At 44.3% G+C, this 121,896-nt stretch overlaps 3 protein-coding genes across 4 annotated transcripts in view; 2 read left to right on the forward strand and 1 right to left on the reverse strand.

Annotated features, from left to right (window-relative positions):
• The window catches only part of CCDC80 (coiled-coil domain containing 80), a 163,925-nt gene extending 160,970 nt beyond the window's left edge, over positions 1–2,955 (forward strand). Inside the window, exon 8 of the mRNA XM_088444918.1 lies at positions 1–2,955. This exon is cut by the window's left edge and continues 505 nt beyond it. The gene's annotated coding sequence lies outside the window, so the exon portion shown is untranslated.
• Positions 2,956–24,111: 21,156 nt separating this feature from the next.
• On the reverse strand, positions 24,112–58,482 carry SLC35A5 (solute carrier family 35 member A5). Its single transcript, XM_088444945.1, is given in 7 exon segments — positions 24,112–25,440; positions 27,096–27,376; positions 27,379–27,842; positions 30,445–30,512; positions 31,128–31,261; positions 49,636–49,734; positions 58,144–58,482. Coding segments are annotated over 7 exon segments (1,152 nt in total). The 5' UTR covers positions 58,181–58,482; the 3' UTR covers positions 24,112–25,371.
• On the forward strand, positions 58,331–119,662 carry ATG3 (autophagy related 3). Of its 2 annotated transcripts, none has more exons than XM_088444948.1 (13): positions 58,331–58,420; positions 58,696–58,793; positions 63,353–63,394; positions 72,646–72,695; positions 82,633–82,703; positions 86,808–86,915; positions 90,175–90,224; positions 91,454–91,532; positions 92,050–92,084; positions 96,977–97,132; positions 108,064–108,191; positions 117,559–117,627; positions 119,427–119,662. In XM_088444948.1, exons 2-13 carry the CDS (start codon positions 58,722–58,724, stop codon positions 119,506–119,508), a joined length of 942 nt encoding a protein of 313 aa, XP_088301074.1. In that variant the 5' UTR covers positions 58,331–58,420; positions 58,696–58,721; the 3' UTR covers positions 119,509–119,662. The 2 variants fall into 2 exon arrangements, with proteins under 2 accessions (XP_088301074.1, XP_088301073.1); XM_088444947.1 differs by lacking the exon at positions 58,331–58,420 and adding an exon at positions 58,428–58,598.
• The last annotated feature ends 2,234 nt before the right edge of the window (positions 119,663–121,896 follow it).

Raw genomic sequence — 121,896 nt, forward strand, 5'->3', positions numbered from 1 at the left:
TTTTAACTGACTTTATTCTTTCTGAATAAAGATATTGTTCAATGTTTTAACTGGCATAAATTATACAAGCTCAGCATTTATACACATGTCTGTAGAATAAGCTACATACATGTGTTATATTATATGATGATCTTGTTACAAACACATGTACAGGCCTCTCCACTTGCCAATTATAAAAGAAAAAAAATCTTTGCATGTGCTTGTTGTTATTGATGACTTAACCATTAGCAGTTTTTGTTTTCCTGTAAGATGTTTACAATTTCTAACTGCTATACTACAGTGCATAATTATAATTTAACTGACACAATACTGAAGAGCAGCAATTGTCTACACAAAAGAAGGGCAGCAGTTTGTGGGCTGAAGCAATGTTCATTAGAAATCAGCCTGTTAATACCCCTTTTACACCACAGATAAACCCAGGTAATTGCAGGGTTAACCTGTGTTGCTGCTAGGTGTAAAAGGTGCAAGGTTTGGATTCCTGGATCGAGTGACTGAGGACCTCATTCAGAGCCGCTCGCAAAATGCGAGCGCTCGCTCTGAATGAGGACGGACGCTTCACATTTAAAATCCGGCCTCCTGTCCGCTCGCTAAGCTGTGGGTGACCACCCACAGCTTTAGCGTGTGACCAGGTTGATGGTCGCGATGGTCGAGACCATCGCGACCATCGGGGCTTGCGACGAGACCCTTGTGGTAGGGTCTCGTCTGCCGCAAGCCCCAGTGAGCTTTCGGCTCTAATAGAGCCGGAAGCTCACCACTGACATCACAAGTGATGTCAGTGGGGCCGCCCCCAAACAGCAGGCGTTCCTTCAGGAACGCCTATGTTTGGCCAGCTGCCACCCCACCCTGCCTACAACACGGGGCGAGCTGTCGATCACCATCGACAGCCGCCACTTTTGTAGTGAACCCCGGAGCAAGAGAACTTCTCTCTCGCTCCGGGGCTTGTGCACGCGCAGTGCGGCCGCTGCGCTTGCGCAGGGCCTCAACATCGACCAGCTTGCGAGCGGGTCTGAATGAGGCCCTGAGCTTGCTGGGTTTAACACGGGAACGTCCTGTGTAACCCTGCCGTGTAAACAGGTAACCCAGGTCCTATTTACAGCATGGGGACTTCTGAGTTTCTTGGTGTTTGGAGATGATGTCATCTCCAAGCGCCGGAACTACAGTTCCGAACAGGTCCGACCAGGGAATTGCCTGTGACGGCGCCGCAGTGGGAATGGGGTCTGATCCGAATTGGAACCATGTTCCAAATACCGGGTCAGACCCGGGACTTTAGTGTAAAAGTGGTCTAAATTTCACATGAGTCTTCCTACAAAATGAGCAATAATATCTTGGTAAACTACCAAATTACCCTGAAAATCAAAGATAATTTAGTCATTCTCCAAGGTTCTTTTCTTTATAAGGCTCATGTGGTAATGAAGTACTACAAGTGAACTGAAAGGCTGCATTCTAAAGAATATTTGTCCAGCCGGCAAAATGGCTTCCACCACTTTGTGTGACAGATGATCTTCAAGGCATACATTGAAGCACTTTCACATCCTACAGTATGCATCAACTACAGACCCTTTCTTTTTTATTTAATAATTGCAAGTGTTGTGACGCTCATGTTTTGTTCATGTGGTGCTTTTGATGTATATTTTGTTTTCATAGTAGATTTAAAGCCTAGAGACTATCATTTTTAGAGAAGCTATATCATGCACAGATAACAGGTCATCTAGTCTGCTTCATTGCTATATAATGACTTATCTCAGTTCATAACAGCATTCCATCCCAATGATCCATATGATCATCGCGATTGGCATGTCCTGATACACACATGCGCATTCTGAGAGGGGGCCTTACCACTGAGGAAGAGAGAAGAGAGTTGTGGTCAGGATAAGTGTAGGGAGGAAGGTAGAGAAGAGACTAGTTATATATTAAAATAAGAGTGGCTCGGCTCCCTATGCAGTCTATGCTTTAGGAACCATCTTTTCCCATGTCTCCCTTATATATATGCCTGTAAACTACTTTCATGTGTCTATACTCAAACACTGTGCCAGGCTGGCAGGTATAAACAAATACTTATATGTAGTGTGAGGAGTTATCCAAAGGTTTCCAAATTAATATTTTCAAAAGTTTTATAATTCCAGGAATAAAACCCGTAGAGTGGTTCTGATAATTAACTTATCACCAGAGAAATGTGTAAAATCAGGAAATATTACCTTTTTTGGCTATCAATCAGCCTATGTTTGCAGTAATTTTTCTGTAGCACCAACAAGTACTGTTTGGTCTGACTCTCACCCACACTGTTGAATAGCTGGATTTGCCCAATTTGACCACCTCCGTGTGGCCATAATTTAAAGTTATTCTGTTATTTGTGGTTTGGTTCAAACTGTAGTGTAGCAGGCTAAGGGGCCCATACATCTGAGATGGATTGCCCCAATTTTGTTCTGCCGATGCCAGGGTCAGGTAATTGTGGAAATTCAACATCTTGAACAATCTTGACTCCCCGATCCCGACTCGAAAATGGTGAGAATTGGCAAGTCGGGGATATTTTACATGCTGATTTTCCTCGATCTGCTGACGGATCATTGATCATTGATGGCCGTCGATCCATGACCGCTGATTAGGTGGGATCAACAGAACGGGGAATCGGATCCGTAGATGTATGGTCCGCATTATCTGAGACCTACTTATTCACAAGCAGAAATTGAATATTTCTAATCATCAGTGGCAGGGAACTTTGCGAATACCAAGCAAAATAAAAGTTATTGTTAGAGCAAAACATAGCCATGCACAATACAGCCATAATAAAAACAATAGGGCAAATAATTTTTATTCAACAGTATGAGTGTATGCATTATATGCTACTTACTATGAGAATATTTTCTTTGGAGTTGTTATACCACCTGTTTTGAAGGCAGAATTGTAACTCCCATTTCTGTAAAAAGAAAATGTTGTGAAATAAATAATTCAATGTGCAATGACATTCTAAATCAATAAAGTTTTTTTTTTATTTACAACTGAACCTTAGTCATGTGATGTTTCTTGTATCTGAAAGTCTAGACAAAACTGACATTATCTGTTATCCTACATCAGGTTCAAGTGCTCAAAAGTTCTGTTTGTATATGAGTAATAGCACATTATATTTTAGACGTAGGCCTGGGAGCTTCAGGACTCATTGGTTTCAAGACTCACCTTAGCATGCGTGACGTGTGGGTGTGAAAGGTGTAATCAAAACCAAACTACTTGGGGTGTCTGATAATAAATAAAATTCTTCTTATACTAACTATTAACTATCTACTTCTGCCACCACTAAAATTAGGTTCCAAACTTGACAATCTGAGAAAGTCCAGTTACTCCCTGACTTATATCCACATACCAGGGGTGTTTCTAGCGAGGAGGGGGCCCATGTGCAGTCTCCGACACAGGCCCCCTCCTCTCTGTCCGGCGGCCTGCTGCGCACTGAGTGGTGCACGACCAGCGCCGCACTTATAGACTCTGGGCACTATAGTGTACCCAGAGTCTATAGCGCATACACAGGACACCGGGAAAATGGCCACGGCTGCCATTTCCCCTGTTCTGCGCATGCGCAAACGACGGGTAAATGGCAGCGGCGGCCATTTTCCAGCCGTTTTTACAGGCGAAGACACCAGAGCTGACGTGGGACTCCGGAGAGGTAAGTATAATTATGGGTGCAAGGTGTGCGGTGCGGGCCCCCCCTGGACCCAGGGGACCATGTGCCCCGCACACCCTGAACCCATTATAAATACGCCCCTTTCACATACAATAACAACCTAACACAATCAGTGTTACTGCTAACCAAACTATTGACTAAAGAATTTAAAAGTATATTTCGCTAACATGATTAGGCTCCAAATTGTGTTCAGTTTTTGTATATTGGGCACTAGATGTGGTTCTGCATATAACTTTGATCAGCATTATAAATATGCAGTAGTCTGCTTATAGTGTCAGTACCTCCAGAACCTGCCCTACTGAACCTGGAAGCTGCTGTACAGGAATAAGCAGTTATCTCTAGTTCATTGCACATATAGCAAAGCAGGCTGTGACATTGAGGAAAATGTACAAATATGGTCTATTTAAAGCTGTAATGTTCCTCCTATCCAAATGCAGTGGAGGAGGAAAAATGGTTAAAAATATAGGATAAAATAATTGTTAGTAAACTCACTAGAGGCGTTTCCAGTGCAACCAGTTCGGTTTGACACTACTTAGTCCTAGGGCGCCGAGTCTAGTGAGGGTTGAGTGTTGACCAGGGTCCCTGGCATGGAAGTTTGGACTTCGCTGCTGACACCCCGCAGGTCACTGCCCAGCAGGCAAGAATGAGACGTGATTGAGTGGAGCTTGGACAGGACACCAACTGTGGTGAGATGGCATGTGAGCTGCTACAGACTAGGGCTGAGGCTAAGATGTGGTCTGGGTACAGAGAACAAGTCAAGCCGGCTGATCCTGGAAAGGAGTCCTTAAAAGTCGGTAAGTATGCGCACAGGCTGTGTTTGAAAAATTACGTATAGGAGCTGATTGGTTGGTACTTTATCTCCATCCACTTTATCTCTCTCCAAGGTTTAGTACATAGACCCCTTAGGCTGTAAAGTGACAGTTAGGAGCTGATTGGTTGGTACTTTATCTCCATCCACTTTTTCTCTTGCCAAGGTTTAGTACATAGAACCCTCTGTATTTAATTTTGTATTTATGCAAGCGGAAATAACAACAATGGATTAAATGGTGGCCTGCACACATGCTACTGCTTACAACAGATAGGACAGACTAATCCTGCCCAGCACTACAGCCAATATGGCTGCAAAACTTACTTAGATTCACAAGCATTGTTATAACTAATATTATATATCATTTTTCAAAGTGCTGCTTTCTGATTAGATGAACTGCAGCTGTTCACTGACCTTTGTTTTGAAATGAGCTCCCTAGCAACATCACTTATACACATTTTGGCACTGCTGTGATCTACATTACTTTGTTCATATTCAAAATTCCTTTCTAACTGTTAACCCTCTAATCAGTCCATAGCCTGGACTGCTATGTGATACAAAGTTCATCATCATTAATACAGTGAAATGTTATTCAAAGAAAAAGAACTTTGCTCAAATAAAAAGGAGTAACACATTCAGGGGTCTATTCATCAAGTTGAATTAGTTCGTTATACATGCAGAAATAGTTTCTGCAGACTGCAAATAACGGACTTATTCACCATTGCTGCACCGCTGGAAATATCACTGATATCTGCTCACAGATATCTCCTGCACACAGCACCGATGTGGCATGCCATCAGGGACGGACTGGGGCTCTTGATGAGCCCTGGCATCAACGTCCGTGGCCTCGACTCACGGGCATTGCCTCATCTTATGGGGGGTTGTTAAAGCTAACTGGGCCTGTATTCGCGGCACGCCCCTGTCTTTCAGTATCCCGGCTGAGCAGTGCGCCGGGAGGCGAAACTGCTCGGACGGGTTTCAGACCAGCCTGGCCCATCAGACCATCGGCCCTTCATGCCATCTTCATACACTAGAATAGGCAGTGGCGTAACTAGGGGGGGTCGGGTAGGGTGCGTGCCCTGGGTGCCGTGGGACCGGCGGCGCGGGGGGGTCCGGCCTGCCCTAGTTAGCCACAAGTGTAGCGCCGACCAGCGCCGGTCCTGTGCTGCACACCTGAGCCCGTTCCCTCCCCCTGAGCGCTTGCCCAATAGCGCCAGGAGGCGGGCTAAGGCTGTGTATAACACACGCATCGCCGCCAGCGCTGGCGGCGATGCGTGTGTTAAACAGCAGCCAATGAGAGTCAGATAGACTCTCATTGACTGCAGCAGCACCCACTGCAAGAGCCGGACTTCCGTCCGGCTCCTGCAGTGGGTAATGGGACTGACGTCATGACGTCTGTCACATAATGCTGAGCACGCCAGCCCGGGAGGACTGGCGGGCGGCGGCGGGAGCGGCGTCGTGGACCGGAGCAGCAGCAGCAGCGTGGATTCAGGTAAGTATGTTTTTATACATATATATCTTTTTTTAACCTATCTGCGGAACGGGGGTGGCTACTACTGGGAGGACCTCTACTGGGGTTGGGGGCACCATTATTGGGAGGACCTCTACTCGGGGGGCTACTACTGGGGGCACTTAATCGGGAGGGGGAACCTCTACTGGGGACTACTACTTGGGGGGGAACTACCACTGGGGGCATTATATAAGGGACCTACTAGTAGAGGCACTGCACTCAAGGGACCACTACTGGGGGCAATAATAGGAAGGGCCACTACAGGGGGCACTGGATAAGGGGGATCACTACTGGGTGCCTGCATAAGGGAACCACTACTGGGAAAACTGCATGGGGGGGGACTACTACTGGGGGCACCATATAAAGGGCACTGCATAAGGGGATACCGCTACTGGGCACACTGCATTGTGGGGACTGCTACTGGGGGCACTGCATAAGGGGGAACACTACATGTGGCACTGCATTTGGGGGGACCACTACTGGGGATACTGTATAAGGGGCACTACTATGGGCCTGCATAAGAGAGACCACAACTCCATACTGGGGGTACTGTATAAGGGGTACTACTGGGGTTAAGGTGCATATGGATAGGAATGTTCAGTGTGAAAATAAAGGGGTGTGTCATGTTGACACGCCCCATTTTACGTGACCACGCCCATTTTTTCCCTGCGCGCGCCTTCGTCGCGTGCACATGGGGGGGGCTCCCTTTTCAAATTTGCCCTGGGCTCCAAATACCCTAGTTACGCCACTGAGTATAGGTATGTAAAATCATCAAGCTTTACTGCAGGTACTAACGCCATCTTCGGATGGCGTTAGCCCTTTCAGCATGGTACTTCCTATTGGAAGGAGATCCATAATGCGAAGAAGGATCCAGGCGAATCCCTCCACCTACTGTACTATTTGCTCTTGTAGCGTGCATACGTGCACTACAGTCACGTATGTACAGTAACACTGCTGGGTCAAAGCCAAAAGTGTAAACTTTCGCTGCTACTAATTAGCGGAGAAAGTGTAGCTGATAGTGATTGTGGGACAGCTGCTTTTCAGAGCAGCTCTCTCGGTACCAGAGCAATGCTGTATTGCTTCAGTAAATTTGGATCTGCCACTGCAAATCACGGCAAGTGGGACCATAATATTTTATTAATGATTAGGTCCCTCAGTGACTGAAAAAAAAAAAACAGTACATGGATCCTCGCCCCATAGCTAGCAGGGGGCACTGTACTCAGGGCCTGATTCAGAGATTAACCCTAATGCCACTGCTGCTAATTTGTATGCAGCAGCTGTGCAGGATTTGTATCGAGAAGCTCACCGGCGGCTTCACAATTCAAACGACTATGTGCAAAGATGCAGATCAGTTGATTATCAGAGTTTGAGTGACCCTAAGTGTGTCTCAAGTGAAAGCTCCCAACAGAAACCTATTTCAAGTCACCTTCTTCCTACTGATCCTCAGTGTTTTGGTCAAAAAGCTGTAACAGCCTCTAGCTCTGCCCCTGTGAAGACTTCTTTTGCAGAAATTAACAGTCAGTGGGCCTGATTCACTATGGATAGCTATTGCGATCGTAGCTGCGATTACGCACAGAAGTCTGCTGTGAAAATATGCTAATGAATGCAAACGCAAAGCCATCCCACAGCCAGCATAGAGACACCCACTACCACCTACATAGGGGGAGGGGCCCTAGATTGCACACTCTAAGCACAATGTGAGGTGCTACCTGCTGAGACTTGTAGTGATACAGGCAGAAACAGACAAATGCAAGTGCACACTCTACCATGCTGAACCTAATAATAATACTGCTAAATTGCATAAGAGGTTCTTGGCATAATAATGGCCATAATTATGGGCCTGGCCATAGGCAAATGAAGGGGGGGTTTCCATCTGCCTGGAAACCTCTCTCCCCAGCTCACACCATGACCACTGTAGAAATAGTAATATAATAGATTGTTACTAGTGCTGCATGTTCTTCTATAATTAGCACCATCTGTGGATCTTTGAACATGTGTCAGCCAGTAATAAATAACCTGTGCACCAACTAGAAGATCTGGAAATCATGCACTGTTAGAGATGCACTGCTATAGAGCCCAATATGTACATATATGTCCAGGGCAGTACTAGTTCTCCTGCTGCTCCTCCAGGCTCCCGGACTTGCTCCAATAGTCTGGAATGGTGCCCACATCTAAAATAAATACATTCAGCTCAGGCAGGATGGCCTACTGCCGCATATAATGGCTTCTGTGATTGCTGGTCCTCTATATGCTGGAATTATTACACACAATACACTTTGTATGATGCTTATTAAAGCTGGTTAAGTACTAATTCTTCTCTCTTCATGGACTGGCCGCACTCGCTCTAAAATTAAACATTTGGAAACCCCCCTCTGGAAATCCTGCGTTTGCCACTGCTGCCCACCGCGTCCAGGTGACCTCTATCAGGCAGGTTCCTAACACTCCTATGGAACAAATACAGGGCACGGGACCCCCCAGGCCAACCCAGCTGAACCACCCCATGGCATCACAATAGTGTGAGATTTAAAGTGAGGGTTAAAGAATAATAAAGAAAACCTATGTGCTAAGTCCTACATAAGGTTTTCTTTATTATTCTTTAACCCTCACTTTAAATCTCACACTATTGCCATATGCAATTTAGCAGTATTATTATTAGGTTCAGCATGGTAGAGTGTGCACTTGCATTTGTCTGTTTCTGCCTGTAACACCCACTACTGCCCACTATTACTAATTCACATCCATAATACCTTGCAGTCCTGAGTATACATCGGTAACATCGAGTAACATCAGCCCCTCATACAGAATTACAGCAGATCTTACTCAGAAATTGCTAATCTCGCTGTACGAGGTGAGTACCATCGCAGTGGCTAAGTTATGCAGGCCCATGCAACGCCTGTGTTTCTCCGACCACTCCCCCGTCACCACCCCCAACTGCTAACTACTTGTCAATCACTCTGCGATGGCTTACCGTGCTTTGTGTGATTGCAGTGCGATGCCAGAGTAGCCGTCGCGATGCTCACACTGCAAAGTATATGCATGTGCAGTACGCTAGGCCGACTGCGTACGCTGTTGCAATTCGTAATGAATCAGGCCCAGTGTCCACTTATCTATTATACTATATTTATTTCTATTTAGCGAAGCACCTTCACCATAATGAACAGATTTAATTAGCACTTCAGGTATTTCATGTATGGTGTGAGTGTGGCATAATATGAACTATAGTGCCTCCTGTTCATATTATGCCACACTCACACTACAGTGCCTCCAGTTCATATTGTGCTACATTACAGTGCCCTCCATTTCAAATTATGAGACATTACATTTCCCCCAGATCATTTTCTGCCACAGTATAGTGCCTCCACTTCATAATGTGCCATATTACAGTGCCCCAGTTCATTTTATGCCCTCCAGTTTATATTAAAACACATTACACATTACATTATGCCACATTACAGTGCCCTCCAGTACAGATTATGCCATATTACAGTACCCCCTTACCATTATAACATCCACTACACACAACTCTGACTGAAAATGGAATGTCACCTCATTAAGGCTGGGCAATGGGTTGGACTCAAATACAAAGGAGGCAAATCCAGGAAATTGGTATGCAACTATATAACCTGGGTCCAGGGTCCCCTAAGCCTAGCAATTGCATCCCCTGCACCCACTATAGCTATGCCCATGGTTGTGGGTATGTTAGGGATCTGAGGTAGCAAAAGAGGTGTGAGTGGCATGTAGAAGGTATATGAGATTTGAGTGGCATATGGGATCTGAGGACTTGTGGGGTCTCAAAGTATGTGAAGGCATTATGTAGCAAGTGAGACTATGGGGAAAAATGAGTGAAGTTTTGTAGCAAGTGATGGGCATTTTGGTATGAGGAATGTGGGCATACCGAAGTGTATCAAGTTGCCCATCACTGCTATAGAACCTGTAGAACCACGTCTAACTGGAAATAAAAATGGAATTTAAAGTGACACTGGACCTAAAGGTAAGCTCTAATGGTCTATGGCAAATTATATTTTATTCTATAAAATATTTCATGAGTAACATATACAAGATATACTCATATATCACACAATAATAAATGGCATAAAACACAATTAAATAAAAACACAATAGAACAACAAAGTACATAGAAAAGTAGCAGCAAAGTGATACGCTAATTTAATATAGTAATACCTTTGTAAAACACTAAGGGGTCTATGTACTAAGCAGTGATAAGTGACAGAGTGAAAAGTGTGATAAGTGTCAGCCAGTCAGCTTCCCACTGTCATCTCACAGGCTGTGTTTGAAAAATGACAGTTGGGAGCTGATTGGCTGGCACTTATCACAGACTTATCACTTTTCACTCTGTCACTTATCACTGCTTAGTACATAGACCTCTAAGAAAGGAAAAATAAAAACACACATGGTATAAATGCAACAACAGCATATTATTGAAAACTTTTATTAAGATTTAAAACTGCTTGAATACAATTGTTGAGGCTATATATCAGGGAGTGCCACTCATTTTATGTGTACATTAGAAAAAGATAAATTAATCTGGTCACAGTTCAACTATTTAGTAACTGCTAGTTGTTGCATTTATGCATCCAGCAACAAATCTAAATAAATGATTTAACATGTGTTTAATTGAAAGGAAAGTAAACCCAACAAATTAATACAACATGTCAGGAAAAGTGAATTACAATGATATAAACTTCATGTTTAACTAACACAGCTGGGTACACTCCTATACAATCCTCGGCCCAATTACCCAATATCGATTCGGGTGATCAGGCCGACAACAATTCTCTTGGTGTGTATTAGACGATAAATGGCTTATAACAATTGTTGGCCTAAACTTCTGATCCCATAGAAGCCGGTACACAATGTGTGCAGTGTGTACAGTGCTCAGAAGGGGAGGACACACTGCCTGGCTGATCGGGTAAGTTGTGTACCAAAGTGACAAAAAACAGTGGTGTGTCATGTTGACATGCCCCATTTTTCAGTGGCCACGACCCTTGTGGCATGTAGTCACGCCCCCTGTTTCGGCGTGTCACATACTTGGGGGGGCTCCATTTTTTTACTTGCCCTGGGCTCCAAATACCCTAGTTACGCCACTGGACACGTCACTATCTCTTTTCTTGACATTTTTGCAGTGTTCATTGCAGGTAAAAACACTTGTAATTGCCTATTACGGGGCCTTATTTAGAGGTGGATGCAGTTACAGAGGAAGTTGTGATTTTTTTGTGGCGTTGCAGCCGTAAAATATGCAAATGATAGTTTCAGCTGTGTACTAGCATGAGCCCAACTTTGCAGGCCCTGAGACACTCACTTTCAATGTCTATGGACAGTGTAACTCTGCAGTGCTTTTGAACACTTCACCATCGACACTTGCACCAGCCCATGTGTCTTTCTGAACTCTGGCTGAACATGGCCTCTGTGGCTGTGGCTCTGCATTTGGAAAGAAGCATGTGCTGTGAATTGTACTGGCAGGAAGTGCTTAATGCTTCTTCAGGATCAAGGCTGGCATATCTACTCACTGTTTGCTGTGCTGGATGCTGAATTGGCTGTTTGGGCAAGTCCTGTTCAAGTTCTTTGAATAGACCACCAGCGTACCAGACACTTTTGATGAGGATTGAAGTCAGGTACTTTGAGTTATGTAGTAATTTTTAACATTTCTTGAAATTCATCTGACAGAAATGTGTAATGCTGCCCATCCACTAGCGATGGAGCGATAACGACAGTCGTTATCGCTCCATCGCTTGGTAATCGCCCGCAAATCAGGCAGTAAAAGGTTAAAAACGACCAGAGATGCGCGCGCCCACTGGTTGTTTTGTAACATCAATCATTGCCCGAACTTGACGGTCAACCTGATGACCGCCGTGTTCGGGGATGATTGATCTGCATACACTGAACGTCTGAACGTTCAGTGTATGCAGTTCACCCCGCGGGAGACGACGGCGTCGTAATCGTGCTGTCCTCCCCGCATCGTTAAATGGATGGGCAGCTTAAGTCTGTCAGTGAGGCAGCGATGTGTTACTTTTCTGTAAGCAGTGTCTCTGTGAGAGATGTTGTTTACACTTGTGGATTGATACAGCTGTGGCTTGTGATGTTTTGATGACAGTGGGAAGATCAGGCGTGCAGTTACACTAGTTTCCAATCATGTTGATGGTATTTCTCTCACTATACCACATATATATATATATATATATAGGGTGAGCAGAAAAACAGCGGCACTCCGGGACTTTGTAATCCAAAGAAAAATGGTTTTTATTCGGTGCCACAATCACCAACGTTTCAGGATCGCATAGGACCCTTTTCTCAAGGCTGGCACATCTTCCATTACTAAGGCAACAAAGAGATGAGATTTTACTACTGAGCCGTAATGATCTATTACATTCTTGCCTTAAAACACGCTTGGATGTTATTCCGTGGAAAATGAAATATCAAACAAGCAGTCAGGTGGTACAGCGAGCTTCCCGGACGTTGTGGCCAATAGTCTCCACTGACAAGGACTTGAAATGCTTTAAACATAAGCGCCCTATGGCGTGTTATACTCGAGGTCGCAACATTAAGGACTCTATTGTTCATACAGATATCACTGGTTTTACCACTACTCAACAGGATTCAACATTGGTCCGGATGAAAGCCCCAGGATGTTATCGTTGTGCCAACTGTACCACCTGTTGACATATGATAACTGGTTCAACCTTTAAGCATCCACAGTCTTCGAAGGAGTTTAACATCAAGTTTGTCCTCACGTGCACATCTTCATTTGTGATCTATTTGATATTGTGCCCGTGTGGATTGGGGTACGTGGGCAAGACCACCAGGACAGTACGCGAGCGCATGGCCCTACACCAGTCAGCTATTAAAGCGGCATTAGTAAAACAGACCTCTGAACAACCAGTTGCGAGACACTTTTTTCAAAATAAGCATCCTTTAAGGCATATTATTATTGATCATGTGCCGATCACTTTGAGAGGTGGTGACAGGGGAGGCCGCTTATTGCGGCTTGAAACCATGTGGATACATAGATTAAACACGATACATCCAGGGGGTCTGAATGAAAGACTTCCCTTAAATGTATTTCTTTAGTGTGGGGTCTTGATGCATTGTGTATAGACTTAGCATTTAAGTAGCCAACTTTATACAGACAACTAGTTTCTAGTATTGTTATGTAGCACTGCGATCTCTCTATGGTTGTGGTTGTATGAAGGGATCTTTACGTTATATTTATGCATCATCTCTTTATTGCACATGTTGAGCTAGTTTGCATTAGTGTGTAGATTACTTTTGTGTACTTCTTATATTCCCCCTCGTTGACAGCTGGCAGTGGGCCGGTGAGACGAGCCTCTCGATGTTTACACCGGTAGTTTAGCAACCGGCTTAGTCGGGAGTGACGTCATCAGGCGGGACTCCGACGCCTCGCGGCAGCGCGGGATTCCCGACGTGACCCGGCCTGCTCCAGCTTCAAGGATGGATGCTATTTAAGGTAGGATAACAATTTTATGTGTTTGATTGTGTGTTTTGATACATTTGATGTGCCAGCCTTGAGAAAAGGGTCCTATGCGATCCTGAAACGTTGGTGATTGTGGCACCGAATAAAAAACATTTTTCTTTAGATTGCAAAGTCCCGGAGTGCCGCTATTTTTCTACTCACCCTATTACTATATTTGCAGAGGGCACCCGGGCGATGTTTATCATCTATGGATTTGGCTATTGTAATTAAATTTTCACCAATTGTTAGCAACTACCCATGCAATCCACACATGCAATGAAATCAAACCATAGATGTCCATAAATTAAGTTATGTGTAGTAATGTGAAATGACACAGGGAAGAAGTATTGAACACATGAAGAAAGGCCGGTGCAAAAAGGCATGGAAAGCCAAGACATCAGCTAAAATCTATCAGTAAGAAAGTGCATGAATGTAATATATGCAGGACACAAATAGGGTAATGTACCTGGAAGACTCACTTTCAAAAATAGATACAATGGGGCACAACTCTGCATATCCCTGTCGACGAACTCTTACTAAACTTTGCCTACATATGAATGCCTTTCTGCCACCCAGTTATGCCCATTCAACCACAAGCAGAAATGTAACGGAGATATATCCAATTCTGCATTGCTCAGTTACGAAGTCAGCGCAAGAACATATGCAGTGCAAAAACACACAAGATACTCTACGCAAACTGATCTGCATTCAACTCTGCACCAGTCCCAATGAGTAAGTTTAGACATTCATTGCAGATAGAAAGCAGGTGTATTATTAATTATATCATTTCTAGAACTCTGGATTGGATGCTATGAAATCAAATAAAATCCCTTATCGAATTGTTCACTATTTTCCACAGCATTAATATAACATGCAGGGCACTCACAAAGAAGGAACCTCAAAGGTTAAACACTTTTGTTGAAGCCTATAAACTAAGTCACAATGATTTCAATGTCGGGCTCAGAAACATCTATCTGAAACTAATTTTAAAAGAGGAAACGAACTGTCCGTAAGTTAATGTTGTAACAAGTCCAGATGGAGACCACAGCAAACTGGAGGAGATTAAATGGAAACCTCAATGACGCCCAAGGAGATAGGAATTTAAAATATATCGTACACCAATACATGACTGGGCTGGAACAGCCTATTAATTTGCTAGGGCACAGTGACATCACTGAGTTAATGCTTCACTAATAGTTATTAGGCCTGACCTATTTTTCAGAAAGATTCCTAATGAATTTCTGGGCTACACAAAAAGGCTGCCTACAATATCAGTTGGGATATTAGGGACCCACCTTACGAGGTTCTCTGTGACGTGGTAGGTGGGCAAACATGTGCTAAGAGCCTTACTTAAAAAACATGTTAATTGTTGAGTTTATTATAAATATTTTGATCATCAGAAGTCTTAGTGCTTAGAGTGTGCACCTGCATTTTCCTTTTTTTCTACATTAGAACTACAGGTCTTAGTGTAGTAGGACCTCTTATATTTAAGATTAGGATGTGCAGCCGAGTCCCCTTTTCTGTATTTTACAGATTGGTACACATAGGGGCATATTCAATTGGGCTCGAGGTTTAGCGAGGAAAAAACCTTGCGCCCCTCGCACCCAATTTTGGATTACCGCGGGTGTGCGCGCTCCTGATACCCGCGGTATCCAAATTTTAAAAAGTGGTTGCAATTTTTTTTTTTTTTTAAATCTGCACTTACCTGCCCTGGGGTATCCGTGGCTCCCAGTGGCCTCCCCTCTACTCACTGGAGAGGGGGCTGCTAGGAGGCTCCAGGGGCTGGTCGGAGGGGCAAGGGCTGCTGGGAGATGTAGTTCTCACAACGCCCATAACGGGGGGCCACACACACACACAACACTCATAAAACACTTCTAAACACTAACAATCTGTGAGCCATGCTGTTAGGTTGATGGCATGCTGTTGGAAGTCTTGAACGGCCCTGTTTTGGACTGAAGTCGACAGACAAATATAAGTATCATGATGAATACATGAACTGTCTATGTTTACCTTGATGGCTGGATAAAGTGTACAGCAGTGGTGTTTTGTACTGGGTGGTGAATATTAAATGAACACTTAAAAAGAATATCATATTTAAGGAGTCGTGCCTTAATTTCATTGGGACATATAACATCCACGATCCGGCACTCACTGGTTATGAAAATAATCAGCCCGGGTGCCCTCCACAATGCACCTTGAAAACAGGTTCACTGCCATATGCAAATCCAAACGGCAGCACTCCATAAAAAATACAGTATGTGACCAATGTGTATTTTTTCCGGAGTGCCGCCGTTTGGATTTGTAATTATATATATATGGAAGGGGAAAGAAAATGCGGCACTCACGGGACCTCCAGTGCGTGCCGCTGTTTCTATTCCGTGCACGTTAGGTTCCAATACCTCAGAGGGCACCAGGGCAAGTATCCATGTTTATTTTGTGGAGTGCCGGCTTAAATGGACTATATATATATATATATATATATATATATCTTGTGATATAGTCGGGGTAGGTGGTCTCTCTCCTGGGGTAGATGGACACCTCCTTACACACAGCAGCCAGGAAACAGCACACCAGTCCAGGGTTTTCGTACAAACTGGTCGGAACAGTTTTATTGTGCAATATAAACAAAATAAACAAAACATAAAACTAAATCCTAGCCCGTCTGGGCACTAACTAGACCGGTTATTCCCTCTCTACAAGTGGCAGGGCCTACTGCCTTACCACAAACACAACACTTTCAAATATCACAGTGTCTTTGAACAAACCTCACAGTGTCTGTTCTTCCCAGGGGATGTGAGACACTGAACCAAAACCTAACACAGCTTATCTGAGCCACTTCCAGGTGCAACTACTAATCAGACTGCTCTCAGACTGAAAGGCCCAACACCTGGAATGGCCTGTGGATGGAGCCCTCCCCCCCTTCTCACATCCACACCCCTAGGACCCATTATCCGGATTTTGCCAAAGCCGACACTTCTGGTCTGTTGGTATAACAGACTTTTCCTGTTTTTTTTTAAAACACATATGAAAGGAATCTGGGACACACATATATGCCATCCCAGACTTCTCCAGTGCTTCTATCACATATCTCCCCCCTTTGTTACGACCTGTGGGGCGGAACAACTGCAACCCCCAAACAATAAACACGCGACAAAGCGTCTGCATTGGCCAGCTGGCTTCCTGGCCTGTGTTCGACTGAAAACTTAAAGTTTTGCAATGCCAAGAATCACCTTGTTATTCTCCCATTGCTCTTTTTGTTCTCTGACAACCATTTCAAAGGGGCATGGTCAGTGATCACCCTGAATTTCCTTCCCATCAAGTAGTACCTGAGAGTTTCTAATGCCCACTTTATGGCCAACGCTTCTTTCTCAACCGTAGCATAGTTTCTCTCATGCAATTAAATTTCCTGCTTAAGTAACAAATAGGGTGTTCTTCACCTTCTTTGCTCTGGGACAGGATCACTCCTATGCCTACATCTGATGCATCAGTTTGTACAACAAACTCCCTGTCAAAATCAGGGGTCATCAGAACTGGTTGGGTACACAAAGCAATTTTTAACTCCTGAAAAGCCTTCTCTGCTTCAGGACTCCATTTAACCATGACTTTATGTTTGCCTTTGGTAAGGTCAGTCAGTGGGACTGCAATGATGCCAAAATTGGGTATAAATCTCCTATAATACCCAGTAATCCCTAAGAAGGCTCTCACCTGCTTCTTATTCAGGGGTCGTGGCCAGTTTTGTATTGCCTCAATTTTATTAAGCTGTGGCTTTATCAAACCTCTGCCAATGGTGTATCCAAGATACTTTACTTCTTCCATCCCTAGGCAACTTTTTTGGGGTTGGCTGTCAATCCTGCCTTATAGATGGAGTCCAGCACTGCTTGTACTCTGGGCAAGTGATACTGCCAATCAGGACTACTGTATGAATGACCACATCATCTAAATAAGCAGCAGCATACAGTCTATGGGGCCTTAGAATTCTGTTCATCATCCTTTGAAAGGTAGCCGGTGCCCCATGTAACCCAAAGGGCAACATCTTGTATTGGAACAACCCTTCTGGTGCAGAAAAAGCTGTCTTTTCTTTGGCATTGTCAGTTAACGGCACTTGCCAATACCCTTTGGTGAAGTCTAGAGTAGTTAAATACCTGGCTGTTCCTAGTCTTTCAATTAGTTCATCCACCCTAGGCATAAGGTAGGCATCAAATTTTGACACACTGTTCAATTTTCGGAAATCGTTGCCGAAACGCAACTTCCGTCAGGTTTTGGAATAAGCACAATGGGACTTGACCACCACTATGCGATTTTTCAATTACACCCAATTCCAATTTTTTTTTAATTTCTTTAGATACTGATTCTCTTTGGGCTTCTGGTAACCTATAGGGCTTTAGGTTAATCTTAACCCCTGGGTCAGTGATTATGTCATGTTTAATGACTGTGGTTTTGCCTGGTATATCTGAAAAAAAAAACCTATTTCTGATAAGAAATTCCTTAACTTCCTGCTATTAAACTGCTGACAGGGTTTTAGCTACTGTCACTTCGGGAACCAAGGGCCCTGGGTTTACTGGAGGGGCTGGGACGGCTGACAGAGTTGCTCTATCCTTCCAAGGTTTTATAAGATTTACATGGTATATCTGCTCTGGCTTTATTTCCCCAGGCTGACAAACTTTATAATTAACCTCCCCCACTTTTTCTAGAATTTCAAATGGTCCTTGCCACTTAGCCAAAAGTTTATATTCTCCTGTGGAACCAACACCAACACTCTGTCCCCAGGAGCAAAGACGCGTAACCGAGCATTGCGGTTGTACACCCTCTGCTGTGCCTGTTGGGCCCGTTCCAAGCGCTCTCTCACTATCTGCACCACAACAGCAATTCTTTCCTGCATTTGGGAAACATGCTCAATAACAGTTTTATACGGACTGGACTGCCCCTCCCATGTCTCTTTGGCAATGTCTAGTAATCCCCTTGGGTGTCTCCCGTACAACAAATTGAAAGGTGAAAACCCAGTGGAGGATTGGGGAACCTCTCTTATGGCCAACAACAACTAAGGCAATAAGTAATCCCAATCTCTACCATATTTGTCCACTACTTTCCTTAGCATGTGTTAAACCTCTCCACTAACCCATCAGTTTGGGGGTGATACACAGAAGTTCTTAACTAATCAATTTTAAACAGGCGGCATAACTCTTTCATGATTTTGGACATAAATGGGGTACCTTGGTCAGTCAGGATTTCCTTAGGTATTCCCAACCTGCTAAAGACATGGACTAATTCTCTAGCAATGGTCTTTGTTGATGTATTACGCAATGGTATCGCTTACGGGTACCTGGTAGCGTAATCCATTGTCGCCAGAATATATTGATGGCAAACTTCATTAACGGTCCAACCAAATCCATAGCTATTCTTTCAAAAGGAACCTCAGTAATGGGTAATGGGACAAGTGGACTTTTAAAATGCGGTCTTGGAGCATGATATTGACATTTAGGGCAGGATGCACAACAGTCAGAAACCTCTTTATGGACCCCAGGACAGAAAAACCACTAAAATTCGCTCAGTGGTTTTTTTCTACCCCTAGGTGACCTGCAGTTATGTGACCATGAGCCAGGTCTAACATGGTTCTTCTATATGCCTTTGGAGCTATTAATTGTTCCACAACATGTTCCCCTTTCTTAGTCACCTGATACAAAAAATCCTGGCATACTGCCATGTGAGGATATGACAACGGACTATCAGGGTATACGGATTTACCATCAATTACTTTTACATTTTCCCTGGCTTTTACCAGAGTGTGGTAATTTAACTGCTCCATGGCAAAGATCTCTTTTCTGACTTCAAGATCAGGCAGACGATCAACTGACTCCATAACGCTTCCCATCTCAGTAGAAGGCACATCACTTGGTGAGCCACCATCATTCTCAGGTTCGCCAGTCATGCTAGAAAAGGGGTACACCTCAGGCTCTGAAGAAACTGCCTCTGCTACTGCATCAGTAACCTCCTCAAACGTGTCGGGGTAGTTTACTTCTATAACAAATCGGCTTTCCCACAACTTTCAGAAGTGAGCAAAGTCTCTCCACAATATTGCATCATACATCAAGCCATGCACTAAACCCACAGAGACTTTCGCGGAACCACATTGTGTTTCTATGTTCACCTCTGCAGTAACATAATAGCGAGTATCCCCATGTATGCAGGTCACTCCAACAGTTTTCCCCTTACGCTTCAAGGGGTTCACCAGTTCAGTTTTCACAAGTGTAACCAGGCTATCAGAATCTAACAGAGCCTCTACTCGGTTGCCTTCTACAGTAACTACACACATTTGCTTATCTGTCTCAGCAGTACAGGCTGGCTGTGCAAAGAAAGACACTGCGATTGACGTAAGCAGTAACACATTGCATAAGTTCAGATGTAAGTGAACAATTAGCAGCAATATGGCCTAAACCGCCACATCGGAAACATTGAATCTTACTATTATCAATTCTATTACGGGTAGGAACCTTCCTGGCCTGGCTGGCCTATCTCCAGGTTTCAAACCACAGTCTTAAGTACATTCCATCGCCCAGCACCCTTCTCCCCTGGAACAATCTTACCAGTGATCACGGGAGATCGCCGTTGTCGAATCGGCGCTTGGTGGGGCACACTCAACAGTTCCTCAGCCGCCACATACCTCTCCACCAGTTCAACCAATTGGTCTGCTGTTTTAGGGTCTGCATGGCTCACCCACTTGCGCAGAGCTGCAGGTAGAGACCGCAGATATCGATCCATAACGACACCTTTCCACAATCTGTGGTCCTGTTAGAGTCTCTGGCTGCAGCCATTTTGTGGCAAGATGGACGAGGTCATGCATTTGTGAGCATGGAGGCTTTTCTGTTTGGAACTCCTAGCGGTGGACTCATTGGGCACAAACAAATACTGTGACTCCCAATCGAGTTAAGATTTCCTGTTTCAATTTAACATAGTCTTTTGCATCAGTCAGGCACAAGTCATAGTAGGCTTTCTGTGGTTCTACCGACAGGAAGGGTGCCACCAGACTTGCCCACTGCTCTTTAGGCCAATTCTCTTTCTGCGGTTCTTTCAAAGGCCGTAAGATATGCTTCCACATCATGATTCTGGGTCATCTTTTGCAGAAACTGACTGGCCCATATGGTGTGAGTTGGAAGAGCAGGGGAAGCATCTCCAGACTGGACTACTAGCTGTTGTACCACCTCTTTTAAGGCCTGGCGGGTTTCCTCTATGGCGACTTGTTGTTGCCTCTGGGCGGTCTCCAAGGCCAATAATTGCACATTGGTGGATTCCTGCTGAGCTCTGGTAGCATCTTGCTGAGCTTTGTTAGTTTCCTGCTGAGTTTTGTTAGCTTGGAGCAAGGCCTTAACAATGTCCTCCATGTTGTCTTTAGGTGTAGGTTGGAAGCAAAATCTGGCTTCTCTAAGCATCTACTGATGCCACCTTCATGGATTCCATAAAACACAGGTTGACATCCAAACAACAAATTGGTGTCTGTCTCTTTAAATTTTCAATGCAAAACTTTTCCTCTAGCTGTAGTTTTCCGTGTTTGCCCGCATTCTCCATCACTTGTGATTTAGTCGGGGTAGGGGGTCCCCCTCCTGGGTTAGATGGACACCTCCTTGCACACAGCAGCCAGGAAACAGCACACCAGTCCAGGGTTTTCATGCAAGCTGGTCAGAACCAGTTTTATTGTGCAATATAAACAAAATAAACAAAACAAAAATAAATCCTAGCCCAGTGTTGGCTAACCTTGACACTCCAGCTGTTATGGAACTACATAACCCAGCATGCACTGCTACAGTTTTGCTATTAGGGCATGCTGGGATATATAGTTCCACAACAGCTGGAGTGTCAAGGTTAGCCAACACTGTCCTAGCTCGTCTGGGCACTAACTAGACAGGTTATTCCCTCTCTACAAGTGGCAGGGCCTACTGCCTTACCACAAACACTTTCAAATATCACAGTGTCCCTGAACAAACCTCAGTGTCTGTCATTCCCAGGGGATGTGAGACACTGAACCAAAACCTAACACAGCTTATCTGAGCCACTTCCAGGTGCAACTACTAATCAGCCTGCTCTCAGACTGAAAGGCCCAACACCTGGAATGGCCTGTGGATGGAGCCCTCCCTCTCTTCTCACATCCACACCTCCAGGACCCATTATCCGGCTTTTATCAAAAGCCGACACTTCTGGTCTGTTGGCATAACAGACTTTTCCTGTTTTTTTAAAAACACATATGAGAGGAATCTTGGACACACATATATGCCATCCCAGACTTCTCCAGTGCTTCTATCACAATATATATATATTTATTTAGTAGAGATGAGTGATCTCAAAAAACTGCATCATATTGGCTATCCAGCCCTCAGTTGTTTTGGATAGCTAATAAGATAAATCCACACTAATCTTGCTCTCCATCCCTTCGGGTCAGAAGTGGAAGAAACCAGTGGGACCCAGGTACACCTATACACTGTTCAGAAGTGGTCTTCATGGAAGAATTGCGGCCAAAAGCCGCTGATGTGAAAACAAGGCCAAGCGACTCAACTATGCATGGAACTAGGGTGCATAAAAATGGTAGCAGGTGCTCTGGACTGAGGAGTCAAAATGTGAAATATTTGGCTCTAATAGAACGCAGTTTGTTCACCGACGTGCTGGAGATTGTACAGTAATGAGTGTCTGCAGACATCTGTGAAGCATGGTGGAGGTTCCTTGCAAGTTTGGGGCTGCATTTCAGCAAATGGAGTTGGGAATTTGGTCAGGATTAATGGTGTCCTCAAGGCTGAGAAATATAAGCAGGTACTTATCCATCATGCAATACCATCTGATTGGCTCCAAAGTTATTCTGCAGCAGGACAATGACCCCAAACATACAGCCAATGTCGTTAAGAACCATCTTCAGTGTAAAGAAGGAGTCCTGGAATAGATGATATGGCCCCCACAGAGCTCTGATATCAATATCTTCGAGTCTTTCTGGGATTACATGAAGAGACGGAAGGATTTGAGCAAGCCTACATCCACAGAAGATCTGTGGTTAGTTCTCCAAGATGTTTAGAACAACCTCCATGCTGAATTCCTTCAAAAACTGTGTGCAAGTGTACCTAGAAGAATTGATGCTGTGTTAAAGGCAAAGGGTGGTCACAACAAATATTGATTTTATTTAGATTTCTCTTCTGTGCATTCAAAGCAGCCTCATCATGCACACACTCAGTCTAGGTCCAAAGACTAGGACCTAGACTGAGTATGTGCATGATGAGGCTGCTTTGAATTGACCACCCTGGCATCTGCTAAGTACCTTATTTTGCCTCTCAATGTTGATATAGTGCACACATCACTCTACATTATTCTTTATGAACCAGGCACTCCCCTATATATTTGTTTATAATACCACTTTTCCACCAAAATTCCAGGTCTGACCCGGAGTTGGAACAGAGTTCCTATCCGGATCAGACCCGGAATTTAGACGGCGCCGACTCAGGATATTCCCGAGTCGGGTCTGCATAGACCCTGCTTACCCGGCGTGAAAGTGGACGCTTGGAGATGACGTCATCTCCAAGCGCCACTGAAGCTGGACCAATCGGCCCATATTTCAGTAACAGCTTGTTGCGGTCACCACCTCTCTTAGGTTGAGGAATGAAATTGATCATGCGGTATCGGAGACTGGCCAGACTATGTCCAGCTTCCACAAAATGCCGGGCCACTGGCTGGTCTCTGCTACCACTTAGTAGGGCTGCTCTAATAGAGGATCGATGCACCCCCATTGTCTCCTTAAACTTCCTAGAAGTTTTCCCGATATAAGTGTAGCCACATGGGCAAATGATCTGATAAATTACAAAAGAGGATTCACATGTCAAATGGAACCTGATACGCAATTCTTTCCCGGAGTGTGGGTGGTAAAATACATCACCGGTAAGCAAGTATGTACTATTAGAGCAGCCCTGCTAAGTGGTAGCAGTGGTGACCGCAACAAGCTGTTACTGAAACGTGAAGCCTTTTGGATACATTCTATGGATGTTATATCTCCTAAGGGGTTAAATTAAATATTACCCTTGGCATGCTTCCTTAAGTAAAACTAGATTTGCGGTATGTCTATTCTCAGTTATGCTCTCTTTACACCTGTTAGTACATTACGTAGTCTTGTTGACTATCATTTGATTATATATCTTGTGATGCATATAAGTGTTTATGTATTTATCTGTATTTTCGAGTATACTGTGATATCACGATATTAAGGTTCATTTATTTGTGCTTTTGTGCTATGTTGTTTGTGCAGACTTAGTTTTCCGCTGGTCTGTTTCTTAGATGCTGATATTATGATCCTGTATATGTTTTATTGATGGTCTATGTATAACCTTTGTATGCTAATTCATGATATATTCTCTGTATATGTCACTATGGTGATTGTCACTATGGTATGTGTGTTTGTGCCATTTCTTCTTTTTAATGTGCCTTGAGTGCCACTCTCCTGTTGAGATATATATATATATATATATATATATATATATATATATATATATATAAAATTTATGAAGAGTAAAAGTTACTTTATTATTGTTGCTTCTTCAAAATCTGTTCTCTTAAAAGGAGAAATCCTTAATTTACACCATGAGTTTTGTACAGGATATCACAAAAGGTGAGACTTCATTCTAGCCATTGGCTGTGTTTATTGGCAGGCTTCAATAACAGTACAGATAGAGGGAAAACAACATTTATGAAATACATTGAACACTTTTAAAGCTTAACTCTTATGTTGATCAACGCTCCAGGTACATTCTAAATGCCAAAAATTGCAAATGTAAACTTCAATTTAACCCATTCTAATATCATCCAGACCTATTCAAGTAAGCAAGCCTCCTAGTACATTTACTGAAGCCTTATCCTGCCTAGGTTTAGTGCTATTGCACCTTTACTGAAGAAAATAAAAAAGGTTTGTCCTGTACCTGTACCGTCCATTAGGCAACAGCAATCTATTCAGAATTAATATGAAAGTTCTTACTGTCTACAATGAGAGTCTAAGGGGCCGATTGCCGTCGCTGGACTAGGTTCATGGAATGTGTCTCACTCATTTCTGCTTGCAGCCCATGGGAGGTGTGAGTACAAATGAGCTACTGTAATTAGTTATGTGCACAGAGCACATCACAATGATGCTGCCCAAGTACAAATGAATCTGTCCCTAAGACTACTACACTATTTAGTGTCCAGTGGTCAGCAGATATAGAGGCAAATTAGTTTTATATTTTGATTGATTACGGTCTTGCACTCTCTTATTGTTAGCATTTCCCTAGCTATCACACTAGAAAGTTACAGAATGGAAAATGCCCTGCTTTATAAATATCCCACCTAAAAATAAGGCACTCATGTAAAAGTTTGGGACCAGATTTGATTTGCAGTATTCTTCCATATAAAATGCCAGGGGAAAAGGGGATCATTGATCTTACTTTAGTATATTCTATGTCAGCAATAACATTTACAGGTATTTACTAAACAATACTTCCAGATTAGATGCTCTTGCCAATTTAATGAGATCTGCCTGTGTCTTCATTGTCTCAGCTCAGGTTTATTTTACTACCCATCTCTACAGAGCAGTTGTTACAATACATTACGGTATAAGGTGAACACTGATAAATGTAATGTCCCAGGGCCACAGACATGCACTGAACATTTTTTAATAGCAATATGTTATTTCTGGGGTGATTAATGTTTATGAATATTTTAATTATGTGGACATTCCACTTATATATGACCCTGTTTAACCCTGTAGAATAACACTGCAAAATAAATATGGTCCATTTTGTGCAAACCACTTAGTATACATCAATTTAGTATACAATCGATTTGGAGGTCTGTAACATTTGTTTTCACTTTTATCAGCCTCTGATACATTTCAAACTTTTCATTCTTTAAAATATTTCTTCATCTGTCTCAGAGTCATCACTTCTTCTAGTGAGTTTTTCAAGCTCTTGACCATCCTACAGGAATAAAAAAAGAATTATTATTTTAGAAAAATAAATATAGGGAACTAGATTAACATCGCACAAAATTTGGAAGAAATTGAACACTCATGCAGTAATACAAGAGAATTGATAATGTGAACCAAAAATAAAAAAAATTTAAATAAAAAGAAATAAGAACACTTTTCCAAAAAAAAAAAAAAAAAAAAGACTGTATGGAACTTTAGTTCTTTTTATACAATAACACATCACCCCAGTAATACTTATTTTAAGCTGTACTTCCAACAATTTAGTTTCAATCTTGAGTGTGGTATAATGATATTTTAAAGATGCAAAATAGGCCATTATTGGTGTTGCCAAGAATAAACCAATAGGAGGAGGAAACAAAAACGAAATTACAGATCTTTGGCCTTTCATGTTAGCTTAGCATTATTATCTGAAGACGTCTATTTCATGTCAGAACCTTGCCAAGTTCTGCTTTTGTTAAAATCATAAAACAGTAGTTGCAGACTCATGTTACCAGGATATGTACAAAACTTTTCCACATATTAACAATAATGGTGTGGTACAGTGCTTTCACAATCAGGATATAAAACAAGTTTTTTTTTTTTTTTTTAAATCAATGGTCTTTCAATTTTGCCATTATATATATAAAATAAATCAAACATATTGTCATTAAAGAATGAAAAATGTACGTATCAGCATAATAGGGAAAAAGGAGAGATTAACCTTTTAGCTGATGAAAAATTCTTACAATGCCAAGAGTTCAATGATACTGTTCAAATTCCAATCAATACTTGCTTGACCACAGAGATTTGGCCTCACATGCCCCAGTTGTTTAGACCAACTAAGTCTGCACTATCTAGCCCACCACCTGCGTCCAGGCCTAATCACTCTGCACAGAGAGGCGAGCTGGCCACTTAGCCAACTTCTAAGTCTACAACTATGGACTCATTAGATACACATTAAGTTCTGAGTGAATAACAAAGAGAAGGGGCCCACTGGATAACTACATTCGGCTTTGTTTTGTATCTGATCCACAATTTATTACATATGTTTGAATATCTAATCCCTTGGATTGCTCTTTTAAGACAACTAAAATTGCAAATAGAGGCTGTAGTCAGTGTGAACTGGAAAGTTTACTAATCAAAGCGTTCAATGCAAACAAATTAATTGTTCCCTCTGCATTGTTTATTAGACCTAACTATAAAAAAAAAAAAAAAAACCCTCGTTTCTGAATTATTTTGTCCTCTGTTATTCAACATACTTTTGATAATTTTTTAACAATTTATTTATATATTAAATTAAATATACATACATTTGACACTCTTCATCCGGTTGTTTTTTTCCCCCAAAAGGTGCCTTATAAAAGGGGCTATCTGGCACTGCCCTTGCCCTAGTTGCTTGGAGGTGTAGTACTTAATTAAATGAACAATTTTTTTAAGCTCTTATTTAATTATTATTTCTGGAGAGCCTTGGTACTTTAGCTTGCCTTGGTCAGTTGAAATATTTTTTGATTATGTATATTTGACCTCAAAGAATACAAGTCCTTCCAAAAATGTATCAGTACTGATTACTACATAGCTAAAACCTGTTTTTGCTTTTTTTTCACATGAAGATGAATAATGGAGAGGTGAATACAGACAAAAGATTAGAAAAAAAAAACAACTTACTCCACGAGACCGCTCCCAAACATCTCCATTTACTATTTTTAGCTTATCACGTGGTGCAGGGCCTTTGGATTCTGTTATTCTGCTTGCACTATAAATATATATAGAGAGAACCACCACAGGAGCTTCTAGAAAGAATTCCAGAGAGGGATTGAAATTGAATACAAAAAATGACACAATAGTAATTATAACAGTTGTCACTTGTGCTGTAAAGACGTGAAACATGTTGTCTCTGAATTTTAATATAAAAGCCACTGACAGTCCTACAAATGCAGTTGCAAAATGAGAGCAATTGAAAATCCATTATGGCCATAAAAAAATCCACAGGATTTTATTTTGCTAAAGTGCTCACTGTGAAAAGACAATGTGAGTCCATTGAACAAAACACCAAACACGTAAAGTTTGCTGTTTTGAATAAAAATGCTCTCAGAGATCTGATCCCCTTCTTTCAGTATTTTCTCGTTGTAAATATTTGCCAGGGCAGATATAACACATTGAAGTATGATGAGGAAGTGACCAAATCCGAGAGGCATATACTTCAGTGTAGACTGTATTGCTGGGATGTGCGTTTCCTGGCTTCCGGTGTCAGATTTTGCCACAAAAATGCAACTATTGGATGGCGCAGAGTGGAAAATATGGTGAACTTCATGGACGGAAACCTCTTTATGGGTGCCATTTTGCGACGTGAGGCCCATTATAGATAGGAACAGAATTACGAGTGATGCCCATTGTACATATGAAAGATGTCTCCTGTAATAACAGAAATGTGAAATATCAGGTTTTCAAAACAAAAAATGAATAGACTTACAAAAACTCCCAATATTGCTATTATTTCACAGTGAGTGTTTCCTTATAAAAGGGCACTCACATAGCAGATATGTGGAAAAGTTATTGCCTATTAAAATGAAAACAGACACTACACCATTTACCCAATTGTATAATAGTTGTGATAATTACTTTGACCTCTCCCAATTTACACATTAGCTTTTACTATATGGGTGAGTAAGGGTAAGTCTAATCACAGTAGTGGCATAGACAACCCTCTTCTTGTTTTGCTGCTGGAGAGAGTCTGCTGTACATGAACAGGTTACCAGCCTGCATTACACAATAACGTGCCTTTTGTAGAGGTGGCATTGGCCCAGCATAACATTTAACTGAGGCACTCTATCACAGAAAGCATGCCACAGAGACTGGTGTGGGCAGCAATTCCGTTTTAGCAAGTGGGAAATTTAGGGATCAGAACTTTGCTTTTCATTGCAATAAGAGTTTTGCTGAAAACAAACTTTGTAATGAAAATAAGAATGAGCATGAAGGGAAAACATAATGTTCATCCTAAATTGACCCAAAGTTACTAGCCCTCCTTAGCGTCGTGGTATTTTTCCATGTAAACTAGTAAATATTCCAAATGGGTATAATCTGCACTTATTACTCTAGATAAAGAAGTCTTTAACATGGAGCACAAACATATTCCATCGGGTCACGTTGATAAAAAATATGTCTGTATATAGAATCATGCCTCTCCCAGCCTGATAAAATGGGATATCCACCAACATTTTTTGGTCATGAACCACAAAAGAAAGTCCTATGCCTCCATCAGGCAAAATGGTGGGTGCATCACCCCCACACTATAATCTGCAGACATATCTTTTTGCTACTTTTCAAACTGTTATGGTTTGTCCACAAATCTAAACTGAAATCCTACATTGTAGCTCATTGGCTCTCAAATGTTACCACACTTATATCACTTACAGCTACGATGAGCACATGTTCCTCTTACTGAAGGTGCCCATACACGGTGCGATTGGCACCCTGCGCTGCAACGGCCGCAGGGGCCGCTGCCCCACCTCCCGAGATGCCGGCACCCCCTCCCCCACCGGCATAGCGCTGCATGGGATCGTACATCTGGGAGGTGCAATGTACAACCCCACAGGAGCACGCACTGGGCGATATCATACCCACACACGGCACGATATAGCAGCGATATCGTACCAATCTGTCGGATCGGCTGCTATATCGCACAGTGTATGGGGGCCTTTACTCTGCAAATATGTATAGATTAAATGAAGCTAAAAATATATAAGCCTGGGTGCAGTGTAGGGTAAATTACCAGTGTCTTTGCAGTTGTAAGACATTGCCAGTCTCTTAAAAGTAAATGAATAGAGCATATGTATTCATCGCTGAGTAAGAGGTTGGAATAATCTTGTTATATCTATATAGAAAAATCCCTACTACCGTGGATATAATAAACAATTGTTTTAATAACCTATAAATAAAATTGTCTACAGATAATTTTCACACACACAGGTGCTCCCACTCCCACACCGGTTCCTGAGGTAAGCAATTTAGGGCCATAAATAAAATGCACAGAATCAAATATGGCAGTCTCACTCAAATATATTTAATACAGTGACTAGAGAAAGAGACCTTAAGGGAGGTGGATCTGTTTAACCACTGAACTGAGACGGCAGCCATCTGGGCTTCAGGTGACACGCTCTGCAAGTGTAGAGATCAGCTAATGCAAGGAGGATTGATCATCAGTCCACACTGACTCACGCTCCGCTTACTTACTTTGCATGTAAGGGAGTGGTAATGCCCCATGGTGGTGGGGGGCAATATAAATGTCGGGGGGCTCTACTGGCAATGGTGATCTATTACCACTAGGGGGGTAATGCTAATGGAGAGCAATGGCAACTGGGAAGGGGGTCTACTGCAAATGGGGGTGGGAGGTAATTTTACAATAGGGGCCTATGGACACGGGGTGGTGCGAGACACCCCTAATCATATATATTTTTTCAGCAAAGATTTTAATTCATTTTTATAAAATGTTTCATAATTAAATGAAAAAATTTAAAATTTACCATTTTTCTAGGCCCATCTTGTAAAAAAACAAATTAAGGGGTTAATAAGAGCTACAATAATTAAGATTCCTCAGTTTGCTGATGGTAATAAGAAACAGTGTCTAAATCTGCTGCTGAGTGAATAACATCCACTATGGGCAACAACAGACAGCAGATGAGAAAGATTCTACGGCGTTATCAGTGACTATTAACGTAAAAACTTCTCTTTTCAAAGAATGGGATCGCCTCCTTCCAAGAACGTTCCAGATACTTGTAGAATCTATACCAAGCAGTACAAAAGCAGCCGAGACATGCACGGCTGTACATTACCATTATGTTGTTACCGCCAAGTATAGTATTTTTAAACAAATTAGTGCTGCAAGCCATTGTGTTATGTTCCTAGTGTTTAACGATATCAAATTGCGGAGAACGGAGATTACTTGTTACCAACACAGCTCTATAAGAATGCATACATTTCCATGAGTCACTATACCATCGGAAAAGTCACCACTTACTTTAATATGATCCTGAAGAAAAATGCCGTCGTGATGATAACAAAATTGGACAACAATACAGCCATAGCCTAGGAACAAAATAACAGAACAGTGCTTGGCATATTATATTTACAGTAGTATTTATATATGAAAGATCTATTTAAAGGAAAATTATGGCCGTTTTAAAGCACACTCCTAGCCAGTCTTACATCCAGGTTTTATGGTCACAGTAAAAGTGCAGTCACACAGTGAACAATATTGCTGCCCACACTGACAACTGGAAGAGAATAACGTCCAATTTGCCCTTACACTTAGATGGCAAAATTGGAAGAGATTGGGCCAAACGTCCGGAACATTATTATGATAACCTACTAGTATGGCCAGAATAATTACTGGAGATTTATATCAAAAGTTGACCACAGATGGCTCCTATTGGTATGTGCCTGCGATTTTCTTATGATCACACTTACAAACATTCCCAATAATGATCTTATGACATTCAAGAGAATGGTTACTGGGCAACAGGATCCTTTTTGGGACATACACAAGCCAATTATCCAGTACAGACTGAGATAACTTTCAGCCATTAGAGAAATTTTTTTTTATCTGGACAGAGTACATACAGTACATAACAAATAGGATTATATAACCATATATTTCATTACAATACCACAAATTACAGCAATAAAATTAAAAGCACTTACTGGTTGTAAGTAGGTCAAAACGTAGAAAATGATAAGATTATCCAAAAAGTAGAGAAATGCTGGTACAGCCCACTTCATGTAGTGACATAATTCCTTTAACGTAAAGCAGGTGCAGCACCTAAATGAACGCTTCTCTGAAAAACAACCATTTAAAAGAAGAGGCATTATACACAAAGATACAGGACACTGCAGTACGAAGAAGAGTATGGAGAGAACACAAATCCCAAAGTCATTGGAACCCGACTGCATAGTATGAGATACGCGCTTCTGCAGGAATCGGAATGAAATACCGATTCCCGGCAGCTGAACAGATCCCGGTAGCGGCAGCCCGACAGCGTTGGAAATCCCGAACGTCCTGAGGCAAGTAAAAACTAACCTAACCTAACCCCCCTAACCCTTACCACCCATTCCCCCCCAAGTGCCTAACCCTAACCCCCCCTTCCCCGGTGCCTAAACCCAAGTCCCCCGGGGGGTGCCTAACCCTAAGTCTAACCCTAACCCCCCCCCCGGGGGTGCCTAACCCTCCCTCCCTCTAGGCTAACCCTCCCAGGGGGGTGCCTATCCCTAAGTCCTCCCCGGGCGCCCTAAACCTAACCTTCCCCCCCCGCGGCTGTCCCTACGATCGGGATGCCGGGCGCCTGTCTCCCGGCGTTGGGAAAATGACAGGCGTCTAGATATAGACGCCTTTCATTTAGCCCACGCCGGGATAAAGCAGTCGGGAAGCCGGCTGTCGGGATCACGTCAGCCGGTTTCCCGATTGCATTCCCTTCTGCAAATGTCAATTGTAATTCCAAAGTGGGCAGGACATTCTTTCAAGCATTAGTATTTAATAAATTAAATAATGGAGGTACAGAAAGGAAAGAGGGAAAACAAGACAAGGGGTTACAGAGATAAGGGGGGAGGGCATAACCCAGGATTGCAATACACAGACAAAAAATGCACATGGAAAAGAATGGAAAAACTCAGATCAGCATAACTCAATATTAGGTGAATGTAGAATGCGAAGAGCAACAGTTCTACTGCATACAGACGAGCGGCCTTGTTCCTCCATATATTCACTCCATCTAAACCACAGCATATGAGGTGACGTGGCGGTAGAAAAAGTATTTACAGTCTGCAGTTTCAAAAACAAAGTGATTTTGAATCTTATTTTCTATTATCAATAAGCTAAGTATAGAGGCGCTCCTCCAAAATTGGGCAATGGCTGGCCTTAGTGGCCACCAAAATGTGACACATTAGATCGCTATCTCACAGCGATAACTTACCAGGGTAAAAATGGAATAGGGCTGTCTGTGGATCCACTATAATGCTCACACCAATCACTTTACTCATCATGACAAACACCTCGATCCAGAGCTGCTGAATACGAGGGCACGACCAAAACACAAGGAAGATATCTCCCACCAACCCACAATTTTGCCAGATCTGATGCTGTCTGTCTGGGGTAAAGTACACCCTATGAAGCAATTTAAAAAACATTTCTGAGTGGTTAATGCAGAGGGACATTTTAAAGCATGTGTGGAATATAATCTCCCGTTCTTCATCCAAATGTGACCTAGAAAGAGCCCCTTAACATTTAACCTGACACGCCAGTTTCCCACTTTTACGTTCTAACAACTGATAGCGATACCACCACGATATGCCACCTCTATGGTTTGAGGACCGAAGGCGAAATAAGATAAATTGTAGGAAAGTAGGCTTGCTAAGCAGACAGCATAAATACTTCTGAAGACAATGCCTTAAATTGCAGATATTTATAAAAGTCCTGGGCCGGCATGGCGTGATTTGATTGTAGCCTCGGGAAGGAGACAAACCCCTCATTAGAAAATACATCACCCAAAAAGGAGAGACCACCTATGGACAATGAATCTAGATTCAAGTTGGGAATTAACTTAGCTACACTCTTCAAGGATAAGACAGGGGAAGGCAGAAATCATCAGAAAGGAGCACAAACCTGTGCCAGGCTGACAGGGTAGCATGAACAGCCTTAGACACACCAGACCCAGCAGGTTAACCAAGAATTAACAAACCACAGGACTTTGGGATGGGTAAAAGGGTAAGACAAACCTCACTCTCTATGAGAACCCAAGGTTTTGGTGCGCCTAGAGCGAACCAGCCTCTGGCTTGGTTAATTAAACAGGCATCTTGGTATGTCTCTAGGTCGGGAAAAGCAACACCCTCCTCAAGCTTAGAGAAGAAGAGGGTCCCCTTAGCTATCTTTGGCAGTGATTGCGGTGAGTGACAAAATTTGTGGGTCCCAGGGACACACCACTTTAAAAAATTGGGATCCTACCTGACCATTTCTGGGTCCCATCATAATTTATGCTTTAGAGCTCCCCATATGCCTCTCAGACCTCCCCACATGCCCCTAAAATGCCCATCTGATACCCCCCAACAGCATCAGATATCCCCACAAGCCCCTTAAATGCATGTTTTAATGCCTTCATGACCTTTCAGGTAATATGACTTGTCTATTCATAAAACCCATAGTGAATAAGTAGGTTTACCATATCATCCCTTTAAACTGGGACACTCATGGATTACACAGGTTCTGTGGCTCATTAAAACCAGGTGAAATCCAGGCATGAAGTCAGCCAGTCACAGAACCTTTGTAATTAATTCATGTGTCCCGTTTTAAAGCGATAGTATGGTTAGCCTATGAATAACGCTTTAGGTAATAGGCATATTTATCAAAGGATAAATGCCCGGTCTTTACACATTATGCCGCACATCAATGCCCTTTACACATTATGCCACACAGCAATGCCCAGCCTTTGCACATTATGCCGCACATTAATGCCCAGTCTTTACACATTATGCCACACAGCAATGCCCAGCCTTTACACATTATGCCATGCAGTAATACCCCTTACAAATTATGCCGCACATTAATGCCCTTTACACATTATGCCACACAACAATGCCCTTTACACATTATGCCATGCAGTAATACCCCTTACAAATTATGCCACACATTAATGCCCCTTACACATTATGCCACACAGCACTGCCCAGCCTTTGCACATTATGCCGCACATTAATGCCCAGTCTTTACACATTATGCCACACAGCAATGCCCAGCCTTTACACATTATGCCATGCAGTAATACCCCTTACAAATTATGCCGCACATTAATGCCCTTTACACATTATGCCACACAACAATGCCCTTTACACATTATGCCACACAGCCCATGCCCAGCCTTTACAATTATGCCGCACTGTACCATCGCTGGTGCATGGATGCTGTGCCGATGCTGGGATCAGACACTTGATTCCAGCACGGCTTTCCACAGCAGCAGCTAATGAGAGTCTATCTGATTTTGCTATGTCTTGAGTCAAAGTAGTAACATTTATTTCAAACAATACTTAGTACATAATGTTTGTTATATTTTATATGTGTACTGCTGGATACTATATATTGTGTTTAATCCGTGTCACATTGCGCTTGCACACCATAAATTGGAAGAACTTTTTTAATTATGAAATAAATCTGTCTCAGTATCATTCGATACAGTGTCTCACATATTAATGGATACTGTGTTGCATTCGTGTCCTACTATAGTGATTAAATATATATTGACTTATTGTTGTCAATTCATTTACATACACAGTGCTACTTGCTACCACTTTTATGCGCTTATTCCTGGGTTAAGATACACTTCTCTCCCAGTATTTCTATTTGTGCTATGTTAACAGTGTACAGCAGCTCTGCTCATAAAGTATTTTACAACTGACACGCGGCGATATTGCAACGTTGTATCTATGAGGATCTGGTTTTCTCTCCAGATACCTCTGAACATAGCGTATTGTAGTTTAAACATACACGTCTGTCTGATTTAGCGGTCTTCAGCACGTGTTTACAGTGTCCAGCAGCTCTACTGACATAATGTTTTTCAACACTTCTGTTTTATTCACATAGTATTTTACAATAATTCAATTAGGACATATGCGCTCATGTAATTCAGCGGTCTGAAGCGCCTGGTTATACAGTATCCAGCGGCTCTACTGACATAGTGTTTTTATGACAATCAGTTTTGGACTTTTCCTCAGGAAGCCGGACATCCGGCGAAATGTACATCGGCGCCTGAGACCGCTGGATCACATGGACACACAAGTCCAAATCAGACAGACGTGTATGTTTAAACTACAATACGCTATGTTCAGAGGTATCTGGAGAGAAAACCAGATCCTCATAGATACAACGTTGCAATATCGCCGCGTGTCAGTTGTAAAATACTTTATGAGCAGAGCTGCTGTACACTGTTAACATAGCACAAATAGAAATACTGGGAGAGAAGTGTATCTTAACCCAGGAATAAGCGCATAAAAGTGGTAGCAAGTAGCACTGTGTATTTAAATGCCGGGAATTGACAACAATAAGTCAATATATATTTAATCACTATAGTAGGACACGAACGCAACACAGTATCCATTAATATGGGAGACACTGTATCGAATGATACTGAGACAGATTTATTTCATAATTAAAAAAGTTCTTCCAATTTATGGTGTGCAAGCGCAATGTGACACGGATTAAACACAATATATAGTATCCAGCAGTACACATATTATATAAAATATAACAAACATTATGTACTAAGTATTGTTTGAAATAAATGTTGCTACTTTGACTCAAGACATAGCAAAATCTTCTTGCTCTGGTAAATAATATTCATTGTATCTCATAACAAGAGAGCAAGCAGATTAAAAGACTTTGTATTATACATATATAATTAGATCATTATAAGTGATCCAGCGATCTAATCAGGCTTTTTAACCACATTTTTTCTTACTTTACACACTATTTCTTTATTTTAACCCAACAATATAATTTTTAAATGTGATAATAAAAGTTATTTTTTACAAACATGATGCAATTGTAATACCAATATTGTAATACCAACATTTAAAGAGCCAAGCCCCTTCTTTGTCCCCTGTTTTCTTATTCATTCCGGAGTGCACCCACAGATCTCACAACTTTTTTCTTTTCTATAATTAACGTAAGGTATGGAGACAGGTCCATTCAATATTATTATCATCCTTTATTTATATGTTTGCCACAAGGGGTCTGCAGCGCCTTACAAAGTACAGAAACGGTATGAACAAAATAAGAAAAAGTGACTTACCAGTAGAGAATATTGCAGGACATAGTTTATAAACATTGCTGCTTCCGCAGTCATAATACCCAAATACGCAGCAGAGTGGCAGAACCCAAGGGATAGGTGTGGTGTAGGCAGTGGATAGGAGATGATGGTATGGGATCGGTATGAATGACCGCTGGAGCTATGGGCCTGATTCAGAGCCGGACGCTATTTGCGCTCGCTCGTTCAGAAAAAAAGGGGTGGCTATTCAAATGAACCGTTCGCTCTTTGAGGTCAGTTCACGGCTCTAGGTCTGAACGAGCGAACAAAACTTGCGGTCGTTTTTTGGAAAACTACGCCCCCTGGCCGCTCGCATCCTACGTCATCATGTCCGCTATTTATTAGATTAATCGAGTACATCGACCAGCGTATGAACTGCTCGCTATTCTTGTGGTTGGTTTTTCCTACCACAATCTTGCGAGCAGTTCTGACTATAAAATAACCCAGTGACGTGGTCAATGACGCTGCTGTATTAATTATGCACACCCATAAAACGCCCGTTTTGACCTTTAAGCACGCCTGCGTTCGGATCTCCACTCCCCATTTTCAAGCACCTTCCCCTGTTACCACCCACATACGCCTCCTCATGTCACTCAAAATAGCAGGCATTCGCTATTTAGTGAAGAAACGATTTTCGGCCGCACTGACTGGTTCGCGCATGCGTATCACGATCCGCACTCATGCGCAGTTGTGCAAACATCGCTCGGAACGAACGAGCGGCCGCTTACGAGCGGCTCTGAATCAGGCCCTATGTCCAGCAGTTTAAATCCCGATGCCGGAAAGCCATCAGCAGTGAAGAAACCGACATGTAAGTAAACTAGCTAAGCTAACCCTCTCCCCCCCTAACCCTGACTTAGGGGTGCCTAACTCTAACCTCTCGCCCTAGTGCCTAACCCTAACCTCCCCGTAAGTGCCTAAACCTAGCCCCCCAGTCCCTGCAGCCTAAACCTAGCCTCCCCCCGGGGGTGCCTAATCCTAACCCCCCCTTCCCCTAGCCTAACTCTAACCCTCCTGGTGGGGGGGTGCCTAACCCTAACCCTCCCGGGGGGTGCCTAACCCGAAGTCCCCCCTGGGTGCTCCTAACCTAAGCCTCCCCCACACGGCTTTCTGCGCCCACCGCCTGGCTTACCTTCATTTGGTATGCCGGGCCTTGGGCTCCCGGCACAGAGATAATGATAGGCGTCGAGATTTCAACGCCTATCATTAGTCCCCTGTCAGGTTTGCACATTTGGGAAGCCGGCGGTCGGCATTTCGATCGTCGGCTTCCTGACTGCATACCGATGGTATAAGTGAGGGAAGGAAAAGCAGACTTGAGGGAAGAGGACCCTGCTCGTGAGAGCTTACAGTCTGATGGGGAGGGGCAAACAGACAGGGGTGACACAGAGGAGAAACAAGGAGCATGGAACAGTGGGTTAGGATGAGAGCTGAAAGGTTTGATAAACAAGTGCGTCTTGAGAGCTCGTTTGAAGTTTTGTAGAATAGTGGAGAGTGATAGGGAGAGGGAAAAATCTCTCCCTACACCATTCCCTATTTCTGCCTTTGGTCAATTACCCAGACTTTCATGGAGGTCAATCATCTCAGATACTACAAAACTGAAATGCTCATCACTTTCTAGATACTAACAACAATGCAGCCACATACTAACAATAATGCAGCCACATGATTTACGTCAATGTCACAGTTTACGCATCTCCAAGTTATATTAAAGAATTTCATAAACTGAAAGCTTTACATTATGCACTGCAACATCACAACTAGAAAGCATTTCCACCTCTCGCATATACTCCCCAAACAATATATGTGTATAGATGCCATCAGGACAGGCATGGCCAAATGGATTGAAGAATTCCAGCAGAGGACTCCAGTCATTTAGAGGGCAAATGCAACGATGAATAAGCAGTCTCTTTAGCTCCTATAGCAGCAGATCTAATTTTACTCCAAAATAAGGGGTGAGCGGGTTCGGATTTCTGAAATCCAAACCCCCCAGAGCCCCCCCAATCCGAGGCCGATCCGAGTCAGGCTCGACTTTTCCCGCCTGACTCGGATCTGAAATCGAGGCAAAACGTCATCATCCCGCCTTCCGGGTCTCACGTGTTTTGGATTCTATATAAGGTACCTGCGTCGGCGCCATTTTCTAACTCAGCTGTGGAAGAGGGAGGGTGGGAGTTAGGGCTGGCTGTGTAGTGTAGTGCAGTGTAGTGTTGTGCTGCTGTTGTCCATAGGGGCTGTGTCCACTCCTCCAAAGTCCATAGGGGCTGGCTGTGTTGTGCTGTGCTGCTGTTGTCCATAGAGGCTGTGGGGGTCATTCAGACCCGCTCGCGAGCGCAGGACCCTCGCAAGCGGGTCGATGGTGCCGAATTGCGCATGCGCACGACGGAGGGAGCTCCGTAGTGCGCATGCGCGAGACCCGAATAACGATGGCCAAGCCGTCGTTATGGGTCTCGCACCAAAGGGGGCGTGCTGTCGATGTTGATTGACAGCACGCCCCCTTTGGTGGGCCTGCCGGGGGCGTGGCTGCCAGACGGAGGCGTTCCCATGGGAACGCCTACCGTCTGAGTCCGGCCCCACTGACATCACTAGTGATGTCAGTGGGAGTGATTTTGGCTCTGATAGAGCCAAAATCACTCCAGGGCTTGCGGTCACCGAGACCCTACCGCAGGGTCTCGTCGCAAGCCCGATGGTCAAGACCATTGCGACCATCATCATGGACGCTCGCTATAGCTGTGGGTGGTAACCCACAGCTATGCGAGCGTCCATGAGGCCGCTCCAAGTTGAGGGAGGAGGGCCCTGATTCAGAGCGAGTGCTCTGGTCAGAGCGTCCGGCTCTGAATCAGGCCCAGTGTCCACTCCTCCAAAGTCCATAGGGGCTGGCTATGTTGTGCTGTGCTGCTGTTGTCCATAGGGGCTGTGTCCACTCCTCCAAAGTCCATAGGGGCTGGCTGTACTGTGTTGTGCAGTCAGTTGTCCATAGGGGCTGTGTCCACTCCAAAGTCCTGTGCAGTGTCCCAGTCCTAAAGGGGTGCTGTAGTGTTGTCCAGGGGGTGCTCTGTCCATCAGGGGTGCTCCCCCAGAGTGCAAAAAAAATAAATATTTTTTCTGTGTTTGTGAATTGTGTGCGCAGTAGCCGCATGTGCATCAACAAAGTAGCGCCAAGCGTGCGCCTGTGTCATAAGTAAAGGGCTGGCTGGCTTGTCCTTTAAAGGGTGCTGTAACCCCCAAAGTGCACTCCAAATCAAATAAAAAAATATTTTCTGTGTTTGTGAATTGTGTGCACTGTGGCTGCACGTGCATCAACAAAGGAGCAGCGTCAAGCGTGCGCCTGTGTCCCATAAGTAAAGGGCCGGCTGGCTTGTCCGTTAAAGGGTGGTGTAACCCCCAAAGTGCACTCCAACAAAAATAAAACATTTTCTTCTGTGTTTGTGAATTGTCTGCACTGAACGTGCATCCTCAAAGCAGCAGCGCCAAGCATGCGTCTGTCTGTTAAAGGGTGGTGTAACCCTCAAAGTGCGCTCCACAAAGAATAAAAAATTCTTTTTTTTCTGTCTTTGTGAATTGTGTGCACTGTTGCTGCACGTGCATCTACAAAGGAGCAGCGCCAAGCGTGCGCCTGTGTCCCATAAGTAAAGAGCCGGCTGGCTCATTTCTTAAAGGTTGGTGTAACCCACAAAGTGAACTAGTCTCCAACAAAAATAAAAATTATTTTCTGTGTTTGTGTGCGCCTTAGCCGCACGTATATATCAATATAACATAAATGGAGGACCAAACTTTCTCCGATAAAAATAAAATAGGGAAAGATCAAGAACCACTTCCTCCTAGTGCTGAAGTTTCTGCCACTAGTCATGACATAGACGATAACATGCCATCAACGTCGTCTGCCAAGGCCGATGCCCAATGTCATAGTAGAAGCCACATACAATCCCAAATGACAAAGTTCAGGAAAATGACCTTAAAAAAAACATTTAAACCATCTGAGGAGAAACGTAAACTTGCCAATATGCCATTTACGACACGGAGTGGCAAGGAACGGCTAAGGTCGTTCCCTATGTTCATGACTAGTGGTTCAGCTTCACATGACGATGGAAGCCCTCCTCCCGCTAAAAAAATCAAACGAGTTAAGCTGGCAAAAGCACAGCGAAGAACTGTGCGTTCTAAGAAGATATCACATATCCCCAAGGAGAGTCCAAGTGTGGTGGCGGTTGCGATGCCTGACCTTCCCAGCACTGGACGGGAAGAGGTGGCTCTTTCCACCATTTGCACGCCCCCTGCAAGTGCTGAAAGGAGCACCCACAGTCCACTTGCTGCTATGCAAATTGAAGATGTCACTGTTGAAGTACAACAGGATAAGGATACTGGTGTAGCTGGAGCTGAGGAGGAAGTTGGCGAGGAGGATTCTGATGGTGATGTGGTTTGTTTAAATCAGGCTCCGGGGGAGACAGTTGTTGTCCGTGGGATGAAAAGGCCCATCACGGTCATGCCTGGGCAGAAGACCAAACATTCCACCTCTTTGGTCTGGCAATATTTCTATCCAAATCCGGACAACTGTCTTGCCATATGTACCATATGTAAAGGTGAAATAAGTAGGGGTAGGGAGGTTAACCACCTAGGAACATCCTCCCTTATACGGCACCTGCAGCGCGTTCATAAAAAGTTACTGTCAAGTTCAGAAACTTTGGCTAAGACCGTAAGCAGTCCAGGGACACCTAAATCCCGTTGTCCTGTTGTATCCAAGCGCCTGCAAACCAAACCGTCAACTCCCTCCATGTCAATTTCCTCCTTAGACAGGATCGGAAGTAGTCCTGCAGGCCATGTCACTGGCATGACTGACTCTCCTATCCGGGATTCCTCCGGAGGATCCTGCATTGCTACGCCTACTGCTGCCGCTGCTGCTGTTGCTGCTGCTGGGAGTCGTTCATCATCCCAGAGAGGAAGTAGGAACACCACTACTTTTACTAAACAATTGACCCTCCAACAGTCCTTAGCGAGGAGGATGAAGTACGACAGCAGTCATCCTGAAGCAAAACGTATAACTGAGGCCTTGACTGCTATGTTGGTGTTAGACGTGCGTCCGGTATCCGCCATTAGTGCAGTGGGATTTAGACAATTGATGGAGGTAGTGTGTCCCCGGTTCCAAATCCCGTCTAGATTCCACTTCACTAGGCAGGTGATACCGAGACTGTACAGAAACGTCAGAAAAAGTGTCCTCAGTGTCCTGAAAAATGCGGTTGTACCCAATGTCCACTTAACCACGGACATGTGGACAAGTAGAACAGGGCAGACTAAGGACTATATGACTGTGACAGCCCACTGGGTAGATGTATCACCTTATGCAGCAACAACAGCAGCGTCACCAGTAGCGGCATCTCAGAAACGGCAGCTCGTTCCAAGGCAGGCTACGCTGTGTATCACCGGTTTCAGTAAGAGGCACACCGCCTACAATCTCTTAGAGAAACTGAGGGAAATCATCGCCCAGTGGCTTACCCCACTTAGACTCTCCTGGGGATTTGTGATATCTGACAACGCCACCAATATTGTGCGGGCATTAAATCTGGGCAAATTTCAGCATGTCCCATGTTTTGCTTACACAATAACCTTAGTGGTGCAGAATTTTCTGAAAAGCGACAGGGGCGTGCAGGAGATGGTTTGGGTGTCCCGAAAAATTTCTGGCCACTTTCGCCATTTAGCGACTGCGTGCCGAAGACTGGAGCGCCAGCAAACACTCTTGAACCTGCCCCACCATCACCTGAAGCAAGAGGTTGTGACGCGGTGGAACTCAACCCTCTATATGCTTCAGAGGAAGGAGGAGCAGCAAAAGGCCATTCAAGCCTATACATCCACCTATGACATAGGCAAAGTGGAGAATGATTTCCGTGTTGTGCAAGGTTCTCCAGCCCTTCGAACTTGCCACACGTGAAGTCAGTTCAGACACTGCCAGCTTGAGTCAGGTCATTCCCCTCATCAGGCTTTTGCAGAAGCAGCTGGAGAAAGTGAAGGAGGAGCTAAGACGGAGCGATTCCGCTCGGCATGTGGGACTTGTGGATGAAGCCCTTCATTCGCTTTGCCAGGATTCCAAGGTGGTCAATCTGTTGAAATCAGACCACTACATTTTGGCCACCGTCCTCGATCCTAGGTTTAAAGCCTATGTGGTGTCTCTCTTTCCGGCCGACACAAGCCTGCAAAGGTGCAAAGACCTGCTGGAGAAACACTGTCAGCTGAAGCGGAACGTGACACGTCAACAGCTCCTTCTTCATTTTCTCCCGCAACTGGGGCTGCCAGGAAAAAACTTAGGTATCCTAAGCAACCCGCTGGCGGTGATGCAGGGCAGGCAGGACCAAGTTTGGACATCTGGTCCGGAATGAAGGACCAGCTTGTTTTGTGGGGGCCCAAACGAACCAATCATTTCAGCCACAGTCGTGTGGCAGACCCTGGCGCTGAAATGATTGGTTTGCTAAAGTGTGCATGTCCTGTTTATACAACATAAGGGTGGGTGGGAGGGCCCAAGGACAATTCCATCTTGCACCTCTTTTTTTTCTTTGCATTATGTACTGTTTGGGGCCTAGTTTTTCAAACTGCCATCCTGTCTGCCACTGCAGTGTCACTCCTAGATGGGCCACGTGTTTGTGCTGCCCCTCGTGTCGCTTAGCATAGTCATCCAGCTACCTCGGTGCAACCTTTTGGACATAAAAACACTAATTGTGATGTGTGAGGTGTTCAGAATAGACTGGAAATGAGTGGAAATTAACGTTATTGAGGTTAATAATAGCATAGGAGCAGAAAAACCCACAAATTCTGTGATTTTAGCTGTTTTTATGCTTTTTAAAAAAAAAATACAGATCCAAAACCCAGAAACCAAAACACGGAAGGGTGGTTTTGGCAAAACCAATCCAGATCCAAAACACGAAGAAAGATCCAGATCCAAAACACGAAAAGTGGCCGGTGCACACCCCTATCCAAAATGAAAAAACAATTCTTATTAAAGCTGCATTGACTGCTACCTGTTATACCTGTCAACAATCAGCAGATCGTGTACATAGTTTGTGGTCCCGTCTTAAGACAAAGTTGTAACAAAAGTCTAGTGAGAAGTATCTTATATTCACAAATAGCCTAAAGACACAAAAGTTATTCTTAAATCCTGTTTTCGACTTACTTCTAGGATTACTCCCTATAAGATAGCCTTATATCTTTGTTAAAGAGTTATTTAGTTAAGACAATTAACTTTGGAGTAACAAAAATAAGACAAAACATGTTCTATTATTTCTGATATTAGGTATTACAATTGTTTAAGTTATAGCTTGTTGTGGATGTGATACTACATTTTGAATATATCAAACTGCATGTATTGTTGGATCAAAATTCCAAGTGTGCCGAAATGTGCATGTATGGCAGTGCTAGGTGTTGTCCCCTATTATGTCTGAGCAGTTTGACAGCAGCTTCACATCCAAATATCTGTCCCATTATCTCTCCAGGGTCAATGCTAGTTAGGTTCTGTGAGCTATTCTTACATTAAACTCATACAGCAAAATTAATATGCAATCCAATTCCAAAATCGCATAAAATTTTCAGAGGACATTTGCATTTGTCTTGTGCATACCCCTGTAAGTCAGGGTAAATCTTTATTTGAAGGTAAAAATGTTGGGATGCAGTGTAGAACCTCTGGTTTACCCCTTACAATGAATAATCATGCACTTGGAGGGGTTTAAATAGTATAATTTGCCCAATAGATACTTTTAAGGTGAATTTCACTAAAAAGCTCAATAAGCGGTTACATGATGTGAAACAGGTATGTGGAGGTGTAAATGATGTGGGACAGGTATGTGGAAGTGTAAATGACGTGGGACAGGTATGTGGAGGTGTAAATGACGTGGGACAGGAATGTAGAGGTGTAAAGGATGTGGGACAGGTATGGGGAGGTGTAAAGGATGTGGAGACAGGTATGTGGAGGTGTAAATGATGTAGGACAGGTATGTGGAAATGTAAATGATGTGGGACAGGTATGTGGAGGTGTAAATGACGTGGGGCAGGTATGTGGAGGTGTAAATGATGTAGGACAGGTATGTGGAGGTGTAAATGATGTAGGACAGGTATGTGGAGGTGTAAATGATGTAGGACAGGTATGTGGAGGTGTAAAGGATGTGGGACAGATATGGGGAGGTGTAAAGGATGTGGGGACAGGTATGGGGAGGTGTAAAGGATGTGGGGACAGGTATGGGGAGGTGTAAAGGATGTGGGAAAGGTATGTGGAGGTGTAAATGATGTGGGGCAGGTATGTGAAGGTGTAAATGAAGTGGGGCAGGTATGTGGATGTGTAAATGATGTGGGACAGGCATGTGGATGTGTAAATAATGTGGGACAGGTATGTGGAGATGTGAATGATGTGGGGCAGGTATGTGGAGGTGTAAATGATGTGGGAAAGGTATGTGGAGGTGTAAATGATGTGGGACAGGTATGTGGAGGTGTAAATGATGTGGGGCAGGTATGTGGAGGTGTAAATGATGTGGGAAAGGTATGTGGAGGTGTATATGATGTGGGACAGGTATGTAGAGGTGTAAATAATGTGGGACAGGTATGTGGAGGTGTAAATAATGTGGGACAGGTATGTGGAGGTGTAAATGATGTGGGACAGGTATGTGGAGGTGTAAATGATGTGGCACAGGTATGTGGAGGTGTAAATGATGTGGCACAGGTATGTGGAGGTGTAAATGATGTGGCACAGGTATGTGGAGGTGTAAATAATGTGGCACAGGTATGTGGAGGTGTAAATGATGTGGGACAGGTATGTGGAGATGTAAATAATGTGGCACAGGTATGTGGAGATGTAAATAATGTGGGACATGTATGTGGAGGTGTAAGTGATGTAGGAGAGGTATGTGGAGGTGTAAATGATGGGGGACAGGTATATAGAGGTGTAAATAAAGTGGGACAGGAATGTGGAGGTGTAAATAATGTGGCACAGGTATGTGGAGGTGTAAATAATGTGGGACAGGTATGGGGAGGTGTAAGTTACGTAGGAGAGGTATGTGGAGGTGTAAATGATGGGGGACAGGTATGTGGAGGTGTAAATAATGTGGGACAGGTATGTGGAGGTGTAAATAATGTGGGACAGGTATGTGGAGGTGTAAGTGACGTAGGAGAGGTATGTGGAGGTATAAATGATGTAGGACAGGTATGTGGATGTGTAAATGATGTGGGACAGGTATATAGAGGTGTAAATAAAGTGGGACAGGAATGTGGAGGTGTAAATGATGTGGGACAGGTATATAGAGGTGTAAATAATAGTTTTCATTCTAGCACCCTGCACCTGTCATACACAGTGCAGTTCCTCTTTCCTGCCTGGGGTGTCACTCTCTGCTCTGGTGCTTCTAGCACACTCTGGTCTGTATATCAGAGGTGTGTTGCATCAGCTGAGTGTGCTAGAAGCACAAAAGCAGAGCGGGACACCCCAGGCAGGAAAAAGGAACTGCATGGGTTGTGACAGGTGCAGGGTGGGGTATGGGATCCCACCGGTCAGAATACCATCCCGACAGTCAGAATTCCGACACTGGTAAGGTCCCTAACGCTAACCCTTACCGCTAACCCTCCCTCTTTGGTACCTAACCCTAACCTCCCCCCCAGTGCCTAAACCTAACCTCCCCTTCCTCGCACCCTAAACCTAGCTCTCCCCCCTTAGTCCCTAACCCTATCCCTCCCCCTTGTGCCTAACCCTAACCCCCCGATACTTACCTTCGGGATGTCGTGGTCAGGATACCAGAGCCGGGATCCCGACGCTGTTGAGATTCCGACGCCGGTATTTTGACAGTCGGCATCCCGCACACGCCGAGTTGCTGACTACATCCTGCAAGGTGCTAGAATGAACACTAACAGGGGTATTCAATATGGGTGCGATAACATCGTTTTTGCGTTAATATCGCAATTATGATGTCATTATCGCAGGTTTTACTTTTACACTGTATTCAATATCAAAGACTTATCGCATTTTTGAAAAGTCGAAGTTAAAAAACGGGGATAAGTTTTCACCATTGAATAGGTGTCGAAAAAAAGTGCAGAATTGGGGTTTAGGGGTGCAGGCTTAAAAAAATTAGCCTGCACCCTTCAGAATGACCCCTTGAAACGATCTGTGTCAAAAAAAAAAATCGGGACACCACAAAAAAAGCACTTTGAATTTGGAAAAAAATGTTGGGGAACAAAGTTAAAAAATAGAGAACTTGACTCTGGGGGGGTCCCCAAGTATGCCCCAGGTGTTTTTTCCATTGCAGCCCCACCAGCCAATCAGCTGGCAGCGCTCACTGTAGCGCGGCCGCTGATAGGCTCCGGCAACTGACCGTTCCCACGTGGGTGAATCGGCCCACGTGGGAACTGTCAGTTGCCGGAGCCAATCAGCGGGCTCTCTACAGTGAGCGCTGCTGCTGATTGGCTGATGGGACTGCAATGCCCCGTGAAGTCCCGGCAGCAGCCATTCGGGAGCTATGTGTATGTGTGACAACACACATACAGATAGCTTGTAGCGTGGATCGGGCAACACGTTTTTTTGTTTTAAAACACCCATGGATTACTGCGGAGACCAGCGCTGGATGTAGGTGAGTATGAAATCTTTCTTACAGGGCCAGCTACCATGGATATCTACTTGACAAGGGGACCGAACATCTGGTATAGGTAAGTATGTGTGAATGGGTAGGTGTGTGTAATAAACTTATACTGGGCACGGTGTGTGTGTTTTGTCTTTTTTTAACTATTTATTTTACAGTGAAATTACAGGTGCCGCATGTCTGCTGGCACTTGTAGTTCCACAAGTGCAAAATGGCAGGCATGCCGGCACTTGTAGTTCCACTGTAAAGTACAATAGTTTTACATTATTTGGCCCCCCTATTACCCCCATACCCACCGCTCCAGGGGTATGGGGATGAGCCACAGGCTTCAGCGTAAGCCTGTGGTGCTCGGGAGAGGGGGGACCCTTTTTTGGGGGGTCCCCGACTCCCCCGAGATCACAGGCTTGCGCTGACCGACTTGGGGTGTAATGCTTTGGACCTGGAACCCCGGTGATTGGGTCTCCGGGCTGTGGCATTGCACCCCGTTCGGTTGGGTCTGGTGCTGGTCTTAAATATAGGGGGTATTCCACGTCGTTTTTGCCCCCTATATTTAAAACCAGCACTAGTCCCTGCAGCCTGGTGTTGGTTTCTAAAATACGGTGGAACCCTACACATTTTGTTCCCCGTATTTTTAGAAACCACCACTGGCTGGCTAGCCTGGGGCTGGTTTGGCTTTTGGGGGGGGACCTTATGTCATTTTTTTTCTAAATTTTTACACATTTTTTTAAAGGTTAACAAAAACCGGAATTTTCGGGAAATATTCTAGGGACCCCCCTAATGATGTCTAGACATGGGGGATCACTATGGGTACCCCCATTTTTAACTCCTGAAGGAAAATGGGGTTTCTAATAGCCGTGGCAGGGAAAAACACATTGCAAAGCTTTTTAAAAACCCGACTTTCTTAAGCAGGCAAAAACGGGGTTACCCATAGTGATACCCCATGTCAGGACATCTTTAGGGGGGGTCCCAGGCATATTTCCCAAAAATTCCCGTTTTTTTCCTTAAATGGGTTCAAGGGTAATTTTTTGAAAAACAGGGATAATTTTTCTAAGCACTATAGCACGTGAAAAAAAAAGCAGAATAGGGGTTTGGGGGTGTAGGCTTATAAAAAATAGCCTGTAGTTTTGGGAATGTCCCCTTAAAAGGAAATGTTCTAAAAAAAATGTCCTACAAAAAATCGGGACACCCTTAAAAAAATAAAACTTGGGTTTAAAAAAAAAATAGGGACACCCCAAAAAATTAATTTAAAAATTGGGGTGAAAGAAAAAAAATGGGAAAAAATTGTTTAACAATAGGGAAATAGGTTCAGGGCTATTCTGCAAGTATGCGGCAGGTGTTTTGAAGAATAGAATTATAGCGGCAGGTGCACAAATGCAGAATTTTTAAAAACTTACTTTAGGGACTTAAAAATATGCTAGTACCCATTTTCATGTACCCCAAATTTGATGGCACCACTTAAAAAAATGAAAAATATAACCTAAGTGAACTTCTGCAACACTTCTTCAAAAAAACACCTGCTGCGGCTATTTAAATCCCCGACTTTCATTTAAAGGCTAAAACAGGGGTACCCATAGTGATCCCCCATGATTTTACAACTTTAGGGGGGGTCTTGCAAATCTTTTATGGAAAAAATCGTAACTTTACGCAAATCCAACTTCGGAGGTTCCCGTTTTCGACGATTTCAAATTGAATACGGGGATACGCGGGAGCGCGCCCGATACTTTAACCCAGAAAAAAACTCCGATATGAAACGTAAACTTCGGCAGTGAAGTTAACGTTTCATATTGAATACCCCTGTAAATATTGTGGGACAGGAATGTGGAGGTGTAAATGATGTAGGACAGGTATGTGGAGGTGTAAATGATATGGTATGCTACCGAGGCAGATTGTATGTCACGTGCACCCGAATGATGAATCAAGATTACTACAGAAATGTTCTAGCAACTTTGCAAGAAAGAATCAGAGTTGTGGAAAAATGGTTTCATTCTCCATCAGGACAATGCAGCAGCCCACACACCTCTCTCTGTTAATCAGTTTTTGGCTGAGAAATAGATAGCAGTGCTAGAACACCCTCCATACTCGCCAGACCTAGCACCGAGTGACTTCTTTCTTTTCCCTGAAGTCAAATCTGTGCTCAAGGGAGCCCGTTTTGCATCAGCTACTGAGGTAAAGAAGAAAATGACGCTGTTGAGACAGCTGACAGATAATGAGTTACAACAAGCAACAAGGCTTTGACCAATGTAAAATAAGAATACAGCAGTGTGTGGATACAGAAGGGAAGTACATAGAAGGGGAACGGAGTTAATATGTACTTAACATAATTAAATAAATCATAGCATCAGTCTGGTTATTTAAAAGCCACACCTCATAGGTAAATGTATGCATTGTGGTTTTTTTCCTCTCCCATCCATCCTATTTACTTTCATGTTCGTATGGGCAAAAAGACAGATAAGCAGGTATGCAGAGAGAAAAACAAAGGCCCAGGTATTAGTAGGGAGGAATAAACGATGGCTATGAATTCCTGATAATGTGTCATCAAAGAGCCAACAGACAAAAAAAAAAAAAATGGGAGTGAAAGTTGATATCAAACCAGCAAAAAGAAAATGACCTTCAAATGTTCATATTGACAATAGCAGACACCATGAACACAAATACATCAAGCAGAGTTTTTCTTTTTTTAAATATGACACAAGCGGATATAAAAGAAAATACACGGTCACAGAACTGATTACATTATCTTATACTTGATTTGTATTCTGTCATCTAGCATACAGCTTACTGTACCTTTCAGAATCACTCTAAAAGCCATTATCATGCAGAAGAAGAGCTTGACAGCCTCTGCGCACACATTTACTGTGGCTGGCACGTAGTCATATGTATTGTCTGCAAAGCAAAAACAACACAATACTTTAATGTCTGTATATACTTTTGGTGTCAAGTGCTCACGTCCTGTAGCCTAGCTTTAGTTTCCAGTGAAAAGCTATCTGAATGACAAATAGCTCCATTATACAAAAGGGCCTTTCATACACACACCCAGGATACCAACACATTGTGGCACATGTAATACAAAAACACTGTACTTAGCAATGCATACATCAAAGTGGATTGGCTGCTATAGAAACATTCAATGGCAGTTCCATGGCCTGTCTCTTGATGTATTATAAGGTCAGAAAGAAGGCAAAGCCAAGTGTAGGAAAACCGAAAATAATACTAAAATGATAAAGCAGGTGGGGTGTAATAAATAAAAATGCAGGTTTCAGTATGAAAACACAGTTCAGCAGTGGAATGCATTAACCAACATGTAACACTGTTGTTTGAGATGTCCTTTTATATCATATTACTAACTCTTGCATGGTGCTTTTCTATGCAATAAAGCTGGGAAAATTCTACAATAACTTAAATCTAAGTAAAATATGCACACATTTTCTGATATAAAATATACATGTTGTGTATATGAGATCTGAGCTATATTTTAGTGACATCTTCTGTTCAAACCTAGCAATAGAAAGGATTCACTGTTCTTCACAAATGTAGACTGATGAAATAATACAGTGTCTTGCAAAAGTAATCAGATCTAATGGGCGGCATCCACTACAAGATCTGAAAACGACTGCACGATTACGATATTGTAATCGTGCAGTAGTTTGTCAGTCGTGTGATGTGCCTGCACTGAACGAGCAGCCGTTCAATGCAGGGTCATCCATCATCTGGAAACATGCTGAGCCTGACGATATCGTCTGGTTGACCAGCATGTTTGCACGATGATAGATGTCTAAAAGACCAAATTTTCAAACGATGTGTGAACGATTATCGACCAATTTTATCGTAATCGTTCAACTTTATCGTCTAGTGGATACCCCCCTTTAGACTAGTTTGCTCATTTACTGAAAATTATTTAATGTTACAAAGGAAAATCTGAAGGGGGGGATCTTAAAATATGCTGTATGTACTCCCCACACTTTGTGACTGATGCAGAATTGGATTTATGCCACTTTGTGTAGCGTCAAATATATAAATTGGCAGGAGTCGGACACTTGTGGCTAGAGATGATAGACTGTGGAGGGAAATACCATTTCTTACGTAGGCCTAGTACATCAAGGGTGTGTTTGTGTAAACTGCAAAGAGATGCAGAGTCATACAGAGACATCTATGTGCCTATTAAAGCTGTATAAATTACGGATGCATGTGTGCTGTAAATACACTGATGATGACGATGGTCTCCATCACTACCGAAGTGTTCATGAACTTCATGACTGGCTGATTGCGAATAGATGTCCGAAACTGATAGATAATGTCTTTGTTTTGCATGCATAAATTGTTTATTTTGTGCGGTTTTTTTTTAGCTATTCTATTTTTTCGTACATGAAATAGAGAAGTTTTTAAAAGTTTTATTCAACCTTAATAGCGAATGCTTATTTTACAAGCAAAATAATTGGTAATAAATATAGGAGTAAGTGTTTGCAATGTATGTCTAATGGAAAATGGGCCCAAATGCTACTGATGCACTTGTGATGTGTACGCCCAGCATATGGGCATACATACAATATATTTCTATGCAACTTTTTTGGAGCATGAATTTCATCCAATCTGTGTCATACCCAGATTCGGGCACCTTTTTATTCTATAGAGCCACCTTTTGCAGAAACAACAGCGTTAAGTCTTTTGGAGTAGTACCAGTTTTGCACACTGGGCTCGATTCAGACCCGCTCGCTAGATGCGTTCGCACGCAGCCAGGCGATGTTTACAATCTGCGCATGCAGCGAACTAGTCCATGCGATCGGGAAGTGACAGGGGATGGTCGATGAAAACGGGGGAGTGGTGGTGCGAACGTGGAGCGTCTCAACGCCGTTTCAGAGCTGTGCATAATTAAGACGCAGCATCATAGTACACGTCACTTGGCTGAATTTTACACTGAAGCGCTCGCAGTGCTTGCGGTAGGGTATGGTCAACCACAAGTGCTGCGTATGTTTCCGATGGTACTCGATGTTACAGATGGTTGCATACACTTCCTGACGTGCATTAGTGGGCATCTTAAGAAAGGCTAGTGGGCTTTTAGTTACATACCACGATCGCACGCTAAGACATAGTGGGCGTACTAATGCCTTGCTGTGCGATCGCGGGATTTGCGTAGGCTGGCTGCGTGTGAACGCAGCCTAGCGAGTGGGTCTGAATCAGGCCCCCTGTTCAGGAGCACATTTCATCCATTCTTCCAGGTAGAAATGCACAAAGTTGTTTAATCAGATGATGGTTTGGTCACAGCTTCTCAAATCTGGGATTGAGATCAAGACTTTGACTGACCATTGTAGGATATTCTCCTTTTTATCCATGACCACTCCAATGTACGTTTGGCAGTGTGTGTGATCACAGTCCTTCTAAAAAGCAAACTGTTGGTAAAAGCATTTTCATTTTTCCGCTTTGAGAAAGCAAATATTATTCTAAATGTGCCAGCCATTGGCGAAAACGGCTGTTTTTCGCCAAAAAACAGGCGAAAACAGCAACAGGCAAAAAGTTTTCTCCATCCCAGACCAGGAAAAAAAAATGCTAATTCCCTACTTTTTGCTAAAAATGTGGGGATTTCTTTCAGAACCCTTTGAACACCCCCCCCCTAATGATAGATTACCGTAAAAACAATTTTTTGTAAGTTGTGTACTTTGAAAAAAGACAACCGCGCAAATTTTGGGCAGAAAAAAAAAAATCTTTGAAAATGGTTTGAACATATTGGGTCTGATTTTTCAGGGCGACGGTATGGATGCATTAAGTGTTTTGAACATCGTACACGGTCGCAGGAGGCGGTTTTTTTTAGTTTTTAAAATTGCATTTTTACGACACGAAAATATACTTGCACCCATTTTAACGTACCCCCAATTTACGCGGAACTGTAATTTCCTGGAGAAAAAAAATATTTTTTTCGCCTAAAATTTGCGCTGTCGTTTTTCGCCAAAGTATGCAATTTACTAATTTTGGTAAAAGCATTTTCATTTTTTAACAGAGAGATTATCTTGCAGGGGGTCTCTTGTGTACCATCCGTCCTTCCTACTATATAACAAAATGTAAAATCTCAGGTGATAAAAAGCTTACTACACAGTAGGTATGGTGTTTGAGGTGCCCACTGGTCTATTAATTTGCACCCATAACCTAATTTATACTACTTTATCTCTAACTTCTCTGGAGATGCGATTAGTCTTCTTTTCAGCTGTCCTCCAGATTCACAACCTGAACAATGATCTCTCAACTGTAATTTTTATTGATTCAAGGGGTACGATTCTATTCAACGCGATGTAAATTGCGCCGGGAGATAGCTCCCGGAGCTATTCAATGCATCGCGATATTAGGTCGGGGTAGGCTCGTTCTCGCGCCTTAAACAGGGTGTTTAGGCGCGATAACGGGCATTCCTCGACCTAACTTCCCGGCGCGAGGCTGTTTTCCAGGCGCGAAGGGCAGAAAACAGCCTCGCGTCGGGACTTTTGTTGGATTTCTTCTCTCATCCCCGGAGGGATGAGAGAAGAAATCATTTGTCGGACTTGGCAGCGCGGTGTATTGAATAGCTCCAGGAACTATTTACATCGCGTTGAATAGAATCGTGCCCAAGGAGGCAGTTTGTAAGGCAATTGTTTTTCGCCAGTGGAACATGCAAAATACAAGTAAAAAAATAAGAAATTACTATTTGCGCATTCATCCTTCAGGTTTTGCCAGTATGAAGAACAGAATACAGGAACACAAGGTATGAGGTCTCAAAACTGTGTAGAGAAATAAGGTGAACCCACCCTCATTGGCTGAGAATTTCACCAGAAGCACACGGCTTGATCCGAGGCAAACAAACGTGAACCCAAGTAAAAACGTGTGCAGGGTGGATCTGGAGAACCATGACGATTTTATGCAGGGCTTGCACCTCATTGTAGTTAGCTTCTGTGCATCATTTCCTATTTACTGATATACAAAGAATATATTAGAAGGTAATAGGTGTTTTAAAGATATACTAATAATCCAAATTAAGAGCGAATGGAATTCAATATAGGTAAGTTAACAAGAGAAACATTAAATCATTTGTTAAATGAAAGGCCATCTAGAACGCAGTTTTTCTAACCATGACATACTTATCGTTACACAGTTCACTCCAACAGCAGATGACTTGTCGTTACCATGACACAAGAGAACTGAATTGTGTATTAAACATCATACAGGAGATATATTTATTGTAAACTATCAGTCCAAGCAAATTATGTGGCAAACCACAAGTCTTGTGGTTTCGGTGTTGCATAGGTTGCCTTAAGTATCCAGCTCAGTTCACAATTCAAATAAACAGGGCTAAGGCCTAGAAGCAACTTACATTTTCTTATGTTCATGTGTGGGGTGGATTTCTAACTTTACTCTGAGAAACACAGGTATGTAACACACTACAGTGATAAACCTATTTACATGTAAACCGAGATGCCGGTATACAGCACAGCTGACCAGTGTGACAGTGCAGGAGCCCGGCTACCAGCTGAACGGAGGAGAGAGCTCACCGATCAGAGGAACCCCGGCTGCGGTGTTTTATTGATTTTTATTTTTTTCTACAGTATTCAGCTTGTGGTCTATTTAGACCACAAAGTTGATCACAGGGGGCCGGCTCTGCTCTGCCTGTCAGAACAGAGCACGAGTCGCGGGACCAGGTGGAGCCCTACTCAACACCATCTCCAGATGGCATAGGGCCTGGTTCAGATGCGCTCGCAAGCGGGTCGGTCGGGCAGTGCGCGCGCGAGCCCCGAAGCGAGTGAGAACTTCACTCGCTCGGGGCTCGCAGCAAAATGGGGTGGCTGTCGATGTTGATGGACAGCTCATCCCGTTTTGTAGGCAGGTCAGGGGGGGGGGGGGGTATCTGCACAAATGGAGGCGTTCCCTTAAGAACGTGTGCCGTTTGTGGGCAGCCCTACTGACATCACACGTGATGTCAGTAGTGAACTTCCTGCCCGCTAAAGCTGTGGATGGTCACCCACAGCTTAGCGAGCGGCCTGGGGCAAAAAAAAAACGTCCCGCCCCGGAATCAAGGCCATAGTTATAGCAGGGCCCTCACACTGTATTTTTGTGGGGGAGGGTGTAGCGATAGTCGGCGCAGACACCTTCTCACAGTATTTTTTGCGAAAAATACCATGAGAAGCGTGCAAAGAGAATTCACAGGGACAGAGCTTTATTACAAGCTCTGTCCCTGCATGCGGATGTTAGTACATATATCACACTACAACCGCTTACGTAATGCGGATTGTAGTAAATAGGGGCCTTAGACTGTACCCCTGCACGGCACCGCCTTTTCAGTGAATACAAACCTGGCGACGAACCTTCTCCCATCACGGCTTCTCCGCTGGCTGCTTATGTAAACACTGCAGCCAGCGGCTTCCATATCCCCTCCATCCTATTCAAGCACCGCCTCTGTCCCGATCACTGGACACATTGATCGGGCAGTGTATTGTGTAATTATATCTATTTATCTATATATGTATATATACAATATCCAATAACAGAGGTGGCACTCAGGAGAGAGAGAGATGTATATATATTAATAGAATCTATAACTATTTACAGTGCCTTGCAAAAGTATTCACACCCACTTTGGCTTTTTACCTTTTTTGACATTACAACCTGTAATTTATTTATTTTTTTAATCTTCATTTCATGTGATGGATCTGCACAAAATAGTCTAATTTGGTGAAATGAAATGAGAAAAATATATATAAAAAAATCTTTATAAATAAAATTCTGAAAATTGGTATGTGCATATGTAATCACACCCTTTGCTATGAAGCCCCTCAAAAGTTCTGGTGCAACCAATTACCTTCAGAAGTCACATAATTAGTGAAATGAAGTCCACCTGTGTGAAATCTAAGAGTCACATGATCTGTCAGTATAAACACACCTATTCTGAAAGGCCCCAGAGGCTGCAACACTACTAAGCAAGAGGCATCACACCATGAAGACCAAGGAGCTCTCCAAACAAGTCAGGGACAAAGTTGTTTGAGAAGTACAATTCTGGGTTGGGTTATAAAAAATATCCAAATCTTTGATGATACCCCGGAGCACCATCAAATCCATCATCATCAAATGGAAAGAACATAGTACCACAACAAACCTGCCATGAGAGGGCCACCCACCAAAACTCACAGACCAGCCAAGGAGGGCATTAATCAGAGAGGCAGCACAGAGACCAAAGGTAATCCTGAAGGAGCTGCAGAGTTCCACAGCAGAGACTGTTGTATCTGTGCATGTGACCACAATAAATCATACACTCCATAGAGCTGGGCTTTATGGAAGAGTGGCCAGAAAAAAGCCATTACTTAGTGATAAAAAGAAGAAGACATGACTTAAGTTTGCCAAAAGGCATGTGTGCGACTCCCCAAATGTATGGAGGATGGTGCTCTGGTCAGATGAGGCTAAAATTTAACTTTTCGGCCACCAAGGAATACGCTATGTCTGGCGCAAACCCAACACATTCCAATCCCCCCAAGAACACCATCCCCACAGTGAAACATGGTGGTAACAGCATCACGCTATGGGGATGTTTTTTAGCAACAGGGACTGGAAATTCAAGAAAATCTGGGAAAGATGGATGGTGCTAAATACAGGGATATTCTTGAGCAAAACCTGTTTGTCTGCCTGTGATTTGAGACTGGGACAGAGGTTCACCTTCCAGCAGGACAATGACCCAAACCATACTGCTAAAGCAAAACTCAAGTGGTTTAAGGGGAAACATGTAAATGTGTTGGAATGGCCTAGTCAAAGCGAAGATCTCAATCCAATTGAGAATCTGTGGTCAGACTTTAAGATTGCTGTTCACATGCGGAAACCATCCAACATGAAGGAGCTGGAGCAGTTTTGCCTTGAGGAATGGGCAAAAATCCCAGGGGCAAGAAGTGGCAAGCTCATAGAGACTTACCCAAAGCGACTTGCAGCTGTAATTGCTGCAAAAGGTGGCTCGACAAAGTACTGACTTTAGGGGGGTGAATAGTTATGCACGTTGAAGTTTTCTGTTATGTTGTTTGGGTCACAATCTAAAAAAAAAAAAAAAAAACACAAATTCACAGTTGTAGGTATGTTCTGTGAATGAAATGATGCACACCTTCAAACAATCCATTTTAATTCCAGGTTGTGAGGCAACAAAACATGAAAAATGCAAAGTGGGGTTAATACTTTTGCAAGGCACTGTGTGTATATATAGGCAGATTTACAATTTTGTCATTGCATGTTGGCATCACTATCGCGACCACCGGTGGTTGATGGTCGCGATGGTGGACGGCGTCGGACGGCCTCAGCTTACTAAGGCTGGCCGGCTTGCGAGGCCAGGAAACTGCGTCCCTAGCCTTGCCTCTCCCGGAAAACGGGGCAGACACGCTTCCGGGAACGCCAGCCGATCTCGCCCCCTAAATGCCTATGCCTGACTGACAGAAAGGGCTACGTGCGACTATGCAGCACCCATTCTGCACACTCTCAAGATGGGTCCTGATGCAGATTTCTGATAAACAGGAATCTGCATTCAGTCTCGTATCCGTTGAATCAGCCCCTCAATACGGTGCCTCAGATTATGGATGGCCTCCGACCATTGATGGTTTGCAAGCCATCGATACTCTATGACAAATGGTTTTGCCATCGCTGATGTTCAGCGTTGCTGGCAGCCCCAACCAATGTTAAGGAAACCTCAGTGATGGTTTAACTCACTGGCTAGCAATAATACAGCTGACCGTGGTCATCACTACAGTACACCATAAAAATTGCTATTTTTATGGTACACTGTTTAAACATTTCTTTTAATAAAATCGCATTGGATAAGTTTTAAAAAGATGTTCTTCACCTAATTCAATCATAAAAAAAAAAGACAATTTTGGAGCGTTCTTCGGAAAAAAAATTCAGTTAAGGTTAAGACAGCTGTGGTCAAGCATGGATAGCCTTAAATCCTTAGGGTGCCTTGAGGAACCTCTTGTATAACCTACAGCCTTTAGTTATATAAATTACCTGCAGACATTTGCTGATTTTTCCAGACACATAAAACATTGCTTGTATGACACCTGCCTGTCTGAGTGCAGATTTATTCACAATTATAAAACCAATGTGATCTTCAACATTGTATGTTAATTAGCATAACAAAAACTGCTGAAGGATGCACAGTGGTTACACAAAGCCTGCAGCCACAGCCCCTATGTGTAACGTTGGTACCTGTACACTTACTGTGACACAATGCAGAAAGTTTGCTGTGTGTTATTCCGCTGGAGCTGATTGTCTGGTCACCCACATGGCAGGATGGCAGCAGTCAGCAACAACACCTACCTCGCTCACCTGCCAGAGACACGTCACCGCCCCACATCACCCTGCCTGCAGGCTGCTGCACACCGTCTCACACAGTCACACTCCCACCTACAACCGCAGCAGCACTGACTGGCTCTTCCGGGTCATGACGTCACGGCATCCAAGCCTCGCTCTCGTTACAGTGACGTAATTTAGTAAGTTATCGGCCTGACAGCTGTCACTGTATCTGCATAGCAGGCTCCGGGCCGGTGAGGCTGCGCTGCGTGGATACTGCTGAGGCTTATAGCTAGTATCCGGTGTAAGTAGACAGGGAAACTACAGCATACCCTGCACACGCCCCTCCTACACCCGGCGCATAGGCCAGCCCCTCCAGCTCTGCGAGGCAGCTATTTCCGTTCCTGCCGCCCCATGTGACCCCTCACTACGCTAGAGGAAGAGAGAGAGCGGAGGGGTACCCTGGAGATAGCCCGGTGCAGGTGAGGGCTGTCACCATGATGAATACTATCCCCCAGCCCAGTAACCGCTGTCAGCGCAGTGCTCGGCTTTAACCTCACGTTTTATTCTCTCCTGTAGAGCCCCAGTGCGGGGAGAGCGCTGCCATGCAGAGCGTTATCAACTCGGTGAAGGGCAAGGCTCTAGAGGTGGCAGAGTACTGGACTCCGGTGCTGAAGGTATGGCCGTCATCATCGTCATGGCAGCAGCAGGCTGTCTGCAGGTCTGTGCAGTAGGACCTAGCTGCCCTGTCATGGCTCATATGTACCCGTGCAACACACACCTGATAACCTCCTGGCAGAGTAATGTCTGTATAATGGCCAGTGGCGTAAATTTATCCTGGAAGCCCGGGGGCAAGTTATCATTTGGTGGCCCCTCCCCGAGTATGTGACTGTATTTATTAGGCCTATTATCTACTATAGTACATTTGCAGGATATCCCCCGAAAACACCCTTTTTCATGAGATATCTGCATATTTATAGAATCCCCTGAATGTACAGTATCTGCAGTCTGGAGACTAGCCGGGTAGCTAATACTATTTCAAGGTGGCATTAGCTGCTGTTGCCTAAGGTCTACAGATTGCAAAGCATCCCTCCCTGGCAAACTGTACTCAGACCACTCATGCACAGTAGTGCTGAGGATAAGTGAAGGGTTTGCATTAGGGTTGTGTCAGTGGCAGAACTAGAGAGTGGTGGGTCCAGGTGCAAGAATATGCTTTGGGGCCCCATATGCAGTGCCCCAAGTAGTGGTACCCCTATGTAGTGCCCCTTATATATTGTGCCCCCAGTAGTAGTCCCCCACCCCCCCCCCCCCCGTATGTGCAGTGCCCCCAGTAGTAGTCCTCCCCCCTATGTGCATTGCCACCAGTAGTAATCCGCCTAAAGAACATACAAAAAAAAAACACCTGCGCCCGCTGCTGTGTGCTCCTCCATCCTCCCGACCTGCTCTCACTCTGCACTATGGGAGAGACGTCATGATGTCTCTCCCATCACCCTCACTGCGGGAGCCCGAAGGCGGAGCTCATGAGTGAGCTCTAGCCCGGTTCCCTCCGTGGACGCAGCAGCCAATGAGAGTCTGTCTGACTCTCATTGGCTGCCAAAACAAACACACCGCTGCCGGGTATTCCGAGTGTACTACCCGGGGCCAACGGCGGTGTTTGTTGTGTAGTGCAGACCGCACTGCACTGTGGGGCCTGGGGACACTGGCGGCAGGTACAGCGGCGCTGTTGGCTGCAGGGTCTATGGGCCCCTGCACCACAGCGGGCCCCGGTTCAAGCCACCGGCTGCACCGCCGCTAATTCTGCCACTGGGGTGTGTATAGATCCCCCTTCAGTTAATATGCCTGGAACACATGCAAAGGGGTTGGGTACGGGATGTTGGCAGTCTGGACCCCAGCGTTCAGAATCCTGTCTCCGGCATCCCGACACTTGTTGGTTGGCATGCTAAACCTCTCCCTATCCTAACCCTCCCTCTTTGGTGCCTAACCCTAACCTCCCCCTTTGGTGCCTGAACCTAACCTCCCCGCACCCTAAACCTAACTCTCCCCCTAGCATCGGCATCCCGACTGCCGGGATGCCAAACGCATCCCCATGCAAAGTTATACAGCTCTCCCACTGTATACCAGAGACACAAGATAAGGGATAACATTGCAACATTGTCTATTATAAAGATGGGGACTAGGGGAATGTAATGTATGTTTGTATGAAGACTGACCTCAGCTACAGCCCTGGGGTTAATTAGGAATATATACAGCTATGCATTCGTCACAGATAAGATAGTGACCTGTACAGTGCAATTAGCATGAGGATGAGAGTCCTCCTGGTGGAGGGGAAAACCACCTGATGCGGGTGGGGAACCCTCCTTGAACCACCTGATGTGGGGGCTTTGAGGACTGAGTTTGAGCTAAGATACTGTAAGACTGCCACTGTGGTGGGAATACAAATCACAAAATCTCCAGTCTACTGCCGATTGCTTCACATGCTGGGAAGTTGCGCCACTAAAGATCTGCCCCCAGACTCAGTCGCTGGTGCCCCTGGCTCCCTCCTCCCATGCACTCTATTACCCGCAGCTCCGTCTGGTGCATCCTTATTGACATGCAACTGCTGGAAGATCTGCAGCCACGCTTATGTTCCGGCCCACTGCACAGGTTCCACCAGGAAGGAGTGGGACGGGGAGATGTGGGTGAGGGGGGGGGGGGGGGGGGATCGGGACTGCTGCTTTGGTCTGCGGCTAGGGCTGCTGCCAGGGAGACATAGGACAGGGAGTTGTGGGAGAGGGGCATAATAAGCTGCTGAGGAGCAGGGACAGGCTATATAGATAGATGGAAGCGGCAGCTGATGGTCTGCCACAGAGCCCTCCACTAGTATATAGTTATGGTAGCTTCTCAGGTGCTATGTATTGAGCAGCTGTGATGGTACACTCCAGGTACATATTTACAGTCCTAAGTGGGATGAATATATTGTGGGTGATGGAGAAGGTGCCCCTTTAGTACTGGCGGCAGGCATCTCCATTGTCTCCCACAGTTCTGCCCCTCATGATAGTAATAGTGACTTCTGACGTCATCACTTCACAAAATACTTTCTGTAAGATATCCCCGCTATTAAAGCTCCATTCGCATTTCTGTGACTTGTTTAAAATACCACCACTCCATCTTTTTATATGGTCACCGATCTTAGGCTCTTCTAATCTATATAATAAGCGAGAAAGTGTGTCTGTCTCTGTCCTTAATGCACGGACAGAGTTTTAGCCCTATCTCCACCAAATTTGGCAGGGTGGTGTAAATTTGACCAGGAGTAGATTTTTCCCTTGGTTTAAACTTTGTCAGGGCCACACACTGTCTCCCAATCCAATAAAACTGGGACACTCTTAAATTACACTGGTTCTGGGGCTGAGGCAGCTGGCTTTATACACACTCTCACCCCCTTCTGTCCAGGAACGGGACTACAGTCCCGGCATTCCCACCAGATGGCAGGTCTAGATGCTACCATGTGGGGCTCCTCTCAAGTACGGCACTCTCAGCAGGCAAAAGAACTGCCAATGGTAATGGGTGAATCGGAGACTTGAGAGAATAGTGGCATGGGCTTCTAAGACTGACAGCCTCTCTGGCTTAGCTACACCCCACTGCTGTTTAAATTGCAATTAGCAATTTATGGCGCTCTTATAAAGGCCTGAGCACATTTCTTCATTTATAACATGGACAGGATATGGTGCTCTGCTCAAAGAGCCTTGTGGGAGCAATAATCTTATACAAACTACTTATTGTGTTTGTGTGTATATGTATATACAGTATAAATATTTGTCCAAGTAGTAAATCGGGCTTACTCACCAGGGTTGTTTTCAGAAGTGTTATTACTCACGTTTCGGTTACAAAATGACCTTCAAGAGGACAAACCCACACCAATGAGAAGAATAACAGAAACGTGCACCCCAGCAAGACTCTCCTCCTTATATACCAGTGCCAATTCAACATTGAATATAAAACCACATGGGATGCCACCGGAAGTGATTTCGTCCTCCATAGTTACACAAAGTAAATCTGTATTAAGTACTCAGGAGTTAATGGGAGAAACACATAAACTGGTGCCACCATAGCTGCAACAACCAATCTCATGTGGACATGTTTTACTATACGAAGGGTGTGCAGTAAGTTTCCAGATGCACAAAAGTATTATATTTACAAACAAAGAACATTACATTTTTTTCAAAGTATGCGCTAAAGTTGCAAGTGCTCAAAACACTTGGTGACGCAGCTGGACCAGTCTGAAGCAGGTATGTCTTCTACATGTTGCATGAAGGTTTCCACTGCAGCTTACAGTGGCTTAAAACGAATCCCACGCATCTTGCACTTGATTTGTGGGAACACGAAGAAGTTGCATGGGGCCAGGTACGGATTGTACCGTAGATGACCAAGCTCCTGGATGTGTTCATGGGCCAGAAAATCCACCACTTTTTGGACTTGTGGGCAGGTACATTGTCAGGATGGAGACGGGCACCACTAGCGCGAGTTTGTGGATGGCACCTGGAAATAGCTTCTAGCACTTGCGGCAGGCATTGGTAGGCGTACCAATCCCCAGTGACGGTGCGTTGCTGCACGGGTGGTATGGTAGCTACATGACCAGTCTTGGCCACATTGAGCTCACATCGCAACTGGGGTGGCATACCCAAAACTGGGGTCCACTGGGCCGACTTCTGCGTTCCACTGTGGGGAGCAAACCAGAAGTGTACTATGTTTCTGATGCCCAGATTAGCTGCTATTTATACTCCCTGACATAGTATAGTTGAATACTGAGGCCTGACACATAATAAATTGGCTGCTGTGCATGACTAGCCCCAGGTAATGAGGAAACTACTGGTCTTGTATTCACAGTAGAAGGCAAACTTGAAGTCCTCCCAGTTTTTAGTTTCTAGCATATAAGCATCCTCTACTGTATAGTAAAACATGTCTGCATGAGATTTGATGTTGCAGCTATGGTGGCACCTATTTGTTTCTCCCATTTATACCTGATGTGAGTAATAAAACTTCTGAAAAAGACCCTGGTGAGTGTGCCCGATTTACTACTTGGATTATAACTGTGTTGTCCCTATGGTGGTACACTGGATTTCCCCCTCAGCTACTGGGCTGTGTTGCTGTGAGTGTGCCTACCTAATTTGGAAAAAAAAACTAATATATATGATAGGATACTACTGACATGTATAAGCTTGTCTTTATAATATTTACTAACATGACATTTTTATTTTAGGAGTCAAAGTTTAAGGAGACTGGTGTTATTACCCCCGAAGAGGTCAGTAGAAATGTGACGCTGTATTATACTGTTTTATAACTAGTCATGTTATTTTGCGCGTGTCACCATTCTGTCCCATGACACAAGAGTGGCCTGCCATCTCCTCATGTCAGGTCAATTACTTTACTCTGCAGGGCAAACATTTTAGGGCCCCCAAGTAATCCCTATATTTATGCTCTTCATGCATGCAGCTGTTTCTTCCCCATTCCCTGCTGCTGTTACCTCATATACAAGCTGCTGACATTGATTACACTGGTCTACAAAAATAAACCTTTTTTTTTTTTTTTTTCTTTCAGAAGAACTAAATAAATGAATTTTAATGTATTTTTCGTGCTGAATTCAAATATGCATTCAGATTTGTTTTCATCGGGCAGGGTTTTTCTGACACGTTTAAAGTTTTGTTAAATTAGGACTTGCGTAAGTCTAAATGATAAATGTACACCTCATGCTGGCTGACCTAGCTGATGATTTTCTGGCATATTTTACCTTTGGGATGTCTCTCTTCATGGTCCAGCAATAGTCAGCCAGCATACTGGAACTCTATTTGCCTTGTTACCTCTTTTCCATTGTAGAATTTGCTGATGGAAACTCTCGCCATGCTCATCACTGACAGCCCCAAGTAGGGATGACCATCCATGGTTTATGGCCGATGTCGAATGTGGGGAATCGGGGAGAGCCAGATGGTTTCCCTCCATCAATATAAAAGCATAACCGAATGTCCTTCCTTTTTTTTTTTTTCTTTCCACCAAGTGCCGAGACACAGAGCATAGCTCCGCCCCCCAGCACCCGCAAAGCCCCGCCCCAATGTTCTGATTGGCCTGAGGGCCCAGTCAGTCAAAAGTCAGGAATGACCATCAGTTTGTGAAACAATCGATGGTCATCCAGTGAATAGTTTGTAACCATTGATGGTTACTTGCTATATTACCATCGATGGTTACACCGCCGATGGCCATCCACAGTCCCAAGATTTTCTGGGAATAAGTCTAGATGGCAGTCATCTAATGTTAGTTAAGCAGAAATAGCAATTACTTGAAAAGTCCTTTAGGTTCCCTCCAAATCATAGGCATTGCAAATGGCATATGATGTTAACCATTTTTCCAGCCACTGAGAAGCCTAACACATGATACACAGCACATATACAGGGCCTGGTTCTTAGCCAGATAACCAACTTTACAACCAAAGTAAAGTTCATAACCCTTATTCTTACAAGTGGCGTGAAATTTCTTCTCTGAGATTTGAAGGTTACTTCACAACACACATAACCGGAATTGTCTGGATGATTTCTTGGCATTATTCTTAATATTGTAACAACTAATACAACAAATACTTGTGCTAACAGGCTCCTCTATGGTGAGAGACACCCAGGGGTCACAGGAGAATGTGCTGAGCCCTGATAGGAGGAGCCCAGCACACATGCTTTTCTTGTCCTGACCAAAGGGTCGGGGCTACACTAGCAAGTCAGGCTGCATGGAGAAGGGCGCTGCAGGAGGCTCCACATAAAGGTGAGCGACTACAGGGGGACGTATTGTTTGTATGCCCTTGTCTGTGTGTGTGTGTGTGTGTGTGTGTGTGTGTGTGTGTATGACAGGCTATAAAGAACACTAAAATATGAAAAAAGAAAAGTAACTGTCACAAACGCAAATTGAAAACCACTAGTCACTATTCAGTTTTGTGAAAAATATTGACCAGTGTTCACAGCTTATCGCTGAGAATGGTATGGTGTTATGCCGGGTACACGCTAGTGATGAGCGGTTCGGATTCTGAGGAATCCGAACCGCTCCGAACAGGTGGAATCTGAGTCCACCGGAACGCAAGTTCGGGTGTTCCCGCCTGACTTGGATTCCACCTCGAGGCCGAACGTCACCCGTCCAGCGTCAGATTCTCGCGAGAGCCGGGTGACGTTCGGCCTCTATAAAAGGCGCGGCGCCCGGCAGTCGGCACCATTTCGCATGTCACGCGGTTAGTGGTAGTGCGTGCACTGTGCTAGACTGCTAGTGTTAGATTAGACTGGAGACTAGAGTTAGACAGAGTAGGCAGTGTTCTTGCCGCTGGCATTAATTAATATATATAATTATATATATATATATATATATATATATATATATAATCAAAAAAATAACCTCTGTAACTTTACTGGGCATAAGCCCATTGTGTGTGCTCCGTGACTGGGCATAATAAGCCCTCTGTGTGTACTATATTATACAAGCTCCGTGACAGGGTATAGCCCACTGAGTGTATTATACAAGCTCCGTAACAGGGCATAAGCCCACTGAGTGTATACAAGCTCCGTGACAGGGCATAAGCCCACTGAGTGTATTATACAAGCTCCGTGACGGGGCATAGCCCACTGAGTGTATTATACAAACTCCGTGACAGGGCATAGCCCACTGAGTGTATTATACAAGCTCCGTGACAGGGCATGAGCCCACTGAGTGTATTATACAAGCTCAGTAACAGGGCATAAGCCCACTGAGTGTATACAAGCTCCGTGACAGGGCATAGCCCACTGAGTGTATTATACAAGCTCCGTGACGGGGCATAGCCCACTGAGTGTATTATACAAGCTCCGTGACGGGGCTTAGCCCACTGAGTGTATTATACAAGCTCCGTGACGGGGCATAGCCCACTGTGTCTATTATACAAGCTCCGTGACAGGGCATAAGCCCACTGTGTGTATACAAGCTCCGTGACTCCAGTTCATAGTGATAAATTAATATGGATCACGAGAATGAACCGAGAGGAGAGCAGAAACAACATGTAAATGCTAGCATTGCAGCAGCTGGAAGTCAATCACTTTCATCTAAAGTTGATGCTCAAGGGCGTAGAGGCTTTAAAAACTTAGGGAACCTGAAATCAAAAAATTTAGATTTCGCAGGGGTAAAGCCAAAAAAAATCCTCTAAAGACTACTACTATTGCAGAGAAACAGAAAATTGGCAACATACCATTCACCACACGTAGCGGCAAGGAAAGACTCAGGCTTTGCCCTTTATTTCTGAGTGGTGGTTCTGCAACTGTCAGTGAGGCATCTTGTGCCTCTCATGATGATAAAAGACCTTTTCAATCAGACTATAGAAGTGTGAAAAAATTTTAAACCAATAAGGCAGTAGAACAAACTGTGTTTTTTGAAACACAAATGTCAGAAATCCCTGAGGAGAGTCTAAGTGGGTCCACAAGTGGCATTGCTATGTGTAAGCCTGACCTTTCAGAGAAGCCGCCCTCCACAGTTTCTTTTCCATCTGTAGTTGTGGGGATGAGCAGTATTGCCGAGGACATAGAAATTGAGGATGCCACCGTGGAATTGCAAGAGGATGAGAGGGATATATGTGCAGCTGACGCTGGCACTAATGAGGATGTTGAGGATGAGGATATTATTTGTATAGGTCAGGCACCAGTGGAAGCAGCTCTTGGCCAAGATAAGAAGGCCATTGCCATGCCTGGGCATAGAACCAACAAATCCACATCTTTTGTGTGGAATTACTTTTACCCAAACCCTGACAATGTTTGTCAAGCCATTTGTAGCCTCTGTGAGACCACAGTTAGTAGAGGTAGGGACATTAAGCATCTAGGAACCTCTACGCTATTACGTCATCTGCAGCGAGCTCATGACAGGTGTTTGATAACAGAAACTACTGCAAAAAAAATAACAACAAGCAGTCCAGCATTAGCTAGATGCCTTCTCTCTACTAAATCCCAGCACCTGCAATCTCCGCCAACAACACCTTCCTCCTCAATATCCTCAGGAATGATCAGTGGTAGTACAACATCCAATTTGTTAATGCTAAGTCACGGTGACTCCTCCAATTTCCAGGACACCTCAGAAGAAACTGAATCTTTGAGCGCTAGGCTTGCTGCTGCTGCTGCTGGTGGATCTTCATCCCAGAAGTGGACCAAGAAGACTACTAGTAGTATACCAAAAAAAACAATTGACTGTTAAAGAATCTCTTGCAAGGGGAAGCAAGTATGACAGCTCTCACCCTGTCGCACAGCGGATCACTGACGCCATGACAGCTATGCTAATATTAGATCTGCGTACAATATCTGCAATTAATGCAGTGGGATTTGCACAGCTAATTGAGGTCATGTGTCCCCGGTACCAAATTCCATCTCTGTTTCATTTTACCCGAAAAGCCATTCCTCGGCAGGACCAGGACGTTAAACAGAACCTAATTATTGGCCTGCAAAATGCTATTGTACCCACTGTCCACTTAACCACATATATGTGGACAAGCGGTAGTGGACAAACTAAAGATTACATGACTGTGACGGCCCACTGCGTGGGTGAATCGCCTTCAGCAGCAGCAGTATCTAACAAACAACACCAGCTCATTCAGAGGTGGGCAACTCTGTGCATCACCGGATTCAATAAGAGTCATACCGCTGTCAACCTCTTAGAAAAACGAAGAGATGTCATAGAAACATGGCTTACCCCACTTGGACTCTCCTCAGGATTTGTGATTTCTGACAATGCTACCAATATAGTGAAAGCATTACAGCTGGGTGAATTCCAACACATCCCCTGTTTTGCTCACACAATAAACTTAGTGGTGCAGGGTTTTTTAAAAAGCAACAGGGGCGTGCAGGAGATGCTGTCTGTGGTCCGAAAAATTTCAGGACATTTTCGGCGTTCAGCAACAGCATGCAGGAGATTGCAGCACCTGCAAGAGCAGTTTAATTTGCCCTGCCATCAACTGAAGCAAGAAGTGTTAACGAGGTGGAACTCGACCCTGTATATGCTTCAGCAGATGGAGGAGCAGCAAAAAGCCATCCATAGCTATACGACAAGCCATGACATTGGGAGAGGAGGGGGAATGTACCTTACCCCAGCACAGTGGAGAGTACTTTCTGTCTTGTGCAAGGTGCTCAAACCATTTGAAGTTGCCACTTGTGAAGTGAGTGCTGACACTGCTAGCTTGAGTAAGGTGATTCCCCTGATTTCGCTTTTGGAAAAGCAGCTGGAGAAATTGAAGGATGAGATTAAACAAAGTGATTCAGCAAAGTATGCTGGACTGATAGATCAAGTCCTTTGTTCGCTTCGCCAGGATCCACGGGTGGCCAAGATCTTGAAATCTGATCATTATATTTTAGCAACCATTCTTGAACCTAGGTTCAAGTCATATGCTGTGTCTTTCTTTACAACTGACCCAGATCTTAAAAGAACCAAAGCACTCCTGGTGAGCAAGTTGGCAGCTGAAGTGACACATGGCACTACGATGATGTCTCCTCCTTCGGTTTCTCCAGCAGCAGCCAGAAAAAAAATGCTCCTTTTCCAAAAGACCCAGTGGTGATGCAGATAAGTCAAGTCAACATTTTGACATCTGGTCGGGTCTAAAATATTTGCCCAACACCAGTGACACCTCTACCGTAACTCCATCTAATACGATTACCATCCAAAGAATGGTAGAGGATTATTTTCAGGACACCGTACACATAGACATGTCAGAGTCCCTTCGAATATTGGAAGAAAAAAAAGGCAATTTGGAGACCCTTGTATAAACTGGCTTTGCATTACTTAAGCTGCCCACCCTCCAGTGTGTACTCGGAGAGAGTTTTCAGTACAGCCGGGAACCTTGTGAGCGAACGACGAAGGAGGCTACTTCCACAAAATGTAGAAAAAATGAAGTTCATTAAAATGAACTGGAAATTTCACGAGGAAAACCTTTCCCGCCAATCACGTCACAGTACAGATACTTCTGTAATGGTGGATTCCAGCGGGGATGAACTGATATTGTGTGAGGAATCGGATGATGTACACACTGATGAGGGTGAGGATGGCAATGATGGTGACATCATGCCACTGTAGACCTGTTGCCTTTAGTAGATTGGAAGATTTTTTTGTGGGGGCCCAAACAAACCAAGCACTTCAGCCACAAAGTGACAGTACCTGTCGCTGAAATGCTTCGTTTGTTAAAGGTGCATGTCCTTTTTAAGATCCAACATAAAGGGTGGGTGGGAAGCCCAAGGACAATTCCATCTAGCACTAACTTTCATTTCTGCCACTGCTGTGTGACATAGTTTCATAGATGTGCTTTAAACTGTGGTGTCAGTGCCGCTGCTCTGACGCTTGGTAACCAGCCAGCTCACTGCAACCCTTAGCCAATAATGGTGAAAACAATAATTTAAGCTGTGAGGTGGTCTAACTTGACTGTAAATGACTGGTAATTAATGTTATTGAGGTAAATAACACTCTAGGAAGAAAAAAAAAAAGCCCAATTTATGTCATTTTAGAATTTATTTATTTTTTGCCAGTTTTGACAAAAAATCCAAATCCAAAGCCAGTCACCGCAGTTTGGCAAATCCAAAGCCGGACGACGAATTAGAACCAAATCCGTCAAAAATGGTCCGGCGCACATCCCTAGTACACACTAGATGATGTCATCCAATCCGTCAGATTGGACAACATATCGGGAGAATCGGCCAGTGTGCTCCCGCGTGTCGTTGGCGTCATCGCTTGGCGGACCTGCATGCAGATCCAACTGTCATTTCCGGCATCGGCAAGTGTGTACGCACTTGCCAATGCCTGGTCTCGTCATTAATGATGTCGGTCTTTAGACTTGTGGACACCTTTTTTACCTGTGTTTGTGACACATAGGTGCCAGCTCTGTGGCTGCTAGAGCTATCTTTTTGTCTGTTATGATACTATGGATCTGTTAAGTGAAAAACAATGAGTGGGTGTACTTATAATATTGTACATGGTGATTAACAATATCTCTATAATACAGTATTACCTCCAACTTGTTGGGATCAGAGTACAGGTGGAATTTAACTGCTTATGAAAGGAAGTTGAAGTGGGTTTGGTATATGGCTTTCATTGCATATTGTTTGGTGTTGGGAAATGGGAGAGAAGGCTGTTTGCTGCACTTATTAGTTTAGTTTCAGTTTTTACAGTACTTGTAGAATTTTTGTGTTATTTCCCTCACTATTTTGACTGTTGACTTTGGTGTTAACCTGTTTATTATGTTTTTGAGTAGGTAACCATATTGTAATTATGTTGTTGTGAAATACTTAACAATTTCCACTTCCTGATTCTGTATTTTAACTTGTCTTTTTCTAAGAATGTTTGTTTTCAGTTGAAATTCTTTTTCGCAACAGGGTTTTTTATTATTGCAAAACCATATTTTTAGCAGTATTTACTTTTTTTTTTTTTTTTTTTTTTCTCTCAATGGTAGTTCTTTTTTTTTTTCTTTAATTTATGGATCAGGATTAACTTTAAATTGTAGGGGGAAATTGACATCTTGATATCTTAATGCTGTAATTTGACTGTGGTTTAAAATATTGTAATGTCAATTGTCTGAAGTGAGTTAGCTTTTATGCTGTTTGCCCCCACCTAGTATAACCAGCTTGCAGTAGGCAGTACTGGAATAATAAATAAAAATAAAAATGTCTATTGCCTAGGTTTGACTCATTGACCCTTGAATCCTCTCCAAGTGCCCAAGTGGGATAGTGTTGTGTGTCCTGTTCTGGTGATTTAATCATTGGGGGCACAGGAATTTCTGGTATCTCTGGATAGCAACACTTCCCCATTGTTGAGGATTACCAGTAGGAACCTCACTAATGCGTTGCCAGGGTAGTCCTGATCATACTGTATATGGATGTCATTATGTTGAAGGCTTGCTACTGAAAGCTGGTGACTCATTCGGCTGGCTATTGCTTTTTTTGCAATGTGGCTGGATTATAGATGTCCAACTTTCCTATTTTTTCTTTGACCTGCTTTATTTTCCCATGTGGAAGCTTTGATTTATTAATTGGCAAGAATATAGCATGGATATCTTCCAACAAGTGCTTCTAAAGTGTCACCCTAACTCCAATGCAATAGTAAGATGTGGGTACACAAGGTGTTAATGAGCCCTGGACTTGGGAAAGGTGGATAAAGAGATGTATAGCAGCGAACAGTTACTGTGACATCTGCAGGCAAGGAAAGTGACCACTGTCAATCTAGGTTAGGATGTACAGTACAGAGAGGAGTATGGAATGTTAGGCATGTACAAAACCATCCATACTTCTGGATATCCTAATATTAAAGGAAAGTCTGCTACATATATCTATTTATTCACCTTCCATTCCCCTGAGCCCTGTGGCTCATTACCACCTTGTTTTCCCACATTTTACCTCCTAAACCTGCTTTATGGATTTTAATTAATATTCTGAAGGGTTCACTGAAAAAAACGTGCATTTGTAACTGACCCAGGTAAACCTAAAAGACCACAAAAAAGTAATGATGGAAAAAATAACTGTAGATTTCAGACAACGGTGGAGAATATGGAGAACTCCAAGCCTCCAGTTACCAAGTTCAGCTGTAGCCTCGACTGAAGCACCGATACCCAATGGGTGCGATTCAATTCAGAGTGATGTTGAATAGCCCCGGGAAGGAGTACCTGGAGCTATTCCATTGCTTGCGCCTTAAACTGGGCGTTTAGTCGCGGTAACCGGCATTCTCAGTCTACAGTGCCACCCGTGAGGCTGTTAGCGCTGCTTTAAGCTGGAAAAAAGCATTGTGGCCTGCACTGTAGTCTGATTTCTGCTCTCACCTCAGGAGGGTGCAAGCAGAAATCCTCTAGTCAGGCTTAACAGCGCAGCTAATTGAATAGCTCCGGAAACTACTTCTTAGGGCTATTCAACATCGCGCTAAATTGAATCGCCCCCAGTGTCTCTTATTCTAGTTCCAATTGTAAATCTCCATAATCTATATAGTTGCATAGTGTTCACGCACTCCTACGCGCGCCCGAAAAGGGGGCCTGTCATTAAGACTCCGCCTTAGCACCACTCGTGGGGGCATGCCCGGCACTTACAGAAATGCCGAGCTGCCCCCAAGCTCTCCTGAATAGATGCCAGGCGCATATGCCCGTCATCTATTCACCGGTGGTGTTCGCTGCACCGCAATTTTTCCCATGTTTTAGCGTAGTGCCACCAAAATGGCAAAAGGCGCATTCTAAAACAGCATAGCATGATTGCTAGTTGCATAGATAAGTGGCAAAGAGAAAAAAAGTGAAAACTTCCAAAGAGGCACAACAGTTGCTATTTCACCCAAGACCTGTGGGGTTATTCATTGTGTTCTATAATTGTTTTGCTTCAACAAAGCTACATGCATGTTTTCTGCAAATTACTTGCAGCTCAGCCCTGGTCCAATTTACATTTTATGGGTTTTTTGTTTTGTTTTTTTCTCTGTTACCACTTTAAAAAACTGAACTGCTTGTGTGTTAGCTTCATGCAAATGGATTATTATAACTGCCATTTTATCTCCCAATTTCAACAGTTTCTGGCTGCCGGTGACCATCTTGTCCATCACTGCCCTACATGGCAATGGCAAGTATACTTGTTGGCTAAAAGCTAAGACAAACCACTTTGGACTGTGATGGTAATGTAGCTCATTGTTCCCCCGTATAAACTTTTTCTCTGCAAATTTAACCTATATAACTTTTGATAGTACTCAGGGGAAAACTTTATCCCAATGCCGAATTGTGTCCAGTTCCTCTCCGTTTGTCTGGGGACTTGGACTAACTGGATATCTTATTATGGACTTGATAGCAACTATATTTTTCAAGTTATCACACAAAAATTAATGTTTGCATCATTACCAGTACATTTAAGTATCCCTAGAATGTATTACTGTGTTTTGGAAGACCTTGGATCTCCTCCAAGCTAGTAAAATCATTCTTATGAGGAGTTGATCGCATTTCCCATATGTGTAATACAGGGCTTGATAAATTTTCCTAAAATCTAGGAGCCAGGATGAAAGTGTAGGAGCAAGACCACCGTCCCCCCAAAAAAGTTACAGGAGTGAGTGAGGAGCACAGCTCTGTGTGTTATGCAACTGTTATACACACCAGTGGCGTAACTACGGAGGGTGCAGGGGGTGCGGTTGCTATGGGGCCCCGGCGGCTTAAAGGGGCCCACCGGCCCAGCGTTCACACCCCCTGCACCCTTCATTTGCCGGGCGCCTGCTGAGATTGTGTTACCAGCGGGTGCCCAGCTCCTTCTCTTTTCTCAACCCCCCCGGTGCCAGCAGAACCCGGACGACGGAGCTCACTCCTGAGCTCCGGCTTCCGAGTCCTGCAGTGCACTATGGGAGTGACGTCATGACATCACTCCCATAGCTCCGAGGAGCGGGCGCCAGGGATGGACGTCAGCAGCAGGCACTGGGGTTTAAGGTAAGTATGTTTTTTTTTATTTGTGTGTGTGTGTATGTCTGTGTGCAGCGGGGGGCGGGGCGTGGCCTTACTACTGGGGGCATAATATAGGGGCATTACAGGGGCCTGCCTCACTACTGGGGGCATAATATGGGGGCATGACATGGGGCATAATAGGGGCTTTACTACTGGGGGCATAATATGGGGGCATGACATGGGGCATAATAGGGGCTTTACTACTGGGGGCATAATATGGGTCACTACAGGGGGCATTACAGGGGCCTTACTACTGGGGGCATAATATGGGTCACTACAGGGGGCATTACAGGGGCCTTACTAATGGGGGCATAATATGGGGGCATTACAAGGGCCTTACTATTGGTGGCACTGCAGGGGGCACTACTACAGAGGGCATTACTTTTAGGGGCATTATTACCAGGGGGTATTACTACAGGGGGCATTATTACTACTGGGGACACTGCGTAAGGGGCACCATTACAGTGGCCATTGCATAAGGGACAACATTACAGTGGGCATTTAGTGATTTAGAGGAACTACTGTGGGCAATGTGTAAGACCGAAGTTAGGGGGGCCCCTTAAAAATGTTGCTATGGGGCTCAAAAAGTTCTAGTTACGCCCCTGATACACACTATACTAGTCCACAAAATGATCACAGTTGAATGGATACAGTAAAATGGAGGCCCCCTGACTGATCTGCACAGCTCCTCCCCTCCCCCCCCCCCCCCCCCCGCCCCCCCCCCACACCCTCCAGTAATAACGGACCACATTTCGCATAAAATAATGGTGCCAGAAAGTACAACAAAACCCCCCTCCCCTCGTGGTCACACCACTATCCCTCTGAAGCCACTCCACAATCCCTGGCCATGCATAGACCCTACTACCGGAAAGCTCTATGCAGCCGGAGGTAGGAGACGGTAGACAGCCGGGACGTACAGGAGGATCAAAGTAGACTGGGACAGACAGCAGGGATCAGAGCAGGCCAGGATGGAGAGGAGTCGTCGGTGCAGGCCGGGACGTACACAGGCACAGCAGTCACCGCAGGTGACTCTCAGCACATGCACTCCTGTGCATGATATGAACACCGCAATACTATAGGCACGAATCTCCACCGGAGCTGATGTGGATCTGCTTCCTCCCTCACTGCAAAATCTAGTAGGCAGGCAGCAAAATCTGGTAGCCATGGCGACCTGGTCCCTGGGATTTGTCGAGCCTGGTGTAATAGGAAATGCACTAGTTCAGAATTTGTCAGATCTCAATTAGTTTCTTTTACAGAGGTACCACTCCATATCTAATGCCACCCCCAGTGCTCTTCTTCTTTTTTTTTTTTTTCCTCCTACTTGCAGTGTTCACATCTATTTTAAATGTCTGGCTTGTGTATAGGACATGTGAATACACTGTTTATGGTTGATTTTTAGATGTCTATGGCAGAATTTAAATATCTCACCATCTTGACTTAAATGTGATAGCTGTACTTTTCCCTGACACTCTGAATGTGAAAATACAGACAAATAAGCACCACTAACATCAGAAAAACTTCACGGAATTGGCTAGGCTGGATTTACCCCATCAAGGTATAGATCCGCCAGGGCAACACTTTTGTGACTGCTGTTCCATATATACACTATGGATGCATTTCAGCAGTCATTTCAGTATTCACAGTGTGATTTGTAGCGGTATTATCCCATGCAAACCGCATTGCAATTACGAATTATAATATATATGCCCCTAGATATTGGAGAGGCTTGGTATCCATGAGTGATTTGGCTCGCACTGAAATTTATGGAAACTTAAGCACATATATAACTACTAACAGGTAGTCTGCCACTGATTGGTAATAGTAAATGCTGATAAATAAAGGGAACTAAAACCTAAGAAACATTACCAGCCCCTTTTAAGGTGCAAAGGGTTTGAAATGGCAGTCCAGAAATCTAATGTTCCCACAGGTTAGCACCATGTCCCTAAGTATCCCTCACGCTGCAGGCTGGGTTCTATTTGGTTCTTGCCCCTTGTATCTACTAAAAGGGCTTGGTGGTGATAAACTGCCCACAATTCTTTTCACGCTTCTCTTTATAAATGGAAACCTGAATCCCCAGCCCCTCTTACCCAGGAAAAATGTTAACCCTCCCCAAACACAGGTCTTTACCCTCAGAAATTCTCATGCACCAGGTATGGGCTAGACCAGTTGGGGCATTGGTGTTCGCCATTTATCGACCGAAGTCACTTGGAGAAGGGGCATAAAAGAGGGCCTCCTAGGTCTCCGGTCAAACCTTACAAAACCAAAACTAAATCAATATGGGGCAGTACTAAATTAGATCAGGCCATTAAGCCATTGAATTCTAGCCAATGGAACCATGTCCTGGTAAATGTAGAAAGGCAATTCATTGCAGACCGCAATCTTTTCCATAGTCATATACATGTCTAAACGGGTAAACCATTCTTTGATAGTAGGGTGGGGACACTTTGATCTCCATTTAATTGGTATAACCGCCTTGGCTGCACTGCTCATAAGATGCAAGAGGGACTTTTTGTATTTACAAATTCTGGGCCTTCAGGGACCCCCTCTCCCACAATATCTCTTGCAGTTTGAATAATTTGGTTACAGAAGGAAGTTGGAGAAGGGCAAAGCCACCAAATATGTGGAGGAGAGCCTGGCTTCCCTTTACATCTCCAGCAAATATTGGGAAAGCTTGGAAACTCTTTACTTCACACCCTGGGGCATCTATACCACCTTGTAAACCTTATAGTGCGTCTCCAGAACCGAAACATTCTGAGAAGCATGTAATAATTGAATAGCCTGAGACCATTGATGGTCAGTTAGTGAAACGTTCAGGTCAGTATTCCAAGGCGTTAGTATACAATCGGGAAGCCGGCTGCCTTAATACCGGCAGTCTGCTTCCCGACTGTCTTATCCCGGCGAGGGTGAAATGCCAGGCGTCTAGATGTAGACGCCTGACATTTCCCCGACGCCAGGTTTAGAGCACCCGGGGGGGACTTAGGGTTAGGCACCCCCCCCCTCCCCAGGAGGGTTAGGGTTATGCTAGGGGGGAGGGAGGGTTGGGGTTAGGCACCCTCGGGGGGGGACTTAGGATTAGGCACCCCCCCGGGGGGCTTAGATTTAGGCAGCGAGGAAGGGGGGGGGTTAGGGTTAGGCACTTAGAGGAGGGATTAGCGTTAGGCACTTGGGGCGGGGAGGTTAGGGTTAGGCACCCCTAAGGAGGGTTAGGAGGTTAGGTTAGTCAGTACTTGCCTATAGACTATCGTGATTTCCAGCTCTGTTGGGCTTCCGCTGCCGGGAACTCTGCTTTGGTCGGCCAGGTGCTGCTGGGAATCGAACCGCGGCCGGGTGGTATTTCATACAGATTCCAGTAGAATATATGACCAATATTCTGACTGGAGAAGGCTTAACTCTGTTCTCAGGTCTGAAAAGCACAAACCCCTCCGGTATCAACCAAACTGATTTAACCTTAAATCTCAGGGAAGTTCCAAAGGTGAAAATTATGTGCATCTAGGCCTGGGAGAAAGTTAAGGGTATGTTAAAGAGTGGTCAGTGGGAAGATGCAGAGGATATAGTCACTGACCCCACAGTTTCTTCCAAATTTGAACGGTGGGCTTAATAGTAGGGTGATCAGTTACAGGTATAGATTGAAGCCAAGGTGGGGCTTGTAAGGAAATGGCACTAGAGCACTCTTCCACTGAAACCCATTGCCTAAATGTACTTAAATGTACAGCTTGATAATGAAGTAGACAGTTCAGGAGCTGCAAGTCTCCCATTAACCTTTATTCTATAGAGAGTCTCATGGCGAAAAATCTGTTTCCTGCCATACCAAATAAAGTCCTGCACTACTTTGTGGAGGTCTCTAAATAAAGATGGGGGACCCAAATAAGGATCGTTTGCAAGTAATACAAAATTCTCGGGATAATATTCATCTTAATTTTATTGACTCTCCAGATCCACATATAATTTTGGGTTGCCAACCACAACAAGGGGGTAAAATTAGCTTCCAATAGGTTTTGTAACATCTTTTGTCAACTGGATGCCCAAATAGTGAATTTGTGAAGGATGCCAAATGATCCGGGGCAGTTAAATTGAGGGCCACTAACTGTGAATGGTTAATTTTAAAATTAGACAAAGTACCACATTTCTGAAATTCATCAGTCAGATTGTGTAGCGAGACCATTGGATTTGAGACTATTGCAAGTAGATCGTCCAAAAAGAGAGCTAATTAGTATTCTGTGGACCTCAACCTCACCCTCCGAATGTCTGGGTTACAACGTATTGCACGTGCAAAGGCCTCCATACACAGTATAAAAATAATAGGAGACAATGGACACCCCTGTCTAGTCCCATTTGAAATCGAAAAAGGTCTAGATAACAACCCATTAACTTTAACCCGTGCATAGGTATTTTTATATAGGGCCAATATTCTGGCAAGGCAATCAGGACCCAGGCCCATATGTTGGAGCACACAGCCATAAATTGCCAATCCACCCTATCAAAAGCTCTTTCAGTGTCAGTGGATAGCAAAATTGTAGGATTCTGTGAAGAAAACCGCTTTAAACATTAGGTAAATAATTTTTGTTGTCTTTGGCTTGATCATTATGAATTAAAGTGGTCAACAAGAGCTTAAGACGATTAGCTAGCACTTCTGCGTATAGATTAGGATCAACATTAAGTAATGATATTGGCCGGTAGCTTGAACACAGGGTCGGATCCTTGCCTACCTTAGGAAGAACAGTGACCTGTGCTTCAAACATTTGGGCAGAAAATAAAATTGCAACACCTTTAGTTTTGCCCTCTGGGTTGTCGCTGTAGCAAACACCTTTCTTCTTCGGGGTCCATAGGGATCCACAGGGTTACCATGGGAGATATTATGGTTGGAAGACCAGGCACCAAACAGTTAAAGCTTTGGCTCCCAGAACGCCCTGGGTCCTCCTCCATATATACCACGCCCCTAGCCATAGGACTTCAGTTTTGTTGTTTGGTGCAGCAGGATTCCAACGCACTGTTGTAACTGGACTGCTCAGGCAGTGCTAAGCTTTTTTTTATTTATTTTTTTGAGTTGGTTGTACCAAACGTCTGTATTAAGATGTGTGTACTGCGACTCAATCTACCTCCGCCGGGTGATTTTGGCGGGTCATGGTTGAGCAAAGCTAGCAGCGACGCTGCGACCTGGACGGTATGCAGTCGGGATGCCGACGGTCTAAATGCGGACCATCGGCATCCCGACTGTCTAATCCCGGCAAGTGTCTAATGGCGTCAAAATCTCGACGCCTTTCATTGGACCTACGCCAGGAGCCCGACACTCTGCTTACTGATCGAAGGCAAGCCGGGCGCGGACAGCCGCGCGTGCGGGGGGGGGGGGGGGGGGGGGGGTCGGACTTAGGGTTAAGCACCTTCCTGGGTGGTTAGGCACCTTCCTGGGTGATTAGGGTTAGGCTAGGGGAGGGGGGGTTAGGCACACCCCCCCTCCCCACCCCCAAGAGACTTGGGGTCAGGCTGCGGGAAAGGGGGGAGTTAGGTTTAGGCACTTGGGGGGAGGTTAGGGTTAGGCACCCCTAAGGGAGGGTAGGGGGTGGAGGTTAGGTTAGTAAATAGAAAAAATACTCACCTGTCGGGATTTGCACCTGGACTGCACTGGATGTTCGGAAATGTCAGGTAAGTCGATTTCTCGCTTATGGGGAATCGTGCGCAGCAGTCCTTGCTTCTGGTGTGAGAGACACACCAGAAGCCACTGCTGTAAGTACGAGGAATTGTCCGCATCCTTACAACACCAGCCGGGGCCCTATCTTCTGACGCCGGGGATCGACAGCAGACTCTTATCTGCTGCCACGAGGCCAGCGTACCCGGCTGGTTAATGCAGCTTACACGCAGTCCCTACGAAGGGTTTCTCACGTCTGCAGTGATCGCGGTGAGTGAGAAAATATGTGGGTCCCAGGGACCCTCCACTTTAAAAAAAAAAAAAAAAAGGTCCTTCCTGGCCATTTCTGGGTCCCATCATAATTTATGCTTTAGAGCCCATATAACTCTCAGACCTCCCCTAACCCCTTACAAATGATGCCACACAGCCATTCCTGGCCTTTACACATTGTGCCACACATTAATTCCCTTTAGTCCCCTATGCATTGCCCCTAGTAGTAATCCCTCCTATTCATTGCCAATAGTAGTAATCCCCCTATGTATTACCTCTAGTAGTAATCCCCCCTATGCATTGCCCCTAGTAGTAATCCCCCCTATGCATTGCCCCCAGTTGTAATCCCCCCTATGCATTGCCCCCAGTTGTAATCCCCCCTATGCATTGCCCCCAGTTGTAATCCCCCCTATGCATTGCCCCCAGTATTGGCCCACCTATTTGCCCTTTAGTGACCTGAGCCTAATGCCCAGGTCACTCACACCTATTTGTGGGGCAGATACCTTCAATTGGGCCTAATGCCCCCTATGTAGCCCGGGCCTTGTGCCCAGTGCCCACAGGTCTATTGCCTGAATTTATCCCACGGGCCTAGTGCCCGACAACCCTGGTGGTCTAGGGAGGGGTTAAATAACGGTGGCCCAAGGCCGCCTACCGGTACGGTGGAAGAGGCTGTGGAAGGCAGCTTCGTTAGCTCTTTTTCTTTCCACCTCTGCAGTCCTCTCCGGTCCTCCGCTTCATTCTTCTGCCACTGGCCCATCCTGGCCAGTGGCGCCACCTCTTCCTTTCCTCCTCCTTGATCACTCCGTCTTCTGGCCACTTGCGCGGTCGCTGGAACTGTTGCCATGACTCTCTTCTCTTCGGGTGATCTTAAGTCCTCCCCTCCGCCGCTGGACTGAAGTTTCCCGCTCAGCGGCATCTAATTGAAGATGCCGCGAGTGGGCGGGGCTATGATGCCACGAGCCGCGATTGGCTCGTTGCGTCTGACGCTTCTTGGCTTCCGGGCATCGAGCTCCGCTTAGCTTGCGCCCGGAGCCAAGCTTCTCCCGCCGCCACTTTACCACCTACGCTGGTGGAAGGGACCAGGCGGTCCCTTCACCAGGTACCTGCCACGATGGCTTACCCGGCACTGGGAACAAACACACTGTCCCAGCTCCCGGCAACGAATGCTGTGCCGATGCTGGGATCAGATGCTTGATCCCAGCACGGCTTTCTACAGCAGCAGCCAATGAGTCTCATTGACTGCTATAAACAGACAGCCTTGTGTCTTTCTCAGGGGGACGCGCTGTGCTGCAGCCAGCTGTCAGGGATTGCCCGCAGCACAGCGCGTCCCCGGGGACCCGGCTACTTTATAAAAGTGAGTCCCCAGTGCTCAATATCTGGTAAAATACGTGCTATAGCGCGTATTTGCGAACACTGCATTTGGGTTGCTCCGCCTACCCTCCATGGGTATGAGACACTCATGGTTCACACAGTGCACCCGGTAGCTGTTGGTCTCAGGAGGGTCTGGGTTAGTCTCCCTGTATACCTCTCCCTTGGTTATGGTATACTGTGCTCTATGTCCTACCTTTCCTTTTGTTTTATAGCCAATTGTAATTATATTACATGTGCATTGTATGTAGCTGTTTGCTAACTGCTGACTGATACTGGTTTTTATTTCTATCTGTCAATTATAAAGTATTGAGCAAAGGCTCTGAATACTTATGTACATGTGATTTCTTTGTTTTTTTTAAATTCAATTTGCAAAAATCTCAAACTTTTTACACGTTGTCATTATGGGGTATTCGTATTCTGTGTAGAATTTTGAGTACAAAAATGAATTCCATTTTGGAATAAGGCTGTAACATAATGTGGAAAAAGTGAAGCGCTGTGAATACTTTCCATATTCACTGTATGTATACATAATACACGTACATACAACAGGTTGTTTTTGTGATATCAAGATTGATTTGTGTGTGTGTGTATGTATGTATATATATATATGTATGTATATGTATATATATATATATGTATGTATATATATATATATATTGTGTATGTATATATTATATCTCTGTTTTTTTGTGATATCATTATTGACATTTTACATGTTTATATATGTGATAGGTGAAATTCAGATATTTAATATATCAGACCCGTTGATTAGCGCAATTGGAGATATATAGTTTCTTTTCACATTCACACTTTGTGTTTGGGGGTCCAGTGTTTGCCATCACAAGCACACATGCCTTTTTTCAGCTGATAACTTTAAGTATACATATATTTTTGCACATTAGTTTTTATAGTATCTGAGCCATTCTATTGTTTTTTGATACGGCTTGCTTGACCAATTTAAAAACATACACATTGGCTCCCACATAAAAAAAAACACACCCACCCATTGACCTCCACAGGAATAAAACACACTAGAGTACAAGTGCGCTGAGCTGACTGCTGTGGCACACTGGACAACCGCTTGCGGCACACTAGTGTGCCGTGCCACAATGGTTGATAACGCTGCAATAGAGGTAACTTTTCAGTCATAGTTGATCCTTTAGAAACAAACCTCATATTCTGTATCACATTTGAAAAGGTAAACATGGAACACAAAGCTACAATGTACGTTAAAATGCTAAATACATTCTCTGTAAAGTGCTGCAGAATATTTCTGCTCTATATAAATAAATACTAATACCAATGTGTTTTATGTTCCAGGTCTTAAAAATCCCTTTACATTGCATTACACTTTTATGTCTTATGCTATTTTTAAAGATCACCCATCTAAAAAAAAAACAAATTATATAAGTGGGAGGCACATATAGAAACCATTGTAATTCCTACACTGTTCACCTGATTTGGATGTAATTACCTTCAAATTAAATCTGAAAGTCTGCAGTTAAAGCACATCTTGTTTGTTTCATCTCAAAGCCATTGTGGTGGTGAATAGAGGCCAAAATATGAAAATTCTGTCAATGTCCCAATAGTTATGCACCTGACTGTGTGTGTGATATATATATATATATATATATATATATATATATATATATATTTATGTATATTTATTTTTTTGTGAGCTTATCTCCACATAAGATTCCTTCCACGAATTGTACTACTGTTGCTTGCTATGTTCTTATTTTCTCTGTTCTTATTTCATCTGATGTAATGTTGTACGTACTTATTCTCTGTTTTCTTTTTAAACCTTATTTAGGGGAGCTGGTGAAGAGTCAAAAGTTAAGCCTTATCTGCCCAATGGAAAACAGTTTCTGATGACAAAGAATGGTAATGGCTTGAAATTTAAATATTTAATTGTGGCAATGTCAAATTTGCTCAGTAATGGAACCATTCCCTTTTTTCTTTTTTCTTTTTTTTTGTAGAAATATTTGATGCTTAAATATAATTAGACCGTTTTTTAATTAATTAATATAATATAATTAATATATGAATTATACAGTATTTAATTTTCACTACTTTTAAGATGGCTGCAGTGGCTGAATGTTATTCATTGCAGCTTCTTATTGATCACCCACACTCTGGCAAGAAGCGAGCGCTCGTTCTGAATGAGGGCGGCCGCTTGATTTTTTTTTTTTAGTGCGGCCTCCTGGTCGCTAGCTAAGCTGTGGGTTACCACCCACAGCTTTAGCGACCGACCAGGGTGATAGTCGCGATGGTCAAGACCATCGCGACCATCTGGACTTGCGACGAGACCCTAAGGTTGGGTCTCGGCAACCGCAAGCGCCAGGGAGCTTCCTGCTCTGATCGAGCAGGAAGCTCCCCACTGACATCACTGCTGATGTCTCCATCCATCAGTCCTTCAACTTTAAAAGTATGCCCAGTCTCCACTGTGGAAAAGCATCTCCACAACAGAATGCTGCCACCCCCATACTGCTGGGATGGAGTTTGCTGGGGAATGGGCAGTGCACATAGCATTTTATATTGGAGCCAAAAAGCTAAGTATTTGTCTACTGACCACAAAACCTTATGCCACATGTTAGCTGGGTCTGCTGTTTTCTGGCAACCTCCAGACAAGCTTTGCTATGTTTTTTTCTTCAGTAAGGCTTCTTTCTAGCCACTCTCCCATACGGACTAGTTGTATACAGAGCTTTTGATATGGCTGACTGGTGCACCTTCACTTCAGTCTCAGCCACTGAACTCTTTTAAAGTGATAGTTGGCCTCTCTCTGGCTTCCCTCACTAGTCTCCTTCTTGCTCTGACGCTGAGGTTTGAGGGATGATCTTGTTTAGTTAGTGACTGGGTGGTATGATGCAGCTTACATTACTCACATTTGATCCAACAGTGCTCACTGGGATATAATTATGTAGCATTATGTGTGCATGTCTATAACTTTAACTTATTTTAAAATGCTTTTTGGTCTTCATTTTCACAGCTTTCCTTCAAGTTTTCAGTATGACAAATGTTCTTTGAATTAGAGGATCTTTTATCCATAAAAACATCAAAAAGGCAATAGTCATTAGTCACTCAGATATATAACTCTGACATATAAGTCTGGTCATCATTATTGGCACCTTTTGAATTTTGAAATCTGCCATTGGGAAGGAATCCTGCAAACATTCAAGAGCTTAAAGATATTTCAATGGAAGAGTGGGAGAAACTACCAGCAGACTGGTGCAAGAAGCTTATAGATGGCTACAAGAGATGTTTGGAGGCAGTCATTGTTGCGAAAGGGTGTGCAGCCAAATATTAAGGAAGGCCGCCTTTTAATAATGTCTAGGTCAATATAATTTATTTAATTTTTGACATTACAGTAGATTCTTCCCCAATACGGGGCACAGGGATGACAATGGGTATAGCCAGGAGAGGAGAGTCTGGGCACCAAATAGTTAAAAATGTATTTCCCAGCAGCCCAGGTTCCCTCTCCTCTATACCCAGCCACCGACGGCCAGTTTTAGTTTGGTGCCTGCATGAGCCTGTTCCATTTTAGGGAGGCTGCATTATCTGGTCCCCCTTCTATTTTATTTTAGAATAAAAGGCGTCCGATAGGACGCAATCATTGCTGCTCCAATGACTCCAGTGACGGTGGCCGCAGCACTGGCGGCTGGGACTCCAGCACAAGGGGATTCATCTTCCGAAGCCGCAGCCAGACGCACAGGAGGGGACAGGTAAGAGCAGTTCCTTGCTTGCAGGGAGCCGCATACTAGTGGCTTTCACCACAGTCATTGGAGACCATCGACAGTGCTGATAGTGGGGACTCTGGTCCTCTCCGCTCCACCCACTAGGGCACTTAAGGCACAGGACACTGGTGCAGCACTGGTGATGGTCATCTACCCTGGGGTCCTGACCATATGGGGGAGCAGGCTCTTTCTGTTAGTGGTTTCGTCTTTCAGCATTTAGATCTTCACCGAATGTTGTGAGAGCTCTCCGGATTTATGTGGTTAGGACCAGAGGCTGCCACGTGGGCCTTCGCCCACACTTTTATTTACTTCTATGCATTTGACACCTTCACGTCTTCAGACGCAGCCTTCAAGCGAAGGGTTCTTAGTGCAGCTCAGGAGCGTCCCCTCCCATAGGGGGACAGCTTTTGGGAGTCCCATTGTCATCCCTTTGCCCCCTAATGGAGGAAGAAGAAAAGGAGATTTATGTTAACTGTAAAGTCCTTTTCTTCAACTACATAGACGGGGTTTAGTTCCTCTAGTACCGGTTCTCTTCACCTTCCCTATGTGTGTGGTTCTGAGTGTCTGCCGGTCTTCCTTTTCCTTGCTACTGGCCGTGGGCTTTCTAACTTAACTGGCTGCCAGTGGCCGGGAAGTGGGATAAAGAGGAGAGTAAGCCTGGACTGCTGGGAAATACATTTTAACTATTTGGTGCCCAGACTCTCCTCTCCAGGCCATACTCGTTGTCAACCCTGTGCCCCCTATGAAGTCAAAGAAAAGAATTTAACAGGTAAGAGCGTACATCTCCCTTTTTATCTTTTTTTCCGTAACTTTTGACATCCTATTATCAGAATATTTTAAGAAGTTGGTACATATCCACTTATTTTTGAAGATATTGTGCAGCTTGTACTTAAGATTCAAGGGTGCCAATAATATTGACTAGGGCAATATAAATAATAAAAATTCTTGAAAGGTTCTTTGTGTAACCGTTCACTCATTTTAAGTAGATGTTTGTAGGGAAACTCTAGGGCTGGCTTCTTTGGTGGGAGAATGCATGATGATTGTGGAGGCTCAATGAGGTTCCTTGTCATGCAGACTGACTACTGAGCAATGACTGAGGAACTGAATGCAGAGCAGAATGGATAGCCAATATCAGCCGGGAAATAGCAGAGGCACCTGTTTAATCAGGCTATAATAGTTGAGTACAGGCGGAAACAGATAATGAATGCAGTGTTCTCCCCAGGTTCAATTTCACGAGCGCTCCGCCCAGCTTTATTCAAATGCCACCCGTCAGTATTCTGCCACAGGGCTCTGATGGGCAAAATTAGAATTACTGTGCTCTTACATTGTTATGATACAGTAACAGAGGTCCCTCCACCGTCTTTAAGATGCAGGGCACGGTTTGGACAGCAGGAACATTTCAGAAAGAGTAGACAGATTGAAGAAGCACTGTCTCAGTGTGTACTACTGGACACATCTGTGGAAAGTGGAAGGGTAAATATACCATTCCTCCTCCACATTCACTAGTGTGTATTCCTGTCCCTTCAGGTGAATGGAGATGGAAAGCATGTTTTGTTTACTTTTTTGTACCTCCTTTGCCTTACCTCTTCTGTTTGCACCAGAGGGTGATTAGCAGGGACATCTGTTGAAAGTTCTTTTTATTTCACTGGGGAGTGGAGAGGGGTGAGAGAATATTTAACTTTTCCATTTCTTGTCTCTTCAGGAGGGTGGGTATTTTTCTTTTTGGAGTGCCCTTATGAAGGGTATAAGGAAAGACCAGAAAAAGTTAGAGTAAATTCACCACAGCTAATTGGTCCCCAGGGGCTATTCAATTTGCCCCAAAGCCGGCCGTCGTCATGGATTCTTTTTCCTCCTGCCTGAGGCAGGCGAACAAAAATCCCCAATAATCAGCCCCTTTATCACGATCTCAGCCACGAAAACACGTGTCCGTGACCTTTTCACGGATTCTATGTGTTTAGCGCGAATATAGATATTTTTAGGGGCTAATTGAGTAACATGAGAAAATATTAGGGCTAATTGAATTCCCCCTAAGTATTAGTTACCTGGAATCTGTGTGGCAAAGTTCATGCCACTGTGTTGTCTGGTTTGGTTTAAGCAAAAGAATTACTAAAAAATATTCTTTGTGAATAAAATGTAGCTACTGGTTTTTAGGTTCACCATTTCCCAATGGATTACTGAAAAGAACTGCCCAAGAATGGTCGCAATGTCCTTTATTATAAATGGTATGTTTAAAATCAAATTCTTATTTCCTTAGTGCCATGCTACAAAAGATGTAAGCAGATGGAGTATTCGGATGAACAAGAAGCCATTATAGAGGAGGATGATGGAGATGGAGGATGGGTTGACACCTTTCATCATTCAGGTATATTGTGCTATTTGTTATAAAAAATATATATATTTTTTTTGCTTTCCCTTTTTAATCGTTCGTAGGCCACATTTAAAAATCCATTTAGCTTGAGTAGGAAAACTTCCCAGTTATTAATGTGAAACCATTAGAGAAATTGACATCTACCTTGCAGTAAGCTAAAAGTAGTAAAACATGGTGTCTTTGCACTTGTGTAAAATACTATTCTTTACCAGGTGATTAGTTCTGCGGATGTTTATTGACTTGAAAGTAATTGGGTGTCTTTCACTGTTAAGCCGCGTATCCACTACGCAATGTTACTGAGCGATTGCACGATTACGACATCGTAATCGTGCAGTTAATCAGTAATCGGGCACTATTATGTCAGAAACTACCAGCGGTGTGTGCTCCTGCTGGTCGTTTCCCACATCCATTATTTACTGAACATGCTGGTCAATCTGCCCATAACGTCAGATTGCCCATGTTTAGAGATGATTGATGTGCCTACACTGAATGATCAATCGCTCAGTGTAGGCACTGCAGGAGGAAGGGGAACGACTGTATGATTACGATGTCGTAATCGTACTGTCGTGCCGGTATCTGCTAGTGGATACGCTGCATTAGACAGAAATCGGGTATGCCTTCATATCCGGTACAAAGTTCTCCATTCTTCCAATTTTTCTTCTGGATGTTCTTCATTGTCATTAATAACCTAGTGCCAACAGCAATTATGTGCCATAACCTGTAACCTCAATATAACAGCTTTTTGCTGTCACTTGTAATTATTATAATGAAAATATCTAATTTAGTTTCAAATCTATAAATGTTCTATTTGCATAATATGAAATAAACCCTGAAGTACTGCAGGCACATTTATTATGGAGCATGCTGCTTCATCTTTAGAAGTCATTGGAAATTGTATCTAATTACATAATTACCTGCCATAAAGTTTGCCAACTTTTGTTTTTATTTTAGCATTTATGGGGGTCAATCCTACTAGCCGCGATGATCTCGCTGACGCAAGTCTTCGTGGCAATGGCCGCACTTTACGGCAGCCTGGATTCGCTGAATTTTGCTCGCAGCCCCATAGGGCGGTGAGCAAAATTCCACAAATTCAGTCTCCGAGCGGGCCGCGAAGGGTGCCAGGTGCCATTGCAACGGCAACTCGCACCCTTCACACATAATAGGATTGACCCGATGATCTCTATGAATGACCATCTGCATTTTAAATGAATGCTTTTACTAAACTGAATCTTTCTCTTGCTCTGTAATTCATCCCGCATTTGCCCAGATTGAAACCTATAGTTTGGGGGTTTTTTCCCAAATACCATAATAAGCATATACAGTAGATGTGTGTAGTGTGCCCCCCCACCCCCCAAAGGCAGAATATTTTATAAAAGTCCTAATGTGCACAGATTTTCAAATCCTTGAACATAATTTGCAGTAAAAGTCATGGAAAAGTCTGATCAAGTGCGGCTGATTTTCCCATGTGTAGGTAGTAGCAAGAGATATTTGTAGGGAAGAGTGACCATGCGTGATGGGGAATGTCATTGTTATCAGACAAGGGGCCTCATTTACGAACGAGTTTTATCACCAAAACGAGTGATAAATTTCACTGTGTATGATAAATGGTGCTCCAGCCAATCATCTCCCAACTGTTAGAAAAATAACAATTGGGAGCTGATTGGCTGCAGCACCATTTATCATACACCGTGAAATTTATCACTCGTTTTGGTGATAAAACTAGTTGGTAAATGGGGGCCGAGGTGAGGGGCAGTTTAAAGAGTAAATCTAAAAGCATGGAGTGCATTTTGAGATGAGTTTTGTATGAAGTGTAGGTGAGGGAATGTTTCATTTGAATTAGATTCTGAAGGGTATGCAGACGGGAGGTAGTTGAAATGCCGGTTGTTGGGATGCCGGCGCCGACATCCTGACGCTAAGTAGTGGGGCTAGGGTAGAGGATTAGGTTTAGGGTGCAGGGAGAGCAGGTTGGGTTAAGGTAATTACCAGCCATTGTCGGGATTCTGAGCACAGGCACCCCATACCCAATCCATAGAGAGTGGTGTGTTGAGGAGGAAGATCTGTCTTGCTGCAGCATTGGGAAAGGAGGCAGGAGGTTTGAAGTTGAGTGGATGAGGGGAATACCAGATAGGAGGAGGTTACAATAAATGAGGTAATAGATAAGAGAATGGATGTTGGATGCATCTTGGGTAAGAAGATATTGTATTCTAGCAGTATTTTATAGGTCAAGGTGACTGTATTGGGAAAGTGGATGTAAGAAGTAAAGCAGGGGTTTAGTATTGAGAGAGTAGGAAGAAATAATTGATCAAGGGCAGTGAAGGCGATGAAGGCTCCTTCAACTCTCCCCTTGCTGGGGTAATGGAAAAGGTACCCTTTGCTTTGTGGACATGTGATACTGGGCACTGAATGTTGGTCTTCGTGAGTTCAGCAGCAGCTGAATGGTGATAGGAGATACTTGAGAGCAGGGCTGTCATCAGGGGGGGACTGCCGGGCCTGGAATCCCGGGCCCGGACACTCAGGGGGCCTGCCCGCTCCGCCTGTCCACTACTTCCCGTCTGCCAAACTTACTTTCACTGACAGGCTCGTCTTCTAACTATCTCTCCAATCACCCGCCGCTGCTGCTGTACATACGGCTTTCTGTGGGAGACAGGCAGAGTGGATGCTCCCAGCCTGCTCTGTGCTGCTAGCCTATAACACAATCAAGCAGCGGGGAGCATATTCTCTGCCTGCCTGCCACAGGCAGCCATAAATATGGGAGCAGCGGTGGGTGGTTGGAGAGGTAAGGAGGGGATATAGTAGTGGGCGCGGGCGGCCGTGGCTGCCCGCTGGTAGGAGTGGACCCCCAGGGCCGAGCCTGTCAGTGATTGTAAATTTTGCAGGGGGGGGAAGTAGTGGGCAGACGGGCCCCTAATTGGGAGGGGGGACGGCGTTGCTGTGAGGCTCTGTATAATGGAGGCTGGGGGGCCCTGCCTATTTGGTCCGTCTCGGGCCCCAAAATTTCTGATGGCGGCCCTGCTTGAGAGAACCTTGTTTCCTATGTGATCACTCTCTCCTCAGCACTACGGTGTCATTTACCAGTAGTTTTACACCCGTACATTGGTGTAAGTGAGGTTATGTGGGAGGTAGATGAGGTTACTTAGATGAGCATCATTTGTATAAAATCTGTATATTACACTGTATGCCACTGCCTTTTAGTTTATTTCTGTCCTTTTATGTACTACAGTATGTCAGTAGCATCACATTTTGTATCTACTAGGTGTGAACAGCATCACTGAAGCAGTGAAAGAAATAACTCTTGAGACCCAGGTAAGACAAAGTAATAGTCTATAACAGAGGTTTTCAAACTCTGTCTCAGGACCCCACACAGGTCACGTTTTCCGGGTCACCCAGCAGGTGCACAGGTGTAGCCTTTATTCACTGACACATCTTTAGGTGAAGCTAATTATTTCACTTGTGATTCTGTGAGGAGACCTGGAAAACATGCAACATTTGAATAAGGTTTTTTCTAAATCTGCGTGGAAAGTAGGCATCTCATAATGTATTCTCTCACAGTGTTTGTAACTACACTATGGGCCGTATTCAATTAGAAGCGAAAAGTCCGTTGCCGGACTTTTCACCATCTTCGCTGGTTTTGGGCACGAAAAAGTATCGCACTCGTCCCTGCTTATTCCCGTATTCAATTCCAAATCAGCGAAAACGGGACCCGATGCAACCGAAATCGGCGAAATGTTCTGTCAGTTTTGGGGAAATCAGCCTGACACCCCCCAAAAGATGCACTGACATGGGGGATCACTATGGGTACCCCCGAATAGCCCTGCTAAAGGTATTTGGGTTTTTTAAATGGTCTCAATAGGCGCTATTTAGCATCTTTTCTGCAAATGGTGAAGAACAGCATTTTGCAACTTTTGTTTGGAGAAATAAGTATTACCATCAAATTTGGGGTACATGAAAATGGGTGCTAGCATATTTTAAAGTTGCTAATATGAAGTTTTAAAAAACTTGAAAAATCCACCTGCCACAACTACTTGTAATCATAAAAACACCTGGGGCATACTTGGGGATCCCCCTGAGTCTATTTCGCTAGTTTTCAAGTTTGTCCCCCAACTTTGTTTTTGTCTTTTTTTTTTTTTCGCCCCCAAAACAAAAGTACTTTTTTGGGGTGTCCTAAGGTACTTTAAAAAAAAAAAAAAATTGACACAGATTACCTTTAGGGAACAGTCCAAGGGGTGCGGGGTGGTTTTGGGACGTCTGCACCCCAAAACACCAATTCTGCACTTTTTATCGCCACCTATTCATAGGCGTTACTTTTTCGCCAGGTCTAATACATTGACTTTTTGCACCGGCGAAAAGTCGGACTAATTGAATACGGGGATAAATGAAATCTGCGAAAATAACGTCATCGGCGAAAAAGTATCGCTGAAACTGACTTTTGAAAGCGAATTGAATACGGCCCCATGTATTAAATTGATTTGATGTAGTATTATTTCCACATCCTTGTAATAAAGCCATACACCGTGCCTTTATATTTGTATAAGGATTCTGGGAAAACCGCTAGCAATGCGGCATGCAATGCTGACGATGATGAGGAGGAGGGTGAAGCAGCAGATATGGAAGGTAAGTCATTGGGCTGCAATTTTCCAATCAAAGGGTTTTAGCCTGTAGATTATATAAAAACATCTGAGGTTTATTTTTTATTTTTGTCTCAGTATACAGTGTTAGTGTCCCTGATCCCAAACAGGGCATGTTTTCAGTAAATCTATAATCCTGTGCAGGTTAATTCTGTATGTCAGTGGGGTCATTAATGTTTGCACGTGTTCCCAAGTTGGCGGGTGAGCAAATGTCCTGTGTGTGTGTGGTTAAAGTGCCTGCTAGCGCCTTGATTTTGTTGGCCAGGCTGCTGAACACTACACATTTTGCTCACCTCTAATAATAAAAATGAATAAACTTTGTAGATTGGTGTGAGAGGTGTTTGGACATTATGAGTATATACAGATGGACAGATCAAGCACTCATGATGATGAGGTTTTAGCTTCTGGCAAAACAAATACGTACAGAAACTCATTTTGTTTGGAATGTTCTTTAAGAGATATAAATAGTCTTTGTGAGGTGTATATATATTTCTGTTTTTCAGAATATGAAGAGAGTGGATTGCTGGAAAATGATGATGTAAGATACCAAATCTCAAAGTTTTAAAGCATTTTAACAATCTGTGTTATGTAGGCCTAATTTTAGTTTAAAAACTTCTTATACCTTTTATATGATAAAATACATATTTTACATTTTTTTTTAAAAGTGCCCTGCCATATCGTTGTTGTATGCAAACATCCTATCCAGACTGGTGCTGGCGTTGTTGGATTCAGGCTGCCTATGATCTACACATACGGCCTGATTCAGTTGGGCGCAAAACCAAAAAGAACAAGTAATTTTGTTACAATGCAAGTGATGCAAATACATTTGTATTGTTTCTATGCAGAGTAAATGCTGTCTGCTTTTTCATGTAGCCACTAATACTGGACAGCTTTATTTTTACGCCGCAGTTTAGGTATGAGTTTGGCTCGTCTCTCCCAAATCCAAATCTCTCTGCACATTTGAAACCTGATCACCTGCAGTGCCGCATGGTTCTGCCAAAGTGCAAAGTTTGCTTTCCTCCCGACTTAGAATCGGCCCCATATGTACTTTTGCTTCCATAAAAGTGAAAGCATCCATAGTGCCTGTCTTGCACCACCTTTAGCTGAAAGCCTACTTATCATTTACAGGGTCCTAGCCTGACAACGGATTTATTTAAAGTTAATATTCATAGTTTGACTTGAACACCCTTTTTTTTTTTTTTTCTATTATCAATTTTACCAATTGATAACATGATTTGAAAATAAGAAAAGTTGGGGTCACTATCTTTTCAGCTGTCTTTTGGTGGCATGTGGAACTAATTTTTGATCTGCTGGAGTATTCAGCTGTCAGGTGAGTTGGAAGAGATGTAGAAGAAAAGAGTGCTTGTATATATTAGGGCCACAAGAGCCACATTAAGTAAAACTTCACATTTAAGTGAATGTTTAAAATTGTTGTTGCATTTCCACTGGGAAGGATAAAAGGGATGCAATCGGGAAGCTGGCTGACGTAAGCCTGACAGCCAGCTTCCCGACTGCTTTGTCCCGGTGAGGGTTAAATGACAGGCGTCTAAATTTAGACGCCTGTCATTTTTCCGACACCGGGAGACCTGTCGCCCGGCATCCCGATCGAAGGGATGCCGGGCGCCGCGAGCAGACAGCCGCGGGGGGGAAGGGTAAGGTTTAGGGCTCCCAGGGGGACTTAGGGCTAGGCACCCCCGGGAGGGGTAGGGTCAGGCTAGGGGAGGGTTTGTTAGAGTTAGACCCCCCCCCCCCCCCAGGGGACTTAGGTTTAGGCAGCTGGGAAGGAGGGTTAGGTTTAGGCACTTTGAGTGGGTTTTAGGGTTAGGCACAGGGGGGGAAGGTTAGGGTTAGGCACCCCTAAGGAAGGATAGGGTTAGGGGGGTTAGGTTAGTAAGTACCTACCTAGGGACGATCGGGATTTCCAGTGCTGTCGGGCTGCCGCTGCCGGGATCTCTCCAGCTGTCTGCCTCACGCTGCCGGGATTCAAACTCATGGCCTTGCGGCCGGCGGTATTTCATACCGCTTCCGGATAAAGTGAACAGAGAAATATTAAGGTTAAAATCGAAGAAAAAACTAAGATATATACATATAAATTGTGCTAGAAGAATAAAGATATTGTATAAAACAAGTGCCTGTGTACTGTGTCTCATTCATAGGTTGGTTTATTAATATGTAGCGGTTTGCTGAACATAATTTCCTTCTTTATTACAGTCCGTTCACCTGATCTAGAGTCAAGCTGTGGATATACGTGGCAAATCTTTATTAATGTTAAGTAATGGAAATAAGACCTATCAATAGGCTATTTCTCCCTTATTGATTTAGTATATTTTCATACATCCTTTTTAATTATACCACATCTGTTGAGCTATTCAGTTTTGCATTAACCTTAGCTGTAGAAAAAAACTGATGGATAATTCATACAATGTGATCCCCCAAATGTTATGGAAATACAGCTTTAGTTGCCAATTTAATGGATAATTGGTACAATGCAATCTCCCAAATTTACAAATCCGGAATGTAGTGACTCAAATAATGTGAGCAGTTTTATTGCCTTATGTTTTACACATCATTACACTGTGGTATAGGATTAAGGAGTTCCTTCATTACATACAGAGCGTGGTTTAAACAGTATATCAGGAGATGGGTATGCAATGAAGGAACTCCTTAATCCTATACCACAGTGTAATGTGGTGTTAAAAATAAGGCAATAAAACTGCTCACACATTATTTGAGTCACTACACTCCGGATTTGTAATTTTGGTAGATTGCATTGTACCAATTATCCATTAAATAGGTTTTTGCAACTAAGGCCGTATTCAATTAGCGGCGAAAAGTCAGAGGTCGGACTTTTCGCCGTTTTTCCTGGGGATAAAGTATCTGGCTCGTCCCCACTATTCCCCGTATTCACTTCCAAATCAGCGAAAACGGTATCCGGCGAAACTGAAATCAGCGAAAAGTGCTGTCAGATTTGGGGAAATCAGCCTGACACCCCCAAAAGATGGTCTAACATGGGGTATCACTAGGTGTACCCCCAAATTGGCCTGCTAAAGGTATTTTTGGTTTTTAAACGGCCGCGACAGGTGCTTTAATGTGTCTTTTAAAGAAGTGGTGAAGAATAGCATTTAGCTTAATTTTTTTTTTTTTTTAAATAACTAGTCCCATCAAATTTGGGGTACATGAAAATGGGTGCAAGCATATCTTTAAGTCCAAAAAGAAAAAGGGGGGGTTAACACCCTATCGTTCCCCAGCACACTGAATTATTCTTGCAACAATATATGAAGACTATATGGTAATAGAAATTCAGAGATATTAGTTGCCTGGCAGCTTCCCATGTATTTGCAAATGCATGCAACTAATATCTCTGAATTTCTATTACCATATAGTCTTCATATATTGTTGCAAGTATAATTCAGTGTGCTGAGGAACAATAGGGGGTTAACCCCCCCTTTTTCTACTTGATATGACCCCTCCATTTCATGCACCTGAAAAGTACTGCCAGATTGATTGAGCAGCTGCCATTTTTTGTATATTTTTAGTCCCTAAAGTGAACTTTAAAAATTATGCAAAAATTCACCTGCCGCAACCAAACGCATTCTAGAAAACACCTGCCGCATACTTGGGGACCCTCCCTGAAGCTATTTCGCTAGTTTATAAGTTTGTCCCCCAAATTATAATTTTTTTGCCCCCCCAAAAAACAAAACCCCTTTTTTTGGGGGTGTCCTATCTAAAAAAAAAAAAAATAATAATAATTTGACACTGATTACTTTAAGGGGACATTACAAGGGGTGCAGGGTACTTTTTTTTATTTTTTTTTGTCTGCACCCCAATTCTGCACTTTTTTCCGCCACCTATTCAGTGGTGAAAACTTATCCCTGTTTTTCAACAGACTTTTCGCACCTGCAAAAAGTCTTTGAAATTGAATGAGGATAAGTGAAAACGACATCATCGGCGAAAAATTAGCCGATAACAACCGCTAATTGAATACGGCCCTAAAGCTGAATTCGCATTACATTTTAGGGATCACATTGTATGAATTATCCATCAGTTTTTTTTTTTTCTACAGCTAAGGCCAAAGTAACACTGAACATCTCAACAGATGTGGTATAACTAAACAGGATGTATGAAAATCTACTTAAACAGTAAGGGAAAAATAGCCTATTGATTGGTCTAATCTCCATTACTTATCATTAATAAAGATTCTCCACGTATATCCACAGCTTGATTCTAGATCAGGTGATAAATAATAAAGAAGGAAAATCCAGCAAACCGCTACATATTGATAAACCAACTTATGAATAATACACAGTAGACAGGCACTTGATTTATACAATATCTTTATTCTTCTGGCACAATTTATATGTATATATCTATTTTTCTTCGATTTTAACCTTAATATTTCACTGTTGACTTTTTCCTACCCAGTGGAAATGGGACAACCATTTTAAACATATTTAAGTAAAGTGTAACTCTCGTGCGCCTAATATATACAACTACTCTTTTCTTCTACATTTCAAGTTTTATCCTGGTTGTTAAGGCTGCACACCCGTCTGTGAGAATACCCTATATCACGCTATCGTACAGGGTCATTTAGTAATCAATAACTAGCTACTATTAATTTGTGTGCAGGTATTTGTTCTCAAAATTTTATTGAGTTGGAAGAGATCAGAGGGCCTCAATCAGGGTTGTCCAGGGCAGTGACTAGTATGGGGAGGCATGGCCACACACACACGCACACACTAGCAGGGAGAGAGAGGAGACTGGTGCTGACCCTCCGCAGCCCAGCACACCGCACCATGAACCTGGGCTGGGGAGAGAGACTGCTGCCACTGAGCAGCAGCAGTCTCCTTTCTCCCTGCCCACCAGCCAGCCTGGATAAGTAGTACCCATCATCCCCTCCACCCCTCTCTGCGCCCCTGGCCTCATTTTCAAAATCGCTTCAAGAGTAGGAATAACAAAATTGGTTGCAAAAAATCCCTATTTGCATGTTGGGTCACTCACATTAAGACACGCCAACTAAAAACAAAGGAGGGGGTGGGTGACCAAAATGTATCGCTGTTGGTAAGCAGCAGCCCATCGTGCACCTCCACCCACTCACCCGACATTTCACTTACTTTTGCGGTCTCCGGGTAGGAGAGGGGGAGGCTGTGAGGCTGCACTGTGATGTGGCCAATAAGTCACTCTGTGCTGGCGTGTCTATATGAAACTACAGTGCAGCGGGACTTTCGATCGGGTTACGGGCAACGGGAATTTTGACGGACCACTCGAGAATGTGTGGGGTGAACACTGTTGTTGAGGATACTTTTTTGAAAACCTGCATGGAGTATAGATCTGATGTTAAATGGTCAAAAAAGGTGCCTAAGGGAATAAAAAATATCTTTTTTGATAAAAAGGAGAATTTTTATATTTTCTGTTTTTGTCATATTAAACTAGGCAACTGTGGACACAACTAAAATCATGGAGGCCAGCAAACCAAAAACTGAAGTTGGCAGTGAAGATGCTATCTTACAGACCAGAACATATGACCTTTACATTACATATGACAAGTATTATCAAACACCAAGACTTTGGCTGTTCGGTTACGATGAGGTACGTCATTGAGGAAAGACAACGTCCGATTGTAAAGTAAATCCACTATTTATAAAATTGTGGTAAATTTATGTTGCCAACTTTTATGGTAAAACTCTATAAAATTACGAGTTTTATTTTTGAGTGGGTTTTTCAAGGAGTTTTCTCCTAAGCATCATTACATGAGGAAGGTGGGGGGGGGGGGGCTTCTAGTGCCGTAGATAGGGGACAGCCTGTGGTTGTGATCTGTTACATGCATGTTATTACAGCACTGATCACTGCCCCCATCAAGCAGACCCACTCACAGTTGGCAAATCCTGCTTAGGTTTACAACCCCATTAAGTATGTATTGCCTATGTTTTTCTTTTCATACAGGGGCTGAATGCATGTAATACTTATCTGGGGCATTGGAGACAGTAGAAATAAAAAATGAATGTGGTGTAGTGGCAATTTAGCAATAGACAGAATGCTTTTCTAAATGCTAGGATATAAGCCCACTTTGAAGTATACTTTTTAGGTGTATTCCATATTCAAGTTTAGAGTTGACCGTATATGTGGCTGTTTTTCAGAAATATGAAAAAGTCACTGAGGTGTTAGACCATATGAACTTACAAGGTTGCCAGCCAGTGCTCTTATGAAGGGCATAGAAGTCTGGGGTGACTTCATTGTTCCTTATAATCAGTGGCGGGCTGGGCTGGGGGGCAGGGTGCCATGTGCCCCCCGGGCCGCAGCGTTATGCGGGCTGCGGGGCGGTGCAGTCTGTGTCACTGTGACACAGACTGCACCGTGTGTGTAGCGCTGACCGGACGGAGTTCGGTCAGCGCTACACTGACACACACACACAGCCGCCGGCTCCGGCAGCTGTGTTTGTTTAGATCAGCAGCCAATGACAGTCTGATAGAGTCTCATTGGCTGCAGGAGCCGCTCCATCTTCCGGCTCCCGCAGTGGGTAATTGGAGAGGCGTCATGACGTCATGTGACGTCTCTCCCATAATGCAGAGCGGCCCGGCCCGGGAGGACAGACGGAGGAGCAGATGGCGGCAGCGGCGGCGGTAGCGGGGATTCAGGTAAGTGTTTGTTTTTTTTAATTTATATTACGTGTGTCTACTGGGGGGGGGGGTTTCTGGCACTACTGGGGGCACTATAAAGGGGGGGACTACTACAACTGGGGGCACTACAAGGGGGGTGGGGGACTACAACTACTGGGGGCACTACAAGGGGGGGGACTACTACTACTGGGAGCACTACAAGGGGGAGGGGACTACTACTGGGGACTACTACTACTGGGGGCACTATAAGGGGACTACTAATACTACTGGGGGCACTACAAGGGGGGTGGGGGACTACTACTACTGGGGACACTACAAGGGGGGGACTACTACTACTGGAGGCACTACAAGGGGAGGATTATTACTAATGGGGGCACTACAAAGGGGGGGACTACTACTACTGGGGGCACTACAAAGGGGGGGACTACAAGGGGAGGGGACTACTACTAGGGGCACTGCATAGGGGGGAGGGGACTACTACTAGGGGCACTGCATAGGGGGGAGGGGACTACTACTAGGGGCACTACATAGGGGGAGGGGACTACCACTGGGGGGCGCTGCATCGAGGGACCACTGCTAGGGGCTCTATGTAAAGGGCAATACTGGGGGTACTGCATAGGGGGGAGACTACAACTGGGGCCACTATTTAAGGGGCATTGCATAAGGGTTACCACTATTGGGGGCACTGCATGGGGGTGGACTGCTACTGGGGGCACTATATAAGGGGCACTGCAATAGGGGGTACCACTATTGGGGGCACTATATAAGGGGCTTACTACTGGGGCACAAGGGGCACTGCATAGGTGGGATCACTACTGGGGGCACTACTGGAGGCCTGCATAAGGGTGTTCTCTCCTGTGGCACACGGGGGCACCGCATATGGGCACTACGACGGGGGGCTGCCCTAATCTTTATTTTTAGCTTACATTAATCCCATATGGACCCGCCTCCTCCATGAAACACTTGAGGAGGGGGGGGGGCGGCGGCGTAGCAGGCATATTCTTCGGGCACCCTGGCTACACGCTACTCCTCTGCCAGGGCCGCCTGCATGCATTTGTCCACCAGGCTAAAAGTTGCAAGCCAGCCCCTGCCTATAATGCTCACTTTAGTCACTCCTTCACTGTGGCCCACAAGTCCCACTCAATATACATCAAAACTGCAGTCATGGACTTCAGTGAGGTGGGGAAAGGCAGAAGAAAACATGCCTCCTTAGTAGTTATTGTCTGGTGATTGTGTGTAATTAGCCAGCATCGCACTTTACATTTTCCACATTGGGGGGTGGGGGGGGGGGGGGGGGAGGAGTAGGTTTAAAAAAAAAAAAAAAAAGTTTTAAAAACCGCTAAAATCATGAAATTTATGCAATCCAAAACCCGAAATTCTGATTTAAAATATGAATTCCGAACTGCAAAAAGATCAGAACCGCGACCCGGATCTCCTCAGGAGATTAGAACCGTGACTCTGATTTATCCGGATTCACGAAGTTCGGGTGGATTCGGATTTCTGGAGAACCAAACCGCACATCTCTAATTCCTAAACGTATATAATTTTTTTTTTTTTATATTGTGAAAATTGGTGGTAGAATAAAAATGCATTATCATATTATTATAAACACATGTATAGAATCCTGTTTTTTGCTATTTTGGAAAGGTTCAGTTTCTTGCAATTTCAATAAAAATACTTATTTTTGGGTAGATTTTAATTGAAGTATGAGAAGGTATAAACAAATTAAGGGTGCTTTCTAAAAATGTAAAGGCATCTGAGAAATTAAAGGTATAGATTTTTGTGGGCACACTAAACAAAAATTAGGCATATTAATGTTGGAATGGGACTAGCGCAAAACTGTCAAAATAGTCTCATCAAAGGGAGGATAAAAGTATGAGCAGCGCAGGGATGAAATGCACCCTGACGCCAAGACAGAGAAGCAGACCAGACACACAATCTCTGTGTTAGACACTTTGGTGTTTTGTTTTGCTTTCTTTTGCAGTAAGATATTTATTTCAGGTGACCTCAGTGCTTCAAAGACGAGCATCATTCACATGTCCCTTATTTGTATGATAGGTGTGTTTTGTACCTCAATGTAAATGTAATCATTGCAGACCACCAAGCTGTGGTCCCTAAAAATAAAGAAGTTGCTTTCTGGTGATGTGTTTCTACTGTTCCTGTTGTTCAATATTACAAAATACAAACTTGCTTAAGACTTAACGGATAACTACATTGCAACACTGAAAGTTTATAAAGTTTTTGAACCCTGTTACGATTCCAGGTCTCTACACTTAAAATTTGCTGCATCATTTATTATATAAAAATTAAAATATACTAGGAAGTAGGATTTCAAACAGAACACGTTTGTGATTTGATCTATCTAGTGGTCATTTCACATTTACATTTTTTTTTTTTTTTTTTTTAAAGAACTAACAAAAACCTAAAATTGCCCTAATAACAAAGATACTAAATGTTTGCGTCTTTTAGTCTGTAAGTGATCCGCCCCACATAGAACTTGGCTGAACACACTAAAATAAATGTGGCAATATCACATTTTAAACCCACTTCCTCACCAAGAAAGATGGAATTATTATTTCAGCATCTATAGGCAAATTAAAGCACTCCTCCTGTGGCACTACAAAAAGGTAAACATACAATAGGGGTTATGTAATGGGTGCCGATTTCATGGAAGCCACAGGGTTTTTTCTACAAGGTTGCCACTAAATGTAAAGCGGCAATCTGTTATAATGCTGAACCTATGTATTGAATATATACAATATCCTTTCAAATGCAGACTTTAATCTTATAATGAAGAGTGTGTTGCTGCTTGTAATGATAGGGAACTTAATGCGCCTTCCATACACAGGATCTCCGTAAACTTCTGTAAGACCGCTGCTAAAACTGAAATTTAGCCACAAATAACTATGTAATTCCGGAAGTTGCAGTGTAGGCCTACTCAGATGTATATACAGTACATCGGTGAATTATTTCAATTATGTCTTGCTATGGAGACTTTTGAAACATATTTTACCGTAATATATTTGTAAAGGGGCCTATCCATTAGAAGATCTTTCTAAAAGACAAATTATTTATCTTTTGAAAATTCCTGGGTCTGCAGTGACAGATATCTGTCATGTACATGACGACAGATTTTTGCAAACGACAAATGATATTGCATGACATCATTCTGGGAGTGGATTTTTTTTTTATATTTCTATTCATTTTCATTAAAAAAAATCGTTCGTCATTACCGCGACAGATATTTCTAATATCTGTCAGCGATAAACAATAATTAACCAACATGTTGGAGAGACAAAAGACCCAATTTGTCGGACGCGGAACTGAGCATTTCTATCGTTCAGAGCCTATCCATTAGCAGATAAATTGAACGACCCTAACAATAAATCGTTCAAATTTATCTTTTAATGGATAGGCCCCTTTAGAGGTCTTTTTATATTAGGTCAATTTTGTATACCACTTACATGTTCCAAGTACTTAAATATATAGAAGATTGTGTATTTACAACTGACCTTTCCATGCAAAACTATTTTTTATATTAATACTTTGGGGTAAATGTGGTTACATTTATCATCTCTCCTTTTTATGTTACAATTTTTTATGATCCTTTAGTAATTTATGTTCTAAATCTATCCAGGCTGCAATATGTACTGACAGAGGAGAACAAATGACTTTCACCACTACTTACTGACCATTTTATTTATCTCCTTAATTATATAATGGCTGCATGTTACACAGCGCTTAACCGAGAATATTTAATCATTCACACCAGTCCCTGCTACAGTAGAGCTTGCGTCTGTTTTTACATCTAGAGCCGCATTTCCAGGGTTCTGCCTGGCTGTCCCTGTCTGAATAATTGTGTACTAGTCTATAAGTGATGGCGCACTAACCGTCTAACACTCCCTGAAGTACATGTGGGAGGGAGAAAATGTAGTTTTCTACTTAAGGGTCCATAGGGGGTCCACAGGGTTGACCTTTGGGGTATAGGTTGGGAACCAAATCCGGGCACCACGCAGTTAAAGCTTTTAGCTCCCAGGATGCACTGGGTCCACTCTCCCTATAACCCCACCCCCAAGCCAGAGGCACCTCAGTTTAAGTTGGTGCCCGGCCGGAGTCGGGTCACCGTTAGCGCAGGGGGAGCTGATTAGCAGCCCCTAAGCTTATTTTATTTTTTTAGGGACAAAGTTTTTTTTGGACTTTGGACTCTTCAGAGCGGCAGCGTCGGACTGTCCATAGGACGTCTAAGCTGCCGCTCCGTCACCCCGCTGGCGCTGAGACGCCAGTACAGATCTGGGGATCTCAGCGGGACCCCAGAGTCTGTACTAGCCGGACTCTGCGGGCACCCAGGACTGCTGCCGGATCCACGGGGAGCAGGTAAGGTCGCGGATCACCGCTTGCGGTGATCCGCGCATTTCAAATGCAGTCCTGTGCCTCCGGTCTCAGGGGACAGACCGGAGGCGCCGGCAGTGGCGGCGGGCCCCCCATACCCAGTGTGTCCTCTAGACCACCAGGGACTTAACGATCGGTGCAGGGAGCCGGCGTCCCGGGGGTTAATAGCCGGCCAGGGGAGGCAGCCTTCCCTGTTACAGCGGCTCCTCCCCTCAGCTCAGCGCGCCTTTCAGTATCCATAGTCTGGCGTCGCTGAGCTGCTTCCTCCGCGGGCCACGCTTCCTCTGAGGTCTCCAGCGGCCATTTTATCTCTGTGGTGCAGCAGAAATCTCTCAGGATGGCAGTGAGTCCAGTCCCCCTGCGTACCTCACCATCAGGTCAGTGTACACAGCGCTGTAGCCTTCCCAGACACTGAATCTGGGCAGTTGAATGCAGTGTAATAGTGCAGTATATTATATGACATGTTTATGTATATATGTATATATCTGCATTGTATGTGACTTATACACTGACAGGTGAGAGAATAAAGTACAGTCAGCACTAGCATATCTATCCCTTTTCTTTATCTGCCCTAATACAGCTGTACTTAGGGTGGTTCTGAGACCTCACATTTATATACTTGTTAATATTTGTGTGGTTTGTCACATACTGTTGCGTGCTGCACGTTGCCATATTTTAGATGGACCTGTGTGTTGCATACGCTGAAAATGGGTCCCTGCAGCTAATTTTTGGCATCAGTCAGGACCAGTATAGTGCTGCTTAATATTTCCGCCAAGATTGGTCAGATATGTCTGACCAGGAGATAGAGCGTTATACTGCACCCATTTTTACTATCCTGCAAGTCATGTGCTGCAGGTGTTAGTGCGGAGGATTTGACTCATAAAGGGTTCTGTATGTGGCGTCATCTGGTGCCGGCCTCTTTCACGACCCCCTTGGGCGGTTTGTTTTCTCGGGATCCTCTTAATTGCGGATCGCCGGGCGGGCCCCATTGTTGTACCTCACTTGGGGTTACTTCACCATACTGCCCTTTTCATCTCAGGGTATCTCGCAGCTTCTTGCACTCTTCCCCTGTGACACAGACTACCGCTCCCTGCAGGGGTTTTTCGCAGGATATGAATTCCCCCTGGTGCCACAATAGTCTGTCATTCCCCTTGCAGGGATTACCACAACAGCCACCCTGGGTGGATGTCGTTTTCTACGAAACGCTAATTGGCGTGGTTGACGCCCTGTGGTTACTTCCCAGTTGGCTCTGCCGTGAACTGGGTACTGTTCGGGGCTCTTTCCCTCTTACACGGGGGGAAGCCTATTTCAGGTATTATTATCCCTGCTTTAGGGCTGGTAGCAGGTCCATTCTGGTTAGAGTGAATGTTGACCTGCACCTGTATCATACACCCTCAGTATTGCGTGCCTTCGGGTTACCTGTTGCTGACTAGCGGGTGGATCGCATAGCGGGACTCTGGCTGTTGCCAGATAGGAGGTGTTACAACAGTGTTTGGCCTCCTGTCCCAAATTCCCTGAGGGTCATCACGAGCCCCTCCTGGGGGGGATGGGCGTGTTGCTCGTCTGATTACAGACGTTACTACGCCTCCCATTCCTGCGTGGTCGGATTCTTCTGATCCGTAGGTGGTAACTCTGCCTGAAATCAGTATACTTGCTTTCAGGAGTTGTTACCCATCCTACCATGGCTATAGCATGGTTGGTTAATACTATTGCATATTGGGTTGATGCATTTGTAAAGTTTTTTCCCCTCCAACACGTCGGGGGTTCAAATGTATTTGGTCGCTCACGTAATATATGCTGTTGTCATAGGTGGAAATGCCTATATTGGATACCAGTCTCCTAACTTTCAGAGTTCCGGCTGCGACTGTATCCTCCGTAATACCCTATGGCTGCGCTCTGGGAATGCAGAGGTGCAGATACCATCTTTAGGGTTGATATTGTTTGGTCCTGACCTTGACAAGATTGTAGTAACATTGGCAGTATTACTAACGACAAGTTTACCGCTTTCAGCTATGCCCACTACAAGGCCTCAGACTAAGTCTGTTAAGTCTTTTTTGTCCTCTGGGTCAGCCTAAAGGTCTGTTTCTTCGTAGACTGTCTGCATCTACAAGGGCCGACATATCCAGTACCGAGCAGGCCTGGACTGCCAGCCGATCCTGCTTCTGAACCTACGGATATCTCTTCAGTCTGACGGGACAGGCCTACAACTGGGAGATACCGATTTTCTCAGTTCGCCCGGTATTAGTGTCAAGTTGCCGCGGCTACGTGGGTAGGAGGGTACGCCCTCTTTACAAGGGCCTTACAGATCCAGAAAGCTATGCAGTTGTTGCGGTAAGCGGAGCTAATTAGGCCAGCCCCACTATCTCAGTGAGGGACTGGTTGTTCTGTTTTCTTTCTGGTGCGGTGGCTGAATGGTCCTCTTTGGCCATTTCTCTGTCTCAATTCCCTGAACCAGTTCCTAAAGCTACCTGGGCTCAGGAGGAAATCCCTATGCTCCATCATACGATGTTTGGAACCTGGGGACTTTAGGGTATCACTGGATATACAGGACGCGTGCCTACGGGTACTTACAGAGACCTTTCCTCAGCATGGGCTGAGGTTTGCTGTATCACAGCAACACTTACAATTTTTCGGGCTCTGCCTGTTGGGACTGTCCTCAGCCCCACAGGGGTTTACCAGCGTTTTGGATTTTCTGACAGTTCTTCTGTTCAGTATATCCCAATGCTCCTGTACCTGGACGGCCTCCTGCTCTTAGCGGGATCACCGGGGTACTTTACGGCCAGGTCAGGATGACTGTGGCTTCTTCAGGGTGCAGACGTTTAATCAACGGGGAAAAAGTCCTCCCTGCATCCCTCTCTGGGTATTCTTCATCTAGGATCCCTGCTGGATTCTCAGAATCTGAGAATTCTTCTGGCGTAAGACGGAATCTCCTCTCTTCCATTAGGAGTACATGGTTGTCTGCGCAGTCGACAGATGTCTTTACACTCTGGGATGCATGGTGGAATGGGCTCAGTTCCATTCCAGGCCTTTCCATAATTGGCTCATCTCCAGATGGAATGAGTTTTTTCTGTCGGATAACTGTTCAAACGATGATGCTCTCTCCGGAGGCAAGTCGGTCCCTGTCCGGGTGGCTATGGCCATCTCGTCCAGGGTTTTCTTTGCTAGGGACAGTGTCTGGATCGAATCCTTTTCAGTGCAGTTGGACGTCTGTCGATTCCACCCTGTCAATTAACTTACTCTGGCATAACTCTTGTTTCCCGGTGAACCTGAAAAGGTTCAGTCCGACAGGGTCAGGACAGTGGCTTCCTTTTTAGCAACACTGTTCGTTGGGTGGCAATGACAGGTATGTCACATATTCGGACATAGTCCGAGGGTCTCCTCCCGACCATCTCGGCAGCGTTCATTTCAGGAGCTCTCCATTGGGAAGCGGGAGTCCTCAGCCGTCACGACGTGCATCCCGGGGACTAGTCTCTTCCCCAAGAGAGGTTTCATCTCCTGGTGAGCAGGGGGGGCTCCCCTGAGGTGACCCTCACGGCCTTCTGACTTTATCACACTATGGTGTTACAGTTCAGCTCTGGGGATTCTGAAGCAAACTTCAGCGACTCTTTGTCGGTGAAGTGGTCCTTCCACTTTGTGTACCTGTGTTCTCCGGTCTCCCTTCTTCCTCGAGGTCTTTGGAAGTGTTTTCAATCGAGACGGAGATGCTTTCCTGCTGGTGGCTCCTGATTGCCCCAGATGTCAGGGGTACTTGGATCTTCGGAGTCTCTACATCGATACTCCATCCCTGATGCTTCACTGCCCGGACCTGTTGTCTCAGGGTCCTTGGTTTGCCTTGGACCTGGGTTGTTTGTCTTTGACTGTGTCCTTACAGTGGTCTTACGGCTTCCCTGGCTTTGTCATCGTTGGAATGATTAGAGCACATGGATCAGCTTTTGCTGGGACCTACCACAAACTGTGGCAGCCATAAATCTCATGGTATTGTACCTGTCGATACAATCCTCCGGTGTCCAAGTTTTCCAGATATTCTGGCATTCCTTCCGGCTGGCTTGGGTTTCACACTTGGCCTGGTCTTCCTGACAGTGCGGATCTCTACACTGTCAGTATGGTTAAGATATGGAATTGCTTCACTCTGGTATCCAGTTCATCCTTTGGAGTGTTTTCTTGATTATGCCTCCATTTGTCCTCCCTAGGGACTCCTTGGGAGTAAGTAGTGGTTCTTCGTTACCTCCGGGGACAGTCAATGGAACCGCTGGTTGTGATAGCCATTACATGGTCTATTGCTTAGGCTCTCTCTTTCTCTCAGGGTGTTTATATCAACCAGGAGAGTGTCTGAATTGGGAGCGTTCTCATGTGGCTCCCTCTTCTGGAGGGCATCATGTCAGGGTGGGAGTTGCTCTCGCCCTGTGTTTCTTCTTAGTGGTTTTCAGGTTCCATATTATTCTGGAACTTATGGTACGGCCATTCTGTCCCCAGTCCTCTCGGCTGGTGTGGCCTCATTGACTGTGGTCTGGCCTCTTTGGATTTATGTGATCCGTTCAGGTTCCTTACGGAAATCGGACTCCTTATTGGTGGTCTGAGATTTCTGGTTTTCACAGGAAAGGATGGCCGGCCTATAACCAAATGTTGGCTTGGATGGCCTCGTAGGTCTTCCTCAGGGGCCTACTCATGGGTAGGCCTTCCTGTTGTTGATGCTTGTTTTTTCTCGGGCCATGTGACCCTCGTGTGCGGCTCGCTGTGGCGCCTCGGCTGTTTTGCCTTACTAGGTGGCCACGTGGTCTTCTGTCCACACCTTTTTAAGGTTCTAGGCATTGGTTTCCTTTGCCTCTCAGGATGCTTCCTTTTTGGCAACGGATTCTCCTCTCAGCACAGGAGCGTCCCCACCCTTGGTTGAACTGCTTTGGGACATCCCCAAGGTCAACCCTGTGGACCCCCTATGGACCCTGAAGTAGAAAACAAGAGATATGGTAAGAACTTACCTTTGTTATCTCTGTTTCTACGAAGTCCATAGGGTCCACAGGGCGCCCGCCCTGACGCACCTGGCTTCATATGGGCTGTGTGGCTGGTCACCGGTTTTCCGTCTCCCATTTCGGTGAGTATGGTTATTGAGTGTTCCAGTTTTCTCTCTCTTTTTCTCTCCTCCTCCGGCCTTTGGCTACTTACAAACTGAGGTGCCTCTGGCTTGGGGGTGGGGTTATAGGGAGAGTGGACCCAGTGCATCCTGGGAGCTAAAAGCTTTAACTGCGTGGTGCCCGGATTTGGTTCCCAACCTATACCCCAAAGGTCAACCCTGTGGACCCTATGGACTTCGTAGAAACAGAGATAACAAAGGTAAGTTCTTACCATATCTCTTGTTTTTTAAATGAGTCCTATTTTAATAGTTGCAGATAACACCCCTGCCTTTAATTCATTGGACTCTAGCGCACTCCTTTTAAGTATAATGCTCAAAATTAATGTACTAAAATTATCTAAATCTTGTATTACAATATTTTTTTTGGTTTATGTTGAAATTTCTAGCAACGTCAGCCATTGACAGTAGAAAACATGTATGAAGACATTAGCCAAGATCACGTGAAGAAAACTGTGACTATTGAGAATCATCCTCATCTCCCACCACCAGCAATGTGTTCTGTCCACCCATGCAGGTAAATATTTTCAGGATCACATTAAACTCTATAAACATAGGTGGGGGTGTATGTGTGTGCGCACATGTGTTTTTATAATCACATTTAATGTAGTAGAAATGCAATCGTCAGTTTACATGTAAACAATGTGCCCCTATCTTATATAACGGCATCACAGGATAGAACAGACAGATCTCGCTGATAAAAGCATTGTGCTTTCCAGTATCAAATGATCCACATTTCTTTTGCAGTTTTATCATAGTGGGGAGGCCCAGAGCACAAAATACTGTCTCCCAGCAAGCAATAGTGCATTTACATGTCGTTAAAGATTCTTGACTTCTATTTACTACAGGCAAAGTAAGGGATAGAATTACTTGTTTGTAGAAAATGTAGCACATGGGTTTAAGAATACTCCTTTTATGAAGCTTAATGGTACTGAAATGACCGATACATTCAATCATAGTATGTTAGCCACTAAAATGAGCAAACCACACCCCAGTCTGCTTATATGTTTCAGGGCCTTATTAAAGATATCTGCTCATATTTTACAGCCCTAATTATCACATTATGTGGTCTATGTACTAAACCTTGGAGAGAGATGGCAAACTATGATAAAGTACCAACCAATCTGCTCCTAAAGCTGGGTACACATCAGTCGATGTGTACCCAGCCGACGTCACAGGTGACAGCACCCAGCATGCGACAAGTGCATACATCAGGTTCTCAACCACGGTCCTCAAGGCACACTAACAGTCTAGGTTTTAAGGATAGCCATACTTGAGCACAGGTGTGTTAATTAGTACCTACGTTATTTCAATTTTTTTAATGTGAGAGAGAGACTGACAGAGAGAGAGAGAGACTGACTGAGAACTGAGAAATAAAATACAAGTCAAAACACACCAAGATTAGGGGGTATGTCCGGATACAGATACACAGCAGGCTGAAATAGGTGTCCTATCACTATTCAATAGTAACTTAGTCAAATCAAACCAAATGATTCGGTTACAGAAATAAAACTGGAACGGGAAACTACATTAAATGATCTGTTGTGCTCAAAAAAACAAGAGATATGGTAAGAAGTTACCTTTGTTATCTCTGTTTCTACGAAGTCCATAGGGTCCACAGGGTTGACCTTGGGGTATAGGTTGGGAACCAAATCTGGGCACCACGCAGTTAAAGCTTTTAGCTCCCAGGATGCACTTGGGTCCACTCTCCCTATAACCCCACCCCCAAGCCAGAGGCACCTCAGTTTGTAAGTAGCCAAAGGCCGGAGGAGGAGAGAAAAAGAGAGAAAACTGGAACACTCGATAACCATACTCACAGAAATGGGAGACGGAAAACCGGTGACCAGTCACACAGCCCATTTGAAGCCAGGTGCGTCAGGGCGGGCGCCCTGTGGACCCTATGGACTTTGTAGAAACAGAGATAACAAAGGTAAGTTCTTACCATATCTCTTGTTTTCTACTTCAGGGTCCATAGGGGGTCCACAGGGTTGACCTTGGGGATGTCCCAAAGCAGTTCAACCAAGGGAGGGGACGCTCCTGTGCTGAGAGGAGAATCCGCCGCCAAAAAGGAAGCATCCTGAGAGGCAAAGGAAAACAATGCCTAGAACCTTAAAAAGGTGTGGACAGAAGACCACTTGGCCACTTAGCAAGGCAAAACAGCCAAGGCCACAGCGAGCCACCCACGAGGGTTACATGGCCTGAGAAAAAACAAGCAGCAACAACAGAAAGGCCTACCCATGGGTAGGCCCCTGAAGAAGACATACGAGGCCGACCAGCCAACATATGGCCATAGGCCGGCCATCCTTTCCTGTTAAAACCAGAAATCTCAGACCACCAATAAGGAGTCCGATTTCCGTCAGGAACTTGAATGGATCACATAAATCCACAGAGGCCGGACCACAGTCAATGAGGCCACACCAGCCGAGAGGACTGGGGACTGAATGGCCGCACCATAAGTTCCAGAATAATATGGAACCTAAAAATCACTAAGAAGAAACACAGGGTGAGAGCAACTCACACCCTGACAAGATGCCCTCCAGAAGAGGGAGCCACATGAGAACGCTCCCAATTCCGACACTCACCTGGTTGATATAAACTCCCTGAGAGAAAGCCAAAGCAATAGACCATGTAATGGCTATCACCACCAGCGGTTCCATTAACTTTCCCCGGAGTTAACGAAGAACCACTCCTAACTCCCAAGGAGTCCCTAGGGAGGACAAATGGAGGCATAATCCAGAAAACACTCCAAAGGATGAACTGGATATCAGAGCGGAGCAATTCCATATCTTAATCATACTGACAGTGTAGAGATCTGCACTGTCAGGAAGGCCAGGCCGAGGGTGAAACCCAAGCCAGCCGGAAGGAATGCCAGAATATCTGGAAATCCTGGACACCAGAGGATCGTATCGATAGGTATAATACCATAAGAATTATGGCTGCCACAGTTTGTGGTAGGTCCCAGCAAAAGCTGATCCATGTGCTCTAATCATTCCAACGATGACAAAGCCAGGGAAGCCGTAAGACCACTGTAGGGACGCAGTCAAAGACAAACGACCCAGGTCCAAGGCAAACCCCAGGACCCTGAGACAACAGGTCTGGGCAGTGAAGCATCAGGAATGGAGTGTCGATGGAGAGACTCCGAAAAACCAAGTACCCCTGACATCTGGGGCAATCAGGAGCCACCAGCAGGAAAGCATCTCTGTCTCGATTGAAACACTTCCCTCGAGGAAGAATGGAGACTGGAGAACACAGGTACGCAAATTGGAAGAACCACTTCACCGACAGAGTCACTGAAGGTTGCTTCAGAATCCCCAGAGTTGGACTGTAACACCATAGTGTGATAGTCAGAAGGCCATGAGTGGCACCTCAGGAGGGCCCCCCCCTGCTCACCAGGAGATGAAACCTCTCTTGGGGAAGAGACTAGTCCCCAGGATGCACGTCGTGACGGCTGAGGACTCCCGCTTCCCAATGGAGAGCACCTGAAATGAACACTGTCGAGATGGTTGGGAGGAGACCCTCAGATAATGTCCGAATGTATGACATACCTGACATTGCCACCCAACGAACAGTATTGCTAAAAAGGAAGCCACTGTTCTGACCCTGTCGGACTGAACTTTTTCAGGTTCACCGGGAAACAAGGGCTATGCCAGAGGGAAGGCCCAAGACAGGCTAAAGTTCCAACAAGTTAATTGACAGGGTGGAATTGACAGACATCCAACTGCACTGAAATGGATGCGAACCAGACACTGTCCTTAGCAAAGAGTACCCTGGACGAGATGGTCATAGTCACCCGAAAAGGGACCGACTTGCCTTCGGGGAGAGCATCATCGTTTGAACAGTGATCAGACAGAAAAAACTTGTTCCATCTGGAGATAAGCCAATTATGGAAAGGCCTGGAATGGAACTAAGCCCATTCCACCCTTCCAAAGGCAGACACTGAATAGTGGACCATGCATCCCAGAATGTAAAGACATATGTCGACTGCGCAGACATCCAAGTACTCCTAATGGAAGAGTGGAGATGCCGTCTTATGCCAGAAGAATTCTCAGATTCTGAGAATCCAGCAGGGCTCCTAGGTGAAGAATACCCAGAGAGGGATGCAGGGAGGACTTTTTCCCCATTGATTAAACGTCTGCACCCTGAAGAAGCCACAGTCAACCTGACCCGGCTGTAAAGTACCCCGGTTATCCTGCTAAGAGCAGGAGGCCATCCAGGTACAGGAGCATTGGGATATACTGAACAGAAGAACTGTCAGAAAATCCAAAACGCTGGTAAACCCCCGTGGGGCTGAGAACAGTCCCAACAGGCAGAGCCCGAAAAACCGTAAGTGCTGTGATACAGCAAACCTCAGTCCATGCTGAGGCAAGGTCTCTGTAAGTACCCGTAGGCACGCGTCCTGTATATCCAGTGATACCATAAAGTCCCCAGGTTCCAAACAAAGTATGATGGAGCATAGGGATTGCCTCCTGAGCCCAGGTGGCTTTAGGAACTGGTTCAGGGAATTGAGACAGAGAATAGGCCAAAGAGGACCATTCGGCCACCGCACCAGAAAGAAAGCAGAACATCCAGTCCCTCGCTGAGAAAGTTGGGGATGGCCCAATTAGCTTCGCTTACCGCAACAACTGTATAGCTTTCTGGATTCGTAAGGCCCTGTTCGGGTCCGAATAAGGGCCTGCGTACCATCACATGGAAATAGGCCGCCTGAGCAAAGAGAGGGCGTACCCACGTAGCCGCGGCAACTAGACACTAGTACCGGTCGAACTGAGAAAATCGCCATCTCCCAGTGGTAGGCCTGTCTCGTCATGCTGACGATATATCCGTAGGTTCAGAAGCAGGATCGGCTGGCAGTCCAGGCCTGCTCGGTTGAAGAAACAGACCTTTAGGCTGACCCAGAGGACAAAAAGACTTAATAGACTTAGTCTGAGGCCCTGTAGTGGGCATAGCTGAAGGCGGGAAATTTGTACTGCCACTGTCAAGGTCAGGACCCAACAAGATCTACCCTATAGATGGTATCTGCACCTCTGCATTCCCAGAGCGCAGCCATAGGGTATTACGGAGGATACCGTCGCAGCCGGAACTCTGAAAGTTAGGAGACTGGTATCCAATATAGGCATGTCCACCTATGACAACTGCATATATTACGTGAGCGACCAAATACATTTGAACCCCAGACGTGTTGGTGGGGAAAAAACATTACAAATGCATCAGCTCAGTATGCAATAGTATTAACCAACCATGCTATAGCCATGGTAGGATGGGTAACAACCCCTGAAAGCGAGTATACTGATTTCAGGCAGAGTTACCACCTACGGATCAGAAGAATCCGACCACGCAGGAATGGGATGCGTAGTAACGTCTGTAATCCGACGAGTAACACGCCCATCCACCCCATGAGGGGCTCGAGATGACCCTCAGGGAATTTGGAACAGGAGGCCAAACACTGTTGTAATACCTCATAACTGGCAACAGCCAGAGTCCCGCCATGCGATCCCCCCGCTAGTCAGCAACAGGGAACCAGAAGGCACGTAATACTGAGGGTGTATGATACAGGTGCAGGCCAACATTCACTCTAACCAGAATGGACCTGCCACCAGCCCTAAAGCAGGGATAATAATACTTGAAATAGGCTTCCCCCCGTGTAAGAGGGAAAGAGCCCAAAACAGTATCCAGTTTACGGCAGAGCCAACTGGGAAGTAACCACAGGGCGTCAACCACGCCAATTTGCGTTTCGTAGAAAAACGACATCCACCCAGGGTGGCTGTTGTGGTAATCCCTGCAAGGGGCATGACAGACTATTGTGACACCAGGGAGAATTCATATACTCGAAAAACCCATGCAGGGAGCGATAGTCTGTGTCACAGGGGAAGAGTGCCAGAAACTGCGAGATACCCTGAGATGAAAAAGGGCAGTATGGTGAAGTAACCCCAAGTGAGGTACAACAATGGGGCCCGCCCGGCGATCCGCAATTAAGAGGATCCCGAGAAAACAAACCGCCCAAGGGGGTCGTGAAAGGGGCCGGCACCCGATGACGCCACATACAGAACCCTTTATGAGTTAAATCCTCGGCACTAACACCTGCAGCACATGGTTTGCAGGATAGTAAAAATGGGTGCAGTATAACGCTCTATCTCCTGGTCAGACATATCTGACCAAGCCTTGCGATCAAGCAGCGCTATACTGGTCCTGACTGATACTAAAAATTAGCTGCAGGAACCCATTTTCAGCGTATGCAACACACAGTTCCACTCAAAATATGGCAACGCGCAGCACGCAACCGTATGTGACAAACCTCACAAATATTAACAAGTATATAAATGTGAGGTCTCAGAACCACCCCAAGTACAGCTGTATTAGGGCAGATAAGGAAAAGGGATAGATATACACTGACAGGTGAGAGAATAAAGTACAGACAGTCAGCACTAGCATAAGTCACATACAATGCAGATATACACATATATACATAAACATGTCATATAATATACTGCACTATTACACTGCAGGCAACTTACCCAGATTCAGTGTCTGGGAAGGCTACAGCGCTGTGTACACTGACCTGATGGTGAGGTACGCAGGGGGACTGGACTCACTGCCATCTCCAGAGATTTCTGCTGCACCACAAGAAAATGGCCGCTGGAGACCTCAGAAGAAGCGTGGCCCGCGGAGGAAGCAGCTCAGCGACGCCAGACTATAGATACTGAAAGGCGCGCTGAGCTGAGGGGAGGAGCCGCTGTAACAGGGAAGGCTGCCTCCCCTGGCCGGCTATTAACCCCCGGGACGCCGGCTCCCTGCACCGAACACTAAGTCCCTGGTGGTCTAGTGGACACACGGGGTATGGGGAGCCCGCCGCCACTGCCGGCGCCTCCGGTCTGTCCCCAGAGACCGGAGGCACAGGACTGCATTTCAAATGCGCGGATCACCGCAAGCGGTGACCCGCGCCTTACCTGCTCCCCGTGGATCCGGCAGCAGTCCTGAGCGCCCGCAGAGTCCGGCTAGTACAGACTCTGGGTCCCGCTGAGATCCCCAGATCTGTACTGGCGTCTCAGCGCCAGCGGGGTGACGGAGCGGCAGCTTAGACGTCCTATGGACAGTCTGACGCTGCCGCTCTGAAGAATCCAAAGTAAAAATAAAAAAACTTTGGCCTTTAGCAGCCCCTAAGCTTTATTTTTTCTAATCAGCTCCCCACTGCACTAAACGGTGACCCGACTCCGGCCGGGCACCAACTTAAATTGAGGTGCCTCTGGCTTGGGGGTGGGGTTATAGGGAGAGTGGACCCAAGTGCATCCTGGGAGCTAAAAGCTTTAACTGCGTGGTGCCCGGATTTGGTTCCCAACCTATACCCCAAGGTCAACCCTGTGGACCCCCTATGGACCCTGAAGTAGAAACTTCCATATGGCATCGTCAGTGACATCCCCCGCCGGCCCTGCAGTAGGGACGATGGGAGATGGCATTAACTACCCATGGGAGCACGCATATCTTGTGTACACACTAGACACTGTACACGACATGTGGCTCCAATCCGTGGGAACGGACGACCTATCGTCTACTGTGTACCCAGCTTTGCTGTCATTTTTCAAACGCAGCCTGTAAAGTGACAGGAGGTGATTGGTTGGTATTTTTTCTCTACTTTCTCTGTCCAGGCCTTGGTACATAGGGCCTGATTCAGAGCTGGACGCTATTTGCGCTCGCTCGTTCAGAAAATAGGGGTGGCTATTCTAATGAACCTTTCGCTCTTTGCGGTCTGTTCACGCCTCTAGGTCTGAACGAGTGTACAAAACATGCGGTCGTTTTTTGGAAAACTACACCCCCTGGCCGTTCGCATCCTACGTCATGTCCGCTATTTATTAGATTAATCGAGTACATCGACCAGCGTATGAACTACTCGCTATTCTTGTGGTTGGTTTTTCCTACCACAATCTTGCGAGCAGTTCTGACTATAAAATAACCCAGTGACGTGGTCAATGACGCTGCTGTATTAATTATGCACACCCATAAAACGTCCGTTTTGACCTTTAAGCACGCCTGCGTTCTGATCTCCACTCCCTGTTTTCAAGCACCTTCCCCTGTTACCACCCACATACGCATCCTCATGTCACTCAAAATAGCAGGCATTCGCTATTTAGCGAACAAACGATTTTTGGCCGCACTGACTGGTTCGCGCATGCGTATTACAATCCGTACGCATGCGCAGTTGTGTAAACATCGCTCGGAACGAACGAGCGGCCGCTTACGAGCGGCTCTGAATCAGGCATAGTCCCCTATATTTACTGCAGCATGTCTGACACATGCTGTCACTGTTGTACCCAGATGTCCCCTGATGGTTTCAGGATTGCCCAAAGTGGCAAAAGCAAACATTTTACATTCTGCCCTTTCCCTTACCAGCACACCGTCATTGCAGTGCGCTGAATGCATGTGAAGCATTTCTACATTGAACGCTGGGTGAATACCTGGCCACCTGATAAATCATCAGGAGTTTCTTCTTAAGTAGAGGTCCTGTGTAGCAGTTCCCATATAACTTGCTGTTAGATCAAGCTAATACTGGTTGTTATAGTATTAATGTGCAAGGGAGATCATTACAGCCTACTCTTAAGTAAATGATTTAATTAGCAGAATTGTTCCCAGGCCCTGTTTTTGTGGGTTAACATTGTGCATATTTTGCAGGATATTTCCATGAAGCGCGCTCCAGATTCCCTTGCAGTTCTAATTGAAACGGCAAGCCACATGTCACCTCTGCAGTACATGGCAAAGAAGTTACTGTACATCAGCAAACAAAAAATGTTTTGGGTGTACATTTAAAGTCTCTCTCTGGTGGTATATACAAGTTTGTAAAAAGTTGGGAGAAAAAAAACACTAAACTCCCATCTGCGAGTTAAAAAACCTCGTTCCTATCAATACAACACCCAAAATACATCTTTTAACACTTTTTTTTTTTTTTTCTACTATTTAGAGGAAAACACTTGAAAAATGACATGTTTTGGCCATATTTTCCTATTTAAAACCTCTAAATACATTGGGAAATGTCTACTGACATTTGTGCCTTTTTAAGCATTTTTCTGTACCTTTCATCTGGTATGGAGCCGTGAATTAAAATCTGCCTGAACTCCCATTGAGAACCGAATTAACTTTAACATTGATTTTTAATTGAATAGCAAAGATATGCAGGTTTTTATCCTGTGTTGAGCTACTTTCGACCAACTTGTGGCTAATTGAATCTGTCCCTAAAGTGTACAATTAAAGAAGAAGAACCTTTTCATGTGAAGGAAAAAAAAAAAAATATGGAAGATTTGACAGAATAAAAAAATAAAATCAAACCCCCTCTTTATTATACTTGGACTTTAGAATGTACGCTCTTACGAGCAGGGCCCTCTACCCTCTTGTGCTTCTCCCTACTTTAGTTTCATCTACTTCTTACTCACCACTAGGGCACCTAACACTTGGTTGCTTATGCTCTGTTGCTTATGTGGGTGTTCTGGTCGCTAATGTAGAAATATATATTATCCATGTTCTGGTCCTGTATTGTATTGTTCTATAAGTCGCTTGTCTACAACTTATTTATGTACTTTGTAAGGCGCTGCGATACACTTGTGGCACCATATAAATAAATGATGATAATAAAATGCCAACCCCCTTTTCCCTGACTAAGAACCTTGTATAAAGTGAATTTTTATTTTGTTATCCATATACCATTGAGCGCTCCTTCATTGCATGTTAAAGTCCATTTCTGCTGATTTGATAGGCCAGAACATAAAGAGGTTGTGAATCAGCATGGGCACATTTATTCCTGAAGCATTAAACGCCTTTTAACAATTCTATACAAGGGTATCATACCATAATGCATTAAGATCATTAACACTTTGTGTAACCTTTATTATCTTCTTTTCACTTAGGCATGCAGAAGTTATGAAGAAAATCATTGAGACCGTTGCAGAAGGTGGAGGAGAGTTAGGAGTTCACATGTATCCTTTGATTACTGTGTTTTAGTATACAATTTTCTATTAACCTAGAATAAATATTCTATTTAGATTTGTCTCCCAGACTGGAATGCTTATACTGGGCATACACTATTCAATAATCTGGGCGTTCCTCCTAATATCAGCTGATTGACCAGATAATTGTACTGTTTATGTGCACAACCAGTCCGAAAAGATTGATTCATTAGTCATCTCTGTCCAAAGTGATATTCTTAAGTTACAAGTTGGCCGTATCAGGCAGTGTATGCACTATTGCATCAAAGACCGGACATTTTCCCTGTTCCTTCATAGGGGAGGAACAGGGAAAGGTTTCTTCCCCAGGGGAGGAAAGCCGATATCAGTGACATATCTCCGTGTATGGCCATGATATCCGCTGGGTGTCAGACTGCCACATATAATGTGTGTCTGTCTGACACACATTTTAGAAACTTTGAATTTGCCTGAAGATGAGAACCACTTGGCCCAAAATGGGCATGACCTATCGTACCTCTGGTACACATTAGAACGCGGTAATGAACAACGAAACAATCCCTCGTTCCGTCCTTCATTACCTGCAACAGGCCTGCATGCTATATCATCCGGTTGGAGGTGCAGCACTGCCAACTGGACGATACCGTATGCGACCGGGGGAGTGTGCATATTGGCTGTACACACTGGGCGTTGCTCCCGATAGGTCGTTCCGATTCAGGCAGAAATGAATTATCGTACTGACATCCATCTCTGTGTACCCAGCTTAAGATACATTGTAGTGATAAACTGCAGCATGTAAAGGTAGGCAGGAGCTATCCACATTGCACAGAAGTAATATAGTACCTAATTTAGTGAAGCGGTTTTAATCTCAACAGCGTCACATAACCAATTTTCTGTTTGTATGTTTTTGGGTTTTTTTCAATGGAAATAACTCCTTACCATGGCAAACAAGAAATTGTATTTTTTGGGGTGAGGTTTTTTTCCCCACGATAGAATATATATATTAATTATAATTTAATTATTAAAGATAATATCCAAGACACTAGAGGAAATATGCTGCTTTAAGATTCTGCTTATTGCATCTTTTACACAAAATGCCATCGATTTTAGCCAAAAATAAACCAACATCAGTCAAGGTTGCTGGATCCTTCCTGCAGTGGACATTGGTCCTGATTCAGTAAGGATTGCTGTTGCATACGCAGCTGCGAATGTATGCTAATGCCCGCCATAGCTCATACAGCATAAAGACGGCCACTGCTGCTTTTCACACTCCTGCGTATACATCGTTACAATTGACAAACATCAGCAGGTCTGACCAGCCGTAGAAACTGCTAGTCTCATCTCTCGGAGTGAGTGCTCAAGCTGTGTATGCAGTTGCAGTGGCTGATTTATGCACGCCCAGGAAATGGCGTTCAAACTGACACACGCCTGTGTTCCAGCCACTCCCCATCACTATCCCCAAACGCTCACAGAATGGATTCCTCAGCGCGTCCGTAATCGCAGTGTTTAACATTGGATCTGCGTATATAATTGCATTTCCGTACCCTGCTGAATCTGGCCCATTGATAACTGCACCTGTCGTAAGATACGAAGGTTCTACTCAGTGGAGAAGGGGGGGGGAGGAGTGTTTGTGTTTTATGTTAGGTGTGTGTGTGCATTCACCATGAGATGTAAATTATATAATCAAATCCCCTTTTTTAATTTTCTTTGCTGTGATTAAGAATTTACTATAACTGATAACCTGGGTTATTAGAAACTAGTGATCTTGTGTACATTATAGACTGCAGATCTCTTCCTTAACCTCCGCTAACCAGGTACCTTCTTATTTTTCTAAAATTTGTACAGGCTGTCATTCCTACAATAGAATATGACTACACACGGCATTTTACAATGTAACTACAAATATCCACATACAAATCCTGTTTAAAGCTCCAATTTTTAATGACCGTTACATAATTATCTATTGTTTTTTTTTCCAATACATACAAATTTGCAACATTCTGTAATGTATAATATGCTTCTTTGATTAAATTTCTGCATTTAAACAATTCCCAGGCTTATTTTTTGTTTATCTACAAATACTGAAGCCTTTATTCCCCATAGATATCTGAGTTAGCAGGAAAACTAATTACAACTTAAGTAAGACTGTTATCTGGGAACACTAATGACTTTAGTTCAGGAATTGCGTAAGATGGGCAAACACTTTTTCCTTCTATGAATATGTGTGTGCTTTTAACTGATCGGTTTACCTATACAAGGATTTATTTAAAGTATGCCTGTTGTCTTCCCACAGTGCAGGGATGAATTATACTGCTTTTCCACCCAAGTCCAGGGTCTGACCCAGGATTTGGAACACTGTTCCTAAACAGGTCATACCCTGGACATACCCCTTTTCCACTACGGCGCCGATCCAGGTTATTCCCGTATCGGCGCCGTTCACACTGCACATGGGTGCAATGGAACACTTCTCCCGGTGCTTGGAGATGACCTCCAAGCGCTGAGAAACCAGGAAGTCCCATGCTGTAAACATGACCTGGGTTACCCGTATGCACTGCAGGGGTTTCACAGGTCGTTCCCGTGTTAAACCCTGCAAGTTACCTAGGTTGGATTGCCGGGTCACTCGACCCGGGAGTCCAACCCTGGCCCCTTTTACACCTAGAAGCAACCCGAGTTTACCCTGCAATAACTCGGGTTTTAGCTCTGGTGTAAAAGAGGTATTAGTACAGATGTGTCCACATACATCTATCCTCCGCATGCTACAAGTTGCGCCACACGACGCAGGAGCTCCGTGTTACTCTGTATCGCCGAGCATCTTTTCGTGCGACTTTTCAATCTTCAAATGCATTTTATCCGCATCGCTATGCGAATAGTTAGCACAACGTCTTTTTGTGCGCCTTTTTACCTTTAAATGCATCTTAGCACAAGCAGCTTCTGCTGATTAAAATGATATACAGCATGCCTATGTTCTGCATGTGAAATGCTATGTTACAGTAGCTGACACTGTAATGTAGCGGTTCACATGCAGATACACCCGCAGTCGCACACAGAACATAGGCATGCTGCATATCATTTTAATCAGCAGAAGCTGCTTGTGCTAAGATGCATTTAAAGGTAAAAAGGCGCACGAAAAGACGTTCGGTGCTATTGTGTCACAGTATGGCGCAACTAGCAGGGCTGTTTAGCGCGCAATGAGGCTAGATGTTAATGGACACATCTGTATATACATAACAATGTAGGTTCAAAATTCAAGGAAAAGGGAAAACTGGAATAATGGATCCTTGCACAAGGCCAACACTGTTAGTATTATACCAATTCGATTTGGCCCCTTAGTGTTCACCACAAATTCTTGTCTATATTTAAAGAGGGTGCAGCCTCTTGACCACCGTTATATCTAAATGGCAGAAAAGAAAAAAAAGCCTTGTCCTGTTTGGTGTACTAATTAATAAAATATTACCTTTATTGAGTACAGTTAAAATATGTAGCTAAATTATTGAAATATTAAAAACAACGGTAAGTGTATAAAAAGGTGAATAAAGTGATTAAAAAAAACAGATTGACCCACTGTGTAGTTATTTGTTATACATTAGCATCTGTGTTATAATGGGTATTGATAAAGATTGTTATATACGAGGGCTGGCTATATTACACAATACATAGTATTGTGGCATATTCTCATCAGGAATATTCTCAGTATATTGGCATGTGTAAAAACCTTATGTATATTAAGCTAGTTATCTGAGCACAGACTAATAATATGATATTAAAAATCAGTATACTGTGTTTAAAAAGTATTTGTAATCTACCAAATACCTTCTGTTAAATCAGCAGTTGATTACTGCCACAGAACAGTGTTATGTTTCATGGCATTGCAATCAATGAGCTCTTATGGGTAGCAATCACACTTGTTTGTTAATCTTAAGGTGGCCATACATCAGCGACTGTTTGTCGCGATGCGATGGGAAATGCCGGCGTTTCCGGGTGGAAACGGCGACCTCCCACCATCTATGTTCTGCGATCCGTCTCCGGATCGCAGACATTTCACATGTTAAATGTCGGCGATTTAACAATTGCGATGATAATTTGATTGCGATCGTCAAATCGCCGAAATCCAACGTGTTGGATTTCTGCGATCCTACAATGCCGGGTTGCAGGATCGCGGCAATCCGTCGCTAATGTATGGGGCCCATTACTCAGATACATTGTATTTATCTGTCTGTAGTTTATAGACTGCACCTGCTTCTAAATACACTGGTAATGCTTTGTAACTAGCTGTATCAGCATTCA

This window comes from Taudactylus pleione, unplaced genomic scaffold (genome assembly GCF_031769625.1).
Source record: "Taudactylus pleione unplaced genomic scaffold, aTauple2 ptg000374l, whole genome shotgun sequence".
Classification (NCBI taxonomy): domain Eukaryota; kingdom Metazoa; phylum Chordata; class Amphibia; order Anura; family Myobatrachidae; genus Taudactylus; species Taudactylus pleione.

Excerpts from the sequence above, each read along its gene's own strand:
- ATG3 (XM_088444948.1), top strand. The coding sequence starts at position 58,722 with ATGCAGAGCGTTATCAACTCGGTGAAGGGCAAGGCTCTAGAGGTGGCA. Across the intron at positions 86,916-90,174 it reads TGACACCTTTCATCATTCAG|GTGTGAACAGCATCACTGAA; the intron begins GTATATTGTGCT and ends TGTATCTACTAG. Across the intron at positions 97,133-108,063 it reads GGCTGTTCGGTTACGATGAG|CAACGTCAGCCATTGACAGT; the intron begins GTACGTCATTGA and ends TGAAATTTCTAG.